Source organism: Abramis brama, assembly GCF_963993115.1.
Source record: "Abramis brama genome assembly, chromosome: 19".
NCBI lineage: Eukaryota > Metazoa > Chordata > Actinopteri > Cypriniformes > Leuciscidae > Abramis > Abramis brama.
In genome coordinates this window covers 19,373,295-19,492,059 of record NC_139981.1, presented here as the reverse complement: position 1 = coordinate 19,492,059, position 118,765 = coordinate 19,373,295, and the positions used below count along the sequence as shown (strand labels likewise).

General features: G+C 37.6%; 3 protein-coding genes across 5 annotated transcripts in view; 1 reads left to right on the top strand and 2 right to left on the bottom strand.

Moving 5' to 3' along the window:
* Positions 1-7,741: 7,741 nt before the first annotated feature.
* On the bottom strand, positions 7,742-44,063 carry tasp1 (taspase, threonine aspartase, 1). 2 transcript variants are annotated; one of them, XM_084093390.1, is made up of 15 exons: positions 43,889-44,052; positions 43,343-43,536; positions 42,062-42,129; positions 41,286-41,354; positions 38,904-39,024; positions 38,263-38,347; positions 36,161-36,240; positions 33,266-33,357; positions 27,697-27,726; positions 26,657-26,830; positions 25,850-25,928; positions 21,487-21,597; positions 18,974-19,081; positions 15,043-15,116; positions 7,742-9,701 (listed from the first exon to the last, which is right to left on the bottom strand). In XM_084093390.1, the coding sequence occupies exons 2-15, from the start codon at positions 43,464-43,466 to the stop codon at positions 9,609-9,611; spliced, it is 1,308 nt and encodes a 435-aa protein (XP_083949516.1). In that variant the 5' UTR covers positions 43,467-43,536; positions 43,889-44,052; the 3' UTR covers positions 7,742-9,608. The 2 variants fall into 2 exon arrangements, with proteins under 2 accessions (XP_083949516.1, XP_083949517.1); XM_084093391.1 differs by lacking the exon at positions 27,697-27,726 and having other exon boundaries at positions 43,889-44,063.
* A 5,139-nt stretch (positions 44,064-49,202) lies between these two features.
* On the top strand, positions 49,203-85,979 carry kif16bb (kinesin family member 16Bb). Its single transcript, XM_084092337.1, has 19 exons — positions 49,203-49,400; positions 49,778-49,847; positions 50,164-50,265; positions 50,629-50,745; positions 51,967-52,064; positions 54,699-54,808; positions 54,959-55,101; positions 55,880-56,048; positions 56,157-56,279; positions 57,473-57,648; positions 58,334-58,399; positions 58,842-58,901; positions 70,729-70,848; positions 71,033-71,084; positions 71,177-71,314; positions 73,449-73,531; positions 75,388-75,449; positions 81,569-81,638; positions 82,894-85,979. The coding sequence occupies exons 1-19, from the start codon at positions 49,354-49,356 to the stop codon at positions 85,012-85,014; spliced, it is 3,927 nt and encodes a 1,308-aa protein (XP_083948463.1). The 5' UTR covers positions 49,203-49,353; the 3' UTR covers positions 85,015-85,979.
* A 31,035-nt stretch (positions 85,980-117,014) lies between these two features.
* macrod2 (mono-ADP ribosylhydrolase 2) overlaps positions 117,015-118,765 on the bottom strand; it is a 561,583-nt gene continuing 559,832 nt past the window's right edge. For both annotated transcript variants that reach the window (XM_084093701.1, XM_084093700.1), the window contains one exon: positions 117,015-118,491. In XM_084093701.1, the coding sequence (XP_083949827.1) occupies positions 118,460-118,491 (32 nt within the window). In that variant the 3' untranslated portion in view covers positions 117,015-118,459. The remainder of the gene's footprint in view (positions 118,492-118,765) is intronic.

Sequence of the window (118,765 nt, the reverse complement as noted above, 5' to 3'; positions counted from 1 at the left end):
AAGGGCTGCGGCTGCTTGGCTGGCTTAATTAGAAGGAAGCCTGTGCTGCGTGGAACCTGGAATAGATGACCTATACTGCCAGGTCACTGTTTGGCGAGCACTAGCTCCAATGCATGGGCTGCAGTGAATGGCGTATTAGCTGGCCCGATGCCTGACCTAGAGAGGGCTTGTTGGCACAGGGTGCACAGAAACTGGGGGAGGGGTTGGGAATGAGGGGCACGCAGCTGAACAAACAAGTCAAGTAGCTGACAAACACCATAAAGGGCTCTGGGGCTCAGATTAACCCTTGCAAGGGTTTGTCCATACAAGAACGAATAAAGGTGGCTGAAAATGCACACATGACCTTATGACCTTAGCCGTGACCTTTGCCTTTCACCTCACAACACTCCACAAGTGTGCGACGTTACAGATAACAGTATAGGAATATGGGAAAACAAGTATATTTTTCAGCTTTTGATTTGCTTTTAAAAATGATGCTGTTAAAAAAATGTAACCTTTTAGAAGTGTTTTGTCAATCAATCGATTTTAATTACATAAATCAATATTTGCTAAAGTGCCCCAATTATGTTTTGTTTTTTTATATTCCCTTTCATGCAGTGTGTAATATAACTGTTTGTGAATGTAAAAGTTCTGCAAGGTTGTAAAGTCGAAAGTGCATGATAAATGAAATTATTGTCTCCCAAAAGAAAGAATCAAATCTGAACCACCTAATCGAGTCGTTTGTTGAATCCCACTGCGTTTCGGTCACACGTCACTAGATAACACATTTGCATAAAGTCTTGCCGATGTTCTACGTTGTCTGCCAGCGAACAACTTGACCCGCCCTTCAACACAGGATTTTACTGACGACTGCTTCTCAAATCTCGGAGTGGACATACACTTGTTGCTGATGCTGATGGTGAGGAATTACAGTTGCAACATCTCATTATGTACCTCAAAATGAGTAGTGTATGACTGAGAAACATCCAGAGGTTTGGGTTGAATAACTAGTTCTTCCAACGTTTCATCATCAGACTCGTGCTCGGATTGATATAAAATAATCAATGCCATCGTTACTGTCTTTAAAGTGTTATACAACCGCTGAGCTTTAGAGAGCCTCCGGAGCTGAAGTTCAGTTATGGTAATGGACGTTTTGTTTCCGAAAAGTGCTGTAATCAGTAGACCAATCGTAACAGACTGGGCCATCTGGCCAATCAGAGCAGAGTAGTAAAGGAGGGATTTAGAGAGACTCAGAGCCATAGAGAGAAAGAGTTGCGACACTCCCATAGACCTCCGTTGTAAAAAATGGCGGCGCTTTTAACCGCCTACTTCCGGGATTTGAAGATCGGAATAGTTCCAAACACTGTCATTTGGGCGTTGGACACCATTCACTTACATTGCTGCGCGTCGAGTTGTTCCAGAGTTAAGTTGCTGAAATATCGACCTCTTTTGAATTGTCAACTGTCTATATTGTTTCAGAGGCCCTTTGCGATGCTTATACTGGTCTTCATTTGTACATGCACAGCGTAATTATTTATATTTTATGTTGGTTGTTTCAACCAATTTTCAAGCACTGCCTGCTAGCTAGTTAGCTAGCGCGACTTCGTCAGCTAAGAGTTCGGTAATGAATTGCTGCCACCTTTATAGCAACTTGTATTTAATTAAATTTTTTGGGATATACTAACTTTTCATTATGTTTTATTGTCTTGAGTGAAGCGGCTTGTGAGAACAATGCTGGACCTCTAGGATTGTTATGGCCATCACCAGTCCTGTCTCTTTCATGGATCACCTGCCCCTGGTTTTTGTTTTTCTTGTTCACACACACTCACACAAGCACACATTTTTGTTGTCTGTCATTGTTTAATAAAAAATATTTTATTTGAAAACCTTCATTTGTATCAGCCATGCTTAAATTCGTTTTTAATCTGTTATAGTTTTGATAATGTGTATGGCTTAATCTTAAAATAATATTCTTAGTCTTAACATGTTTCACGTTGTGGTCCTGGGGGTGGCCACTTTCATCAGAAGAAGTGAGCTAGCTTCTAAGCGATTTCTGAACGGACCGCCACGGCAGACCTTTGCGTGATCACGAAGGTACAAGGTAGGCTAATGGCTGAATAAAAATTTATAAATAAAATCACGGGAATCAATAGCCTAATACAGCCCAGTTGTGCTAAAATAAATATCATGAGACGTCCATCATCAGATGAATGATATGGAAAAGTTAAGTTAGAGCCGCTAAAGCCAGTGCTACTACCCATGCGAACATGAACACTAAGCTTTTCCCTCCAAAAATATAGCCTAAAACTTATCTCCAAATGCAAAACTGACATTAACAAAATGCAATAATGCAATAACAGCTGAAAAAGTACTTGGGTGTGTGTTTTATTTTATATTTACCGTTCAATAATGCAATCGCTGCTGTCTGTCCCATAGAAGAACATGACAGCCAGCGTATGTTTTGGAACTATTGGGGCTTACATGAACCACGTGACAGCCATAGCGGCGACATCAAAGAGTGTCGCAACTCTTTCTCTCTATGGCTCTGGAGAGACTTAATCATCCGACGAGTCAATCATTGAAAAATGTGGTGATGTGCAATTTTATATTATGAGAAAATTAAAGTGTTTTTTGACCTTTGATCCATGTAAACCTGTTGAAGGAGACCTCCAAAACAAAATGAAGAGCCTTTAAAATAGCATAATAGGGGCACTTTAAGAATAAATACCCAAAAAAAGAATTCAAAAACATTATTGTGACAAACTGAAGATCTAAATAGACAAAAAGTGGTTCCCTTTCGAACACTGGGTCTTGGATTAACGCTATGGGGAATGGCCTCAAAGTGTGACCAGTGTCTGAAGCACTTGTGAAAACACACCAAATATTATTGGCCGATGACAGTCCATGATGTCATAAAGTGCCCATGAGTAGAAGAGAGGGCCTGTGATACACGTCATCAACTTTTTTGTCTTCAGGAGCCATTTGTAAATAGCGTGTGTGAAGGCAATCTAATGGAGAATCCAGTCAAGCGTTTCAGGAAGTGTGTGCCTCCCTGTCCCAGGTTTTTGAGACCTGAGGACACACACGACTTGTGCGTTTCGTGCTTGGGTGAGGAGCACATTTGTTCAGTACCCGAGGTTTCTGAATGCTTCCATTGTGACAAGTTGAGAAACGGGAAATCGATCGCGGCAGACCTGACGACCGGTTCCTGTCAGGCCATAATCGCCCCTCCCACCATGACCCTTCCGTTTCTTCCAGAACTCCACGCAGAGGTGGAGAAGTTGTGGAAGAAACCATATTCAGCCGTATTCATCCACTCCATCATATGAATTATGCAACTGTGGAGGGTTTGAACGAGCAAGGGTATGTGAGGACGCCCCCCGTTGAAGAGACGCGAGTCATACTCTTTAGAGGCCATTATAGACCTCCGGCAGGGCATATGTGGCAGCAGGTCAGGCCGGTGGAGTACTGCATACTATGGCCATTAAGCATGACTACAAGATGGATCTGCTGAGAGATCTGGATCAGGGGCAAGGATTGTCTCCTGATGAGGTCGCCGAACTGCGCCGCACCACATATTTGACTCAACTTATGCTCTGCCCTTTATGTTGAGCATATTCACTCATAGTAAGGCAGGCAATCCCTTAGCATGGCGGAGTGGGTATTTGCCCCCCATAGCGTCAATCCAAGACACAGTGTTGAGTTCCACTTCGAAAGGGAACGTCTCAGGTTACGACTGTATCCATGGTTCCCTGAGTAGCGGAACGAAACGCTGCGTCTCGTTGCCATGCTTGGGCTTGCCTGCATGTCTCCTTCAGGTAAATAAAGTTGATGACATGTATCATAGGTGCCGTCTTATACTCACGGGCGCTCCGCTAATGATGCCATGGACTGTCATCAGCTAATAATATTTGGCGTTTTCACACATGCTTCAGACACCAGTCACGCTTAGGGCGTTCCCCATAGTGTCAATTCAAGACACAGTGTCTCATTCTCCTTCTCAGAAAGCCATGGCTACAGTCGTAACCTGAGACGGTTTAGAAGTCCATATATTATTAGTTTTCACTATGTTTTTAGGTATACAATGTTATATAAAACAGTCAAATGTTACATGAACGGACTCTGTAAAATCCTTCAGAATATAGATAATAAAACTGGACAGTTTGGTTTATGTAAGTGCTACTGATGTGGAGATCAGTGCAGGAGAAAAAAAAAAAAGAAGAATTTTGAGAAAACAGACTTTAAAGACACAAACTGAAATCTACAGATGCAAATAGATAGTGTAATTATGCAATCAGTTGGTTTTTGTTATAGAAAAGAAACGGCCCAAAATCTAAAAAATGACCTGTGCCTGAAATAATATGTGTGTATAACTGTAATGTGATGAAAAAAACATTAACACATTGAACTGACAGCACTAATTTTGACTTGTAAAATACATACTTAGATTCCTTTTTTCACATGTCCACTCTGATATAAGACAGTGTTTCCACCATCATCAACAAAAAAGTAAACTAGTCAGAGAAGAAAGTTATGCCCCCTTACTTCTGTTCTGCACTGAAAGGGCGTCTGTCTGCTATTTCCAGCACAGAATGACCTTGTGTGACATGAGCAGTGGAAGATGACCTGTGAGGCTCTGTGTACGTGACTGTGTCTCTGTATACACATCAGTTCATATACGGTGCAATAAAACAGTTTTGGGTGGTGGTAGAAGTAGCTACCTGTTGTGCGAGCTGGTTTGAGCAGAAAGACACAGGCCACATGGCAGAGATTCACTCTGACAGGAGAGCTCAGCATGTGTGGACAGCAGGCCGAGCGGGGCGACGGGTGCAGGCTTTGATCTTCACTCGAATTGCCGTCTGTTCTGCGTTTTAGGGCTGCTGAGCGCGAGGCATCGGATACATCTTGAATGTCCTGTGCCCCTGCCACCTCTTAAAGACCAAGTATCTCTTTTCAAAGCTGAAGGGGCCCTCTGAAACCCCACTGCCACAACCTCACAAATAACATTATGGTGTGCACGGCATAAAAGTGCCACTGAATTGGAGGACTGAAATGGAAAGTGACACAGGGAATGTGCTTGTGTTAAGGGTTAAGGGTCCAAGGTGAGCTGTATTATTTTGTAATATGTGTTTGATCATGCTGTGAAGAGCAACAGGTGGAGGATGTCTTCTCAAGAGCACAACACGTCTACCATCCTTTAAGTGTGAGTGACATTTATGTTTGATGAATTATATGCAATGAACAATAAAATCAACACCCACTATCAAACACATTTCTTAAAGAAAATCTAATTGCTTTTCAGTTCATTTTAAGAAATCTAATATTTTTCAATTTGTGTACATTTGACAGTACATGTCTTACTTTTGTCTGTTTTTCACCCACAACGTCAATTGTTTTTCATGTAAAGTTGTCTTTAATAATATTAATCATAATCCTGAATAATATGCAATATGAGTTATGAATAAAAAGGAACTAGTTTGGTGAGCGGAGCCTTACTGAATTCTGAGACAATAAAGTTTCACCTGTTGCATTTTATTATTGTATGTGACATTTCCATTCCTTGTTTTCAGTATGTTCCAAAAGGTTTGCAAAAAAATATTTCCTTACACACACACACACACACACATATATATGTATATATATATATATATATAAATATATACTATTATATATTAGTGTATATATATATATATGTGTGTGTGTGTGTGTGTGTGTGTGTGTGTGTGTGTGTGTGTGTATCTATCCATCCATCCATCCATCCATATATGTGTGTATATATGTGTGTATATATATATATATATATAAAGACATTTTTTTTGCTTGTTTTGACATTTTATATATATACTTTTTAAACAACAAATACCCAATTCATCAAAGAGCAGGTGCAGTACATAACACAAAAGGTATATTGTGTTGCATTATCACTGTTGTAGCGATTTTTCTTATTCGATATACCGACAATATTGTTGTAAAAAGTCATTATTATACCAAACACTCCATTAAAGACAGATGCAATTATTGTCCTTAATGGAAATCGCATGAAGGACTAAATGAGTCTTTTCCAAAAAATGAAAGGAGGAGATGGTGAAAGATGGTGGTGAAAAAGAAAAAGGTGGTGAAAGAAACCAAACGTCAATGTGGCTCTGACCACGAACGCATATAAATCCACAGACACCATGTAGGACAAATTTCAGGACAACATTTAGGATAGCCACAGAATATGGATCTTAAAGGAAAACACTATTAACTTAAACCTTCCAAACACGGTCTACAAACACACAATCATTCTGTAATCTGACATCAAACAAAGACAAATTTACCCCCCGTTTCTCCAGCTTCTCTGGAGAGCTTCTATTTTCACCTCTTGGTTATTGTCAAGCGTGTAATTTATTTCTAGACTATAAATCTTTGGCAGGCCACAGTTAAGATTATAAGATATGCGGGGAGTAGAAAAGGCAGGGGGAAGACAAGGATAGAACTTGTGCTGTCTGTTAGAGCCTCAAAAACAAATATGATTCTACAAATAGAGCAGTGTTTTTGTCTGGAACTCCACAAGCGCTCATGGAGACTAAACAAAAGACTGAGAACAGTAGGCCACCAGATAAAGATAAAACAACAGACTGTAGACAATACATTTCAACACGGCCAAAAAATAAATGAAACAATGTCTCTTTAACATAAGAGGCATTCAAATGGTTCAGCATTTAATCAACACAGTGACTGGAAAGAGGAACAAAAAGAGATCTCAGTCCACTTCTAATGCAAGAGACAGTGTAAATGCAACAAGAATTCAGCTGATTTTCCACTTAGTTCCCAACCACAGTTCCATACTCGTGTTGATGTATTTCCTATTGAAACAGGAAGCTTGGGCGGGACTTACAGAGGTGCTAACCAATAGGCTTGAGTTACGTTACAGTTGTGAACCATGATTTGAAACTCGCTACTCTGCAGCAGGTGGTGTTAAGAGTGAGGGACATTTCATTGGATGAAAATTTAGTGGAGGATAAATCATCTATATTGTTGACCTTTCTCAGAAGAGAAATGCGTATCTCTGCTAAAATATCTTGGCTGCATCTGAAAACGCATACTACTAGTAGGTGAAAAACAGTATGTGACAAAAGAAGCGTGTCAAAATTCACAGTACTTGTAAAAGTGTAGGCAAAACGTACCTGGATGAACTACTACTTCCGGCGAGAATTTGAAGTGAGCAATACGATGGACACTTTACTATCCCATGAGGCCACGGGAGAGGATTTGTGTGACGCAACTGACGCTGGTAGGTCACATGACATTGACAACATGGTGAATGTAGTACATCCAGATTACATTCATACTACACACATTCACACTATACGTATAGTACATACTTTTTTAGCACTCAAAGTACCTACTCAAGACGCTCAAGAGAACTCATTTCGGACGCAGCCCTTGAGTTATATGTACACCTTGTAATTGATTTGTCTTTCTGGCTAAGCTGACACAAAAACTAGGGATTTTTTTTTCTTTTTTTTTTCTCAAAAACATCAGAGTTCAAGGTAAGGGTATCTGAAGTTTGTTTGATTTTATACTCAAATGGCAAGAAAAGGCTGGATATGCGATCTCAACATGACAGCCACAATAATAGGGCAGCCCATTTTACATAAAATAAAAGAGTTTTTTAGTCTATATTTATGTTTTATATATGTACATATCTAACTTTTATATGTACTAAGTAAAAGGATATAGTCAGTGAACGAATTAATCAATAAATCGACACTTAGAATTGCACATCATATCTCAGTTTTATTGAGCATTACGATAGCAAGAGGTTAGTACAATCTGCTGCTGGAAACGTTCACAGACACTTCATAATAAATGCAGGGTCAAGTAAAACTAAAATAAGCATACATATATCATACATTTTTATAGTAATGCAAGAATGTTAAGTAAAGAAAAGTTCTCAACTGCAGAACTTGAAATAATAGCCCTGCCAAAAAACCTTCATCAATGTAATAACCGTCAACACATTTGATTCAGTGTAATTTATAAATACATTTTAGAGATCCTCTCATTTTTCTGCCATTATAAAATACAGACCTAAAATATACTTTGCATTTTCAAAGATGGACTAACAGTCATTTCTTTAGCTTGGGGGGGGTCTCATCTCCTGAGCACTACACATGGCATTAGAAAACACACAAAGCTGTTGACATGTTAATACAGCTTAAACACAGAAGTGCTCTATGCAGCTTTCAAATAAGGTCAAGTGAACTCAAAGTACGCAAAAGAAATGCATACTTGCAAAACATGCGCCATGTTCTTAGTACACACGAGCAGTGCAGTTAGTCAAAGTAGTGCACTTATTTAGTAAGACGCTGAGCAAAAGTGCGTGTGCATCTAGTCTCATCAGAAGATCTTTCTATGATCCTACTGCCATCAACTTTGTGGTGAAAGTGTAACAACCACGATTCAACACATTTTCAACAGTGCATATCATTAGATTTGAGAATAGTCCCACTCTTTAAATGAATAGTTCACTTGAAAATAGATTTCTCCCATTTACTCGCCGTCACGTCATTCCGATCGAAAGTTGGATTTCAGAAGAATATTCTAAATTTCTTTGCAAATTTTTCAAGGTAAAATGGACATAAAAGCACCAAAATATCACATGACTCGTGCATGAGTTCAGCAAGAGTTCTGAAGACTCAAGTCAAATGGACCATTTTGATGATACTTTGAATCTTTTTCAATATTTTAAAGCTTACTAAATGAAAACAATGACAAGGACACTCTTGTGTTCTGCAGAAGAAAGTAAGCTGTACAGGTTTGGAATGACATGAGAGTGAGTAAACGACAAATTTTATCCTGAACTGCTATACCTAGCTTTAAAAAAGTCAAATGAAAAGGCAATTCTTGCAAATTTCAAAAAGGATTTCATCCTGTATTCCACGCTGCGTACGCATTTGCGACTCAACCAGACTCACATCAAGCACACGTGTCAAATATATCCATTTAGACCAGAAACGTTCAGACCTATAATATGAATTAATAAACTGAACTTTTGCACAAAACAAGCATCTTATCTATATATAAAACATAATAGTAAAAGTAATATTAAACATCAAGTAAGCCGTTTACATTAATGGCCACCCTGTTTCAACAACCCTTAGCTTATTTACAACGAAAAGGACGGTGCATATTGTTTAAGAGAGGAATTGAAATGGAGCATCAAGTCTTGTCCAGCACATACTAGAAGCTGAGTTTCTTGGAAGCCCACTAAAACCAGAGCAGTGCACTAGTCCTGAAGTGCACTTGGCATGTCCTTTTCTTAGCAGACGCCTTAGGCAAATTACCCTGCTAACCCTGTCCCCGTCCCCCCCTCTCAAGTGACAGTAAAACAGATAACACTGTCTATGCTATGCCCATGAATGGAACGCAAAAGTAGCATGGTATGTTTTAGAAAAGGAAATTGTGAATAAATGAATAAATGTTTTTATATCTGTGCAATAAAGAAAAGATGGAAGAAAAGACATATTGCAACCTTTTTGTCCCTTTATAATTGTGTCCTACGATGACACAACATCAAGCTCTTTGCTATAAAGATCCCGCTGACATATTGCTGCAGAAATAGAGGATGATTTCACACCGCTTCAGTCACTCGCGGTCCCGAGTCGACAGACTCCACCTTCGATTGCCAGAGACTGTCCGGCCACTGCCCCAGGAGGAAGTCTGGATATGTGAGTCTGGCAAACAGAGAGAGAGAGAGAGAAAGTGTTTACAGAGTCAAGTGTGAATGTGGTGGAGAAGCACACAGCTGTTAAATAGTGGGAGTGAGGTGTCCTCATTGCAATCAAAGACAGCTGCCGCCCACCCGCCTCGGGCACATACCCTGGTCCCGCTCTCTGTCGGGCAACGATAAGCGGCCCCCTGAGAGCCAGAACCATGTGTGAAGGTATCATCCCAGGGTGCCTCGGGCCACCTGTTGGAAGCACTGGTTCATGGCGGGACAACACGCATAGGGTGACAAGTCAGTGGAAAACTGTGACCCCTTTCAGCACATCCATGTGTGTCAGTTATGCTATGATAGTGATCCATGTCTCACTCACACAGTCTATGTGACCTCCAGCACAAGCTCAGGCAGACTACTAGCAAGCTAGAAGACAATACCTCAAAACTAACTAAAATAACTAAAACTAAACAATGGGACATCACATACAAACACAAGCAAACATCTACTCTGAGAAAAGATAAAAGTAATAATAAATCCATCAAAAAAAAAAGTAAATAATGAAATGACAAAATAAATGTAAATATAAGTATGACATAATTAAAATACAGGGCCCTATGATTTCTGTAACGCAGAAAAAACTGATGGAATGACATAATCCAGTAACAAAAATTGGATTTACAGTATAACACAGGATGTCTCAAATTTAGCACATTTTGGATGAATAAAAATTAAAATGGGAAAATAAAATGGAAATTAAAAACAATTTTGAAATAAATAAACAGGTGCACTAAAATATAAATAAACATAAATTATATAAATACAATAAATTACCAAAATGGTACTGAACCCATGCCTCTACATAAAAGACGATTTATTGTATTATTGCTAAAAAAAAAAAAAAAGATTTAACTTGTTTCCAACAATTTAGTGTAAATTGGAGTCCACACAACAACCCCAACTGAAACATTGTGTTTTACAAAAGGCGCAGCTTGTCAGAGCAATAATGCCACAGAACTTTGGGTGACGCGAATTTGAGTCCCAGCTCGTGATTCCCCTAGAACTTCCTGTCTATCCTCAACCGTCCTATCAAATCAAGTTAAAAAAGCCCCAAAATATCTTTAAAAAAAGCTTAGCTTTAAATCTAGATGAGTAACAGGCATAGAACACTAACTTTCTAATATGTTTCTGCTAATCGCTAACCCACCCATGTAACAAACACATTCAGACATTACTGCAAAGGATCAGGGGAACTAGAAAACAAGGGGAATCGTAACACAACTTTTCACATTTTTCTTGCTACCCCATGGAACGTTATTCCAATGTTGTTTCCATATAGAGATAAAGCCTTCCTTTATACAGTACATTCCCATTACATTCATTTGGGCCATTAAAAAAATTGTGAGATGCTAGGGGTGGTTGCAACAGGGAGAAGCCTATGTCTTCAGAGTGGTTTTTAGCACTATGCTATGTGGTTACCAGGGTGTTCTGGGTGGTTGCTTATTGGCCCAAGTCTCCATGATATTGTGGCCCTCAACTAAATGGCTCAGGTCCCCCTTTCTATAGAAGTCTATGTGATGTTTCCCATGTTTTATCATTCGAAAATAATTCAGCGTAACTTCTCAAAAGCCTGTAGCACAATCATCTAGAGTGAGATCAAGCAACTAATTATGTGAATTTTTTTTTTTTTTTTTTAAAAAAAAGCTTCAACACATAACTTGTGGAAGCTTGTTTCCGCCACATAATAAAACAATTTAAAAGATAATTGTGACTTTTTGTCTTACAATTCTGACTTTTTTTCTCACAATTGTGTTTACATCTTTTTTCCGAGATATAAACATGCAATTGCGAGTTATAAAGTCAGAATTGCGAGATATAAACAATTGCAATTTAATTTTTTCTTTCATGTTCAACTTATGTAGCATAAGTTCAGTAGGATTTTCAGTCTGTTTTAATAATTTGTTTATTTTTTGTTTATTTATTCTTATTGTATTTATTTTAATCATAAATTCCAGTTCATTTTAAGTTGTATCCTTAATTTAAAATTATGAGTGATTACATTTACATTAATTTAGTTATTATGGAAGCTTATTTCCACCACTGAATAAAAAATAAAAAGGTATTTGCGACTTTTTTTAATCTCACAATTCTGACTTTTTTTTCTCACAATTGTGAGTTTATAACTCGCAATTCTGACTTTGAAATGTAATTCCCCTCCAATCTTCAAGTGTAAATTGGATTTATTCTTCTTATAAATGACAACAGTGTTTTGAAGTTGAACACATTTTAATCTACTTGATGGTGTTTTATCTGGAATGGTTCACATGTGGTTGGGATTACCACTGCTGGAAATAATCATCAAGTCTTAACGCAACCTGAAGATTAGACTTAATTCTGTGAGGCAAACCAGAGATTCACTGACTGAGATGGACATCTAGACTCAAGCCAAACATTTAAGCAGTTGGATATAATCAGAAAACTGCTTTGTTTGAGAGACCAAAAGTATGCCATTAAAATTCTTTTTTAATTGCCATGTAAAAAAGTGTGTATGATGTGTTAAAGAGCTGAAAACCAGAATGTTTAAACCAGAAGTGGGCCCGCAGCATAAAAACAGATATATGACAATGGCCATGCTTCAGCTGTGGTTTCCACATATTTTGTTCTTAGCCACAATGTGCCATCCCTTGTTTTGAGGGGCTAAATGGAAAAATGGAAGAGTGAGCAGTGTAACCAATTAATCAGCAACCAAGGATGCATTTCCCGAAAGCACTGTTAGCCAACTATGGTCGCAAGTTCCAACGTTAACAACAGTTTCACCGATTTGCCGTTTCCCGAAACCATAGTTCTGACAAACATTCACAAACAGCATTGCAAACTTGCGTGGTTGAAACAGTTTATTGTTCAATGACATGTGGACTTAAATAGATCATGCTCTTGGGCACAACAAGCAAGCTAACATTCAGTAAATTCTATATATTTCATTCTTTTTAAATATTGTGGCGGAAGAAGCAACGACATACACAGTGGGTGTCTAGGCCGTGTTTCCACCGCAGGAACTTTCCCCAGGAACTAGGGACTTTGGGGTGGTACTCGGTGTGTTTCCCCCTCCGAAAGTCCCTGCTTGCGAGGTAGTACTTTTTCAAAGTTCAGGAACTTTCAGGGGTGGGACTTGGGCGCTGAACATGCTGATTGGTTGAGTCTATGCAGCATTTTGATTGGTTGACTCCACGCAGCATTTTATTTCAACCACCTTTTTTTTTTTTTATCTGTTGCGGTGCGTGTAGTAGCTGTTGTTTAATTTTTGAATCAACAATGGAGTTTAAAAAAATTGTCAGATGGACCGACGACGAGGTTCAGGCTTTATGGGGGGAAAAAAGTTCCTGGGACAAATTGTTCCGGGTAATTTCGGAGGAAACGCTACTGCCACTAATAAAAACTAATAAAATATCCAAATAAAGTGTAACCTGAATGAATGAACCCGCGAATAAAGCAAAATGACATTAAGTCATTAAGTACTGCCACCATATGTTACAGCAGAAATTCAGAGATCTCAAATAGATTAATTAGCAGAAAAGTATTAATCCACCTGCACGTGACGTCAATTACGACAGTCCTATATTGCTGGACCAATGTACTTCAAATGACAGAGGTGCAAAAGTGTTACTACGGCTTTGGAAAACAATCACGACTAGTTGGTAAGTTTCCTTAACGATGCATCGTACTATGATAGTTAATCAGCAAGTTACATCGCTGTACAGGAAACTCATCCCAGAGCAAGGAGGAGAGGACATGAGAAAACTAGCTCTCCTCCAACCGCAATGATGCGTGTGGATTTGGGAATTGAGCTGGAAGGTTTGAAATCTTGCCAAAAAAACAACAAAAAAATATCCAATCCACATTCCATCTATCGGACAACATGTTTGTCAGTGCACCAAACACAGAGGCTCATCCATATCCTATGTACAGTTTCATGACCACAAATATCCAGTATACATAGTTATAATTTTATGCTGTGCAAAGTTTACATTATGCAATTCTTTGAAATGTATGGATTTAAAAAAAAAATGTTTTAAATTAAATGAAAGGAAAATTAAATATGGCCTAACATTGCATCTGTGCTAACAGATGTGCAAAGTGAACAGGTTGAGAAGTTCTGGAGGTAAAGATGCTTGTTAAATGTAAAGAGATTCATCAATGCCAGGCATGAAAGCCAAAGGGCTTGAAGCAACAGAGAGGGTTCGCTTCCAGCCAATCTGCACTGACAATAGACCGGATAAAGAGTACACTGGCTTCTGCAAGAACTGACTAGAGCCCCTGTTCAGAGCACAAACCCAACAAAGGACTATTCTAAAATGGGTCAATGCACACTTCCAGACACGCTCTGAGCTACTAGCGTGAATAGAAACGGTTAAAACGGCACACACTCCCAGAGCTCTGGACTGTGTTCTATCTCGCTGAGCTGCCAATCAGCTCTGGGCTTTCATCTCATCAAACACACACACATACACAGCAGCACAATGCATGAAGGAATGGGAGGAATGTTTCTGGAATGGTACAGGAATGAATTGGTGTCTTTCTGCTGCAGTCGTAGGAGGAAAGACCTGTCACAATTCAGTAGGATTGTTCATTTTGAACAGCTTCATTTTACGAGTACCTGCTGCCATTGTGCGTGTTGCCATGCTTTTATCACTTTTCAGGCATTAGGACATGACTGTTAAAGCTAAACCCATAGGAGTTTAGTTAATACTTTATTAATAATTTTGAATAACACTAACAAACCTTAATTGTGAGGACTGCAAAGACAAGCATCTCTATTACTATTGCTCACACCTGAACAAACCCTGCAGGTCACAAAAAAAGGTCAGTTTTCAACTGTCAATAGTGTAACGATGTATGAAGCCACTTTCAAACCAAGCATCTTTCTGTTAAGTCAAATCTGTGAATTTACTTGAACATGATGCGCCTGGGTGGTCAAATCTTTCGCTCAATCACACGGTTCCAAACTGACTTACAATTCACCCGTGGAAATGTGGATTTCACTCACGAAAATTCATAGAATAAAAGTGAAAGTGACCGCACCTTAAGTAATATATTTTGGCATGTAACTCAACCCACACCACTGGTGTTACAGGCATGCATGATGCCTGGAATCACATGGCTTATTTAAGAAAGGTGTGCTATTACTATTATAACCGATTTTAACATTTTTTGCCATGCTAATGACTAAATTGAAGCAGGGACCCAAGCCATATCTAGGGACCAGAAAATCATAGAAACTAACCACCCAGAATGCCCTAGCAACTGCGGAGACAGTGAAGAGCCCCTGATGAGGGTGTTCTGATGCAGGAACTTCTTACCCTGGGTTTACTGTCCTGGGCAGACATGTATCCCACACACATGCTCTCTGTAGTATGGCTCCATAGAAACTCCACTGTGAATAAAAGAGAGACACAATAACTGTTTAGTAGATATAGCTACTAAAAAGTCCTTAGAAGATTACACATTCTATAAACCTGGAAGAGAATTAGCATCTTGAGGAGTTTCAAATGGATTTTTAGAATAGCTTTATTTTATTAATGAATGAAATATTAGAACAGAATAAAATCTAAAATAATATTGTGAACCACAAAAAAAAAAAAAAAAAACATTCTCCAATGCATCGCAATTCTCTCTTCAAAGATTCTGAATCAATTCTGAGTTAGCATTCGCGATAGAATTGTGCGTGATCTAGAAACAACCGTATTCTGCTTGCTTTGAATTCACACACACACACAAACCTTCGAATCTTCGAATAACGATTGTGGCTGTGGGGTGAATCAGTGTTAGTTGTTAAATGCACTTTCATCTTAAAATTCTTTTATGATGCAAAATTAAAGTCTGTTTTTATTACACAGACAAGACAAAACATCTATATTGTCAAAATAGATCTGTGCATTAGTGTGATCTATGATGTCATCAATAATAATCAAATAGCAGTAAAGTTGAGAAAGCATAAAATCATTCACTAATCTTGTCTGGAAAACATTCAGATACTTAAAGCACTCTTTGTTTGTGTTTCTTTATTCCTCTTTATTATTTGCTATTTAATTGTATTGTTTTGTATTGTATTTAGTTAGTTAAATTCTTAACATAAAATTGTTTTAAATTTGTAATTATTTAAAAAAGTACTTAAATGAATTTATACATTAATTATAAGATAAATATACTAATTATGAGATTTAAAGTCAGTAAACTATTTTATAAAAAAAAAAAAAAAAAAAGGAAATGTAAATCAAGAATCATTTCGGAATCGGATCGTGACTGCCAGAATCGGAATTGGATCGGATCGTGAGGTGCCTAAAGATTCCCACCCCTAATGGCGAATTAGCCTTCTGAGTTAGCCTTAAATTGAAGTCAAGATTGAACGGTTAATTTAATGAACACAACAGACAAAGATATTGAAAAGGTGAGTTTCATATCAGTCTCAAATGTGTTGTTCCATTGAGTGTTGTCAGCCCTAATCATAACAATGATTGTTAATCATAATCATAACAATGATAACAATGCCTCTATTCTCCTGACCACACTCCCAGACCACACTTTGAGACCTGTTTATTCTGCTATTTGTGAATGCAGGGAGCTGCCATGTTTATCCCTGAATGTTTAAACAAAGACGCCTGGAAAAATAGTCAGCATCTTTAGACAAGAATGTGAGGGAGGCATCAGAAAGGAAGAATGGGGTTCAAAAATGTTGTTCATCAAAGAATCCTGAAAAAAAAAAAATGATTACGGTTTCCACAGAAATATTAAAGAGCACAACCGTTTTGAACATTGATAATAAGAAATGTTTCATGAGCACCAAATCAGCATATTAGAATGATTTCAGAAGGATCGTTGAAGACTGGAGTAATGATGCTGAAAATTGAGGTTTCTCTGGGGGATACGGTGAATAAGCTAAAGTCCCCAAAAGTCGGCGTGTTCCTTTAAAAGCCAGTTGCGCTCGCGCCATGGCGGATTCGCTATTTGCACAACGGAATTTACAAGCAGAAAAACTGAGCGCTTCTATAGCGAGGAAACGGATCAAAGTGTACGTGCGTTGTGGACCCGCCTATAGGCACACATTACTAATGCGCTCTTTAAATAACAAAAAAAATATTGCGCCATTGACTTTAGATCAGGTTTTTGTTGGTCAATGGTGCAGTCTATTTCAGTTGCCTCAAAATAGCAACACGCCAACAATGCGCCTAAACACACCTCGTTTACAGACCAGCATGCCCAAGGGGCGCACAAATAGGCGCAAATGCATTTGCTATTTAAACAGCGTGGCACATGACGTGAAAAAGATAACTGCGTCGGGCTGAAACTAGCAAAAAATACTTGCCGCATTGCGCAGGGTGTATGATAGCTTGCTCAAGTGTGTTTGATCAGGGTTGGAGCTAAACTCTGCAGGGCAAGATTTGAGGAACCCTGCTTTATAGTATTCTTTATTAGGGCCCGAGCACCGATGGTGAGAGGACCCTATTGGATCTGCTCCGTTTATTAGGGCCCGAGCACCGATGTGAGAGGACCCTATTGTTTTTATTATTCTTCTCCAAAGTGAATTGCTTTTTTGAGGGCCTAAACATGCTCGATTGCGAAGATCTTGAGTTTTCGTTAAAGGGTGTGCTCTCGGCGGCCTGACAAATGTGTGGGGCAAAATGGCTCAATAGCGCCCCCCTACATTATTGCCCCGGCTCTACGTTTCACGTACAGGTATGAAATTCGGTACATACATGTAATGACCCAATACCTACAAAAAAGTCTCTTGGAGCGTAGCCCTAAACACAACAGGAAGTCAGCTATTTTGAACTTCCTCTCAGATTTTGTGCAGTTTTTGCCATTTTCAGACATTGTACTTTAACAAACTCCTCCTACAGTTTTGATCTGATCCTCTTCAAATTTGGTGAGTGTAATCTTAATGCCTTTGAGACGTTAAATTGCGAAGATCTTGATTTTTCGTCGAATGGTGTGTCCTAGGCGGCCTGACAAATGTAGATGTGCACACCCAATTTCAGCCTTTGGGTGATATATGCATCATCAGATAAGTTCTATATTAAAATTGCTTGCAGTTCTGATGTTGCTAGGCAACCACAAACAGCCTGCAGTAACTCAGGTATCCACCTTATTCTGCTCTAAACAATGCGCGCTGCCATAACGACGACTCCGGTTGCCTACTTCCGGTTCGTAGCGCTTGACCTGTACTAGCAGCGAGAGAAAGAGTTCAAGCTCCTCATGTGCTGTTGTTGGTTGTTTTAACAATTCAAAGAAGATTTCAAACTTTTTAGAAACTGAGTGTTTCGAGCATAAGATAAGAAGGAGATAATGCCCATGTCCGGTTCCGTATCAGATACATTCAATAAAGTAAACGTTTAGAGTGGTTAGCGTTAAAACTGAAGCATAAGAAAAAAAGTCTGAAAACTTTGCCCATTAATTAGATGTGCAAGGCAAGCAGGCAAGTTTTCGGGTTGTTATGGACAAGTAAAAATTACATTATTGTATATTATATGAAATACAATTATAATACTGTACTGTTTATTTTTAAAACGATGTGATGTGAAAAGTAAACATTTCGGCTCGTTTGACTCAGCTCACTGAAAAGAGCCGGTTCTTTTGACTCACGGCTCTTTAAAAAATAAATTCTTATCTCCTTCTTATCTTATGCTCGAAACACTCAGTTTCTAAAAAGTTTGAAATCTTCTTTGAATTGTTAAAACAACCAACAACAGCACATGAGGAGCTTGAACTCATTCTCTCGCTGCTAGTACCATAGACAGTATAGTACAGGTCAAGCGCTACGAACCGGAAGTAGGCAACCAGAGTCGTCGTCATGGCAGCGCGCATTGTTTAGACTGAGCAGAATAAGGTGGATACAATGTCAAATCTGCCCCAAACTTCACTTGTTTGATAAGAGTCCTGTCCTGAACACATGACCATCCTCATATTCGGTTATAGTAATAGCGCCACCTGCTGGTAGCAGGAAGTGCGGTAAATACAAATTACTTTAACATAGTCCTCCTATATTTACATACTGCCCACCGTGCTCCGTTTTCCTAAAGGCGCCGGGAGGCGGTGGCACGGGTGCGAGGGCCCTTTTCACCGTTGCTTGCAGCTTTAATTATTATAATTTTTAATGCACTCGTGATACAGTCTCGTGATCCCGGCATTCTGTTCCAATCCATTCCGTTTTGATGTTTTTGAATGCGCAATCATCATAGTTTTGGACCTCAGGTGTAATGAATTTAAGCTGAATCAGGACAGAGCAGCACGTACCCAGCAGAGCCTGGATGTCTTCAGAGCGTTGGGCTTCTCCACATGTGCAGCACCTCAGAACAATCACCCCACCCAGAACACAGTCCTCGCCAGCCAGGAACGGCGAACCTTAAACACAAACAAGCCAACTGCATTTCAACCGTGACCTTCTTTCCACTACAATCAGTCTATTTAGATGTAAAATCAAAATGAAAGCACGTTGGAGACATCTAAGAAAATCCAGCGATTCGGTCAATGATTTATTAGTTATGCTCTGTTCTGAGAAGTTAATGAAATGAGCGGAAAAGCCGTACATTTCCGTACTTTCCCCTGCCAACCTAAACGACTGAAAACAATTATTCTTTCCAAAGCTTTTGTTTTATTAACCAAATGAGAAAAATTGGGAGCAGAGCCACTTTTCGCTCTTTAATAGGTTAATGATGGAATGAGTTATTTCTGTAACCCCTCACGGAGCTCTGATAAAGGGACTCTGTTGAAAAAGCAGGCAAATACTCATACTTTTCCAAAGGGGAAAAAACTGAAAGAGTTTGCGCTGCAAAACGGGCTTCAAGCCCATTCAAATGATTACATCTCAAAACCAAAGGAGTGCTGGACACGGACTAGGTTTGAAGCACTCAAGCATAACATCAGTCCACAGGAGGGAAGAGTTTTAAATTTCACCTCAGATAGGTGCTCCGTTTCATTAATGCCATATTGATTTTGCACATCATGTTGTGTTCAGCTTGTTTACACTGAACACGGCTATTTTTATAACACCTCTTAATTAAAACCTGGACAGCCTTCACACAGAATATGTCTTAACACCACAATTCAAAAGACATATTAAAACAGATCTTAATCCAATATTCCATTAAAAAGGCTTTTATTCTCCTCATTCTGTTTCATCTAGGCATTTTCAAAGTTTAAATCAATTTACACAGCTTTGAGAAACACTTGATTCTTATTGGTCAATCACAGCATTCTACAGTCAAATATTTTAGTAGAAATAGTGGCACTCCAGAGCCTCTCTTCTCACATTAAATTAGATCAATATTTCATGTATACCCGTTTAATTATTTGGTAAATAATTGTAATCAAAGTGCTAACATGCAGTCATCTGATCATTTTCACAAAATAAAGCCCTTAAAGTAAGGGTAGGCAATTTTCAGAGAGGCTAGCAATAGCAAGCTAGCTTTAAAAGCATGAGATCCCACCCTCCCTTCAGAGCTTCTCCAAATCCACGCCTGTCATTTTTGTTCTGTTTATTTTGTTAATGTTATTGAGGAAAGCATGCAGCACATTTTGGCGTCAGGATATTTGTTAACATTATATTGCTTTTTTACTTCTAAGCAAAGAACGAAAATAACTTTGCTGTGAGTATATCGCAGCATTGAATCACACTCAGATTCTTGTACATTACGTATGCGAGCTGCAGTACAGTTAATGGCCACCGGTGTCGCTAATAACAAGGGTTTCTGAATTATACATAGTCCCTTTAACACAAGATAAAAGGTCATTTCCATGTTAATTAGAGACAATATGCATCAAACGACAAGGGTTCTATTTTTGGCTGACAGCTCAATGATTATCTCATGTGCTTGTGAGTTTTGCACAATATTTTAGTTTGATTTGAATTTGGATATCATATATACCAACTTAAATATAGCCACGATAAATGTGACAATGGATAATTTGTCTCAGATCTTGAAAACAAATGAAAGGTATTAGTCACTAAATATTTTGAATAAGGTTAAAATGGTTTAACTTTCATTAACTCGATTAAATACTTATCCATTTTGTTGCAAGTGTGAGACAGCTGTGCACTGCACTTGCAGAAAGAGCCCGAACACACGCTCTTCTGATTGGCTGCGATTTGTGATTTATTTGGCATCAGGAATCTTATCGCATCACGTTGTGTTTTGGCTATTTATGTTAATTTATGAGGGTCAATATAATGTTGATTAACCAAGCTTTGCAGGCACACATAAAACTCAATTAAATAAATAAATAATAATAATCAAGAAAATCTCACATTTGAAGATTTCCGTGCAACAAAACTATAAAGGTCACAGGCCAAAACCAGCAAATATTCCCACATGTACTTTGTGTTACATTCAATATAAAATCCAAGCAGTCAATCAATTTCACAAGCCCCGAATGGGAACCAAACGAGCAAAGCTTCTGAACATGAAAGAAGGCGACATCTTCAAAAGCACTGTCAACAGAGTATTTATGGCATCTGAAAATAACTGTGGCCACACAAATATGATTTAACCAAAAACTTGTGGAGCCCATTCAAAAGAATGTTATTGATCCACAAATCCAAACATACAGAAAAAAACGTTGCGGCTGACGAATTTTTTTAGCGCTCATTTCCAGTCAAGCAAGTTGTTAATGATTTTGTTGTTCAGTTTTAGCTCAGAGCTGTTCTTACTCACACATACTGTGGTGAAGTGATGCTAGCCTGCTGAAAGAGAGAGAAACATGGAAAAAGGATAACAGGGAGGGAAAGAGATTATCTGAGAGTCACTCACTGATGAATTTATTTTGCATAGCCTCCAGTAGGGCCTGGTGTGCGTTTTCAGTCTGCATGGAGGTAGAGCACTCCTTGGCCAACATGGTGCGTATCAGGTGCTCTCCAGAGCCTGCAACAGTACAGACAAGACCCACATTCAATAATTTAATATAAAAATAAAAAATAAATAAAAAACCTAAAAACATTATGTATATTGTACAACTGCGTGTAAATTTACAATTTCATGTTTGGAACTGTTAGTTCCAGTTCTGGTTGTCTGTGTTCATGGAGTTCATGTTATTTTCATACTGAATTGCAATTTGTCTGTATTTGCATATTGAATTTAGGGCTGCCCCCTAATAGTTAAATGAACATTAGTCAACAAGAAGAGGCTTAGTGAACCAAATTTGAATTAGTCGGTTATAAAAACAAAAACTCCACATGAATTGGCATGACGAACAGACTGTTAACACGGCTGGTCTATGTGGTAATTATGTCAAGCAAGAAATACAAAAGTTCACCTATCATTCATCGACCTCAAACATGGCTTATCACTTGAAACATGCAAGTAGTAGCCTAACGTCAGCCACTTTACATGGTCACTCGCTCGGACGTTAAAGCTTTATCCGTGCACTTGAAAGCTTAATTCATATTTTAAATGCTCATTATTACGGTTTAGTTTTCTCCATAATGTAGAACCAATGGTACATATAATATTCTTTCTCAGCCATGAAACGAACCATTTTCCGATGCCACTTCCCAACCCCAAGTATATATTTAAGTTTACGTCATTATGCGTCAGGAAGCTCACGCTCCAGACTGCCAAGAACGCACTCAGAACTGTTTGCTGACGCTGTGGATTACAGGTAATAATGTTGTAAATAATGTTCAGTTTCTTGCACAGACCGATCGTTTCGCTTCATAAGACCTCAACGAATCGTCAGGAGCCACTGGTATTCATTTTGTTTTGCCTGTACATGTTTTTTTTTTTTTTCTCTCAAAGTGACTTTAGCCATTGACTTGCATTATATGAATCACCAAGGACTTTACATTTACAATTTACATTTTTGGGTGAACTGTCTTTTTAATGCATCCTTGCTGAATAAAACAGTACTGACCTCAAACTTTTGAATGGTAGTAGATACATTTGTATGGCGTTTATAGTTCATCAGTAAACGGATTTGACAGACTAATAAAAAAACGTTTCAGTTTGTGAATCATCTTTAACAATCTTAAACAAGTTATGAATCGGACACTGGATCGGACACGGGTTAAGAAAAAACCAATACCTATAAGACTGGCTTTGAAAAGATAAATTAAACAATGAAATTAAATGCACTTTAGATGTCGTAAAGGACATTCTGAAAGGAAAGAGTTTTTTATTTTTATATAAATGATATTTACATAAAATGATATAATACATAAACATCTAAAACATTATTGTAAACAATATGTGTGTGTGTGTGTGTGTGTGTGTGTGTGTGTGTGTGTGTGTGTGTGTGTGTGTAATACATTTTTAAATGTATTATATTTGTTTGGCAAGTCAGGTGTCTCCACAGGAATGAAGTTAAAAGAACATGTAAAATCTAAAAATAGTCAATCTCACTGTCAAGACACTAAAGACAGTCACAATCATTTGCCTTTCAAAGGCAAACGTGTACAGCAGCCAGTTTTCAAAAGGGAGGGAGTGTAAAGAAATGCCTTAAACACAAAATGTCTGGAAGCCTCTCAAGTCTAAGAAACCATAAAGCCTTAAGAAAATAGCCGTGTTGTTTCTGTAAACACAAACGTGGGCCCCGTAAAATATCAGGTAACTACAACAAAACTCTGCGGGTTTGTTGCCATGACAATTAGATGCTAATTTATTTTCTTTTCTTCTTTTTCGTTGTTTTAACAAAAGAATGAACAAACGACTGGCTCCACGGTTGGCTCACTATTTTCAAGTTACCGTAAACCCTCTCATTCTCTCTTGAGAAATGGATGTTACTGGCAACAATATCACAAGTCAACAGTTAATTTAACAAGCAAACAGTGCCATGATAGTGCAAACTCAATTTCCAGTGGAAAGTAAATAAAACACAACAAACCAGAGATGGCATAAAACGGACAAACGTGGCAAAAGGAATCAACACTGACTTGCCTTTCACCCTCAGCGAAACCACAGCGAGCGCTGCTGAGACTAACAGGGTTGACCTGGGAGAAAACGAGCTCTTTGTGTCAGTATGAAGCCAGAATGATTGTTTTTCTCCTCCTTTTGATAGGAACGCCTTTTAAGTTGGGAAATGAAAAGCAGGTGCACCGCTGGAGCGCACACTCGAACGGCCTGTCCTCACCGCCATGAGTTTTCAATTTTGAGGAGGATGAAAGAGAAATGCATGCTGAAACAGCCATGGGGGGAGAAGGTGATAAAATGTGTGATTCTGCTTTTGTTTTCAGAATGGCGGACGATCAAAAACAAAGAGGCACAAACCACAATGTAAGTTCCGTGCCTGTTGCACATGAGTTTGTGTGATTATAAAGTAAAAATGTCAACAGGGAGCACACGTGTAAAACAGTGCTCGTAATATTTCAGACCTGTTGAATCAAGCAATCGGGGATATCTCACAAAACCTATCAAGAACATGTCTGAGTAATATTTCTCATCTAAATCAAAACAAAAAAAAAGAGAAATTGCATATTGCATAATGAAAAAAGCCTGTTTTAATACCATTAAGATTTGTTCCATAAAGGTTTAATTTTCATTACAAAAACTTTCCAACTTAATTCTCATTACATCATAAAAAAATAAATAAACACATTTAATTTTTGTTGTATGTATATGTATGTATATGTCTGTGTGTATATATATATATATATATATATATATATATATATATATATGTCTATAAACATAAAAAATATATATATAATATAAATATATAAAAATAAAAAAAATTTTGAACTGAAGGTACCAATGGTGAGATGGGAAAAAAACACACACACACACACACACTAAACTTCAAAAGACAGAGCAAAATCTCTCAAAAAGCCTGTGTGGCGAACACCACCAACAATTTTTTTTTTTTTTTTTTTTTTTTTTTTTTTAACCAGAGGAAATCATACATGCTGCACCCCTGTGCAACATGACAAGCTTGAATGAATCCCAGTCTCTCTGCAATGGGCCAGGTGTGTGTTCACTGCAGGGCTCAGGCCAGGCCAAAGGTGCTTTCACACAAGGGTGCCGCAGAACAAAGGATGAAGGAAAAGAAAAGAAATATGGCCTTCATCTTAATTTAAAACTCTTTGGAAGTTGTGTAAGTGATTATGGCATGGGGAAGCATATTAACAGAGGCTACAGTTCGACATTTCAAAGCCAAGTAGAGCTTTTTACAAGGTGTCTGGTTGTTAAAGCAATGTCACTGCCTCGTGAAATATTATAATAAAGTTACAGGTGCAGTTATGCACCATGTCGTGGTTGTTAAAGTATGTGCAAATTTACTGCACGGATAGGGGAGATGGGATAAATTAAACGATTAATAAATGTAACATCAACGTAATGGACAATGCACTCACTATGGCCATATCAGTTAAAGCAAATCTTCCTTCATCACCCTTAACGTTCACTCCTTCCCAATCAGTAAAGAAGCCAAAGCATGTCTGACCGAATCTTGCCATTAGTTGCTAAGAGGATATTCATACCCAAAAAGCATATACTGTACATACATGAAAGGAAGTGATGTGTTGTGATGCGACGTATACACCCAAAGAGAGATTTCATCTTTTCTTTTATCTTGACCTGAAGAGAATAGCTCCAATAGCATCCATTCAAACATAATCGTTTTGTCCTCGTCCACGTCTACCCATGAATAACAATCTGTCTTTCATCATCACTGCTTTAAGAAATCCAGACATCCTCTATGGGCACAATGGACTTGCTTGTATGTGTTGTATGGAGATGTGAATCATGTCTGTGGATTATTGACTTGGGCACAAGCAATATAAGGAATAAAAGCTTGTTTTATTCATGTGACAGAAAGCATTAGTTTAAAACGTGAAGTGTACAGCCTTGGGCCCCGCTCACGGCAGGAATCCCAAGCAAAGCAGAAATTTTTGCTCTTGAAATATGTCCCTGCTAAGACACTGGCTAATGACAATAAGATGTTGGAGAGATGGATTGACATCCATATCAGGGCCAAAGAATGAACAGAAAATGACAAAAAGAGCTTGAATGATATAGATTTTTTTTACTTCAAAGCAATAGAAATGAGATATTTTTATCGACTGTAATTGTGCACAAATTTCTTAAACAATGACTCAAAAGTGACTGAACCTTTGCAAAACCTGTCAAAAAGCAGTGAATGTACAGTAATGTCACACTAATATGACTCCGGTGTGTTTGATACCTGAGGTACTCACAGCTGTAGAGTAAAGGCTGACGTCTCGAGCGTTTTCAGCCCAGCAGCCACACCCATAGTGAGCAGCCTGAGACACAGAGAGATATGAAGAAAAACATGTTGAAAAAAAACATGTCGGCTGCAGATAAATTAAATAAATTTAAACATTTTATGATTACACACCTAACCTGTTTATAAAGCACTTATAACCTACACTGTGAAAAGATCTAATTTCGGTGCAAATATTTGCAACACATGATACTGTTCAAAAGTTTGGGGTCAGTAAGACTTTTTTTTTTAAGAGAAAATAAATTTTATTCAGCACAAATGCATTAAATTGATCAAAAGTGACAGTAAAGACTTTTACATTGTTACAAAAATACTATTCATATAGTATTACTAGTTCTTTCTATTAATCCAAAAATCCTGAAAAAAATAAAAAATCATGCTTTCCACAAAAATATTAAGAAACTGTTTTCAAATTGATACAAAAAACATTTCTTAAAGCATGAAATCAGCATATTACAATATAAGCTTATTTTAAATATAATATTTCACAATATTACTCTTTTTACTTTATGTTTGATCAAATAAATGCAGTCTTTAAGATAAGATCATGAGCAAACTTTTGACCAGTAATGTAATGATGCATCATGTTGTGATTAAAAAATTGTGCCCAGTGTGAATATGCCTTAATTATGAAAAGTCCCCTATAAATAAAGAGATTAAAATATGCTAAATCCCCAGAATGCTATTTTATTTAAGCATTATGGTCAAATAGAATATGGTCAGACTCCGGAGAAAACCAAAGGTCACCTGTCCGACCCGACCCGGGTGTTTCATGGCCAGACCTCCGCTGGATACCGCAGCCGCCACATTCCCTTCCCGATCCACTACGACCGCACCAACTGTATCCAGACAGGCTGAGTTATTCTCCTCACCTTCCACCATGATGTCTCCTACTGGCTCCAAGCAGCCTAAATCGTTCTCCTGCGCACACAATTGCCATTCAATTAGAATTTCCTATCGCACACAGATAATAAACAGCACCATCCTGCTCATTTATACAGAGAAATCAAAAATAAAATGTAAGTGTCAATGTATCTTCATGCTTAACCGTGGGACAAAAAAGAGGAACAAAGAGGCTGTGGTTACTGGCAACTTCAAAAAACGCACTTTCCAAAGCCCAGAATAATACTAGATTGAAACATACTGAACATTGCTTCTCTTGTAATGTTTTTTTTCTTTTTCTTTCTTGTCTATGAAGTAAGCTTTCAGACCCAGCTGGCTACCATAACCAAACTTGAACTTTGTCAAACTGGGGTACTGAAATACACATAGCTATCTAGCTTGAGCAAATAAAGTCCAATTACATATCAGCATCTGAAAAATGATCCTCATGCTCTCATTTATAATGAGTAAAGTGGTCATTTTAAAGGACTGTTTTCATTTGCTGATTGCTGTGTACTTTGGAAAGAAAGTTGATGTGGACTGAAAGAGTCATGGAGCCGCTTGACAAATTGGCCGATCCTGGGAAACTGCGGAAGGGGACGTGATGACTTATAATTTATAATTTCATCTTCCCATGAACAGTGTCATGGATTACTAGGCCATGGATCTTCAGAACTTTCTAAAATATGAGTGAACAGGCTAAAAAAATAATGTTATTATTATTGATCTCACGATCAGCGATAAATCTGACAGAATCAGCTTCAGAACAACATCTGCTCTCACAGAACTTTCCAAAGAGGAGCATCAATTTTTCTCTCCTTAATGGGTAGCTGTTTGTATAACCTTTATGTCTTAATCGGTGTCATAAAAGCAAGTCGGTAAAAATATTTAATCAATCAACTTACTTCAATCAACTTAATGTTTCCAATCTTTTTCTGTAAAAAAAAAAAAAAAAAAATTGTCATGGTTTTTAATACTTTTTGACCAATGAATTTTACATAAGTTACCTTTTTCGAAGTGATATATTTTAAAACCATATTGTTGATTGTTTACCAATTCTTATTTTTTACAGTATTTAAATTAAGACCTCACTTAATTCAGACACTTAGATACTTGAAAACTGTAATGATATAAAACAAAATAAGATTCCCTAATATTCCCTAATATCCCTAAACAACTGTGGGAAACCTTCAATTCTAAAGTCATATTTCTATAAAGCACAAGTGCACCCACTCACTCACATAAAAGAAGTTACAGAAACATCTTAATTCTGAGAAGTATGCATTAAAATTGAGCGAGAACCCCTAGACCCCAGGCCATCCATGCCATACAAATGCATTACATCCCCAGTAAAACAATAAATATGGCACTTATAAAATCAAATAAACCACAGGCCACTTGAGAGGAGACTGGGAGATGTGTTGTTATCTTAATGACCATTTAATGCATAGCTTTGGAGAAAAGTTTTAACTGAACTGAACTGAACTGAAGAAAGACCATGTGGCATCCCAGAGGCACAGTTCATTCATGCAGAAAGAGCCAACAGCGATCACTCACTTCAAACTGATGCTATCTTTAAAACAAACCGTACAAGGTTCGAACTCCGAACACAAATACCACATATACCGAACCAAGTTAGACTGCGACGTATTTGTCTTTCCTGTCAAATAACATTTCGCCCACATTCAGACACTGTAATTTGCAACTAATGACCCAGGAGTGACCCACGTTTCGCTTTCTCATTGGGACCACACAAGCGTCACATCACGGATGAATCTGTGCTGGAAGCCATTTTCCCTCGACACCTGCATTCCATGTGTACCTGTCAAATCACTTCCTTGAAAATTCACCCAAAAAGTAGGAAAGATGCTAACATGTTCAAGCACATTACGGGAAATAATTCGGTGAAATAACTTCAAGATGTTGGCGTGGGAAATTGGGCGCCAGGGTGGTGCTGAAGCACGAATGTCTCATAGGCCTCAATCACAAACACATAAATTGAATGATTTTTGTTCCTTAAAAATAAGGCCTAAATGGTCCACAAAATAAATCATGCATTTGAAACTGCTCTGACGTAAATGGGTAAAAAGAAGTGAACATTTTCATGTCTACCTGGTGAACTAATGCTTTTCAGGTCAGTGACAAGAAGCCACAAAAGAGCATCAGAGAACTGTCACCCAAGTTAAATTCCTTGTGTGCAGTGCCATGTCAGCAGTGCAGTAAGTATCCGTATGTGTGTTTCCTGTGATTGTGAGTAATTGAGGTCTCCACACCCCCCTTTAAGGTAGTCATTACCCAATGGGTTTCCTCCTCTGGGTATATGTGGTGGTTTTGAATTAGAGGACTGAACAGATGCAGATCCTGTTATCAGTCGAGTAATAATGTCAGAGCAAATGCATCCGCTGCACTGTGTTTAGGCCTAATTAAATGTGTTGCACTGAATGGGAGGGTGGAAACCTATAGATCATGGAGCATTTATAGGAGAAACTTGCATATTTAGTTCAGTCTTTTTTTAATCAGAGTTTAAAGAGCGCATATGTCAAAAATCAAGAGCATATCCTGAATGTTAAAGTGTTCCCTTTTATTAAAAAAATCTCAAAAAAAGAAACTCCTAAAATCCAGTCTGATCCAGACCGACAAAGGACATGACATTTTGACGGCAGCTTGGTTTCTAATTCTGAAGGCTGGGTTTCTTCTCTATTGGCCCATACTTAAATGTCATTGGTCCTCTCCACATAACAGTACATTAAATACAAAATATGGACGTGATTGATTCATGTCATGCAGAGGTTTTGCATTCAGTGTGAAGAGAAGAATGTTACCTGATTTAAAATCACTGTTAAACTCAGGGTCCAAAATTAATCTTTTTGTCCATATGACAATTGCATTATTTATTCCAGGTACATCTAATTATTAAATTAACATACTATATAAATAATAACATTTTTTATATACAGTGAGGAAAATAAGTATTTGAACACCCTGCTATTTTGCAAGTTCTCCCACTTAGAAATCATGGAGGGGTCTGAAATTGTCATCGTAGGTGCATGTCCACTGTGAGAGACATAATCTAAAAAAAAAAAATCCAGAAATCACAATGTATGATTTTTTTAACTATTTATTTGTATGATACAGCTGCAAATAAGTATTTGAACACCTGAGAAAATCAATGTTAATATTTGGTACAGTAGCCTTTGTTTGCAATTACAGAGGTCAAACGTTTCCTGTAGTTTTTCACCAGGTTTGCACACACTGCAGGAGGGATTTTGGCCCACTCCTCCACACAGATCTTCTCTAGATCAGTCAGGTTTCTGGGCTGTCTCTGAGAAACACGGAGTTTGAGCTCCCTCCAAAGATTCTCTATTGGGTTTAGGTCTGGAGACTGGCTAGGCCACGCCAGAACCTTGATATGCTTCTTACAGAGCCACTCCTTGGTTATCCTGGCTGTGTGCTTCGGGTCATTGTCATGTTGGAAGACCCAGCCTCGACCCATCTTCAATGCTCTAACTGAGGGAAGGAGGTTGTTCCCCAAAATATCGCAATACATGGCCCCGGTCATCCTCTCCTTAATACAGTGCAGTCACCCTGTCCCATGTGCAGAAAAACACCCCCAAAGCATGATGCTACCACCCCCATGCTTCACAGTAGGGATGGTGTTCTTGGGATGGTATTCATCATTCTTCTTCCTCCAAACACGTTTAGTGGAATTATGACCAAAAAGTTCTATTTTGGTCTCATCTGACCACATGACTTTCTCCCATGACTCCTCTGGATCATCCAAATGGTCATTGGCAAACTTAAGACGGGCCTTGACATGTGCTGGTTTAAGCAGGGGAACCTTCCGTGCCATGCATGATTTCAAACCATGACGTCTTAGTGTATTACCAACAGTAACCTTGGAAACGGTGGTCCCAGCTCTTTTCAGGTCATTGACCAGCTCCTCCCGTGTAGTTCTGGGCTGATTTCTCACCTTTCTTAGGATCATTGAGACCCCACGAGGTGAGATCTTGCATGGAGCCCCAGTCCGAGGGAGATTGACAGTCATGTTTAGCTTCTTCCATTTTCTAATGATTGCTCCAACAGTGGACCTTTTTTCACCAAGCTGCTTGGCAATTTCCCCGTAGCCCTTTCCAGCCTTGTGGAGGTGTACAATTTTGTCTCTAGTGTCTTTGGACAGCTCTTTGGTCTTGGCCATGTTAGTAGTTGGATTCTTACTGATTGTATGGGGTGGACAGGTGTCTTTATGCAGCTAATGACCTCAAACAGGTGCATCTAATTTAGGATAATAAATGGAGTGGAGGTGGACATTTTAAAGGCAGACTAACAGGTCTTTGAGGGTCAGAATTCTAGCTGATATACAGGTGTTCAAATACTTATTTGCAGCTGTATCATACAAATAAATAGTTAAAAAATCATATATTGTGATTTCTGGATTTTTTTTTTTAGATTATGTCTCACAGTGGACATGCACCTACGATGACAATTTCAGACCCCTCCATGATTTCCAAGTGGGAGAACTTGCAAAATAGCAGGGTGTTCAAATACTTATTTTCCTCACTGTAATAATAATAGCAACAATGAATATTATAGCATTTACTTGTTAATATAATAATTAAAATAAATATATTGATAATTAAAAGGTATAATATATTTTGGTTAATAATAATATAATTATGATTATATTATTTACAGTTGAATTATTATCAAAATTATTCAACCCCCATTGCTAATCAGGTTCATTGGCAACTTTTACAGACTTTCAACTGTTTGCAATGAACAAATCAAACAAAAGTAATTGAAATAGCTCAACACGACAAATATGTCAAGTGGTTTCCCCAAATTCAACTGAAAATGTAACTTTTAAAGACTTTTGCAGTCTCAAAATTATTCAACCCCTTCATGGCATGCATCTTTAGTACTTAGTAGAACATCATTTTGCTGTTATGACCTGCTGCAAACGAGATGTATAACCAGACACCAGCTTCCGGCAGCGTTTCTAAGGAATCTTAGCCCGTTACTCATGAGCAATGGCCTCCTGTTCAGTAATATTGTTGGGCTTGCATGCTGTTGCAACAGCCGCCTTCAAATTCCCACCAGTGATTTTCTATGGGGTTCAATTCAGGTGACTGGGATGGCCACTGTAGAATCTTCCAGGACTTCTTCTGCAACCAAGACTTGGTGGAATTTGAGGTATGCTTGGGATCCTTGTCCTGTTGGAAAGTCCAACGACACCCAAGCTTTAGCTTCCTCACTGTCGGCACAACGTTTTCTCCTAGGATTTCCTGATATACAAAAATGAATCCATCTTGCCTTCCACATACTGCAGGTTTCCAGTGCCAGAGGATGCAAAGCAGCCCCAGAGCATTACCGAGTCACCAACATGCTTAACTGTAGACAGTGTTCTTTTCAGCATGATTTATTCTTCCTCCTCCAGAAATACCACTGATCTGTAGGGCTGAGTTCCAGTTTTGTTTCATCGCTCCATAGAACAGAATCCCAAAACTTCTGTGGCTTATTTATATGATTTTGAGCACTTTTCTTGTGATTTTGGGTCAGTAGTGGAGTACGTCTTGGAGTTCTGGCATGGAAACAGCATGCGTTTAGTATGTGCCTTACTGTGCAAGCTGAAACCTCAGTGCCTGTTGCCACCAAGTCTTGCAGTCACTCAAGGGTTTTTCTGAACCTGCCTTCTCAAAAATCTGGTTGCAGCCGTTGATAGCTTCATTTTTCCGCCCCGTCCAGGTAGTGTAACCACCGTTCCTTTAACTTTGAACTTTCAAATTTCAAACTATGCTTTCAAATGGGTAACTTTGAACTTGCAAACTATGCTTTCAAATGGTGTCTCTATGAACATTTAGTGCCTTTGGTATCTTTTTGTATCCTGTTCATTGTTTGTGAAGAGTGAAGATGTCTTCTCAACTTTTTGGACCATTCTTTTGACTTGTGGCATATTTCTAACATGCAGTCAAACGCGACACTCAACAAACCTAGCCAGTTCAAATATTTCATGTGTTCTAGCTCAAGTAAACCTGGTGCAACTAATGAAGCCCTTCATTAGTTGCATCAGGTGTGCTTGAGACAACACCTATTTTGCAGATTTGTGCTGTTGTGAGGGATTCTATTCAGGGGGTTGAATAATTTTGAGACTGTGGAAGTCATTCAATTTGCATTTTCAGTTGAATTTGGGGAAACCACTTGAAACATTTGTTGTGTTGAGCTATTTTAATTACTTTTTTTTATTTGTTCATTGCAAACAGCCAAAAGTCTGTAAATTTTGCCAATAAAACTGATTTGCAATGGGGGTTGAATCATTTAGATTACAACTGTATCATTATTTATTATTATTAATTTTATAAATAGTTTGGTGTTGAGCATGTATAAATTTTAGACCCTGGTTGGAAGGGATGTCATTGTATGTATAACATGAGCACAAAAATGAGAGAAGTGACTCAATCATTTTGCACGTTCACTCACGTGTCCACACGATTGTCTTCTCTTCTTTGTCTCAACCTGCTCTGCCAGCTCCATCTTCCTCTTGTTCCTCTTGTAGCCTGACAAACTGAACTCTGTTGAGTGTTGAAAAAGGCATGACAGTCAATAACAGATTTTACTCCACTGCTTTGACTTCCAATCCAAAAAAACTTTGTCTGTGTTATGAGTCATGAGACCTACGAAATGCTGACAAATGGTTTGCTCCTGTGGCCTTATTGCTTAGATTATTAGTATTATTATTCATGATTATATATTGCAGCAAGGGTGTGTGTTTGGCGGGGGAGCCTTTACTCTCACAATAAATCAGTCTATTGGTGGAAATGTGGTTGAAGCCCTCAAAGTCTCCCTAAATAATGGGACATGTGTTGGAATGAGGTCATGCTTTTGGCATCAGATCATTTCCAACACTGACAACACACACTCTATCGCTGTCTGACACACACTGGGAGTCGGCATGGGGCCCTCTATTAAAGTATAGAAGCCATTGTTTACCAAATACTGCATTCCACTCCTGTGAAAATCTCTTAATCAAAGAAAATGAATCAATGAAATGGGCACAATTAAGTCATTTTGCAGAATTGGATGGAATGCAATTAGGGCTGGTAAAAATAACACTGAGTCAATGGCTTAAAAATACTCCAACAGATGAGATCACATGTGGTCTTGCCAATTCAATTCAATGAAATTATTACATGCAACTGTCAAGACTTACAACTGAGGGATTGTTGTGGTTTTGGTAAAAAAATCAACATATAACAGATTCCACATACAGTATACTTCATTAAAACGGTAACCTGTGGGAATTCAGTTAAAGGACAATATAAGAACTGGATTCCCTGAAAGAAATGTGTTCAAGGCACTGCTAAAATAAAATGCTGCATCAGAGCCACTTCAGTGGAAGGTGTTTGCGGTCGGTTTCACTCAATAATCAACATGTAGCTAAATGGTTAAGTAAGGGTTAATGCCCGACGAGGTGTCCATTGTCAGGTATTACATTAATGGACGACGGCGAGGCGTGAACCGTCCGATGCACAGCTCCGCCGAAGTCCATTAATACCTGACAATGGACACCTTGAAGGGCATTAACCCGCTTATACCATGGTCACTTGCCAAATAACACATTTTTAAAACATTAGTTTATATTTTAATTAGTTTTACAATCGAAATCTAAAGTTTTTACAAACAATAACTTAGTTTCCCTGGTTACGCCTGACGGTTTATTTAGCAACCGGAGATATTTATAGTCCGCTCAGCTCGTACAACCCTTCAGTTTACTCCCTGTTGCTATGGTTTCTCACAGCTGATGTAGCCAGCACATTTATTTATTAATTTCGAACGGTAAACAGTCAGTTTCACCAGAACTCCTTTACTAGGTGTCCTCTATCACTTTTTAATGGACACCCTGCAGCCAATCAGAATCGAGTATTCACCCAGACCATGGTATAAATATACAATGAATATAAACAATCACAATTCAGCATCCAAACTAGAGTCTGAAAGAAGACTAAAAGCATGTGAGCATGCAAATTTTACGATTACATTATTGCTGCCAGTAACAACTGTATACTGAACAATTACGTCAATGGTAAACTTTTAAACTTTATTCTTATACTTTAAGTATAAGTATAAAATGAAAACAAAACAAAACCAAAATAGATAGTATACAATTAAAAGTTCCGGGCTGAAATGCAGAAGTGTAAAAGTTTTAGGGGTTTAGAAAAACTCAAACAGAATGTTTCAGGAATATCAATACAGTTCTGCGACTTCAAAGGTAATTTAAAATCACACCTAATGAACCGAAATGAAAATTCTGGACTGAAACCGAAAATTTCGGGATGCACTTGGCCGAAAACCAAAAAAGCTTTTTAAAAATTATATATATTTTTTATTTTCAATTAGCTTTTTTTTTTTTTGTATAATTGACCTTGATGAAATTCAATCATTTTAATTATACTGGACTTAAAAAATACAAGCCAATAAAATAAAATAACCACACTTTTATTGAAAGTAAAACTAAAATTGGACAGAAAATATTTTATGATTAAATATCAATATTATTCAGTTCTATGCAACAGAATCAGATTTAACAGATTCAACGGCCGATAATTAGAAGATTCTGTTCTACGTAACTACTGTCCTCCTGCAGAAATCATAAGTTTCAGTCAATATCTGGAAATACATTACAACAATAACATTTTATTTTATAGTTGGCATTTGTATAAAACTAGCGATGTCAAGCACCCTTCGCTTTCATTTTTAGCATTATGTGAAACTAGCAGAAAGTCTCACACACTAGCAAATGTCTCACTAGCATAAAAAAACAAACTCCATGGTATAAACAAATTTCTTGTATAATAATATATTAATATAATTAATTATTGAGAACAATACTGGTTACAGCAAAAGAGAAAGCACAAATAGTAGTCATTGTGAAAGTGTTGTGTAACAGGTTAAAACTCCACCGCAGGCCTCAAACAAAACCTCACTGCATTATGAGAGAATAAAACCGCAAACACTTTTATTAAAGTTATCTGGATGCCAGTCACACCTTACAGATCCAAAGAGAGCGGAGGGAATCTTGTTGCTTACACAAGACCTTTCAATTCATTTAAAAACAGCCTCTACTGTGCTTCTTTACTGAAAATATACCTTTACCTCCTGTTTTCCCTTAATTATGGAAAATAATGGTATTTAAACTCACTTTCCAATTTCTACATTTACTTTTTAGCTTCTTTCACCAATAAGAGTGATTAAGTTGTTCACAATATTCAGTAAACCAAAGACGCGTCCTGATCTGTATTATTAATACATACAAATCTAATAAAAAGACTGCAGTCAAAGCAGCTGAAAGAAGAGTGTGGGTGGTCTGACACTCACTGGTGGTCATCTTCTCTGTAGAGCATGCTGGGATCCCATGGCTGATGGCCCACTGTTCTGCTCCTTTGCCCACTAAAAAACTGACAAAGTAGAGATGTGATTTACATAAAAGGAGCAATTTCATCACACTACAAAACATTCTACTTCTATACTGGAGGTTTCCTGTTTTGGTTTTGAACTCGGCAAAAGATAAGTTGGATCGGCTGCATTTATTTGATCCAAAATACAGCAAAAACAATAATATTGTGAAATATTTTTACAATTTAAAATAACTTTTCTGTTTGAATATATCTTAAAATGCAATTTATTCCATTGATGGCAAAGCTGAATTTTCAGCATCATTAGTCCAGTCACATGATCCTTCAGAAATCATTCTAATATGCTGATTTGGTGCTCAATAAATGTATTGTACAAGAACGTTTATTATTATTATCAATGTTGAAAACAGTTGTGTACTTTTTTTTTCCAGGATTCTTTGATGAATAGAAAGTTCAAAAGAACAGCATTTATCTGAAAAAGAAAGCTTTTGTAACATATATAAATGTCTTTACTGTCACTTTTGATCAATTTAATGCATCCTTGCTGAATAATATATTTTTTAATTCCCCCCCCAAAAAAATCTTACTGATCCAAAACTTTTGAATGGTAGTGTACAATGTTACAAAACATTATATTTCAGATAAATGCTGTTCTTTTAAACTTTCTATTCATCAAAGAATCCTGAAAACAAATTGTGCACAACTGTCAGATCAGTTGTTATTATTATTATTAAAACAGAATTAAATTATTTACATTTTACTGTTTTATTGTATTTTTGATGCAGACTTCTTTCAAAAACATTAAAATCATCTTACCAAACCCAAACTTTTGAATGGTAGTGTATGTATGGTATTATAATTTAAAACCTAGCCAATATGAAAATGTTTGTTTGAAAAGTGTTTTTGTGTTATCTTAAAATAAACGCAACTTAGTGTGATACTTAGTGTGATAATCTGGCACAAGTAAATACTTTTTGGGGCCACTGCGATCTACAGAAAATAGCCACTTTCCGACCAAGTAGTTATAGGAACTTAGTTCTAGGAACTGTCCACTTCTAAACAGTTCTAAGAACTACTCTCCCCCAAACTCGGTTTTGCTGTTTGCGTTCGCACTGGCCAAGTGGCCATAGGAACTGGTAGGAGGGGTAAGGGAGTGACGCAAGCACGGTGACTTTTATTTTGACTGCGCGACGGACCTTTATTTTGGCGGCACTGAGAACGCCAGAGCAAACTGCTCAAAATGCTCGCATTCTCTGTGTTTATTAGTTAGCAATCTGTCTAACAGTACTGTTTAATATCTTATTAGATAGAACTGTTATAGAAAGTAGACAGTATATGAAAAAAGGTTATTAGCCTATGCCGTGTGGTTGATGTCCAGTGTTGCTAGCTGGGCAGATAAACATAATCATGTTTGGCTTGGTCCCCTCAAAGTTGCGTTGGATTTTCTCTTCAGCATAAAGGTTTAGAGACCCATCTATCACTGTTTTCCATGTTTGTATAGTTAGTTTCTGGAGTAAATATATAGGCTATAATCTGTGTGTTTACATTATAGCTGTTTTAAAAATGGCGGGTGCTGGTGTTCTGCGTGCGTTCGGTCAATCAGCGTACACTAACGTCACGGGTAGTTCCTATAGTGCTGGTTTAGACCCTACTCTGAAGTAGGACCCAAATTAGTTCCTACAAATGGAGTTCCTAGAACTAAAATCGTTCCTAGTTCCTGCGGTGCGAACACGCCGACATCCGGGTACTTTAGCCAATAGTTCTAGGAACTGTGAAAAGGTTCCTCCGGTCGGAAAGCGGCTTATGTCTTAATCTATGACTGGCACCTATTTCCTATAGCTAAGAAAATACACTATATTTGTCACAACAAGATAAATGCATTTAGTCCAAGCATGTTTTGTCTTGCTCAAAGTTAGTACTTGTTTGTATATTCTGTGCATACTGCGATTGAAATGCTGCTGTTTTACACTAAAATATTTTCCCTGAAGCATCAATGAAGTATGTCAGTCTGTGTATGTGTCTAATTTGATAGCCAGAAAGCCAACATCAGAGAGCTTGGCTCACCAGGGAGGGATCCTGCCAGCTGATAGCTTCCCCTTCTGAGTTTCACTTAATAATCTTCTGGCTACCAGCACTGGGTTCTTGATTCCTGATAGAAAGAGCAGCATTAGTATCACTTTTGCTCAAGATAGCTTTAAATATGATAGATGAAACCTGCATTTGGCTTCCTCAAGCACTTTTGTTGAAGAATTTTTTGGAGTTCATTGCACCCCCCAAAAAAAGAAGAAAAATAACACCACATGTTTCACTAATATCAGTGTTGAACTAAATAAACTTCCTTTATATCGTATGTGGATTAGCAGAATATTTCAAGACACTGCATGTCAAATCAAGTTTTTCTAATTTTAACCAACATGGCAACAGGTTGATGAGGTCAAATCGGTCCTGTTTTGTGCATCCATTAGTTTTGAGTGAAAAGTAGTAGCGTATATGTATAATTATGTATAACATTTACATTTATTTTCTAAATAAACAAATGAAAAAAACATTTTAGTCTTGCATTTTAGCATTCTTGCACGCACAAAATGCAATTAGCCACTTTCCTATAAAGGGCTGAAGAGGTTGCAAGTTGGCCTTTATTTGATTTGATTGAAATTCAAATAGCACCTTTAATCACATGACAAAAAGCTCAAACCAGCACCCACCACTCAAGGCTCCAACAGCTCCATAGTTTAAGGACTTCCCATCCATGATGCTGGCATCACACTCAATTTCACCCGAGAGGTTCAGGTTGGAACCGGTGCCCGCATTGGTGAACGGGGAGTCCTAAAAATAAACATCAAACTCAAAGTTAATTTCTTTCTCTTCTAAAATAATAAGAAACAAGCAGTGGTGGACAGTAACAAAGTATTTCTACTTTACATTTATTAAATATCTGTAGTTTATCTGAGTATTTTTATTTAGGGAAACTTTTACTTCCATTATGCTACATTCCTATGCATAATATAGTACTTTTTAATACGCTACATGTCACGAAAACATGTCGACCTCGCTATTTTGAAGTGAAGTTCATTTCATGTATAATTCTGTTAAAAAAAAAATTGGTTGTTAACCCTCCAGTTAGGTTGACCATGTGGTCCATATAAATCATATGACTTCTTAAGATGGCTCCTGGTTAAAAAAGTAGTTCACTTTCAAATGAAAATTAGCCCATGATTTACTCACCCTCAAGCTATTCTAGGTGTATATGATTTTCTTCTTTCAGACGCATACAATCAGAGTTATATTAAAAAATATCCTGGCTCTTCCAAGTTTTATAATGGCAGTGGATGGCAACCAACAGACGGCTTCAGGGGGTTAATAAAGGCCTTCTGAAGCAAAACAATGAGTTTGTGTAAAAAAAAAAAAAAATTATATTTAAAACTTCATAAAGTATAATAACTAGCTTCCGGCCAAACGAACATATGAGAATTTTACTTTGTATTCATAAGTGTATTCATTAAATATGAATATTTTTCTTACACAAAAAACTTTTTTTCTTACGTTTTGCTTCAGAAGGCCTTTATTAACCCACAGGAGCCGTTTGGAGTTTGTTTATGATGGATGGATGCACGTTTTTGAGCTTCAATCTGTTGGTTGCCATCCACTGCCATTATAAAACTTGGAAGAGCCAGGATATTTTTTAATATAACTCTGATTGTATGCGTCTGAAAGAAGAAAGTCATATACACCTAGGATGGCTTGAGGGTGAGTAAATCATGGGCTAATTTTCATTTTAAAGTGAACTAATGCTTTAAGTAATTATCAGAATAGTTATCAGTGTATGACAAGTTTTGGTAATAAAATAAAATGTTTGTTTTTTTATTTGCAGACCAATACATATTTTCTACATAATATTGACCTTATTGAGTAGTGCTGGATACTTTATAACAATTCATAATAACTCATAATAATGTCAGACTGAGCTGGCATTCACCAGTCAGTACTTTTTACTTTTAAAGTAAGTACATTACTCCAGTATATTAAAAATCAAGTACTTTTACTCAAGTAAAATTGAAAAGGAGTACTTAATACTTTTGCTGGAGTAATATTTTATTAGAATATCTGTACTTTACTCAAGTACTTGATTTGTGTACTTCGTCCACCACTGGAAACAATACACAAAAAAATCCCTAAATTTGTCACATTTTAGTTTTAAAATTGTTTATGCTAAATGTTATGTTTTCCTATCCCAGCTTAATATGCAGACACAACTATAAGCAAGTCATTCATAGGTTGCTGTCCCTGAAAACGCAGTGGCACTTTCAAAGCACTGCCCTGTTTGAGTGGTCTGACATGTCAACTAATGGCATGTTAGTGCCAAAAAACACTAAAGAAATTTGTGAAAATGTGTGTAGACTTTCTGTCTGTCACAGACCTTAGTCACGGTAGACGGAATATTGAATTTTACGCAGATGGCTACGAGACTATGAGGATACACTTGCAGTCTTTACAATGGCATGCATTGTATAAAGGTAATAGATCCCAAGTCATTTTTACAATTCACACTTTTAAAACATTTTTATAGTTTTTTTTTTATATATATATATACTGAAAGCTTTTTGGAAAGATATTTATTCAGCTAAACAATTGGCATTTTTTTTAAACAACAGTATCCCTTCAGTGTTATTGTAAACAAAAACTAAAAAATGCTTTAGGTCATTGAAATAAAGCTGAAATAAAATATATAATTAGATACTTAAATAAATTAGAAATGCTGGCTTGGCAACTAACTGGAATTAGAACTAAAACTACTAAAACGAAAATAAATTAAAGCTATAAAGAAATATTTTTTTAAAATGAGTAATAATTACAAAAGCTAAAAGCTAAAATGTAAATGAAAACTGAAATTGTACAAATAAAAGCTAGTTCATATATATATATATATATATATATATATATATATATATATATATATATATATATATATATATATATATATATATATATAGTTGAATTTGACTCGCTTGCCATCCCATTAATATCTGAAATGTTTACTATATATTTTCTATCCATTTTCTTTGTGAGTTGTTGTGATCCACTATCACCTCTAGCTCTATTAGAGCTGCTGTCACTGCCTCCAGTGCCAATCCTCCAGCTCTGAGCCTGTCCACAGCCTGAAACACATTAAATCACAACTGATGACAGCAACCTAATGTCTGCCAGTGCCTAAAACCAACTCAGTGAGTGTTCTGCTCTACTTCGGGATTCTAGAGCTTTAAGCAGAAAAGATCACACTGAAATAATCTAGACAAAACATTAAAAATGTGATAATCCAATACCAAGAGCTTAAAAAGCAAATAAAGCTGCAGTGTTTTCCACTTGACAAGCTTCAAGCAGAGAGCGTGGAATGGTATATTAAGCCGGGCAGCAGTTCGCGGGTCGCTGCTGGTGTCATGTTATCAACACATAACTCAAATTCCCTGGCACAGGTGTTTTACTCAAGCCTGATCCCTTCTTTTCATCCTTTACACGGCACTCTAGACAGGGAAAAGCATTGCATTGCAACTTGCCAACCTATGCATTACTGTTCGCTGATAAAACATCTATTACAGTTTTGTCAGCATATCTTAGATTTTGTATATTGACAATGTAATAACATTTTGCGTAAGCAAGAAGGAATTCATCTTTGTGTTAAAAATGTTACACAATACGTATCAGAAATCATGCAAACTGAGCTGGGAATGAAAGTTGACAATATCACTGAACTGACATCTTGTTGACGTGACCTCTGGCAGAGCAATCCAAAGGTTTCAGGGCACAGCAGAAATGCAGAAGTACATCACGGCATCAAGTTTTGAATAAAGAATCACATGCAACTCACTCTCTGGCAAGCTCTCTTGCACACATGTTTGTATTCCTTGGCTTTGGATTCTGAATGATACCCTGCCCCTGTGGAGATAAAATCATCAAAAATAAGACAGACATTTCTTACAAGTGAGGTTCTTCAGCTGTTAACAGTTTGTAGTTGCTTATATGACATTGATTGTCATATGAGATTTTATTTTATTTTTTTAGAAGTCTTGAGAATAAAGTAAGTCTCATACATGAAAAGTCTATATGATCCTAAACATTAAAGGGATAGTTCACCCAAAAATGTTAATTGTGTCATCATTTACTCACCCTCATGTTGTTCCAAACCTGTATGAGATTCTTTCTTCTGTTGAACACAAAAGATGATATTTTAATGAATGTTGGTAATCAAACAGTTGATGGGCCCTATTGACTTCCATAGTAGGAAAAAAAAAAAAAATACTATGGAAGTCAATGGCTACAGACAACTGTATGGTTACTTACCAGCATTCTTTAAAATATCTTCTTTTGTGTTCAACAGAAGAAAGAAACTCATACAGGTTTGAAACAACACGAGGGTGAGTAAATGACAAACTTTTCATTTTTGGGTGAACTATCTCTTTAAAGAAACCGTTTGCCAACAAAGTTTAATGCCCTTATTTAGTCACCTTCATGCCTATCCAAAACAATTTGTTATTTTTTCCATTGTTTTCCATCTGTCAAGTTGTCGAAAAGACAAAAAACACAAAAAGTAGCATACACATTGTCCTTATATTTCAAGTCTTCAGAAGCTATACTAAATTTAAGACTGCTATCGACAGATACTATTCAAAGCTCTCAAATCCCATTCACCGGCCATTGTTTCAAGAGCCATGCAGGTTTGAATATGCAGAATGGAGAATGACATTTGAGAGCAGCAGCAAAAGGGGAAATTATCAGTAAGTTGTAACTTCAAATAATATCCTGATAGGCTTTTGTATGTCTTGAGAAGAAGTGGAATACAGTCATATTGACTTCTTTCATTGTGCTTATACAGTGTTTTTTGGCTCCTTTTGATGTTTAACAGACTAACCATTATGAAGTGTTATTAAATGGACATTTCTTTAAACCTTTCCTTTTGTGTTCCATGGACAAAAATAACAACATACTAGTTTGGAAAGACATAAGGGTGAGAAAATAATGACAATTTAACAATTTTAGGGAATCTTCACAATTACTCATTGCACATGTAACATCTAAATTTGTGCAGAAGCATGTTTATGCAGAAATGTCTTGAAGCGCAGTCTAAATTCCCAAAGGGACCCAAATTCACCTGCATGCACCAGCACAAACCCCATAGCTTCATGACGGGAGACGGTGCTGTTCAGTACAGACCCTGAATTGTTTAGTGGAGACACAGTCTCCTTGCAATCTGTTGAGTTTTCTAGTTTTTCCATGACCCGTAATTAATGCAGCTTGCATTTTGACCCATCATTCACTCAGAATTCCAATACAATTCTTCAAGTCCTGAAAGAAAAGAGAGTGAGATATCATACCTTCAGAATTCAACATATGTATAAAATAATATTGGCTATTACATTATATCTATATCTAATTCAGTTAAGTTAAGTTAGTAATAATGATATACACATTGACAATTACAACACTGACTACTTTAATGCATCCCTTCAAATTTTCTATTACTTTAATTTTCATATAAGAAACATGCCTTGAGGAACACAAACGAAATAACTTACTGTTTGCTCACAAATTTATATTACATTCACTCAGCTAAGAATCTGTTTATATACAGTACATCAACTACTGCTAATTTCAGTCCTACAAAACAGAATGAAAAAATGAAGACTGCAAAACTCACTCGCATGAAGACTTCAGGTGCATGACGGCAGAAGAGCGCCACAGTCATACGCATTGTTCAGCGTCTCTACTAATAACACACACATACAGATTGCACTAAATTATGAGTGTAGTTGTATGTCTGCAGCATGATTGTGATGTGATGTGATGATGAGCGGCGCATGTGCTCTCGTCACACCAAAATACTTCCTGGTTCAGTGACACATGTGACCGTATGACTACAGCAGCGCCCCCCTGCGGCAGAGTCATCAACTGCGTTGCATCAAACAGAACAAGGAAGAAGGACGACACAGTTTATACACAGAAAATGAAACTTTTTTGAGTATTTGTTTAACGTAAAGGTTACTTTAATTACTATAAGTATAATAATGTTTAACAAAAATATATAACATAATTTTATATCTGCTTGTGGAACTAGGGAATACAGCAGCCTATAGGAAACGTAGGCCTACTTTAAAGAGAAAATAGTACTAGGCCTACTTTTACGAAGCCACAGAGTGTTTAATCAGTGAATTATCTCAAACATTTATGTTGCTGCTCAAAATGTCTCCCATTATTATTCACACTGTATTTTAGTTGTCACCCAAGCCATTATAGTCTTAAAAAACAGTGCCTAATCTATTAATGGTAAATATGTAAATAGATCAGTAGGAATTCCACAAACAAAATAATGGACTTTATCTGCAACTAAAATCATACCGTATATTAACTCTGCACATAAATGGATTAAATCTTATTGTCTGGTTTCAAATCAGAATGCAAAGAAAGATCAATAGAACACAGAACAGATAACATGGACATCCACATATCTAATGTGAGGATTTATGAGCACAGTTTGGTGTTATTTATTCAAAACAGATGCTCTTTCTGTCATGTCAAGTAAACCAGCATTGGCAGTGGAACTGAAAACACTCCTCTTGGGACTATTTGCTTACATAAACGTCCTCTGACTGAAGTCAAGTAGGCTACGGATGACTCCACAGTTTGAAAAACAGACTTTTTTTAAGAAAATCCAAAAATGATGCCAGTAAGAAGTTAATTCAAGGTTATCGTTGTTACTCCCATTGGTGCTCTGTGGAGAAGGGACAGCAGTCTATGAGGCACAACATCCAATATTAGGTTTCAATATGGTTTCTTATTAAAAAGCCTTTCATTAAACAGATAAAATCACAATCGATGCATTAAATTGCGGCTAGAAGAGTGCGTCTCAAAGTGTGGATTGCAGTACTCTAATCTTATATCTTTAATTATAATCTCCATTTTACAATTTGGTATCACATCAATCCATAAGTAGGTTTCTTCTCTTCTAACATCCTAAAATCAACTAAAATACACCATTTAAATACACACAGAGATAGAGAGAGAGAGCTGCTTGATTAACTGATTAATTGAAACTAATATCCAATATTAATATGAGTGTATCATCCAGACTTTTACCACCTTTCTGTTCAGATTTAATTGTAGAATTCGTTCTGTGATCAAGTTCTTACATCACACATCTTTTGTCAGAGCTAAAGCAAATGTATTCAGTTGTTATTATTTCCTTTCTGTAGTGTATTGTGATGGATTTCACTCTTGCTGTTTCTTTGGCGTTTATTGGTGCTGAGATAATTGTCTTTGCTCGGATGATTGTTCTTAATATATCAGCATTATAGACTTGTTTGCCATTCAGCTTTATGCTTCTTTTACAAGGCTGTCGGGAACACAATTGTCTAAAATACGTAATTTTACTGACTTAAAGAATGACAGTGCTTTACAAGTGATGAAACAAAACCAAGACTTAATAAATGTGTAACTCTGACACAATAATAACATCTAAAATGGTACAAAGTAGTTCAAATCAACATATTCTTATGGCAACTCACAACTATTTTACGTTTTGGCAAATTTGTGGCTAATTCGTGTGAATTTGTATCTCATTTGTATGTTTTGTATCATCCGCTTATGCCCCACTGATGGCTAGGTTTAGGGATGGGGTTAGGGGTTAGGGGTGGATCTTCATACTTATGTTTCACGAGTTCCTATGCCCATATAATCTTTAAGCTAATAAGGTTAAGCGTATTTGGCTTGCTGTCCGCAATGGAGGGGCTCCAGGAAGCAGCTTCAACTCGAGCTTAGATACCCCCAAGTGGGACTACTAATAATGCTTGGATGATGAGTGGTAGCAAGATGACTAAATAATGTTGGTGGAGTTGGGGAGGTGGAGGGATGCCAAAACAGCTGATGCGGGACAAGGTGAGTGGCTGCTTATATGCTCTGGCAGTTCATCGAAAGATTAGATGGGTTCGCTCCTCCCGAAATTACATTGTGAACTTCACTTATTATAATAATCACATTTCCATACAAATTCATACGAAATTGCCACCTCGTAACATAGTTACGTTTTCTCATGAGATTGATCTTCTCTTGTTTCCTACAAATGGATAATATATGATAATATACAGTTAAAATTATAAAATAAATTCAACCAAAATCAATATTTCATGTCCATGTATTTATTTCATGAGTAACTGTGCTAACATTTCTATTCATTTCTAAATTTTTTAAATGAGTTGAGGTTGACCTTTACATTTGGAAACAATTGAAGTAATAGCACTTAATTTCACCACTCTCTGATGTTCAATATCTGGCTACCAAAGACTTTCTGCAAAAGTATCAGAACTGTTTTTTTGTTTTTTTTTGGATAAAAATAATATTTAGAAACACGTATATTAACATACTCTCAATGATTATAAGGGGAAGGGTTTCTACATTTTCTTCCAATATTGCATCCAGATGGTTATACATTTGCCAGCTAACAAGTACTTTCTTTTAATCATCTGTTCTCTTAATGATATTTGAGTTGGCTAACACCCTAGTTCAATTAGTGCAGTATAAGGCTGGAGACTTAAACATTATGTTCAACTTATGAAAGAGAGAGGGAGATGAAAAAAAAAAACGAGCCGCTTTAAGTTTCTTGGAGCAAGTGAGTTGATGGTACAAAGCTTGTTTGTTCTGGCAGCACTTGATACAGTAAAAAAGGAATAGCTGAACGCTTTTTTGCCAACCTAATTTACCATGATTAAGTTTAAGATATTTTTTATTGTTTTCTTTGTTTGCTGTTTTTTTTGGCTTTCATCGAAAAATCAAGGCATAGTGTCTTATTAGATTTAATAGATTAAAGTTTTAACTATAGTACCATGTTTACACTCTCAAAATGAAAACAAAACCTTTACCAGTTCAGTTCAGATGGTACAAGTCTTCTGCTTCCAACTTCAGATGAATGAAAAAGAACGTAGGTTAAACATTTTGAGTTGAGACAATGAACAGACTGGCAATATTGTCTTTCTCGCTAGCTGGGATCTTGTGTGAAAAACTTTATTTGACATCAGACATTGGTGTCTCAAGTCATTGGTGTCACTACTTGGCTCAAGTCTCCAGTTATTAACTCTATAGACTACTGAATTAGTCCAGACCTCAATCTCCAGTCTCTCATCCAGCTTGAAGTGTTCAAACATTCCTCATATAACCAGAACAGATATCTGTGTGACTATTCTCAGGACCTCTGGACCGTCAGGGGAGGACAATCAGGAATGTGTCTTGAGAATTGTGATGAAAGAGGCCTGGAATGGGACCATCCATAAAAACAATCCTGGGCCCCATGAATTCAATTGGCGGACTTGTCTCTTGAAGTTTTTGTAAAAAAATGTTTGGCAATAATACCTTTCAAAAATGAATCATGCCTTGCTAAATCGGCAGATTGTACTTCATGGTCTGGAGCTTCTCTCAGTGGCTGTGAGGAACTCTTTCCGCTGTGATCTGATGTGGTGGGACAAGCAGAGGAAATGCTTCATCTGACACTAGGAAGAAGGCGAGTCTGTGCACCATGTGATCAGTGACTGACAACTTCCTTCCATTTTATTCTTCTGTGATGATTGGAGAAGAAAGTAGAACAAAAATCATCGCTCAAAGAAAGATCTAAGGATAAACAAAGCATCCCCAACATGGCCTTGTCTCTCAAACAAACCAGAAGGCCTGCGTCAATGTGATGCGTTGCGAATACAAAACAGGATAGATATTGGACCTACACTGATCTCTGCCAATTTAGGCACACTCACAAACTACCAAATCACTACAAAACCATCCATAGCTCCTCAACATCACTCAAAAAAAATTATAAAGCAATTTTTATTGAATCTTCACCCATCAAAAATATGATTTATTAGTGAGTGATCTTTTATAACCTTTCATAAACATTAATTAAGATTATTATCTATGAAATGAGAAATGGTTAGCAGCGGTGTGACAGTGAAACAGATAGGCCTGTAGCTCTCCTGCAATGTCATTCAAGTAGTTGGTACAGAGGATATTGCAGTTGTCATATGTTGTCTTTTATTATGTGTGTGTGTGTGTGTGTGTGTGTGTGTGTGTGTGTGTGTGTGTGTGTGTGTGTGTGTGTGTGTGTGTAGGCTACCTTAGCTATAGCTAAGTAATAGAAAGTAAGTTCAACTATAGGGCCAGTTCTTTTAGATGTAGCAATTTACAGTGCTGTAGCAGATATGTAAATGCATATAATAGACAGTAAAGAAAAAATGAGCTAGAGTACAATTAGACCTCAGGTTTTGCTGGTGTATGCAAGTATGTGCCTTCCTCTTATCACTGGAGAAAGACTGCCATCTACAGGACATGAACTTCACCTGTTTAAACCACTGAAACAAAAGAGGTAATAATATCGAAGTGTCGTTCAATAATAAAAACTAAAAACAAACTTCACAATAATATATTAACTTAACATACAACTGTAACCCTAACAAAACTGATACACTAACTTAACATTCAACTGTAACCCTAACAAAACTGATACACGACTCATACATAGACGTGAACAGGTGAATCAATTTCTTAGATTGTACCCGGAAATGCTGCAAATTCACATTGTAGTGGTTCTACAATGATTATAAATTCTGTATTTTTTGGGGGATTATCTTTTCTTTTATCTACCCAACACAGATGTAAAAAAGGAATTGAAAGTCATCACATTTTTCACAACGGTTTTGCACTGCATGCACCGCTGTGAAGTCTCTTAATATTCATGAGCCATTCCTGTTTCAGTGATAGGTTTATAAAGGACGTGACAGAATTCATCAGCCAATCGTTGGACGTTTAGCACCATAACACAATTCATATTCATTAAGAAAGTATTTGGCATTGGTTACCAAACGATGTTAACGTTTGTCAGTATATTAATATTCATGAGATAAACCCTCACTGAACTTGTTAGTTTACCAGCAACAAACCTATTTTGCTTAAAGTTTATTTTCTTATCTCTGGTAGATAGGCCTACCTGTTGAAGTGGAGAGAAATGAGTACAGTCGAACTCTACAGTAGGTGTTACCTGCCTGCGCTAACAGGTAGCCTAGGTGTCTAGGGAAGCGCATACATTACAGTTATGATATAATACTCGTGGTGTCCTGTCACCGATGACCCATGGCGTCTGTGCGTGTGGCGGTGCGGGTCCGTCCTTTGAGCCAAAGGTTAGTAGGCTACTGTCCGAATGCTCAAAATCAACATAAGCTAGTAACTTACACATACTGTAATAGATAACATTATAAACGTTGGTCTGGTATCTACAGATTTGATTTACGTGGCACAACATGGCAACTGGCAAATAATCATTATGTTTTAGACGATTAACTTAAACGCGTCTGACAAAACTGTACAAGTAGCCTAACGTTATTATGTGTCTATTTAATAAATCTCTCTCACTAAACTGTTTTACATAAGAGAGCATGTCTCACTTTATTATTATTTGATATCATACAAGTCCGTAGCAGTTTATCATGGTTTGCTGTTTGTTTTGACAATAATATTTTCATATTTGTCTATCCGTCTGTTTATCTTCCTCTCTCAGGGAGAAGGACCTTTCAGCCAAAGTCATTATACATGTGAATGGACATAAAACCTCTGTCCTTAACTCAAAGGTATCTCATTCAGTTGATATTTAACACGTTTGTTTATGTGCATTGGTTACAAAATTAACCAGTGTCAAAAATCAATCTTGACTTTTTATACCTGTTTAAAATGTATAATATATTTTTTAAATCTTCTACTCTAGGCCTATAATTATGGTTTAGCTATTGTAGTGATTATTATTAATTTAAACTATTTGGCGTAAATAAACAACACAATGTATGTGTTAGAAATGCCCTAATTAAGGTAAAATTAATTGTAATGTCCAAATATCACCTTTTATTGACACTAGTTGCAGCAGGTCAGCAAGTGTTTTATGCTTTGTAGGAGACTGGAGAACCATTTGGAGAGAGAGGGAAGTCTTTCTCATATGATTTCTCTTATGATTCAATGAACAGCACAAGTCCAAACTTTGTGACCCAAGAAAAGGTACAAACTCCACTGCAATTGTCATGTGACCAGTAGTAATGATAGAAGTGTTCCAGCGCCCATAGAACTAGTTGTTTTTACGAGTCGTTTACTGTAGATGTCAAGGTCTGTTTTTCAGTGTCATTCATTTCAAGTGGAAGCATGAACAATATAAATGCCTAACTTTGATAATGTTTTTGATAATATCTGATCTGCCATTGTACATATACTAACTGAGCTGTAACCACAGGCTTTGAAACCAGTAAGATCTCGTCAGTGAATAAAATCCAAAATTATTATTATTATTTATTTTTTTTACAGCAGATAGAGATTCTAAGAATACATGCTAAAAATAGTAACTCTGTAGCTCATTTGTCATTTCAGATATTCAAAGATCTTGGTACCGATGTCCTGCAAGCTGCTTTTGAGGGCTACAATGCATGCGTTTTTGCTTACGGCCAGACAGGCTCAGGAAAGTCCTACACCATGATGGGCAACGCTGTAAGCTTCACATCTCATTACTGTCTCCCTCTCAAGTGTAATTTCAAAACCTACAAATCACAGCTAATAACACACTCTCACTCTTCAGAAGATGGCAGATGCACACACTACTCCAGTGGCTGCAGAGCCTCTATTTCACTGCATGCTTCTCAGTAATCAGAAAATGTGAAAAGGGCAGCATATGAAGAACACATAATTATAACGGGTATCGGTCTGTCATCCGAGAGACTCGTTCAGATTTGTACTGATGATACTTATTCTATTCTGTCTGATATCCCCTCTTTGTCGTGGGTAGTAATTAAAAGACGCCTTTGCAGATCAGAGGGGAAAATAGTGTGGAGACTTTATGGAGTTCTTATTTATTCAGAGTGCTGTTGAAAAGTGCAGATTGAAGAAATAGTCGAGAAAGAGAGCTGAAATCAATCTGTCTCAAGTGTGTGGACGTCTGAAGGGCAAAAGCATCAATTCTTTGTCCTAAAATTTGCGTTGTGCTGTAATTTTAGATTTTTTAAAATCTTTTAAAGATGATGATGTGGGAATTATTTCACCTATTCTAGCTTAATGTACAAAACTGTAGACAATAAGTTACATTAATGCCACATAAATCACATGCTTCACTTTCACATGATTCTTTTTACTCCAGGTTTTTATTGCACAATGTCACGTCATTGCTTGTCCTTCTTAAATTGTACTAAATGTCTAATGTACATTCTAACAATACTTATTATTTCTGCCCTTGGTCAAGCTTAGTGCTGTCTTCGCAGCTTATTTGGTTTATTGACATTATATTGGCCAGTGTATATGTTCCATGCTGTTTTTAGAATATATATTTTTTTCAATACATATACAACATAACCACATTTAGCTCACACATTTATTTATTTATTTCAAAGACGGTGTCTTGCCTGATAAAATAGTTTTCCAGGAGTTTTCATTTACTCACCCATATGCCATTCTAGACTTCTATGGCTTTCTTTCTTCTGTGAAACTGTGAAAAGATGATATTTTGACATTTTCTTTGTCCATACAATGAAAGTCACTGGGGTCCAAAATGCATGGACAAAAGCTGTTGAAACATTCTTCAAAATATATGAACATTCTTCATAACACATGGGTTATCCCTTATGGGGTTCAAACCTGCGATCTTTCAGTCTATTTCTTCAGCCACCTGACTACATTTAACAGCTAACTGAGCTGGATTTTCTAATTTCCTTCTTTCAGGGTGATTATGGACTGATTCCACGGATCTGTGAGGGGCTGTTCCACCACATCAGTGGAGTGTTGCAAAGAGATAAGGCATCATTTCACATGGAGGTCAGGTATGAGCGCAATATTTCTTGGTAATGGCATAACCATTGCTGCGGGAATAGTGCCAAAGAAGTGAGTAACATAAGTAATTCCGACGTGTCGAGACCTACATACATGACCACAGTTGTCAACGGCCATCATTTGCTCCATGGTGGTTTATTGTAGGATAATGAACCCATCAAAATCCCAGGGAGAAGGACAGACAGATTACAGTGTGTTCATTCTGGCAGCTTGTCCTTTCTTATGGGCATTGTAAGATAGCAGGACTCTAATTACGACCAGATGATCAGGAAGGTCAGTGTTCAGCCTCCGTCTGCTTCCGCCTCAAGCAGTTATCATAGTGGCGTCTTGATAACAGCCCACGCGGTAGATTAGATGAGAGAGATGAGAGAGACAGAAAGTGAGACCAGGGGTGTGACTAGACTAGGCTTGCTGTTGGCAAATGATATAACCGGTGTTGCATCACCTTGTTGTCACACGTCGATTAACCGGTGGTAAAATTTCCTCAATGTCACGTCCCTAGACTAGACCTATTACATGTTATTTTAAACATCATAGATATACCGGCTGTCACAGTTCAATTACACACTGAACATGTTTATTCACTACTGTTCAAAAATCTGGGGTTGGTAAGGTTAATATAAATGTACAAACAGTAAATAAATACAGTAAAAACAGTAATATTGTGAAATATTATATTACAATATTGGTAACACGTTAGTTTAGGGTCCAGTTCTTACTATTAACTAGTTGCTTATTAGCATGCATATTACTAGATACAATATTGGCTGTTTATTAATACTTATAAAGCACATATTAATGCCTTATTTTGCATGACCATATTCTACATCCCTTAATCCTACCCAATACCTAAACTCAACAACTACCTTAATTACCTTAACTATTAATAAGCAGTAATTAGAAGTTTATTGAGGCAAAGTTGTAGTTAATAGTTAGTTAGTAGTGAGAATTGGACCCTAATCTAAAATTTGACCACAATATATTTTTAACACAATATACTTTTCTATTTTAATTTTATTTTAAAATGGAATTTTCAGCAGCTATTACTCAAGTCTTCAGTGTCACTTGATCCATCAGAAACTATTCTGAAATGCTAATTTGGTGCTCGAGGAACATTTCTTATTATTATCAATGTTGATTACTTGATATTTATGATGAAAACGTGATACTTCTTTTCAGGATTTGTTGGTGAATAAGAAGTTCAAAAGGACAGCATTTATTTGAAATAGAAATTTGTAAAATTATAAATGTCACTTTTTTCTTTGATGGATAAAAGTGTTAATTTCTATTAAAAAAGACAAAATGTTCAGACTCCAAACTATTAAACAGCAGTATAGGCCTGTTAAATTGGCAGTAGGTTAGTATGTTTGACAAAAGAGCTAATAAAGTCCATAATGAAATTTATTCAGCTATGTAGTATCCCAGAGGCCTTGATTAACAACAATATTGACAAGAAACAATATTGTTCAAAAAATATAATTAATTGTAAAATATATTTTCTGTTGCATGTTGCAAAATATTGACTGTTTGCATCTACAGTACATTTCAATGCAAGCTCTTTGCTTGTGCAGACTTCTGGACGTGTAATAAGTGTAATAAAGGAAGCTACCGAGTCATGTCTTTTGCTTGTGGTATAAATGAGGTCTTAAATTACAGTTATTGTGTATTAAATCGATTGCCATTACAGTTGGGATTGCTGCAGTAGAAAAAAAAACGAAGAAAAAAATATCGCTGACTGAAACCCAATAGCCCAGTCACACCCCTGAGTGAGACCTGTCTTTATCAATTAAAAAAAAACCTGGTTGATACTTTACCCATGGCTTCTCTTGCATGCGACTGTAGTGTCTAAATGCCTGCAAGAGGTTTTTGTAGTTTAACTACCTGGATTCCCTCTTTTAAACAGTGCTCATTCACAGGGGACAGTTCTAGCAGTAGAGGCATTCAAAATGTCTGACTGTCACATTTTAATTAGTTCACTGTTGGTTTGTACTGAGCTCGAACTGATACTGTCTCTCTCTCTCCCTCCAGCTTCATTAGGAGATGAAGAGGGACCAATCTGTCTTTCATTTCAGGAGCCTGTTTAAACATTCACATTTCTCAGACAGCTTGAAATAGGTTTATCGTCTTTTGGGGTTTTATTTCTTTTCTGACTGGCGAGACTTTCTCCCCCTCACCCACACGATTGCTGTAATATGCAGCAGTATATAACCGCAGAGCTTATTCAGATTTAGGGAAAATGTGTAGCCTCTAATTCCTTGTCAAGTCGCTGTGTTCCATCAAGCCAACATTTTCGATAATTTTATTCATGTACAACGAGATTCAAACAGCGGCAGGTAATTGATTTGAGTTTTCCAGGCAATTGCTTCACGAGTGATTTAGTCAAAACAAAGAAAATTTAATAAGCTAGCAAATGAGCTATTAAACCAAAATATAAACTAAACCAGTGGTATTTAGCAAAACTGCTGGAATGTGGCTCATTTAAAACCAGACTAATCTAGACTGAGTCATTGTTGAAGTTTTTGTGGCAGCAAAATTTCATCTCATTATATCCTAAAATAGGAGCTAATGTTTCAAGAGCAATCTATCACAGCTTTGTTCTTGTCTTTGATGCTTTGTGCTTCCAGCTACTTTGAAATCTACAATGAGCGAGTTCGAGACCTCCTTCCCAGCACAGAGACACAAGGCTGTGAGCTGAGAGTAAGAGAACATCCTAAAGATGGAGCATATGTGGAGGGTAAAATGATTATAGAAACAACACCTCACATCATGATGATTGAAAACTGGCTCACTTTTTAATGTTACTTTACTGATTGCTTAAACAACGTTATCAGAAATCCAGTAAAAACAGTTGTTTATGTTTCTCTTATGTCCTGTGTATGTCTAGCCCTCTCCAGACACCATGTGCAGAGCTATACTGAGGTTGGCCAGCTAATACACGAGGGCAACAGGAGGCGCGCCACTGCCAGCACAGGCATGAACCATGTCAGCAGCCGATCCCACGCTATCTTCACCATTCGCTTCATCAAGGTCACAAGTCCATTTACCCTCTGCTGAATGCCATCTGCCTCTTTGTTTGTACATTTGTGCAGATAGCCTTCGCAGCTTGAAGTTATCATCTCCCTGTTTGTATTATCCACTGAGCTTTCTCCATTTTCTGTGTATGTTGGGGAGGTCTGGGTAATGATACACAGATGTTAATGTGTCAATGGCTATGTTTTGGAATAAGATTACTGCTTTTTGGACAGTATTTCATATATTAAATAATAGATGGCTATTTATAATCAGGAAAAGTTAATCAGTAGGCATTATTCCACAAGTATGTATTTGATGTTTTGAGTGGTTTCAATGTGATCTGAAAATAGATATTTTTATTTTTTATTCTGTTTTTATTTAAACAGATTGATATTCCTTCCAGTTTATCTATCACACTGGATATAGAGTAGTATGATAGTATGCTGCTCCAAACATTGCATTTTCCCCCCAGTTTTTTCCTCTATATTTTGTCAATATTCTGTGTCTTCTTAGTTTTTCCATGTTATGAGACTATTTTAAACTCATCAGGGTTCTTTTGGTTATAAGTTGGCTCTGTTGGTTATAATCCAGCTCTTTTAATAAATTCATAATAGTTTCAGAAACTTAAGGAGATAGGATGTCATGCAGCATTAAGCATTTCCAATCTTACTTTCCTGTGTTTCAATCAAGTGTATTAGCTTGTTTCTTTTCCCTGTTGCATTATGGTTCTACATAATGAATTCCGGATTGAGAAATATCTGGCTGTATCGTCTACCATAATATGTCCTTATAGGCCATGTTTGATGCAGAGTTACCGTGTGAGACGGTGAGTAAGGTACACCTGGTTGACCTAGCAGGAAGTGAAAGAGCTGATGCCACACAGGCTACTGGCATTAGGTTGAAGGAAGGCGCCAACATCAATAGATCTCTGGTTACTCTGGGCATCGTCATTTCCACTTTAGGTAAACCAACAATCAAAGAATACGCATCAGCGTAAGGTTTCAAGCACTTTGACTTACATGGTTATGAGGTTGTTCAGTGGATGTTCTTTGTTATTTCTTTTGTCACAGCTGATCTGTCCATTGGTGGTGGAATAAAAAGGAAACAAAACTTTGTTCCATACCGAGACTCTGCGCTTACCTGGCTCCTAAAGGACAGTCTTGGTGGGAACTCCAAAACCATCATGATAGCCAGTATGTCAGAGGTCACACGTATCACTGTGGTCATAGTTCTAGGCACTATAAAGCTTCTCCAAACATGCAAAATGTTGTTACGCAACTTATTTTGCGAAACGTACATGCTGCTCGATTCCATACAACAAAAGGGAAGTTTGGGCTGTTAAGGGGTAACTCTCGCCAAAATGCAACCTAGGGAATTTTTGTTAATCTACTAGAGGCAAACTTTCGTTTAAAAGCATAATTAGAATGGAAATGCCACCTTTAAGTTTGACCGTATTTTCGTTTTAGGTTAAATGCCTTGTGAATGGGAGTGAATGGGGCACTTTTATGATAGCATCAAAAATCGCTATTTTAAAACACTAAGAAGGTTCAACACAACATGAAACTTTGCTCGAAGCATCACCAGGGGCTCTACACATGAACTCGAGCATTGAGAACATTGTTTGTGTAGAAAGAGTTTACTAAAAAGAAAGATTTTGAACAACTGTGTTTCCGTCTGCCGTCATTTTGTCAGTCAAAAATAGTCGATCTCCGTAACAGGGAGGAGAGTAAAGATGGAAAGCTCCTAAAGCTTAGTTCAATATAAATTCACAGATAATTTGTTGTTTTCTCGTTAGTGAAAATCAATATTGACCTTGTATTTGAAAAAGGATCCTCATATAAGAAACAATACTAAAATTCAGAGTCAGTTCATTCGCATTCGGAGATCGACTATTTTTGACTGTCAAAATGGCGGTGGACACAGCTATAGTGAGTTGTTCAAAATCTTTCTTTTTAGTAAACACTGTGTACACAAACAATGTTCTCAATGCTCAAGTTCATGTGTAGAGCCCCTGGTGATACTTTGAGCAACGTTTCATGTTGTATCGAGCCTCCTTAGTGTTTAAAAATAAAAAATAGTGATTTTTGATGCTATCATAAAAGTGCCCCATTCACTCCCATTCACAAGGCATTTAACCTAAAACGAAAATACGGTCAAACTTAAAAGTGGCGTTTCCATTCTAATTATGCTTTTAAACGAAAGTTTGCCTTGGGTAGATTAACAAAAAGAGCATTGGTTGCATCTAGGTTACCCTTTAAACTCACGGAAAAGGCCATTAGAAAAAGTGGCAGATTGAAATTAACATTCTATTGCAAGGAGAGTTGAGCTAATCTCGCCTTGATTATGTATTAAGGATTCATTTCCTTTATCTTTTTTGTCACTCTAGCCATCTCACCTGCTGACGTGAACTACAGCGAAACTTTGAACACTCTTCGTTATGCCAGCCGTGCCAAGAACATTTTAAACAAGCCCACTGTGAATGAGGACAGCAATGTAAAGATTATCAGAGAGCTGCAAGCTGAAATTGCCCGTCTGAAAGCGCTGCTGTCTGCGGGAAATCAGGTGATTTAAGTTCGACTTCATCCTCCTCAGACATCACAGGCTGAATTTCAATTTGTATATTATCAGTATTAAATGGTATGCCAAGATTAGCTTAAAGAAATGAAAAAATCAGAAATGAGATCTTTTCAATATCTCTGTTTCTCTTGGACTGCAACGAGATGGAGTCTCCAGCTTCTCATATCTCTCATAAGACAGAGTAGGGTCTTAGTCTCTTCTTGAGTTTTTGAATGATGGCTCAAACTTTACTCAGATTTTGACAAAAGTTAGAGATTTTAGTATGTACCTTTTGAATTTATCAACGAGCAATTGTTTTTGTGTTTATTTTTCTTTATCCTAAGCAATTTTAAGAGATCAGTTTTACCTAATTAACACATAACTAATTCTCCTGAACTATGAAAGCAACCTTTAAGCAATATCTTTTTCCTCTGGAAGGATTAGTGCCTCCCAAATCATATCACTGAAATTATAATGTCAAAATGGCTCGGACTACATACTGTTACAAAGTCTGCATGCTTTTTGGGATAATATTGCCACAGCCTTTTATGGTATGGAAAGTTGTACAGACGTTTTATGCAGTATTAAAATGTAATGCTGGCATATACACAGAAGTACCTACTTTTGTACAGCATTTGTTTTGTTTCTCAGTGGTCACATGACTTTAATACTTCAGTCTTCCTCCTTACAGATGGTGTCATTTGAGCAGCCTTTAGGGTCGAGTGTGGAGGAGAGGCTTCATCAGGATGAAGCCAGAGTAAGTGTCTCAATTTCACTGCACATCCTCAGACTACTTGAGCAGATCTTCTGGTGATTAAAAGTTGGGTAAAACCGAGCACAGCAGCTGATCACTCCTTGATTTCCCCACCGCTCATGGCTGTTTAAGTATGATGCATGCTGATTTAGGGAGATAATTAAAGCCTTCATGCTAGAGGAGGTCAGCAGCAGCATTGTTGTTTTTATTTTAATTTTATGTTATGCTGCACTTTAGTCTTCCTCTTAGGTTTGGATGTAAATATGCATGACTTACAACTGGGATTTTAGAGTGCTGTATTTATCCCAACACTCAGAATGCTGTTTTCGGTCCCATTTATTGTGATGAAAGAATGTGACAGCTGCACAATAAGCATTTTATTTTTTTCTGTATCTGTATTTTCTCTTATAGAAATAATCCAAAGTATCTCTCTTTTCTTTCTCAGGTTCAGGAGCTGACAAAACAGTGGGCTAGTCGTTGGAAAGAAATCCATAATATTCTTAGGGTTGGTAACAATTATGACTTAATACACCTTAACATTTTCCTTTCAAACATGAATTTCAGGAAATGGTGGTGAAATTAATTGTCATATCCCAGTGAGTGTCGGGGTTATCAGGATTGTTCACCCTAATTATTTTCCTAATTACTCACCTTCCTGTATTTTTTTTTTTAATGTGCATATACACCATACAAATGTAAAATATATACCTACCTACAGTCGAACAGGTGTTATAATTTGATGTTACTCAGCTCTCACAGCTTGTTTGCTTCTTACTCAGAATCCCCCGTAGTTGCAAGAGCACAGCATCAATTCTACCTCTATATCTAATTTGTTCATCCACAGTGATCTGAGAAAGATTGCAGTGAATCCAGTCTGCAGTTCTCTGCACCCTTCTGTGTAAACTGTGGCAGTCAGTGAAGTAGTCTGCTTGTGAGGAGGAAAAACAATATCACTTTAGCTCTGTGCGTCACTCTAGCGTGCTGCTAAATAGAGAGGAAGACATTGCTGTTTAGTCACCTAAATAACCTCCTACTCTGCCACACACACATAGATTTCTAATTCCTGATAGCAGAGTTTTTGTGTTTTTTTATACCTTTGTCTTTTCAACTGTGCAGTGAATATGGGTCAAATAGTCTGTAATTCCTTGGTTTATTTGACATTTAAATATTCTGCTGCTGGTTTGAGCTTGTAGCACATTTAAGAGAGGTAGTGCTCCTACAGGGATGTAGGCTTTCAATCAGGAAAATGTCATCTCTAGTTCTTAGAACTCAGTCAGGGTAGATGCACTATTTAATATGATGTGAATGACAATATAGAAGTTTAGCCTATAAAAAGAATTGGAAAAAATATCCAGGTCCAGGCACTCAGTAGGATGCAAAAGTTAAAAAAGCTTTTTAACTTTTGCATCCTACTGAGTGCCTGGACCTGGCTTTTTTTCCAATTCTTTTTTATGAACACTTAACCCTTCCATGAGCACCAGAGGATACAAGGGATACCAGCAGCGCTCCAGTTCCCCTTTGTATAGAAGTTTAGCCTATTTAATGTGTTGTATTGTGAAGTCGTATACATTGATGTCGTTCAGCTTCACCTTGAACTATGGAGTTTACCATGACTTAGGACCATAGTGTCTTATCTATCAAAAATGCCTTTATATATATTGTATATACAGTGGCAAGAATTAATTAGTTTCTTTCAAATTACTTTGATTTCTGCATTGATTCCTCCATAAAATCTGATATGATCTTTATTCAGCTCACAATTATAGCTAAACATAATCTGACTAAACTAATGACACTCAAACTTTTCATACTTTTATTTAATAAACTGAGTAATCATTCACAGTGCGGGATGGAAAAGTAGATTCTCCTTTAGCATGCATGCATATAATATTACCCTAAGCAGTTGCATAAGCAGTAATTAAACCATTTCACCTTTGTACACCTAAACAAAGCATGTGCCACTGATCTGTTTTTTCCTCTGATAAAATAGTGTTTTGATGATGATGTGATATGTGGTTTGGGAAGGTTTGATGGTTCGATCCCCATGAGAAGTTATTACCACCTTGCCCTTGAACAAAGCACTTAACCCCAGGTTGCTCCAATGGGATTGTCTTGTAATAGACTCATGGCGCTGTATATGTCAAAAGTTGTGGAAACGTAACTGGCCCTGGTTGTGTGGAAATAAACAGTTTGCTTCTTCTAAAAAATAGCACACTTAACAGCAGCTGAAAGGTTTCCCTCCGACAGGTGGCAGTGTTGCGCTTGAGAAGCGCAGTGGTTTTGCAGCGTTTTTGCCTTCGGCCGGTTGTGTTTGATGGTGCTCTGTGTAGCAGCCTGTGGTGTTGTAAATGGAGGTTTTCAGACTGTAGCAGGAGTCTGGGGTCAATTTCAGGCCACAAGCTGGAACTGTCAGAATGCCACAGCATAAGCTCATTGGTATGAGAGACTATTACCTCGGTCTTGCTCCTGCACGTAAATGTTTGTGAAAGCGGATAGGGAAATGGGGAAATAGTCCGTGATGAAGGAGGCGAGATATGCTTTCGGTTTTTCTCTCTTATTTTTTTGTCTTTTGCGTCACATCACCTCCCTCCCTGTCTCATTTACACACATACACACCCAAATCTATGAAGCGGAGAGCAAAACGAAGATGGCAGATGGTCACGCATACTCTCTGAGCTTTTAGCTGCTCATCTGCTCCAGTCCAGGCAGAAAGACATGAGCCACAAAGGGCCAAATAGCCCAGACCTCTATTTAGCTATTACTCACTTCCTGCCATGCCAGCATGCCAACTGCCTCTCTGACCGTCCTGCTTTTATCCAATCGAATTCAGTGTGCACGAGTTGGGGGTGACAGAAAGTTGAGGAAATATCCTGGCCTCGTCAAGCCACCTAACAGCATGGGGATGAGCCGTTGATGCATCAGCTGAATTTAATTGCAGATAATTACTTCAAATAGCACTTCGCCAGGGCTGTTTTCTCAAAACCCCACCATAATGAGCGTCTTCGCCTCTCAACTGCTTATTCTTCGCCACCTTTTTCAAGTGCTTTGGCATCTTTTTTGATGGGAAAGTGTTGTAGTGAGAAAGAGACAGCCCACAAAGAGAAGAACAAAGGCACAAGTCTCAAAGCTCATTTTTATTTTGGTCCGCCTCTGAGGTTGACTGAGAAACAGAAGATTTAACAATGCAACGTGGTTTTGCGAACCCCAAAAGGCAGATGGCTGTTTATGGCTGTTATTTTTTCCTTGCAATGGCAAGCGATTGCATATTAAGCATCTGTTGTCTTGTGTGAATGTCGTATTATATTAGTGGCAGACAATAAAACACAAGTAAATGAACAATACATAATATTAAAGTATCAAGATCATTTAAGATTCAAATAGAATTTTTGATAACACTTTAGGGTCCAATTCCACTATTAACTAGTTGCTTATTAGCATGCATATTACTGGGATATTGGCTGTTTATTATTACTTATAAAGCACATATTAATGCCTTATTCTGCATGACCATATTATACATCTCTTAATCCTACACAATACCTAAACTCAACAACTACCTTACTAACTATTAATAAGCAGTAATTAGGTGTTTATTGAGACAAAAGTCATAGTTAAAGCTACACTGTGTACGACTTTCTCCCATCTAGCGGAGAAATTGTATATGACTACCAACTGAATATTACTTTCTAGCCCCTCCCATTCCGAGGGCGTTTTAACTCCTACGGTGGCTGTATTATTCCAAATCTGCCGGCAGTCGCGAGTAATCTCCCCCTCGCATTCGTCACGGTGCCACTGAGTGTAAAAACGTGAAAGGCGAAGCTTGAATTTCAAGGTATGTCCCTCTTTGGCTAATGTATTTTCAAGATGGATGCGCAACATGGCTTCCGCCATTCGAGCGACTCGCTCGTATATATTCTGAATGGCAGATTCTACGCTTACGAGAATACTTGATTAGTTGGTAGAAGTAATTACACATTAATGAGCACATATAATTTTGAAAGAACAGAGTGTTTTTTGCTAAGAATCAACTTAAAAAATTACACTGTGTAGCTTTAATAGTGAGTATTAGACCCTAAACTAAAGTGTGACCAAATTTGTATATTTATATTTAAAAAAAATTAAGTAAATGTGAGTTGCTCTTGTCCAGAGGTGTTCTGATTGTTTTGAATGTGTGGTTACTAGGTTATTGACACTCTGATATTCTGGTCCCTCCCTTCTTTAGGGCAAGTGTATAAGATGTTTTTGACAACTAAGATTGTCACATGCCTCTCTCAAATAAAGTATTGTTGATGTCCTTAGCACAAGTAGGGCAGGACAAGCTATGTGCCAAAGTTTAGTACTTATGGTAAAGGGTTTGTTCAAATCCCTTTGAGAAATTGAAATAGTGATGCTTGCCCAATATGATGTAACACATTTTATAAATTTATGTTTTTAAAGTATTAGAAAATGTTGTCATATTACATGTCATTCATTTGAATCAGTTCAGTGTCGTTTTGAACATGCAAGGTGAAAAGGTTGAACCAAAAGATGGCACTGTAGCACTCTGATGTTTCTTGTTCCTCCACTTGGACTTGAAGCAATGAAATAAACAGAAGAAAGTCTACCCGTGGTTTATATTTAATTTTCAAACTATTTAGATTACTATGTCATCCAGCCACCATAAAAACTGCTTTAATGATGTTGAAGTCAACATGTGGCAGAGTGAAGGGAGGGGGTTTGTGCAGCAGATGATTAAAATGGCTTCTCTTGGTGAAGAAATATTAACAGAGATTATGCATCCCGTGCTTTGCGGTTTCTCTTCCTCAATCACTCTAATGTCTGCAGTGGCCACCCAGCGTGTGTATATGCACAGTTGGAACAATGGCCGTACATAATGGTCAAATGTATGTTCTCAGAGTGATGGACATGGAAATACGTCAATGTAATAAGGATCCTTTCTGTGAACGAAATGCCTTTTGTGGATTTGTGGGTTTGTTCATGTTATTAAGGGGACAGGATGGCCACTGACTAAGTTATATTGTAGTATGCCAAATATTTATCTAAAAAGAAACTAAAACTAAGCTTAAATTAAACACAAACATTCAGTTTAGGGGCTAACTGGATATCATATTGTATATATGTAGATTTAAAAGGGACAGTTCACCCAATATTAAAGTGTTAGTAAGTTTGAAGAAGATCTTTTGAAGAACATTGACGTCAAAACAACATTTAACCTCATTGACTTCCATTCTATGGACAAAAAAACAACAAAAACAAACCCTGAGTCATTTTTCATAGTATGTTCTGTTTTGTTCCACAGAGGAAAGAAGTAACATTGACAGAATATTCATTGTTTGATGAACTGTCCTTTAAGTTGATTGTGTCTCATGGGAATCCAACTACAAAAAATACAAGTCCAGTTTACACCATATAACTAACTCTGTGTTGTATTTACACAATGACTTTAATCTCCTAAAGCTCTCAGTCAATCAAATTGTTGTTCATGTTGATAGTGACCCTGACCAGGGAGTGCTAAGCAGAAAGGAAAGCTGGCGGTCTGTCTCTAGTGAGTGCAAGACCTCTGAACACATGCCAAAAGTTGATGAAGTGTTTCAGAGCATGTTGCCTTATAGTACATGAAATCAATAGAAAAGCTGGCCGAAACGAGAACTCCTTTGCTTCAGGGTTATAGTATTATAGTTATTAGAACTAAAACAATAGATAAAAAACATTTTTGTTACTGAAGTAAGTAGCTGAAAAAAAAAAAAAAAAAAAAAAAACTTAAACAGCAGTAAGTAATCTTACCTTGATGTACTAAAACTGAAAAAAGCTAATAAATGGCAAAAACATTAAACAAAATTACTATAACTTCAACAAAAATAAAAACTGATTTAAAAAAAAAAAGTGTATCTCAATACTAGTGCAAATCAGGGGTATATAACAAGTTAATTCAAGAAGCCCAGACCATTGAGGCTCATTGCGAGAAAATGCTACGGTCCTTAATTAAGATATTTTGATTAGTCACATATGGCGGGATTAATCTCAGAGCATCCAGTGATCTAATTAATATGGCCGTGTTGTAATTCTTTTCTTCGCTGTTCGGTTGGGGTTCCAGTTGCTAGCTTGCTAACAGCACATGGTGTGGTCTCAGTGGGTGTGATGAACGGAATGAACAGGATGCTAACAGACATGCAAACAAGTGATGTGTGTCCACAAGATGGATACTTGTCTCTATGTGACAAACGAACAGCAAGGACACAAGATGTGCAAGCAGTCTGGACCTCTGAATGTGTTTAATGAACTAACTAAAGCTATTCCACTTGTCTTTTGATGAGCGTAATTGCTTCTTGAAGACATTTGATGAATAAAAAGGCATCACATTTCACATTTTTAATCAAACTTTTATCCCTTCGAAATGAACTATTAAGAGTTATTTGAGAATAAAAGGCCAGCTGTTAATATCCCTTACTTAGCCAGAGACTTTCTTCAGAAAGGTCACCACTAAGAATAGTTTTACATCAGCTTATATGTTGCAGCTTGGACAGAGAGTTGATCTATCAGTATAGATGGATAGACTATCTATTCATCTTGAGATTTTATATGTTGTAATAGATGGTAGTTTTATTTGAGCTCATAAAATCTCTTTTCTGACTCCTATTTCAGTGTTCACTCTCTTTCAGCAAGCTCAGGGTTAACTCAGTTGATGTGAGTTGATTCGCTACTTCGCAGGAGTAAATTGATGCTTTTAGAGAGTGACGGCAATTCTCTGGCTCTGGAACGTAAACAGAATCTTAATTCGCTTTTTGAGGCAGATTTGGAATGCAAAGTTATGCAGCTGCGCCTTGTAGATTGGTTACAGGGGTGGGAGGGGACAGCGGTTAATAAGGAGATGTGGTTGAATAGTGGACTCTCAGAGAGAAAGAAAGTGAGTGTGAGGGGAGAGTGTGTGACGGAGGGAATTTTCTTCTGTCCAGTGGCTGTCCCAGTCTTCGGCAGCTGGCGAGGTGATGTGCCCTCGTCGCATTTGTTAATTTAGGAGTGCTCATACAGAACTGAAGGGAATAGGAGGATTGATGACAGATATAGCAGCCTAACCGGGGCAGTTTATCTTCCAGTCGATTGTGCCATTTGTTTTCATTTCGGGAAAAAAGATGCATCAAGTCCCTGGAGCCACACACACACACACAATAACACAAGAATAACACAAGCACTTATTCTCATCTTGGCTCTGAAAGAGTATTTATTTATATATTAACTTAAATGTCTTTCTGTCCTCCTCCCACCCTTCCTATTTCTCTGAATTATTTTTTTTTCCTCTCGCTTCTTTATCACTTTCAGTGTTTATTAAAATCCACCCTTAATTATCCATAACAACCTTTTAATTGCAGTGTTGTGATTGCAACACATTCTTTTTTTTCAGCCTTGGATAGGTGTGAAATACCTTCAGATAATAAAATGGGATGGACAGGAACAACAAATGGTGGTAATTAAATGTTCCTTTAATGAGTTCTGCGAATGTCCACCTGATAAAATGAATATATAATGTAGTATTTCTTCAGTGGATGTCACATCAGTCTGAGAACCATATCAAGCCGTGAAAAGAAAAAGGAACATAAGCTTTCATTGGTGAATCCAACATGGACATCAGTATATATTAGTATCTCAGTCTATGTGGCAAGGTAAGGCAAGTGTCAATATGAATATTGCTCATATTCAGGGTAGTCAATGATTTGAACAGACTGCTAATGCTGAGTATTAAACTTCAGCTCATAACCCGTCTCGTTTGTGATGCATACATAAATGATACACCAGATCATGTGGCTTGTTGAACAGAGTTGTGTTGTTACTTTTCTAAGTGAACAGATTATAAAACAGGTGGGAAAATCTCAGATTTGAAGAAGGGATCTGAGTCATATTTAGGGACCACAATATCATAAAGATTTGTGAAAAGTCTTGGCTACTATCTAAATTCAACCCAGAACATCAATCGCAACAACTTAGCTACCTTCTAAAACTTATTTCGTAGCAACTGCATGGTAATGCACCTCAGTATCCTAGCATCATGACAGCTAGTTTTGCATGGGTTAGCATTATTCATGCAAGTTATTCATTGTTATTGTCCTTGTGTGTAGACCTTATACACCAGAGAAACAAGTGCGCAGCCATATTTAGAATTTTGTGTTTAAATGTCTGTTTTTGCGGTAGCTCAGTATTTTTCTATGACATCGCTGTTGAAGAGTAATTAGCTGGTGAAGTGGATTTACTTATTGTAGTTAACAAAAGTTATCATGGGCATTGTAATGTTTGAAGCGGATGTCATAATAATGTCAGTAGACTGTAGTGTTGTCACGATACTGGAATTTCTAGCTTCAATACGATACCTTGAAAAATATCGATATTCGATACCATTTTCGATACCGCGTGGAAAACTACCATATATACTGCCATACAGATAATTTGTTATCTCATAATTTTTTGATAATTTATCATTTAAGTAACTTAAATTTTGTTGTGATAGCGTACATTTTTTGTTGTAAAAAGCTTTATTTGAATCATTGAACTACATATACAAAAAAAAAAAGACAAGTAAACAGTCGGTAATAAAATAAGAACAAATAAACAACAGGGTCTAACAGTATATTCAGGTAGAATACTACAGAAATCAAATGTAAAATAACACTGGAGAGTTTTCATTGTAAAAAATGCTTACAATTAAAGTTATAAAATGTTACCTTCATGTTGTGGAAATACAAACCGGAAGACCGAACACAATGAGCACAGTGCTGAAAAGGGGCGGGGCTACATTTAAGATCTATACTGCCCTATATCATTTTACCAAAACATACCACCTCCTGCTTTTTCCTGCCCTCTCTCTCTCTGTCGTTTTTATAGTCGGTGCACCATTTTGCAGTTCTTATCCTCTCTTGATCTCTCAACCCATATATTTTAAGAGCTCCTTTTAATCTTCACCCAGTGCATCTGCCTTGTTTTCAGACCACATTGCCTCAAATTGAAGTCTTGGGCACCAAAACCACCTTTAATTTGCCAAGAGAGTGAAATAAATTAGAGGTTTTATGATCTCAGCCAGATCTCATTTGCTGCAGAAGTTTAGAGTGCATGTAATTGTACACACAACATGTTTTAAAAAGTTCTCGTAGGCAGAAGGTACCCTGCTCCAAGGCTATCTCTCTCTCTCTCTCTCTCTCTCTCTCTCTCTCTCTCTCTCTCTCTCTCTCTCTCTCTCTCTCTCTCTCTCTCTCTCTCTCAATCTAATGAAGTCTTGGAAGAATTCATTTAATTAAGTGTGGAGAGAAGACCCTCCACACAATCGATGCTTCTCCCTCTTCGTTAGGAGAAAAGGATTTCGCTCCATTCGCTGCTGTCAATGAGGTGGAAATAGACGCATTGCTCTCTAGCCTGAAGAGGCAGAGAATGAGAGGAATGGAAGATGAGGGGGAAGAAGGCCACATTTGTTAAGAGAAAAAAAAAAAAACGGTGCTGGTAAGGTTATTGTCATGCAGGGTGGTTGTGTAAACACAAGAAGAAGAAGATGAATGCAATAAGGTAATATTTAATAAATCCTACGGGTATTTCGAACAGGAACAGAGCAACATACAACACTTCCACAATAGATGACACCTGACACCGAACTGAAACAGAACTGAACATATATACAGGTGATAATTATGGTGATTGATGATTGCATAGCTGAACATTAGTGTCCGTGAAAACAAATGAGTGACGAAGGCAGACGATGACGAGTCCAAACTAACGTGATTGTGACAGTTATTTGATCGTTTCAAGGTGTCTAATAGGAACAATTTCAATTCTGACATTGTTTTTGAGAGAAATGGTGCTTTTCCTTGAAAAGTAAAGTTATCAGTTTGAAGATTGCTTGCATAAACTAAATTCATTTGAGTGTTGTTTCCATTGATATTTTGTGCCCAGATGAATCTTAAGACTTAAATTTTATGTTAAGATGATGTAAAACTTACAATTTTTATCAAGTTGGAATGGTTATTTATCAGTGTAAATTTATTAAGTGCCACGGTTTAAGTTTTTCTCAAGTTTAGAGGAAATACCACCTTACATGTCCAATATTCTGATCAGAGAGTGATATTTAAGTAGAGTAAAGTTTGAAACAATATGACTGAGTTAAATCACTTGCACACACACACACAGGCAGAAGTTTAAAAGCAGTTCATTTTGTGCAATACAGAGTTCCTCAGAGAATGAAACACATTTGTGTCCTCAGGTCAGTGAGCACAGTGAACCAAAGCACATTAACTTTCATTCTGAAGAGAGAACCTTTGGTGCTCCAGTCTCCAAATCTCTGAATTAATACCAACACTCTGCCCAAGTCCATGACTCCTTTCAAGACGTCCTCTGGCCCTCTCCTATTTTAAATGCGTCCTCACGGACAGATTGGTATGCAAGTGTTTTTCTTTTTGTTGTGCTGCTTCAGTATGCGCAGGGCATCCGAAGGTCTTTTCTCATTGTTCAGTCAGGTGGGTTGTTGTCATTATTTCTTTTCTCGTATTGGAAACAGACGCGTGTTCCCCGGTGAAAGCACACATTATTCAAAGCAGAGTACTTATTTGATGAGGCATGACACTTTCTACCATTTTAGTGATGTTTGCATACAATGTGGATGGCATAGAAATGTTTCAAAGTAAGATAGACCATGAGAAAATATAGGAATACACAAAATATTTTTTTTGAAGTTATACAATAACTTGAAGTGTATACATTCCTAAAATACACTATAATACATGAATCACGTCCAACCAATTACACCTCTTTTCCTTAAAAGCTGAATTGTTTGGTATCCCTGCAAAAAAAAAAAAAAAAAAAGCATAGGATGTTCTTGGATGCTGACATGCTGGTCACAAGGTTATTGGTCACAAGGCTGGCCAGCAAGACTTCCTAGTGGACTGATTTTACCCAGTTAATGACTTCAACCAACTAGACCCGAACCAAACTAGCACTAACCAGAAAAAAAAAAAAAAAAAACAGAGCGGAAATTCATACTACTCCTCTAAGCTTCAACAAGGGTTTTTACGAATGTAGTATGTCTAGGATTTGCATCCTGAAAATGAACATTGCTAAATCCTGCATGCCGAATTTATTTAATATGTGCCTCGCCAATGTGATAATCGCTCCCTTGGAACCAACATTTTCAAAGTAGCTGATGCATTAATCTTTATAGACTATCTGCATACACCATCATGGATGTCACTTGGCCTTTGAAGAATATGTGTGCTTTGATGGCACTCATGAACATGGAAGTGCCTCCCATCCCTGTGAAGAATGAAATAAGAGGAGTAGCATGGACACGTGCTACCATATTTAAGAAAAAAAGACGCCCCGCACAGCAGAATAATTTTTCTGCTTCTCATTACCGTTCTGTGAAGGGCTGTTCAAATGCCATTAAATACATATTTATATGTGTCCCCCTCTCTCCAATCCAACTCCAATGGATTTTTCCTGGGAATATTGATTTAACTGTGACTTTTAAAGCTTATGACAGGGAATGTTGGTGTTGGACTGTAATGATTTTTAATTAAAACATCAACGCTGTGTTATATCACAGTATTAATCATAAGCCATGCATAGAATAGTGACAATGTCAACATTTTTCACATGGATCTATGAATTCCTCGTCTTTAGTGGGCAAGGCCTGCATTCAAATCATATTTTGTAGCCAGATATGTCAAAAAGATGGTCTTTTATTTATTCTGTATAGCATTATTTTTAATCTAATATGCATTTTTCTATCGGCTTACTGGATTGTTGTTCCTAAGGATGCACCCCCCAAGTCTTTATACATTAGTAGTGTCACTCCTCAAATGCCAAGCGTCTTTTAGTAGTCTTATTTTCTGAACACGTAATGTATTGGTTGTTGTAATGTGTCCCTTTTTTTAACAGGGTTCAACAACATGTCTCTGAGATGGGGTTTGGTTGAATTTCCTTTTACAAACTTTGAGAGTTTGAGATGGACCCATAGTGATCTAAAAGATTTATGGTGTTTTCTTCTCATTTTCACATCGCTCCCTCTCTCCCAGCATCCCCATTCCCCCAACCTTTCGACATATAGCCAAAGCCAGATATTATTCTGCTTGGCCTTGGGGCATGAAGACAAAGTCATAAACAACACACACACTGTTTCCTCTGCTCGGATGCTTTACAATTAAATGTCTGTCATTTCAGATTTATGCATTGGTCCTGCTTCTTTAAACATATTTTAGAGGTTTTTGTTTTTTTTTCTCTGATGGTTTAGCTCATCATCTTTCTTGCCAACCCCCATCCATCTCATCTCTTTTTCTCTGTTTTCTTTTATGATTCTTATCTAGGAAGATACAGTAGCTCTCAGAAAAGAGGGTATTGGTGTAGTTCTTGATTCCCAAATGCCCTATTTAATCTGCATTGATGAAGATCTACTCAGCACAGGGGTTGTTCTCTATCATTTAAAGGTAGGCAGCACCTCTTCATAACGTAGAGCCAACATGTACTGTACAGTTGAACTCTTCTCCCATTGACGTGATGTTGCTTGTCAGTTTTGCCCAAGTGACATTTTTTTGTCAAAAACTAGAGTATTGGTTGAATCGATATTTGCTGTTATGGGGTTTCTAAACATCCCCCTGTTCTGTGGTTTAGGAAGGTAAAACTTCAGCTGGGACTGGAGGAACCGAGCCAGAGCAGGATATAGGTTTGTATTCTGTCCGCATCGATTTTGTTCCTGACAGGAAGCTGTCGGCAATGTCAGACCCTTTTTCATTTTGAGCTTTCTCTGTTTTGCAGTTCTCCACGGTGAAGCTCTTCAGAGGGAACACTGTGTGTTTGAGAACCAGAGAGGAGCGGTCACACTCGTGCCGTTACCAGGAGCCAGATGTGCAATCAATGGGGTGGAGGTGACCCAGCCATACCTTCTGACCCAGGGTAATAAACTGTTAAGTCTCATTTTTGTAGGATCTGTGACAAACCATTGCAGTTCATTATTCATTTTTAAATGCTTAACTTTTTACTAGTTAAAAGGGTGTTGTTAAAAGAAGTCTCTTATGCTCACAAACATTTATTTGAACAAAATATACCGTAAAACTGTAATATTGTGAAATATTATTACAATTTTAAATAACTGTTTTTTTGTTGTTGTTTTTTTAACTATATTTTAAAATTTAATTTATTCCTATGGTGCAAAGCTGAATTTTCAACAGTCATTACACCAGTGTTTAGAGTCACATGATCCTTCAGAAATAATTTTTAATATGCTGATTTGTTGTTCAATAAACATTTCTTAGTCAAGTCACCTTAATTTATATACAATACAAATTGTTTCAAATCAGCTTTTCAGTTATAACTATTTCAGTTATTTCGGCTGTTGTTCAGCTGAAGTCAGTACAGTGTTGATTCGGTTCCATTGTAAAGATCATCAATTATTAAATTAGTTCATTTCATATATAAAGCAGTTCTGCAAAAAATTATGTCATTGTCCAGCTCAGTTCAGTTCTCATACAACAGCATTAGTTCAGTCAGATCAATAATATTGTTGAATATTAAGCGTCCCCATCTAAGTAAGCCAGAGGTGACAGTGGCAACTGTTATTATTATCAATGTTCAAAACAGTTGTGCTGCTTAATATTTTGTGGAAACTATAATAAATAAAAAAAGGGATTCTTTGATGAATAAAAAGTAAAAAAAAAACTGCATTTATTTTATATATTTAAAAAAATAAAAGTAACAATGTACATAACAGTATGAGTTTTTACTGTCACTTATGATAATTTTAATGCATTCTTGTTGAAATTTTTATATAACAATAAGTGCTTCTGCCAAGTAATACAGTAGTATACCCTGGCTGTAGGCTGTTTATGTACACCATATGAGTCAAAGACACAACACAGTGGCTTATTAATATAAAATTCAGTACATGCAGTATATGGGTACAGATTTGTAAACATTTGTAAACAGATTTGTAGCTATTTACAGCAGCTTTGAATTGGAGTCATCCAATCAGATTTGTTGTCATACCTTAACTGTACAAGCAAACAAATTTTGAAACAAATATAGAAAATATGATTCATGTCAAACTCTGGTTTTAACTGGAATTCAAAGAAGCTCTTTGAGTATGTCTGCGTCTTGCCACTTCAGATCTCCTCTCTACATTCCTAGGCCCATGGAGTGCAACAGTCCCGCCCTACTGCTTCTATCCTTGTACATGTCCACCAGCGTGACTCTCATCTCAGAGTGAGACTCGTGGCACTTCCAGAACAGCCTAACATGACTGAGGTTAAGACTCTGGCGGACAAAGCACCCGACCCGCAGTTAATTGGCTGATGAAACAGATAGAGTGCAGAGGGGTTTTGAAGTGCATGTGTGGGATTAACCTTTCAAAGAGGGTAAAACCTCCAGAATTCAGACAAAACAGGCTAGATCTATTCTGGGTGTAAGATTAAAAAAAAAAAAAGAGAGAGAGAGAGAGAGAGAAGCCAACTAAAAAGGAGGAGACTCACAAGAGAGTGGGAAAACCATGCTGGTCTCCTTTTCACAAATTTCAATTTGCCAATGTTCCCCTCTTTAGACACGGTGGCATCTGAAGCCATTTCCTTTGAACAAATGATAGTAATTTCCACAGCAACCATGGCCCAAATCCATCTGATGCAGGCTTTTCAAGGGCTTTGTCACCCCTTGGATGTCATTAATAGTGGCAAGATTAGTTTTTTTCACTCCAGAAAAAGGGAGGAGAGGAGGAGAGAAAGAGAGAAATGGGCATCTGCTCGGAAACCCATCGTTCTCACAATCCCCAGAGAAAGTTGTGTTTCAGTAATGTTATGCATAAAGTGTTTACTAGAAAAGGAAAGAGACAGGTTGGCCACATGTTCAGGATTGTCTATTTTCCCGTCTATCTGTCATCATTTGTTTTTGCCAGATTGCTTATATTTAGTTTTTATTGTAAATGTATACAGTTATTTACCATATAAGAGTATTGTTGGGTAAACTGTGTCGGTATATTGTTTAACAGATATTGCTTATTGCTGCATTTTTCACTATTAATGTTTATATTTCTGTTTGTCAGGTGTGAACATACAACTTGGAAAGGCCACCATGTTCCATTTCAATCATCCTCAAGAAGCAGCCCAACTCCGGGAGAAACGCAAGGTGGGGGAAAAATCATTCTCTTTTGAAGTTATTTGTGGTAAATTCTGTATTTAAAACGCTGCTGGATAAAGGTTGAGCACAATTACCAACTTATGTTAAAAAATGCAAGTCATCAGAAACTGCTCTCAGTTGTAATTGCTATGCCAGTTGGCTGTGTGCTTCTCCATGCAAGGTAGAACAGGAGCTTTCTTCTTCAAAGAGGCACATATACACTTCCCTCAAGCTAAAATTATGAATCCCTCTTGGTATGTTTGCAAAGTACCAGTTCTCTTTTTTTCTTTTTATCTTTTACACCTTTTTTCTTCATTTCCTCAGAGAGGTAAAGTAATTGTGCACCTCAGTGTCTTCTGATAAGAGCCACACGTCTCTGTCGATGGTTTGCGAGTATGCACCTTCCCTTCCTCTGTCTTACTTTCTCCTCAGCCTCTGACACTCTCTCTAACTTTCCCTCCCTCTCTCTGTCTCTCACTGCTGTGACAGGTAATTAAATATTTCCTGACTGTTAAGTCTCTCATTGTAAAGTTAGACAGCAGCTGTTTCCTCTTCTGTGCACGGAGATTACAGCGCCTTCTCTCTGCGTGAACTATTCTTACGCTCACAAACAACTGTTAACTTGCCTCGCGGAGCTCTCAGTGGCACCATTCAGTCATTTTTGTTGTGCGAAACTTAGTTTTTACTCAAACTGCTCATTTCCATATTACACAATGGCACATAATAGTTTGAAGATTGCTTGCATAAACTAAATTCATCTGAGTGTTGTTTCCATTGATATTTTGTGCCCAGATGAATCTTATGACTTAAATTTTATGTTAAGATGATGTAAAACGTACAATTTTTATCAAGTTGGAATGGTTATTTATCAGTGTAAATTATTAAGTGCCACGGTTTAAGTTTTTCTCAATTTTAGAGGAAATACCACCTTACATGTCCAATATTCTGATCAGAGAGTGATATTTAGTGATATTTAAGACAATTGATTTTAAATGCAGCTTACTATCTATCTATCTACATACATATATATATATATATATATATATATATATATATGTATATGTATGTATGTATATATGTATATATGTATATATATATATATATATATATATATATATATATATATATATATATTAATCTTTTGAAAACAAAGTTGCACAATTAATGTACATAAGGTGTTTCTTATATTAGACCGATTCAGATGTCTAAACTTAATCATTCGTCATTTCTGAACCAGTATGACTTTCTATCTTGAGTAAAACCCAAAGGTAGTTTATTTGTAGCATGCTTCAGATGTTCTTATCCATACAGTGAAAGTGAACCATAACCACAGAATGATTTTCAAGGAAAGATTTTAGTGAATGTCTTCATGCATGGCTTCTGTTTTGCCCCGGTCACCTTCCATTTTCATTGTATGGAAAAGAGCAGCTCAGTCATTCTGCTAAACATCTCCTTTTGTGTTCTATGGCAGAAAGAAAGTCGTACAGGTTTGGAACAACATGACGGTGAATAACTGATGACAAAAAATTTATTTTTGTGTGATCTGTCTCTTTAAACTTTCATTCGAACAAAGACAGTTTGCAATAAAAGGTGTTTTATTTCCATGCTCATTGAGGCACATTGCAATCATGTTTACTAGTCTTCTTGCATTCTGCTCTCTCATTTCGATCTGAATGATGGTGATTTGTAGTGTTTTCTAATAGCATGTTTGCTTTAATTAGTGTGCTGTAATTGCGGTGTGTTAGAAACAGCTGTCTTTCTGTTGTGAGAGTGGTTTTTACCACAGTGCTGTGTGTCTATGGATGCTCAACCATCCATTTGTGTGTGTGTGTGTGTGTGTGTGTGTGTGTGTGTGTTCTCCCCAGTCTGGGCTCTTCATGTCGAGTGACTCCACTGCGTTCTCCGTGGACACTTTCAGTCATTTCAGGTGAGTACACCTGCTGTGAGACAGACTGTGCAGTATCCCCATCCATCCTCTGATTCATTATGTTATATAACGTTTAGTCAGCACTGTAGCTTTATCTTCTTCCACAAGACATTTCGCACACCACTAATCCTGGAAAAATTAACTTTTATTGCTTCACTTATTACTTTTTTTATACCTAAACGTGGACTAGATGGATATAAATTGTCATATTTAGGACACTTACTTTCTTCTAGGATGAGATTTGAGACCTGTTCACATCTAACAACATGGAAGTATAAAATATTTCGAAAGAATTTGCAACTTCACATGGAGTTTGATGCTGAATTTTGTCTTTCTCTGAAGATGTGAATTGTTCATCATTCAACCAAAATAATTGACCTAGCCTCTGATGGGAAAAAATAGCAAAATCCTCTGTTTTGTTCAAGTTTTTCAGTTAATATTTGTCCTGGGACTGTACATTTAAGTGTCAGTTCAGGTTTGTGTGAAAAAAACAAACTTAAAAGTAAACACTTTTGTCACTCTTTTTAGTTTAAACTGATCTTTTCTATATCCCTAGCTAAACTTTTCAGTTCTGTTTTCAGGGTTTGAGTTGAATTTGAATTCAAATTCATTTGAATTCATTCCACATATTTGACTAATTTCTTTTTTTTAGCTCTTACTTGCAGTGGGTTGCTAATACAGTGCTATATCAGATATGTACAATAATAATTGTAGAAAAAAATTACATTACGATGTCCAGAAATCAGTTTCAATAGTACATTGAGAACTCATGTTTAATGTGATAGTTTCATTCTTACATCTACTATATCTATAATGCAATATATTGTTAGTCCCGAGATTCTTCGAGAATTATTTCTTCTTAAATACATAGATCCAATACATAAATACAGGTTTCCCTAGTGGTGGTAGAACTTTTCTAAAGCGCCCTCGTATTGCTTTTTTTCCTCATTAAAATCAAAAGATGTTCATCAGTGATTGTATATCAAGAGCAGGGACACATTTGTGTGCATTTTGTGATTTCCCCGGAAAGAATAGAGTCTCCACAACGGCATTAAGCGAAGATTGACGCGCTCGCCTGTGTGAAGACTGAGCACGAGCCAAAAGAGAACGTTCCGCCACTGATAACAGCTGCGAAGAAACCTCAGCATAATTTCAAAAACAACACATTACAGCTCCAGATCGCCTCTTATTTAACACAAATGAATGTCAACTGGATTATTTATTTGAATTGGGTATCCATGCAGCGAGATGTTTCAAAAAAGTGGTAGGGACATGTCCCACCCGTCCCATCTGCAAATTACGCCTATGGTAACTAGTCATTTTAGTCCAGGGGTGTCCAGTATTCCTGCAGAGTTTAACTCCATCCCCAGTTAAATACACCTGAACCATTAATCAAAGTCTTCAGGATTGCTGGAAAATTTCAGACATGTGTATTAGAACAGGTTTGAAGCTTAACTCTGCTGGATTGACCCTCCAGGAGCAGGATTGGACACCCCTGTGTTAGTCTGCATAAGATTTTCCACACAGATAAGAAAGTTTGATGAGAAAGAGAATAAGACATGTGGACAGCTAGAGAGGTTTCAGGCTGTTCTGTGTCTTGTGTGTCGACAACTATGACAACAAAGAAAGCTCCCAGTCTCCCAACTCCCAGCTGGGAGAGTTCTTTCTGACGTGCCACTGTTTGCAGCTGGAGCCTGGAGACGTCATGCATCATCTGTGAACCTCCGGGCTCTTCACATGTACACAGTCTATGTGTGGCGCTTTAGACGCCTTCGGCAATGTTCTGCACGCTGTTCCTCCTAATTGTTCCTTTGTCGGTGTTTACAAAATGTTTAGTTTGTTTGGTCGTCTTTGGCTTTGTTGTTCAAAGCTTTCTATAGATAATGGATTTGTGTGTTTGAAGTGAGCACTGCAAGCCTAGCAGATTGCTAATTTATTTAGTTCTGGCTTTCATGTGATAGACTGTGGATTTGGTTTCTCCAAAAGCATCAGAATAGAAATCCTATAGGATTTGATGCATGCATCAAACATGGCTAAATACCAGCAGAGCAAAAAAGAAAACCATTACACTATCCAAAAATGCTTTAATTTATGAGTCAGTTTTGTACCATATATTTATACACTGCTCAGGATACAGATTTGCTGGGCAAGACAAAATAAAAATAAAAATTTTGTTCGTCTCCATTGGCCTGGATTCATGCGTTTGTCATCTTGTAGTTTTACAATTTCCTAAGGAAAGCTTACAAACGTATATCAATAGCTTTAACAGTACAACAACAAGAACATTAAATCTACTTTGATTGTAACCGATTCAGGAACCTTTTTAAGACATACAATACTTTTTGTGTGCGGAAAACAAACAAAAATAACTACTTTATTCAGCAATTTCTTCTCTTCCGTGTCATTCTCTGATGCTGTTGATGTAGTTAACACATTTTCTTGTGTATCAGCAGAGCTAAACACTTAGTTTTTTTCATTTGGCTTGACTTTTGTTAAATTATAACGTCTTTTGTAAAATCCCTTGAAAGGTTGAAAGGCTTAGTTCACCCAAAAATGAAATTTCTGCTATTAATTACTCACCCTCATGTCGTTCCAAACCCGTAAGACCTTCGTTCATCTCAGGAATAACAAATTAAGATATTTTTGATGAAATCGGCTGACGCTTTTCACATGAGCGCCACGACGCGTGCGTGTGATGCTGACGCAGGAGTCAGCCAATAATGAGCCGCCGTTCTGACGTAGAACCCGGAAGTGCTGCACTGTTTACTACGTCAACAGCGTCAGAGACTGACATGGAAGAGAAGAAATTGCTAAATAAAGTAGTTATTTTTGCTTGTTTTTTTGCACACAAAAAGTATTTTCGTCGCTTCATGATATTAAGGTTGAACCACTGTTGTCACATGGACTATTTTAACAATGTCTTTACTACCTTTCTGGGCCTTGAAAGATGCAATGATGTTGCTGCCTATGGCTGGTTCAGATACCTGTCGGATTTCATTAAAAATATCTTAATTTGTGTTCCGAAGATGAACGAAGGTCTTACGGGTTTGGAACGACATGAGGGTGAGTAATTGATGGAAATTTCATTTTTGGGTGAACTAACCTTTCAAAGTAAGTAAATGTAAGAGTGCATTTTTTACACTTATAAAAAATATGCTGCTATTAAACCATTGCATTTGCTCAAGCTTTATATGTAGGATGAGTGTGTTTATGTTTCCCCCATTCACCTCTGCTTCCTCTCAGTTTTCAAACAGAAGGTGTGCTACTGCAAAAGTTTAATAATCAGCTAGTGTAACAGATGCTTCTCACCTGTTCTGTCACTTCACTGAAACCTGTTTCTTTCTTTTCTGGGCTTTTTATGTACATTCACAATTTAATTTAATTAAATGCTGCTTCATTTCCTGAAACATGTTTCAGAGAGAAGGAAGTACAAACAAGGTCTTCTGTAATTTTTACATCTTTTCCCTTTGTGAAATTTGTGCAGTGGGTCATGTCTTACCTTTAGGATACAGTTTTGTTTAACAGATTTACTTCAAAAATACAGTGAGTCTTGTTTTTTAAGGATGAGTGTTTTATCCCCACCCAATCCCCTTCTCTTCCTTTGCAAACAGAATGTGCGCCCAGTGCTTAAAGGTGTCATGAATTGAGAATCAAATTTTCCTTGATCTTTTACCATGTCATTTAACAAGTCATTGTACTATTAAAAACTTACTATATATTTCAGAACTCAAAACTTCCTTGTTAATCCAAAAACAGCTTTTATTGAAACCAAGCTCTGAAAACGACTCCTTTCAGATTTTGTCACATTATGACGAAAAACCGCCTCTGCAGAATCAGGTCAATGCCTATGTTTACATGGTCACGTCTGTGGCCCTGCCCACTGACGCGTTAGTGAGATGAGATGGAGTGAAGAGAGATACAGCATCACTGGACTTAAAGTAACATTACCTTCCAAAGGATCCTATAATGCTAGGAAAGTGTTTATTTATTTTCATAGTGTTTCAGTAGAGCATTATTTGTTTCACATTTTACTGTGGATTCGCAATTTCAGACTTTTATGGTAATATATGTTCCGGACAGTAATGCCACTGCATGTAAGTAACTGTTAATTCTGTGATCAGTGCTTTCCGATATGTAATGATTAATGTCAGACAGTCAGACATTCTTTGTCTCAAAATGTTTAGTGCTGTCAATGCTTCAGTAAATCAAGCCAGTGACTAAACAGTCAACTACACATTGTTTCTCTTAGTAGCGTGGAAATTGAGATTATATACAGAAAGCAATCAAAGAACCCTCACTTTATAATCACTGTAGCTGTCACACAGCGAGAGTTTATCAGTGACTGAGTTCTAGACTCTCGCTAAAACTTATAATCAATGACGCTGTCTAAACTCTACAATGATTCTCTTATTTACATCATGTTTACACTGTTAGGTGATAAAAGTGAAAGCTTTTCATTGCAATGAAGGCTACAATGCTCATTGCCTTTGATAGTAATAGCAGTGGACGTTTACATTGAAGTCTCATAGCAGATTTCCAACAGAGTGTTCAAATCAGAGGGCTAAAATTAGGGCAGAAAATTGGTTTTTATTTCTAAATGAAATACTAACATTTATAAGTGCACCTCAGGAAACAAAATATAAAAATGCTGTTCATGACCCCTTTAAATATCTGGAATGTTAATTGAAAGGTTGGTTAACTTTGCAAGGACTGAGGATCTGTTCTGTTGTACACAAGCAAGGCATTTAACCTCAAGTAAAAAAAAAAAAAAGAAAGTATTTTGGATTAATTGACCAAGTGGTATAGTATGAAGCGACTCACAAACCTATTCTTATTTGCCATTTCAGGTTAAAAATGCCAACTTGTGGGTAATGGCGAGGCTAGGTTAACAGTAATGTGGTTTTCATTCACACACTGATTAGTATATGGAAAATAGCATGCTTATTTATAGAACAACAATCAAACAACAAAAACTGCTGGAAGCCAGTCACCAAGAATACAACTCTGTAAACTCAGAGGGTGACAGAAAGACAGCAGAGACCGTGGGAGGGAAACGATCACAGACAGGGCATAGTGATGTATAGAGACTAGAGATGTGAATATATAAGAGACAGTCCAAAAGGAGTCACACTGCTTGGGTAGAAACTGGTGTCTTTGTGGCACCAGTCAAGGTTCAGAATTTCAATCTCCTATCTAATGCTGTGCATTGTGCCTGTAGTCTGGAGCCTATCTGACCTATACTTATGACAACCATGTTTATTGAATGCACTACTAAATGCTGTAAAATCAGTACTAATTTTGTTCTTACAAATTACGATTCCTTAGTAAAATTATGCATTGCATTTTCGAAAAATCTATGCTTCGCCTTTTTCACATCCCTAACCAAGAAATGCTTTGTGAAATTGCCTTTGTGACCTGCATTGTAAAACATGTTGTATTTACCTTTGTGTATGAAATGCTCTCAATAGAAGCTCTGTTGTTCAAAAACCCAAGCTTGACTATAAGATCAGTACTCTGCTGTTGTTTTCTACCGGGAACGTTTCTGACATTTTACAGGGTTTTGACTTGTACATGCTCTGCTATCCGACAAGCTGTGTACGAGGATCCATTAAATATTTGGCTTTCTGTCCAAAATCCTTTTGAGCTTGACGGAAAGTCGTCTTTGTTTCCCACCAAGCTGCTTTTCCATCCCTGTGCGAGCAGTCTGAGGGTGAAGTGCTTGTATGTAAATCCTCAAATCTACATGCGCACATTCTATTTAATTTCACAGCTAGCTGAGTGGCCCTAATCACATCCAGACATTTTGGGTCCTTTGCTATTCAAATCTAATAGACTCTTTTGGAGATGTGGGACATTGTGCAGTTCAGTCTTTTTGCCATCCCATCTGTTGGAGGTCTCTTGTGTCATAACCGTAGCAAAAATAATTAAAATCACTCTTCAAAACAAAGACTACAGCATCGTGATTTTGAATATAAACCTAATTGCTTTGTTCTTTTGTGGCCATGCTTAAGTGTAAGAGGAAATATGCTTTTCCCCTCTCTAATCCTTGTAATATTAATACAAATGTTGAATTTCTATCTTGTTGAATCATCTAAAATGAAGAATGTTTTCCCTTACAGTACCAGAAAGGTTTCTGACCAACCTGAATGTGACGCAGAAGACTGTTGTTTCTCAGGAGAGAATCACAGGGTAAGCATGTGTTGTTAGTCTCCACTTGGTGCTTTATTACTAGATCTGTTTTACTTCTGGATGAATCGCATGAATTTATTTTCTTCTATACTTTTTTAAGAGAAAAATCAGAGGTGCTAAGTTTTGTTTGTGGCTGACTGGGCAGTAGCTTGATTTTTATAACTTCTGTATGGGGACAGGCGATGTAAGAATACACTGTTTAAAAAAAAAAAAAAAAAAAAAAAAAAAAAAAACATAAATGGAGTTGACCATTGCCTGAAGGCAGTGCCGCTGCATCAGGGACCTAGTGGGAGCCAGAGCTGTTTTTAATGTTTGCACTTGAAAATAAAAAAAATGCTGAAATTGTCAATCAGAGGCTTCTGATTGAGCTGTGAACATACTGTCCTATTCTTGTCAAGTTATTTGATTTCAGCACATGAGGTCATTATTTTGTTCAATTAACTCAGTGACTGTATGAATATTAGTCACACAGTGTCTATTATAATTAATTAGACCCTAATTAACAACTACTGTCTCAGTTTTTAAATAAAACAAGGGCATCAAAAGTGTAATGTTGATCCACTTTAATACCACTGATCGTTTAGGTTAAACTTTTATTAGAGGTATTTTTATTACAGACAGTGCTTATTGGGGTCGTTTCTTATTACCACAGAAACATGCTGTTCTTTTTGTTGCAAATATGGACTGACTGCCTTAAGCATTTGCTTTCCATGGAAATAATTAAAATGCCAAATAATTCAAGTATAAAGGCCCTTTTCCCACTCCTAGCTAGCATTGATAGCAAGTATATATTTTGTTTACCTATTACATGTGTTTTACGTGGCTTTATGGCTACCCCCTGGTAAGAGAGTGCATCAAAGCAATGGCTTAATCATATTTTCATCTGTGGAAATGCAGCTAATACAAATACCATGCAGAGCCTTTCTAACAAATATAAAGGTCCATAGAGTAAGTGTTTCCAACCAATTATTCTCACTGCTTTTACTTCTGGCTCTTCCATTTATATTGGGTGAAGTGTTTAGTCCACTTAAACAGAGATAAACAGATGTAGGATAAACAAAAGTGAGCAGAAATGAGAAGTTATTTTCACAGCTTTTAAAGCCCAGTTCTGAGAGATGCCAGACAAGGTAACTATAATAAAATAGTCTCAAAAACATTTGCATAAAACATTGATACATTTATTGAAATATATTAGAAAATGTAGTCACCTGAATAACTAAACTCTATTGACACTATTCATTTTTTCTCCTTACAGATATTTTCCTCATCTCTTGCTCCTTCAAACTTCCTCTTTCCTCAAAACAAGACAGACAGTAGTTTCAGCGGCCCTTCTGAGTGTCAGCACGTTCCTGAGACACACAGGGCACTTACAGAACACTGTGTCACTAACAACCCTGCAGGAGATGCCAAAAGTCTAGGAAAGTCGCTTCAGACAAGTCTCAACATCCAGTGGGAGAAGCAGCAGTCAGCCCCTCATAAATCAGAAACTGAAGTTCCGTCAGTGGACGTTACACGTAAGGAAACAAAGGGGGAGGAAAAAGGGGTGAATGGAGGGCTCTGGGATACTAGAATAATTCAAGAGTGCCGTAACGGGACCTCTGGGCTTCTAGATGTCGAGAAGCAGTATCTCTGTCACCCGATCGTGGGCTCAGAAGGGAGCTTGTTAGCTGAGGAGTCCCATATACAGAGCATGCACTCCGCCACGGGAGGAGGAGCAGCCTTTGTCCCCAGCTTGACTCGCTTGAAGCACTTTTCACAGAGGCATAGCCCACTTACCATGGAGGGCCAATTTAGCGAGCACATTTTATCCAGAATGTCTGTTGAGAGTCATGAAGCCAAAGTCCATCCAGAAGGAAGTGGGCTCAGCTCTAGCCTGGGGAGCCTTGCAAGTAGAGTGTCCTGGATGCTGGCGGACGCAGGGCGTGTGCTTACAAACTCTTTGAAGGAACAAACCGGTGGTAGAGAAAGCAGTTGGTACAATCAAATGTGCTCAATGGTAAAGGATCTACCCTTTGTACACCATATCCAGTTAGAATTGACTCTAAGACCACAGGCAAAACCAACTCTGGAGGCAACCCAGTTTCGACATAATCTGTCTCACAGTGAGATATTGTCAGTAAGAAAACAGAGTGTAGCGTTGCCTTCCATGCAAGATCTGTCAAGATCCAGAACAGATGAATGGAAGAGCCCTTTGATGGCTTTGGAGACAACTCGGACAAGGGATTCGGTGACCACCCAGATAAGTGAAGGACTGAAGGTATGCTGCCAAAGACTACACCCTGTACCTGAACCCTTGCTCCATCTCCAGAACCTTCCACCTCAGCAGCTTCTCTCCTGCCTGCACAATGCCATCCCTGCCCACTTGCTAATGGAAGAGCGGGTGTTAGCTTTATACTGGCTCAGTGTCGCCACCTGTTCTCAACCAGATCCACAGCCTGCAGTTATTGTCCTTTTCCAGACTAAGCTTTTGGTGGTCACCTTTGATCCTTTGACTGATTCTTCCAGCCCCACACACTCTTTAAATGTTTTCCATGAATTATCTTTTCAGGAAATACAGGAGATCCACATTGGTTTTGCTGGGCAGACTGTCAGACTGACGGGCATCACAGAGAACAGCATACTTACCTTGCACACTTGCAATGCAGTCTTGAGTCAAGAACTGTCCCGAACTTTACTTGAGGCTATTTGCCCTTTCGAGAGTGGTGCACTGGACCATCCGCTACTGTCAAGTGACATAGTATCTTTGTCCTTAGACTGGGACTCCCATATTAAGGATTTGCTTCTACCCTCTGGTGGGCGCCTTACATGCTCTTTCCAGAAAACTATGGCTAAGGTGGTCTTCCTGTTACATGGTAACATGCAGGGTGAACGTCCGGCACTTGCGCATGTACAAATACTTCTTTACACGACTGTCAGATTTCAGCGATCAAGTCTCGAGCTGCACACTGACCCCATTGTACCTGTTTCACAGGTGGCACCAATAGAATCTGAGCTTGTCCAGCTTGTCCTGACTGACACACACCTGTGTCTCTTGCGTGAGAATGCTGTTTATCATCCACCTCCACGTTCACTAGCTATAGTGGCACCTCAGGCCCAGTTCAGGCTAATAGACCTGCGGCAGCGTTTGGACGTCCGTTGTGTGCTGGTCAGAGACGGATACGGCAGTATGTGTCTGGATGTGGTTTTGGCTCATGTCTACCGGAAATCCGGTGGTACTGGAGGTCACTCTCAACCTCTAGAGGTCTGCAGTGCTGATGAGGCAGCTGCCCAATCTCCTACCAAGTCTGATTCATCTCCCCGGAATGAAGTGTGGAAATTAACTTTCAGCAGCTCCGCTGAGGCCACCTTCCTGATTAATAACTTGTCAAACATTTGATCAAGGACCTTCCAGCAAAATAATTAATAGCCCAGTGAGGAGAATTCGACAGACGACTACAAATAGCCTGAGTGCACCGAAAACATGACATGAGTCGGTGGCGCTAAGATTTGAGAAATATTTTGTAATTGTTCTGTTATTTTGTTACTTTTCCTTGAAGTTTTATGACTAGCATTGTGAGAAATTTGTCTGACAAAGGGATGAGTAAAGGACACACACCAAAAAACGATAACTGTAACAATAACTATATTAGTGTCCACACCAACGCACAATATTGTTCTGTTTATTCTAAGCATGTGCTGCAGTTATGCAGATGTCTGCCTTTAAATGCTTGAGCTATTTAAAGCTGGTTGGATTCTGATTGGCTGTCTATGTTTTCAGCAGGAAAAAAACCTTGTGAAAGTGATTCCAGCTATATTGTTTCTCTGTGCCGTTATCATTACAGTTGTGGTGTTGATTCTGCTATTCTTTTATGTTTAGAACGATTTATTTTATCGATGTAGTTATCATCCTTGGTGTGAATGGGTCTTAGTCATTGGAAGTAGTGCCCATGATTAAGATCATAAATTCATAAGGCTGGTTGAGACCATTGACATAGTAGTAATGGTGTTTGTTGGGCAATATTATATGGGCAGATCAAAAAGTATTGTTGATTCAGAGTACTGTATAATGGATCTTTAAAATTGTATAATAGGATTAAAGAATCAGTACTAGACCTAAATTTTCATGTTCATTTTATTCAGTGCCAATTATAGAATCTAAAGTGCGAGATTGCTTCAAATTTGCATTTGTCATGTTTATCCCTGTGCGTCACCAGTATGCTTTTATAGTGTAGTTCATTATCTCCAATTGCACAGTTAAAGTTATATTGTTTCGGTTGAACAGTGATGTGTCACCCAAACATAAAAATGAAAAAAACAAAAACAAAAAAAACCCCTGCTTCTCTCTCTCTTCATTTTTCACACTCTTCCCAACCTTGTCTTTGACTTATATTTCCTTGCTTCACAAAAAAGTCATGTTGCATGCCTGCAGCTTCCAGCAGCTACTGTATCAGTATGCATCTCTTGAACTCATCATGGTGTGGGTAGATTCCAAGGTCAAGGTGAGATTGTTTTTTTTTTTCTTGTTTTTTTTCTGAAGGGTCACTTAAGTTCTCTGCATCACATTGCTAGCTAATAGCTTCATGGCCCCTTTTGTTTCAGACCCTGCTGTGTAATATATTAGTTATGGTTCTATCGTGCCTCCTTTTTGCCAGCCATGCTCCCTGTTGTTGACTTTATGCCACTGAAGAAGAGGAGCAGGAAGAAGACATTCTTCCTCCCTACCTTGTCTAAAAATGGTATACTGTGTAGAAAATGATGGGTGCATGTACAGTGCAATCACCTAGTGCTTTTCTTTGACAATGCCAGCAAGAGAGGGAGAGAGTGCCTTTTAATAAAAGTACATCATGTGCCTTCTCAGAAAATCAGAGCTTTTCACCTTTTCAGACTTGAAATACTGTGTAAGTGAAAAGATCCTGTCCTAAGGCCAGATTTTTCCAGAATTAATTTTTTATGGCAGACTGCAAGTAATATCAGCTGAGCTGTTGTGTCATGTTTTATAGCAAAAAAGAATGTCATAAGTGTTTTATGCAGGCTTAAGTCTGCATGCATTGTTCTACTGTGCTTCATTCATATTTACATTCATATAACGTTAAAGATGCGCTTACAATTTTTCCCCTCAAAGTTAAACCTTGAAGAAATGAATGGTAATAATTTTAAAGAACTAAATATGTAAACTCACATGAGATGAAGAATCATCATATAAGTGGCTTAATAAAAGCTGTTTTATTTAACACAGAAAAAAAGAACATTCTGTTATCATGAATATTGCTGACATTCTTGATCTTTGTGAGCTAAAGTGAAATCTGCAGAGAGAGAAAACCCGCTCCCTATTATCAGCTTTACTGAAAGAGTGTTACCTTCTTGCTTGCTATAATGTATCAGAGACTCCATAATTACATATAGGCCCTATACTCCAACCAGCACAGTCCTCATAAAAGTGGATTGATAATCCTCCCTTATCCCTTTAATGATTAGTTTTTGCCCATTTTGGCTGGTTTTTGGTTTAACAGATTTTGGCTCTAACATCTACTATCTAAATAAGCACTCCTAAAAACCTTAATGAGCATTTATCACCAGCTCCTTTAATTGCATATGAAACATCAGTGATCAAGTAAAGACAAGCAGTCAGCAAGCCATTTAGCACAAGAAGTGGAATTTTTTTATATGCTTGATGAAAACTTTGAGGGATGTAATGATGAGTACCGGGAACCAGTACTGTGTATATTTTCGGTTCGTAAGACAAGTCAAGTAATTAAAGATTAATATTCAAAGCATTATAGTCAGTTAATAATGGTACTCTACAAACATAAAAAATGTGCAACAATTTTATAGGTGACAGTTTAGCATTTGAGGTTCAACTGTGAGGTTGTTTGACGGTGAGGCCATTCACAAAGTTTAGAGCTACAAAAACCCATGCATCATTAAACTAATAAAATACATTACAGTGTGATTCTTTTACTCGTGTATTGTGCAGATAAAAAGAATGCATCCATCTCTGTGATGAGAGAAGAGCTTGTTTTATTTTATTTGGAGTCATCACATAAAAAGCCTCCCTAACAAATAACCGTTATTGCAGGACGAGAGCTGTGTGACGCTGGATACCATTATTCAACCCAACAGAGACCCCAAAATTTGCTAGCTACCATGATAACAATAGTAGACTCTGTATTGCTGTTATTATAGTCAATCAATTGTGAAGGCCAGAGGGCTCTGTGCCACTGTAGTCTCCTTATGGATGCTTTTTGAATGCTTTATCCATCACATTAGAAGCAAGCCTGTTTGAAATATAACAAATAAAGGCAAGATGACAGCGCGAATAGAAAGGCACCCTCTTCCCGCTCAGCACCACTGATCAGGTCAAGCGGACAAAAGCCAGGGAATGATGTGTGGGGCTTTTTCTGAGAAAGTGTGTGCGTACGAGCGGAGCTTCTCGCCTGGACCAGCGAGACCTCTTATCTCGCCTTTGCAGGCCCTGTGAGGTGGGATGCGTCCTCTTTCATTAATATACTTCACACCTCCTCTGCTTTAATGGCTTTAGGTGTGCCCAGTGCCTGATGGGAGAAACAGGTGGGGCCTCTTGGTGAGCTTGACAGCTCCTGAGAAAATTTCTCATTTTAGCTACCTCGTTGCTTCGCTCTCTATTTTTCTAAGAGAGCCATCAATCATGCATGTATGCCTTTGTTTGTAACCTTAGCTGCTTGATCCCAGAAGATCCATCAAGTTAGAGTACAGTACATTAAGTTAAACAGTAATGACATTGAAATATAGTGCTTCTTTCTAATAAGGCCTCTTAAAGGAAAGCCATATTTAGTAAGCACAAATGTGGAGGAAATTATATGAGCGAGAGTTAATACACGTCACGGAAAAACAATACCTCAGATGGAGGTTTGTAGGTTTGTTTCTGGGTAACATTAAAGAAATTATAGAGGACCATTTTGACGAGGAACATTGATTCTGTTTGCCCTTTTTGTGTGTTCAGTCCAATTTAACAATATTAAATTATACTTTAATGTTGAGAATAATGCTGTTGTGTTTTATGCAATGTTAATTAGTGCCATTTTCCATTTTGTAAGAAAACAGTGGTTTTCGATTATTTATTTTTGTTTAAAAAAAAAAACTTGCATCTTGCAAAAAACTAATTATTATTATTATTTTAAATACCAAAAACTTAATTTATTATTATTCATTATGTTTTTGTTGACTTAATGGGCATAAAGGAGCCGACAGCAAAGGTTTTATTGCAAAAACATGTTATGTCACTTTTTCCCACGTGTTCTTTTGGTTTTCATTGTTTTGTTGATAATGAAAAGTTACTCTCTATATTGCAATGCAAAACAAACTTTTTGCCATATTGATTATTTTCTGTAAACTTTCTGTTGCAAAAACACATAAAACATATTATTGAAAATGACTTTTAATGCATTAAAAAATAAATGAATATATTCAAATGCGACACTGCTACGCAGGAACGATATTAAAAGCATAGTTCACTCCAAAATTAAAATTCTGTCATCATTTACTCACCCTCATGCCATTCCAAACCCATGTTTTTTCCCCCATCTGTGAAACGCAAAAAGAGATGGATGAGGGATGTGAGGATGGTGGCTGTAACTGTCAGGCTCCAAAAAGCACATAAAAGTACCATTAAAGTATCATTAGTCCATACAACTCGCAAGCTATAATACAAGCGTTGAGTGAGAATTAGAACAAATTTTAAGTCGTTATTCACTGTAATGATGCACGTGTAAATGCATTTTGCAAGTGTAAGTGCAAGTGAGGGAAGACACTGTCCACATACTTCATTTGAATCTTTGGAAGTGAAGATATTCTTTGACTTTAAGGATCACTGTCTTACAAAAAAATGTAGCAATCGGTTTAATATTTTTTTTGATTTGGTTAATTTAATGACAGCCTCATGGTCTGTGATGTCCCCCATGTTCTAGCGCTGAGGACACTTTTCGAAGTTCTATAGTGTCTTTCAAGTGAGCAATCGCAGCAAAGCTCCAGTGATTCCTTATACGTTAATTCATGTTAGCGAAACGCTGGTCTTCTCCTTTAACCTCCGGATTCCTCTCCTCATTATTGAGACTCGGTCTGTTGTAGTCAGGCTAGTCTCTGCATCGGGCACTCTGATGGAATTTGGCAAGTAAGGGGGAGCCTCATAGGAGACACACACACACTTATTATGCCAACCCTGAATGTCATCCGGCTCTTTGAGCCGCGGCTCATTTGTGAATGTCTGTCCTCTGGCCAAACGTATTTCTCTGCCCTTTAGAAAGATGATGTTGTCATCTGATGTCATTTTTTAAATTGGAACACTCTATCCCATCACCCCCCTCCTCACTTGCTTTCCCCCCTCCCTGTTTCTGGACTCTGCACGAGTCACATTAGCATTTTGCAAAAACCTTGAGACATTTTGCCACTTCGGCTTTGTGACAGATTTCACAGGCTCAATTTTAACCGTTGCCCTGGGGGGCAGAGGCACAGTTTCCATCTGTTGATAGCTGAAGCCAGCAGGTCATTTAAGAAAACTTCCTATTGGCTGCCAGCTGCACTCCAAACTCTAGATATGGAGTGTTCATTTGAGGCGCTTGTGGTGTTGGGCTGTGATTTCACTCACCACTTTGAACACTCACTTGCATGAAGATGTGAGAATTGGAGCTTCAGTAAATGCAAATGAAACCAAGATATAGATGTTCTGTTCAGGTCTGCATGTCTTGTTTAGCTGTAATATTTTAAAATTCTGCTAAATAAAAATAAAGAAAGACAATGAAAAGCAAATGTCTGGAAATTAATCAATATATTTTTTTTATTATTATTATTGGTTGTGAGAAATATTTAAGTATTTTCTTAAATAAAATGAATCTATTTAATTCATTTGAAGTGAAAACCCTATTTTTACACATTAACTAATTTCCATATAAATGAATGGTGACCAGGTGCTGTCAAAGTCCAAAACGGACAAATAAGCACCATAAAAGTGTAAATTTAAGTTTTTATTTTCTCTACCCTAAAACCATAATAAGCAAATCTATTTTTTCTCAAATCTAACTCAATAAACACTATGGCCCAGTTTCACAGACAGGGCTTACAGTAGATTAGGCCTGAGTTCAATTAGGGCATTTAAGAAGCTTTTATAAACATGCCTTGGTGTGCATCTTGAGACAAAACAATGGCGCTGACATATTTTAAGATATGTCAGTGCAAGTGTATTTTAGTTAAAACATCTCAAACATTCATTTTAGTCAGGAACTAGACTATATGTATATAAAGGCTAATGTATGAAGAGCCAAACAAGCCAAAATTCATTCTTCTACTCTCACACACATACATTCTCCTTTGAAATACATACATTTCTACTCTCACACTTATACATTCTCCTTTCACATGCATTTCTACTCTCACACACATACATTCTCCTTTCACATATATACATTTTACTCTTATGCAAATGTATTCAAAGTATGCATTTAATATTATAAATAATAAATGTATGTAAGAAGAAAATGTATGTATGTCTGAAAAAAAAAGTTCACCACACGGTTGAATACATAGTCAATGAGTACATACAGTAGTGTATACGTGCATAGTGTATAGTGTGTAATTTGGGACACAACTATATTCTTTTCATGAGTGTTGTCACAAGTCACTCTCTCGCTGATATACCTGATGATTTTGGATGAAACTACTTAAAATTCAATTTATCGTGCAAAAAACAAAACAGAAAGCACAAGCTTTTGTGTCAGGATATGTTGTAATGCTAAATATAACGATATAACTGTGTGTATAACGACCCGTCTGGACCCAATGTGAGATCCTCCCAACGTGAGATCCACCCATCAGAGAGGGTCCCGAATATCAATAGATTTTTAATTTGTTGATATGAATTGAGAATGCTCGGGGGATCGACACCTGTGGATTACAGTGTTTTCTCAATTTCCTGAAAAGTAGCATTGTTGGCGATACAAGGTTTCTGCCTGAAAGCAGTGGTGGAAAGAGTACTAAATAATTGTACTTAAGTAAAAGTATTGCTACCTAAGTAATAATTTACTTGAGTACAAGTAGAAGTACTGAAAAATAATATGACTCAAGTAAGAGTAAATAAGTAGTTTGCTTAAAAACTACTCAAGTAACTACGTTACAAAGTACTTTAGTATAATTTTTACCCAAAATGGGGAGATGATAGCGATATGGAGTGCTAAACACACTCTCATGTCAATTCTGTTTCATTCATACTGGAAGCCCAGTACACACTGATTCATACCACGCGCAGAAAGTCCTCAAGTGAGATTCATAGAATGATTCACTTATGACGTTTCAGGAAATGCCAATATGGATATAATAACATGCAAATAGAGACATTTTACTGAAGAAACATGAAGACAAACACATGATAGCGATATCTTAGGTACTTTCATAAGAATGATGTATGTCTTTAAAGGGATAGTTCACCAAAAAAGGAAAATTAGCCCCTGATTTATTCACCCTCAAGCCATCCTAGGTGTATATGACATTCTTCTTTCAGATGAATACAATCTGAGTTATATTAAAAAACGTCCTGGCTCTTCCAAGCTTTATAATGGCAGTGAATGGCTAGAGAAAATTTGAAGCTCAAAAAAGTGCACCCATCCATGATAAAAGTGCTCCACTTTTACTCCAGGGGGTTAATAAAGGCCTTCTGAAGTGAAGCCATGTGTTTGTGTAAGGAAAATACCCATATTTATAACTTTATAATCTAAAATAACTAGCTTCAGCCAGACGACCGACCATACACATCGATTTACAGTGGAAGACTAACCCCTGACTCGACGCACAACGTATATATAGAAGAGGAGCTTCAGTTTGTTGCACAGCCCTATTTGTTTAAACTGTGAGAGGCGTCTAAGCTTACGATACTCCTACATTCTACATCATACATGTGTCACAGGTTACTCTTGTGGCGCAAGTCAATTTGTTTAGTATGCGTACGATCGTCTGGCGGAAGCCAGATATTTTAAATTATAAAGTTATAAATATGGGTATTTTTCAAAAACCCATGGCTTCGCTTCCAAAGGTCTTTATTAACCCACTGGAGCAATGTGGAGTATTTTTTTTTTATAATTTTTTAATTTTTATCATGAATGGATGCACTTTTTTGGGTTTTAAATTTTGCCTTTATTAAACTTGGAGGAGCCAGGACATTTAATTATGTGTGAGTAAATCATGGGCTAATTTTCATTTTTGGGTGAACTAACCCATTAATGCAATGCTAATCAACATAGCCTGTATTATAGAATTTAATAAAATAATATATTCTCACACATGAAACCACAGAAGTAATTTCAAGTCATTTTGATTTTGAAGCAAAACATGATATTAAACTCATAAATTGTAGTTTTTGACGGTATGCTAAGCAAACATACTAGCTTTCCCTGTTGTCAAGAGAAAATGTTTTATTACGTAAGGGTTAGTGCCTGACAAGGTGTCCATTATGTAAGGGTTAATGCCCGACGAGGTGTCCATTATCAGGTATTAATGGACGACGGCGAGGCGTGAACCGCGTCGGACGGTTGCCTCCGCCGAAGTCCATTAATACTTGACAATGGACACCTCGAAGGGCATTAACCCGCTTATACCATGGTCACTTACGAAAGAAATAAATATTTAATCAATTAATAATACTTTAATGTGTTTTAGAGTAAAAATCGTGAGGGTTTTTATTTATTAAGTCGAGCGCACTATTTAATATCTCCCGTATACAGGCGTTGCCAAGCAACGTGGCCACAGCGACCCGACCGCAGCAGTTGATCAGTGATGGGAAGTGTTGTTAAGTTTTCTTTGATCGAAGCAGAGACCAGTGAGACAGTTGGGATCGCGTTCAACAGAAGTTGTTCTTTATTGAGAACTCCACTGTATGCGGCTGTAGAAACTTCCAACATTGTCTAATCTAACATAACTTTACATGGTATCTTATAGGCATTTTAGGAGGAGGGACTTTTGGGGGTGGAGACAAATTCAAACAAAGCATGTAAATGAGTATACAGGTTAAGGTAACACCCTAGACTGAGGGTCTAGCCAATCCTAATTCAATCAGCATAAGGCTCCAAGGACCATTTGGGTTCGAAAGCCATTTGCAGAACAAAAGGTGAGATTCTCAGTGAATCATTCGTGTGCTAATCCCATCAGTTCTGAGTGATACTGGGACTCAAAGAGCCATTAAAGACAATGAGGTTAAAACAGGAAAGGCAACTTTGCTGAGCAGAATCATTATCTCACCCTTAAACACTAAATACAATATTCTTTACCGTGATGTTATGTAAGGAAGCATATTTGAAATAGATTCTTAAATTTGAATCCTTCAGTCCCCTCTTTGAGAGTTCTTAAAAACTCTCACAAAAATACAAATTTAGACACATAAAGTTAATTCTTGTAACTGGTGTAAGTTACAGGCACATATAACTTGCTCTGTGTTATTCATCTGTAATTGCATGCTGACACAGAAACAAAACATGCAATTTAGGGTCCGTGAATTTTCTGCGTTGTGTATTTTTCATTTTCTTTGGTGATAGTTCGTTCAGCAGTGGGTCTGGTTGTCTTCTTGAGGTTGGTGAAGACAACCAGACCCACCATACGCAGATGAGACGGTCGTTGCATATGGATCTCGGAAAAGCCATCAAGTTTTATCTGCACACTGTAAGACAGAAAACAGAAAAACAGAGAGCAGTATTTCTTCAAAACACTACGGTTGTAGCAGTTTAAACACTATGGTTCTATCGTTTTCAGAGTCTACTGTTGTCGTTTCATTCTTTCCCTATTTCTTAATTTATTTGACACCTATGGACCAGTGAGGTGAGGATGGACTATGGTTGGGAAGGGCCTATAAGGGAATCTTCACCACAGGGTTGGCCCCCGAAAGCCTGTTGCTTCCAGTTCTTCCTGGGCTTCTCACTGTCCGTGTCCTATTCTGTCCCTGTGTTGTGTACACACTGTACAGTGTGTGAGAAAATTGGCACATTTCCATTCTCCAGTGAAACATCAGTCCTAATAAACATCATTAACAGAGGATGGTGTCTGATTGTAATGTTCTGCAGTATAACATTTAAGGCCGTGAGTAGGGCTGCACAATTAATCGAATTTCTAATCGCGATTACGATTATGGATCCCACGATTACATAATCGTTCAAAGCCGCGATTACAAAAAAAAAAAAAAAAAAAAAAAAAAAATCCACTCTGCGTGCATTTAGAGCATGTTATGAGAGGCGAATCACAACTACTTCAGAAAACCCGGCACAATAGGAACTACCAGGCAGTGACGTATATGTACGCTAAAATAAAGCCTTTCACCTCAGAAAAACGGACGTTCCTGTCCTGTCAGCCGTTATAAGCTACTGTGCTCGTAGCGCACACTCTTCAATTGCACGCGCAAATGCGGCGGCGCGCGCTGTGTTTAAGTGCAAAGGAAACTACGAGCATGCAACGTTGTTACGTTGTAAATTAGTAAGTCACGAAATAAAAGTAAAATACCAATAAATCACGTTACTGGTACGTCGTGTGTTAGCTGAGAAGGATTTGCATGCAGGGATGATTTTCATTCTATTCGCCAGGAGCAGTTTCCATGTTTCATTAACAGTTCTTGTTAATATTGTGTAGGCCTATTCACCATGGTAACTGTCATTTCAATATTAACCCCAAAATGCCACTTTATTTTCACTTTGTGTTATTTTTTTATATTTTTAAATGACTGTGGTGGCTCATTCCAACATTGTATTAACAAAAGCTAGTTTGGGACTGCTATTTAATAGCTTTAGCATAGGCCTAATGTTTATTTATTAGTAGTCTTTACTATTAGTCATATTCTTACAATTTATGTGTATGTTAAGTAAAGGGGGACAGTGTGTGTGTTCACAATTTTTAAGTAAACATGTATAATAATATGTCTATATATACATTATATATATGTCTATATATATATATATATATATATATATATATATATATTCAATGTAAATTATGATAATCGTAATGAATGATCGCAATTACAATTTCAAGGGAATAATCGACAATTATGATTTTTGTCATAATCGTGCAGCCCTAGCCGTGAGTATACTGAATGTCCCCCAAACAAAGGCTGTGACAGTCAATAAGTCTTTCATCTTTGTTGTGAGTTACTGGGGAGATTAAGCAATCACAGCCCAAATGGTTAACACCTCAAAAAGCTTACCCACGAGTCCAATGACGAGGGGAGGGGTTGCTTCAAAGTAGCAAACAAATGTAGTACAATCTGCATAACGTTGTTAACTTGTCTTAAGTTATTTTGGTTTTTTCTACATTCTTTTCCAAAATGTCCGTGCTTGCCACAGTAAGAACAACTGGCTTCTCTAGGACTTTTGCGTTTCTGTTTCTCTGAATTGACCTTAAAAGAAGCTGCTGCAATTTTTACTCTTGCCTTTACATCAGAGTCTCTTTCCCAAGTAGCTAACTTGTCCAAGTTGCTTTGCAGGGTTCTACTGGACCATGTTAGTTCTAAGTAAGGCAAGGCCTTTTTATGTTCTGACAGAAGACCCTGAAACCATGCGCGAACTAGGGGACCATTATCACCTAGCACCTGCTCTGAAGTGTCAGCGATTCCGCTGTAAGCGGCAGCGGTCTGGCAAAATCTTTCTGTGTACTCACAAACAGTTTCCCCCTTCTTCTGTACACAATTGGTAATTTTCGACCAATCGATTTTGGGTCCTAAGATATTCTTTAGGATTTTCAAAACACCTTCTCTCAAATCGCCTTTACTGACATGTTGCAGTTCGGAAGTAACAGCAGACTCAAAATTGTTGAATTCAGATTCAGTTAGAATTTGTGACATCAGCTGTGTGACTTCCGGCAACGACATGTCGTAAAGATGCATTTTACTGAACAATGCTCTTCTAAATTCAGAAAAATTTGTGCGTGCTGAGGGTAAACTCTGGGAGAGTCTATCTATATCCTTAGGACCTAAAGATGTTTTGGCAACCGTTTGTATTTGGACAACAGAAGAGTTCGGAGTAACACTTTTAGTTCCCTGAGATCTTCTCCTAGCCCCACAAACCTGCACTGAATCTACAGGCTGATCAGTTACTGATTGGATGGCTACATTTGTTTCAAAGAAAGCTTTTAAGTCAGGATAATTGTTATCAGGCTGACTAACTTCTTCCACATCAGTTTCTTCTGCATCTTTGTTGCGGTTTACTTTCTTAGTCAACGAAGATATTCTAGCACGGAGCTCTTTGATCTGTTTCTCTAGCTCGGAGTTGCGCTTAGACTGTTCTGTAGCTAGGGTTAAACCAAATTCTCTGTGACAACAGATACAACTTTTCACACTGTTCTTGTGAATACTTTCTCCTAGTACCTTCTTACAATCTTCAATTGACCAAATTTTGCCTGGATCAATGCCAAATTTCTTTGTTAAATTCAATCTGACTTCCTCAGTCACGATTGAGTCCATGTGCTCTGATAACAAAGACTTGAATTCACTATCTGTCCAAAAAGGTGTAATCTGTCTAGTACTTTTCCTAAACATTTTGTGAATTTCTGTTACCACAAACAAACAGCATAAACACAAAACTTCTCTCTACTGTCTTGCAAACAGAGGGTACAATCTTATTAGCACATGAGGCTAAATCTAATTCTAAAGCTAATTCTCTAGCTTACAGATAGGTCTTCTCTAGCAAGAGCATACACACAATATTAACATGTAACTGTTAATCTTCCCTGCCAACAACAGAGGATCAATTTCATCTCTAAAAGAAAACTTTTTAGAGGCTTATCTTTAGTTAACCAAACTCTACAGCTGTTTGTTAACTACTTCTCTGAACGGCGCAGAGGAAAAACACATTTGTACTGGTCTGCATTGGTTCTTTGAATGGAGTGAAACTCACCGAGTCTTTGGTTGTACAGAAAACATTCGTCTGGAACTCAGTCAGCTTTGTTGAGATCTTTGAGCTTGAAGTTTTCAAGATTCAGTTCTTTGAGTTTCCTTTTTCTCCATCCGGGTCACGGCACCATCTGTTGTAAAGTTTTCTTTGATCGAAGCAGAGACCAGTGAGACAGTTGGGATCGCGTTCAACAGAAGTTGTTCTTTATTGAGAACTCCACTGTATGCGGCTGTAGAAACTTCCAACATGATCTGACTAACTTAACTTTACATGGTATCTTATAGGCATTTTAGGAAGAGGGACTTTTGGGGGTGGAGACAAATTCAAACAAAGCATGTAAATGAGTATACAGGTTAAGGTAACACCCTAGACTGAGGGTCTAGCCAATCCTAATTCAATCAGCATAAGGCTCCAAGGGCCATTTGGGTCCGAAAGCCATTTGCAGAACAAAAGGTGAGATTCTCAGTGAATCATTCGTGTGCTAATCCCATCAGTTCTGAGTGATACTGGGACTCAAAGAGCCATTAAAGACAATGAGGTTAAAACAGGAAAGGCAACTTTGCTGAGCAGAATCATTATCTTACCCTTAAACACTAAATACAATATTCTTTACCGTGATGTTATGTAAGGAAGCATATTTGAAATAGATTCTTAAATTCGAATCCTTCAGAAGTGAGATGATGGCTCTACCTTACGTTACGTGATACAAAGTATCATTTCAGAACTGTCATCAGGCAAATTGACGGGACGCCTTTCCTAGGTGTACATTATCACTTTTTAACGGACACCCTGCAGCCAATCAGAATCGAGTATTCACCCAGACCATGGTATAACACTTTTTAATGGACACCCTGCAGCCAATCAGAATCGAGTATTCACCCAGACCATGGTATAATAATATTTAAAAGTAAGTCCAGGCAAGATCATTTGAATGTTTTCATTTGAATAATTTCATATTTGAAAGCAAAGAAGGTTAAGTGAAAGGTCTGATAAAAAAGAGAGATGTAGTATGAATAAAAAAGTGCCAGTAAAAAAAAAAAAAAATTAAGTGGGGTACTGTATGGTTAACGTTAAATTAAATGCTCTTTTTTTTCGTTCTACCGAAAATGTGCTGGGAGCCTACTATTGCTTTTACATACATCTGATTGACAGACAAATCATGCGATCTTATTTCACTGTTGTTGAGGGTTTTTCAGCTTTGTACAAAGTTTGCTTCATACATTTAGTTTAACTGTATTGTTAAAGAGGGCGAGCTTTACCTTTCAGTTGAACTGTGTTAATGTTTTCAAGACACTTACATTGTTCTTGCTCCGTCCAAGCAATAACGGTGTCCATGTTATGAGCCGATTTTTTTTATTTATTTACTTCAACTGCTCAATGCTCTGGTAATATCAATGGGATGACCCATTTCAGGAGTTGCCACAATTACATTTTAAATTCAGAATATTAGCATAGTTCACTTATATTCAATAAAATATTGAAACGTTAGCAATACGGATTCTAAACACGAGCGCCAGTGATTGAATGTCAAATCGCGGTTTGAACGCCCCGCCCCCCAGCTGAACTGGAAGTTTTGATTGGTTTTGCACCCGAGTCAGACCTGTCTGCTATTGGCTGAAGCGCTTTAAGAACTGTCTGTTATTGGCTGAAGCGCAGGGCTGAGAGCTCAGCCTCCACCGCACGCAGTCGTTTGAAAAGTGTTTGTGAAATGTAAGCTCGCTCTGTTGCTCCGTTGGCACCTTTGTCAAAGTACTCTGTACTTTTGGTGAAAAATAAATGTAGCGAAGTTGAATACTTTATTTTAATTCTACTCAAGTAAAAGTAAAAGTACCACAATTTAATTATACTCAAGAAAGTAGAAAAAATCTAAAAATCTACTCAAGTACTGTAACGAAAGTATTTGTAATTAGTTACTTTCCACCACTGCCTGAAAGTGACAATATTAGACACAGTCCAACATATCTTTAACTGTCCGTTATGACCCGTCCTTTTTGCTTCCTGCAGCATCAAAGGCATCTGCCACTGTGTATGGTGTAGTGAATCTTAAATCATAAATACTGCTGTGTTTGCCCATTGAAAACCTAACTTCTGTTCACTCCCCTCCCCCTGAGCCTTGGCACACTCATACTATTTATTCTGCCCTCGATCACTCTCACAAACAAGACAAGGTTGTTTTCTGAAACCTGCTATGCTTTCCTTTTTGTGGCCTCTGGGTTTGGAAGGACTCACCATCAGAATGCTGATGTCAGGGAAGTTTCTCTCTCTGTCTCCTGGTCTCTCTCACTGTCATTTCTTTTTGACTATGGTCTGTACCTCCAATGTCAAGTCATTAATCACATTGTAGAAGTTAAGTGTGACTGCAGGCAGCACGCTGTTATAAATTGCACAAGCAAGAGAAGCCGTAATTAGTTTCCAACAAACTTGATTCATAGGCCATGTTATGTAACTTCTTTATTCAGGTTTTCCTGCACAGATAATTAGCCTATAGCAGGGCTATTCAATTAGTTTCATTCGAGGGCCGCATTATCAAATCGAAAAGTTGAGGTGGGCCGGTGGGTTGGTTTGGGGGTTTATCTTATTTATTGAAACATAACAGTTTCAATAAATTAAAGTAACTCTAAAAAAGTATGGTATTTACTTGGAAATGTGGTACCCAACAGTAGCCTATGCAAATATATAAAACCATAATAAATAAAAAACTTGATAATTTACAGCTGTGTACAACTATTTTCCTTGGAACAAATAAATTATTTATACAAACTTATAGCTGTTGGTGAGAAATAATAATTATTTTATTTATAATTGTTATGCTTAAATGAAAATATTCTGACAGTGAGACTTGTTAACCACAGGCTACTCACTCCCAATGTATAAAAAATGCCTAAACACAAGTTAAAAACTATACGCACCTTTACAAAGAAACTGACATAATTTCATAACAAGCATTAATTATATATTCCTCTACCCACTTAATAAAACTAATGCAATATAAATCACTATATTTACTATTATATATATAATATTATATATATATTTACTATATTTATGTAGCCTATTACTACAGTATAGTATTCAATATAAATATTGCACATTTTTGCCCAACCATGGCAAATTACTACAGTAAATTCATGGAAGGCCTAAATGTTTGTAAGGGTGATTAGAGGATTTAAAGTCTTCTAATTTCGTTCATGCCACAATGTTTCTCCTGCTTTCCTCATCAGTCTTATTGGGAATGTTGAGGCTGTTTCCTCCGATTTAATACTACGCTGTTCATATTAAATCATCGAGTGATTTGAGGTTTGTAACAGAGAGGTTTCTGTCGAACTGAAACACTTCCCACTGGTTGTCTCAACGCTGTTTAATATAGTGTCCGGGACCGGGAGTAAACCATGGAGTAAACGCAACTCCGTGCTGGGCCGTGTTGAAACAACTAGTGAAACAACTGAAAGCATCGCTATTTGTTGTTATACTGTACTGAACGAGAAACCGCTTCAGATGATTTAACACAGAATGAATCCGAATAGTTTTAGACCGTTATGCAAGCGCGTTTAGAATCGAACCAAAATAATGATTCATTCACGAATGATTGGTATCGCTGGTTAAGTCACATAAATTCGGGACACATATAATAACTGCTGAAATATTCGCACGTAAAACGTTTCTCAGGTCAATCGGAGCGAGTATCAATCAAACTGAATTAGCCGCACCGCCAGGAAAAGAGGAGGAGGGAGGTTGGTGCCGTCGGGCCGCATGGAGATGATTGGCGGGCCTCATTTGGCCCGCGGGCCGCCAATTGAATAGCCGGGGCCTATAGTATTTTAAACAAACAATGATGCGGTATAATGTAAGAAATCCTCAGTGTGTTGTAAATGGAATACATTTTGACTTTACAGGGAACCTTGATGGAAGAACAATCATTCATTTCAATTTTGTACGATTTAAATTTAAAACAGCTCTTGCAAAATGTGTTCATCCAGACCTTTAATAACATTTCAGTCATGTTGACCTTTATTTAGGGGAGACCGGGGACAGTTGCAACACTTTTTGCATTTCTCTCAATTACTCAGAGACTATTTGGACTAGACCAACCAAATTTGTATATATTAAACTTGCATCTGTCTGCTAATTACCCATACCATTTAAAGATGATTATATATGACATATCGTTCACAGTATTTATTTGAATGGAAGAAGTCAGATGTTGCAACTGACCCCGACCCAGGGGACAGTTGCAACACAACCCAGGGACAGTTGCAACATGTTAAAAATACCTTAAATTTCATTAATTAACTTAAGCTTTTTGTCTCAATGAGCAAAGAATTCTGAAAATATTAACTGTTTTAGGCCTACTATAATATTATAGTATTATTTATTTCAATAATATTATTGTAGCCTATTATTTATTTATTTAGTCATATTTTTCAAATAACAGTTATTGAGTTTTGTTTGTTCATGTGTAGAACATAGGCCTACACAGATTCAGTGTGCAGGTGTTACATATGCTATTCAATCTCTGCATATTTCAGTGTCAGACAGGAAGAATTTAACAATTTACAATGCAACAAACTTTTATTAAACATGCAATTTATAACTTGTTGCAACCGTCCCCGACCCTATCAGCCATGACAGAAAATCATATTCCTGCTAGACACACTGACTTTGACACATGCTAACCATGTCACTTAGAAGTCAACAAAACAATAATTCAAACTAAGTAAGTTTTGATTAATTCATACAAAATTTCAGGACAGTATGACAAAAATATATCTCATGAAAAAATTTACTTTCATACCTCAAAAACAAGTTTTGTTCAATAAATGCAGCAGCATTTGTTGAATACGTCTACTGTCTTCTTGGTGGGGGGAGGGTCTAACTGTGCATGTGCAGTATGAGTGTCATCACTCTAGCTTCTTTCTGATTGGAGAAAAATGACATGTTGCAACCATCCCCTGTTGCAACTGTCCCCGGTCTCCCTACAACTAAATTGGCCTTAACTATATTAAACAAAAACACTCGACAAACCAAAAATGTGGTGCACTAACCCTGTACAGCACAGCGTTGTCCTCAGGCAATGAAAGGTTTTCTTGAGGCCTATGTTCAGTACATTTAAACATTTAAGTTTCTTTAAAGGATTGCAACCAATTAGAATGGTTGAAAAAGTATCAAAGAACAGTCCAATAAGGTGTGGGAGTCACTATCAAGCTCAATTGGAAGATGGGACGTCCTTTTCTGACACATGTTAGTAAACTTATTTAAAATGACATGAACTAAACATAAAAAAAATGTGTGTGTGTGTGTGACGTTGTAGAGAAGCCTTTTGGCAGGTTTTATGAAGTTTTTTTATTTTTGCATTAAAAGATAATTAATTTTGCATTAAAAGTTCAGAGATTCAGTTTTTCTTTTTGTTGCCTCAGGGCAACGTTGTGCGATAAGGCCGGGGTACTTTTCAAGGATGTCTTGGACAATACCTCACGCTGGCAAATAATGTGTGACAAGAAGGGAAGATGCAGAGTTCCTGGGTGCACAGGAACACCCAAAGTGATGTGCAAAAAGTGTAACGTACACCTCTGTTTCACAGCAGAGAAGAACTGTTTTTTGGAGTTTCACACCGAGTGAAATCTCATTACATGAACTACATGATATGACATGACACACTACATGATACAAACCTATGCCTGTATCAGATAAAATATATGAATGTGTTTCTAGTGTTTTTCCCTTTTTACTTAATGATTTCTTGACATTTTTGAAAAAGATTTGTGATTTTTTTTTATTGTTCTCTGAGCATTGTATTATGATAATTTTCTCGATTCTGCACAATATTGTTGTTAAAAATATTTTGGGGTCAGGGGAGGGGGAATTATCAATAATTCAATAAAATGTTCCCAAATGAGCCAAGAAATGATGTGGAATAATTTTCATTATGTGCCATCAAAATGTGTGCAGTAGAGGGCTAAAATAAATTTTCTATAAAATTCTACTGACAAAGCGTATCTTTATTTACATATATGAACAGCCAGTCAGTATACTGATTTCAATCTCAGGTATAGTAGTTGAATGTGTTGATGTGACTAAAAAAGCCGGTTCATGAGAGTCATTAGTTTGGGAATCAGATTACACTGGTTGCAGTTTTTGTTTTTGACTCACTGAAAAGAACCCGTTCATGAAAGTTCACGAGAATCATTCGTGCGGGTATCACACTACACACTGGCAGCGCTGAATGTTTTTTTTGGCTCACTAAAAATAACTAGTTCAGGAGCATTCATGAGTCGCTGTCTTTTTCGTGTTGTAGACTCGTGCGGTGTTGCGGTGACATTGAAGAACTGGAGAAATCTCTTTTTCTTTTGAAAAAAAAATGATTTTGGAGAATTTGTTTTTTCTTTGAACACCAGATATTCTGCTAGGTACCTTTTTATCTTAGACCTCAACCCAGCTCGGTTACCTTTCGATTTCTAATACAGTTAACTTTAGTCTATAACCTCCAGGCCAGCGTTTGCTCCAGGACTCACGGTTTTACTTTCCCAGATGCGCAAGCGCTTCTGTTATTCCTGACTGCTGAAATATTCAACACCACATGAAGAAGATTAATACCTCCTTTGAGACAAACAGTTCTTGTCTCGGCTGTTGGAGGTTACCGTGTTAAAAATGAAAGAGAAGTAGGCCTGTTTGAATGATTGATGCATTGCCTGTCATCTGCGTTTATTGAAGTGACAACTCGTGCTGGAATATATTGCAACTGGCATGCATCGGGAGATAATGTGATCTTATTGCAGTTAAGAGCTTTATTTTCTCTGTATTAACGCCATGCTAAGGTCAACAGAAGAGGAGACAAAAATAAAGAGGGGCCAAGTTCACAAGTATATTCAGAGAGGATTTATATGGCTGCTCATACAGTTATTGGAAAACTGTATAATGTGTCTATTTGAGTGTGAACACATAGCACATGCATGTCAGGTGACTTCACTTGTCCTGGTGGATTTGTCAACACTATAATTTCACTTTAAAATCACAACACCTGCAGCTGATGCAGAAAATGAAGAATGTGCACATTTCTGTTTTAATTATCAGGAGTTTCAAAACAAGCCCACTGAAACTGAGAGACAAAGAAGAACTTCTTCAGCCAAAAAACACATTGTATCAACCCAGATGAGAAATGTCCACCGCCGCACTTGACAGCTCTCCAGACGGCAGAATAACACTGCCAAGTTTACACAATAGATTAAAAGTTCATAGGGTGCACCAAGTTCTCTGTTTAGACTATAAGTGATTGCTTTAAGGCTGTAGGGAAAGAAGTTCCCCTAAAATGTAATCAAAATTCAGAAATGGCTTTATGTGCAAAGAATCTATAGTATATCTATACTTGCCTCACTTCAGGATTGTAGCAAATAAAAGTGCACATGTCATCACCAAGCACTATCTCTCTGTTCAGTCACTTAGCATGGTACGCTTTGATCGATGAGAATATGTTTAATATAGTGGAAGCAAAGGGTTATCAATTAACAATTTAGTTTGGATGCATTTTTAATAAGAAAAAAAATGATCTGGACAGACTTGTGCAACCAAAGCTGTAGCAGCACAAGGATGATCAAAAGGCACAGATAATTCATCCGTTATACACCTAATGTGCGTAATTTCTCTTCATTTTGTTAGTGCTAAAAACGTACTGTCTTTTGTCGAGAAGTGAAAAGAGAAAAATGAAATTGTCCACCGAGTTCTTTTTATTCAGACCAAAATCCCTACAACACACATCATGATGTAATTTGAGTATCCCAGGAGGACTTCAATGCAGCATAATTGAATTGGAAAAAGCACCTGTTGTGTTCTGGACATTGGACTTTCAATCAATGCAAAACTCACTCCATGTGAAGACTCCGTCTCTTCCCAGGTTATGCAAGGCCCGTTTCACAGTACGAACTGCTGATTCTGCAGGTCCGTTCCTTTGGGGCGAGTCTGCTGAATGGACTTTCCAACATTCTGTTCCAAGTTTGGAAACCTCATTCTCGAGTTCTGACCTCTGGGACTGGTCCAGGAACAAGTAGAGTTCCTTAAGTTGAAGTGCAGCACTCTTTCAGAAACCCTCCACCTTCCCCAGCTCCACCTGTATGGATCTGCTACGGAAACATGTATGCTATATTGTACAGCAGCAGCTTGTCTTGCTCACAGAAATGAAACCAAAATGTAAAAACTGTTTACTTAGCTTACATGAGGGAACATATCGCAAGTAATTTTGGCAAAAATGACATGTAACCAAACTCAAGGTTATTTTGGCTAGAATTGGGTTACTCATAGCCAGACTATATCAGGTCTATTAGTTAACCTAGACTATGAAATGACAGCTGTTGCTTGCTGGGGTATTTTTTACACAGCAAAACTAGCATTTAGTTGACTGAAATTCCAGAATCAGCAGGAAGCTACAGTAACTAATCTAAACCATCCGGAGTGGAAAATGTACATAATAGCATGGGTAATGTTTATATGGATTCCAGCAAACGAGACGCTTCATTTTTTTCAAAATATGTTTGATAGTGACTAAATATCCTCGATACATGTTGCATTTAATACGATTTCCCCAAGTAACAGGCAATAATGAAACTGTCGGCCTCCATGATTGCTGTTCTCTTTGACAACAAAGCAAGTGCATGCGAAAAACTAATTATGACTTCAGACGTGGGGAGGAGGAAATTTTCAATAGCACATGAAGGCAGAATTTAGCTTTCAAGAACTCATACCATTTGTTAATATTCTAAATCTAAAGTTCTGAGCTTGGTCAGTAATTTTCTTTAAAAACTTCCACTGTTTAGTAATGGCTTGAGATGCATCTTTAAGTTCAATGCCGCTGGTTTCCCATCCCTCAGGGCCAGACTCAACCTCTCTGACCCTGTCAGGGTCACCTAATCTGAATCGGTGATGATCCACAATCTTTGCACAAACTGTGTAGTTGTCACTTCAGTTACCCACAGTTCTCTCCAGGTGCCAAGCTTCGTCTCTGAACTGTGTAAATTGAGCCAGTGAGTTCCCCAGGCGCCCTCCCTCTGGTGGAGACCTGCCACAGCGGTGGTGCAATTTGTCCAACCTGAATGCTCTCGGTGCCTCTGGGGAATCTCTCTAAGTGCTAAATGACCCGGCTGAACCCAATAGTAATCCAACACTAGAAGTTATTCCAATTGGGATTGCCTGCATTTAGACCGTGTGTATCTCCATCTGAAGATAGTTTATGCTAATTCAAGGTGATCTGATTTCCCCCCCACTGCTTAGTAGAGCCATCTCTCTCAGCCTCCCCAGAGAGGCCTGCAGTCACTCCTGCTTGCTCACCTTCCTCACACTGACAGTATAGTTTCTCCTAAATGAAGTATAAAGTTGAAAATGGTGTGTATAAAATGTTTGGTGCGGCCATAGTGTATAATCTGATTTCTTACATGTCTTTAAACGTGTTTAAATACCTGAATGTTCAAGCTCTGCATGTGTCCTCATACAGTGCTAAACTGATAGGCACTACGATGGTCAGATGGGGGCAGTAGCACACTGCAGTTCTCCCATCGCTATCGCTTTCTGTCTCTCTCTTATAAATGAAATTGTGCCCTGCAGACATCTGGTTGCTGAAAAAGACAGTGAGTATAAAAAAAAAAAAAAATGGCACATTGACGCTGGGAGGATATATCTGCTTTTTCATGTGTTTATGGTGATTATCAGCATTAATCTACTAAACTATTGTTTTCATCCGGGGTGTTTTATTACAAAGAGAAGGCAGCCTTGTGATCTTTAACAGTCTTTAAAAAAAGAGGAAGTGGTCCGGAGATGAGAGAAAACAAGCAGAGAAGTGGAACAAGAAGAAGAAAAACAGGAAGAAGGTGAGAGGGACAGTGGGAGTGAGGAGCATTAATTAATATAGCGCCCAGTGTGAAGGGAATCGATTCCTCTCCTGACACACACTCGAGTGGGCAGACGGGCGGCTGGGAGCTCGGGTGGAGAGAGAGTGGCAGGGGTGGGAGCATCTGTACCAGCAGCTTCACCTCAATTTTCATCACACTTCTAATTGTGCCACATGTCACCTGGTAAACGGGACATCACCACTGGTCAAAAACAAAATTAGACTTTCGTTATCATCCATTATAATTAAACATATATTCGAATGTATATTAGTGTTAGTGTTGATGGATGTATCATAGAAAATGTTTGAAATGAATATACTGTTAAGATAACTTGATGCCAAATTAAATCGAACCTGACCATTTATGGAAACTTAAAGGCAAAAATGGATAATTCATAAAATAAAATAAAAATATATGTTATTAAAACATATTTAATTAACTTTAAATACTAGATTTTCTTGTAATATTTAGAATGTATGGAAGTCCGTTTTGCCACAGTTGAGTAAAAAAAAAAAAAAAAGAAGATTTTGTAGTTCATAATAATGAGAAACTCATTCATCTCATTATATTGAGACAATTTCTCAAAATAATGGCTTAGGATCTAATAATAACAAGAAACATTCCCCTAATTATTTATTGGTATCTTATGATAATGAGAAACTTTATAAATTTAGCTTTAAAAATATTTATTTTAAGATATTGTAAAATTTAGAAGAAATAAAACTGGTTAACACTAGCTTTACATTTAATGCATTAATTATACCTTGTAATGCTCTAATAATGCATAATATAGTCTCATGAATAATTGTAACCATGGTTATAATACATTAAAATAATTATCTATTCAATGAACAACTTAAAAAAAAAGAAAGAACGCATGACAAAACAAACCAATTTGAGATGCAACAAGGAATCTGCAAATATTATAGTGCACTTTAACTTCAGTAACAATTGTTTATGAAAAAATACAATATATTATGATGCATTATATAATGCATTATACATAAAGGCTTTAAGTAAAGTGTTGCCAAAAATCTAATTATGAAATTTTCTCATAATGACTAATAAATAATGACTCAATATTATGACTTACAGAATCATATTTTCACTCATTGTCAGAAACAGGCTTCCATTATAATGAGACGCTTATATATTTTCTATGCTAAAATAAACTGTAAACAATTTAAGTTTAAAACAGTAATGCGTGTCAATAAGAACTCCATTAATGATACTACACTTCTGCAAAAGGGGGAGAGCAGAACAGCATATACCGTAGTGCATTGCAGCATGGACAGCCAATCAGAACTATTTACCAAGAATACTGGAACATATCATTTTAAACTGCCACACATTTAAATATAAATGCCTATTCAGCTGCTTGGTCTGCCACAACAGCTAAAGTTACTTCAGAATTACTTCAAAGGTGTAGAATATACCTTGATCATTTTTATAATCACATAGCTTGGCTTGGCTGGTTTTCTATCAAGCGTAGTCATGAATAGGCATGACTGGGGCGTCAGGGTCTGTCAGAGGAATGACAGCTGGCCAGCAGCATGAGGTGTTGGGCACCAGCAGCATCATGTGCTGGAGCGTGTCCACCAGCAGGGAGAAGACTTTGGCTCGGATCCCCCACCACCATGCGCTGCATATGGGTCCGACCAGCCGTGGCGGCCCCCCTCCCGACCTCCCCAATTACACCAACAGCCAGCTGAGGCTGAGGCCTCTGTCTCACCCCACTAACAACACATCATCTTCTCTACCATCTCAAGCCACCAAATATCACTTTCTGTCTGAGCCTGACTCCACACTGCTAGCAAAATGCTTTTAAAGGTTGTGAGGAAAAGCCGAAAGCCTAAAATGCTCTTAAAACTTCAAGGACAAATTTGTCTTGATATGTCAATTTATTTATTTTATTTTTTTACGTAGTGCCTCTGGTTCTTTTAACCTCATATGGTAGCAGGGAGTTTAAGGTTTGTAGCAAACATGAACTCTGCTAACATTTCATTTTATTACTTTTATACTGTTTTAGTGATTGAAATAATCTTTTCAAGCATTTTTATAATCTTCTTATGTGTATCTTGATGTTTTAAATCTCCAAGTTCAGTTCTGCGTTTCCTCTTAAAGAAATAATTGACTCAAAACTTAAAATTCTGTCATTATCTCACCCCCACATTGTTTCAAACTTATATTACAATAAACACAAGCAGCAGAGAAATTTGGATGCAAGTACTCTTTTTACATGCAATTATAATCAATGGGGACTGAGGCTTTCAAGCTTCAAAAATGAGAGAAAAGCACTATAAAAAATATCATAAAAAGGATGGAGGCGGAAGTGGGGGAAGACAGAGCCAGATGGAGCCGAAGGCGAAGGCGGGACGACGTCTGACCAAGGGAGCCGGTTGGATGAGGGAGCCCGGTGGAGTCGTGAGGATGATGGTTTCCTGTGGAGCCGAGGGAGGGAGGAGCCGACAGGTTGACAGGCCACGGTGGAGAGGTTCAGAGACTGGAGGTGGATCCAGGGGATCCTTTTACTGGGCAGAGCTGGTGACTTGAGGCTCTGAGGCAGATCCTCACATGGTGTTGGAGATGCAGAGGGGCTGAATGGAACCTGAGGAGACGGGGTTGAGGAACTATCTGTTAGAGGAGGCGTTGAGAGAGAGGGATCACAGGAGAGTCAGCGCTGGACAGAACCAGCGGGGAAACAGGAGAGTCAGCGCTGGACAGAACCAGCGGGAACAGGAGAAACAGGGGAATAACCTCCTCAAACACATCCGATAATCTAATAACTGTTCCCTGTGACCATAGCAATCACATCCACCTTGGTGGGGTTGTGGGCGGGGCCTTCCTCCCAGCCCTCGAACTCCACTAACACTCCCTCATCAATACATGATATTTGCGGGCTCACACACCTGGTCAGACGATCCAAGGGGCTCAGGCAGCTCTCCCTTGTCTGCAGTGCTCACGAACATGGCTGGTCTCTGGATGTGGAGTGGGGCTGGTGTCGTCCTCTGCCGGGCCGATGGTGAATGGTGAGTTGTTGTTCACCAGCACCTACTCCACGAATTCTGCTAAATCTTTCCAGGGACAGCCCGCTGGAATGCATGCCTTGGACCTTGGTCTGAGTAGTGCGTAAGGCACGCCAGATGGAGGAAGTCCCATGTATGCTCTTCCAGTGGACATTCTCCCTGCTCCAGCGGAGAAGTTGGATGGCTGGTATCCATAGAAGGGAAAAAAAACGCTGGGGAAAAAAAATCACTGTTAGGTCCGTTCTTCTGTCAGGGGTTGGTTGTGTTAAAAGCACGAAGACGAAGGAGAATAAATCAAACAGTCATTAATGACAAGCTCAGGAGATCAGACAGGGAAAAGTAACTTAACACAACGTTACATCAAAGAGAACGGACAGAGAATGAGGGAGAACACAGGGTATAAATAAAAGGACAAAAGGAACTAATGAGCTAACTAATGAGACGAAAGGTGAACATAATGACTAATCCAACAACTCAGGAAAACTAGGTCACAGGATAACACAATGAAACAGAATATAACTCTGACACCAATTCTGTGAAATGGATCAACTAATTCGTTGATACGATCCACCTCCCCTTCTTTGTCAACTCATGAATGTACCAAGGACAGCTAGGAAATAACTTATGTATTAATTCTGTTCCTCGTGCAAGGCTGTTGTATTGCTTCAGAAAACTTAGAGCACAAGTAATATTGACTACTTTTATGATTTATTATTATTATTATTATTTTATTATTATTCTTTTTTGGAGCTTAATAGAGTCAATACTCATTTAATTTCATTACATGGGAAAAAACCTGCCAGAATATTCTTTAAATGCAGAACTCAGTTAGTCACACAGCTTTGGAATGACGTGACATTGAGTAAATGATATAATTTCATTTAAATTCAAGTCCTGGATGATTTTAATTCCCCACACTTGTGTTATTTATTTATTTTTCAGCCACATGTGTGACTGTTTCTGCCTTTAACTCAAATGATCACAAGCACTAAATAAAGGACCTTTCCGATTCATCTATACTAATCTCAGGGCCGATTGCACCCTAACAGCCTTTCGGGAATTCATCTGAAGTCTCATTTGGCAAATCTTGAGTATTTACATTCCATTTTAGCACCAAGTATGAAGTCACTGAGATTCAACACCAAATGAAACCTAACTCAGAGGAAGTGGCTTTCCAGGTGTTCCCAAACCATCAGTACTAAGCGTGACAGGATCCATGCTGAGCCGTATACCATTGATCATCAATTTTGTTATATAATGGTGCAGGTCCAGGGTTCAGCAGAGGGAATGCTGTCTCTAGATAATGAAACGTCTGCATGGTCTCAAAGCTTGGGGTACGGCAGCCTGTGGTGCATGCACAAATGCCATTGACTTGGTCCCTGACATCCTACTTGTGTATGGATTGCATGTAGTCTGTTATTTCTTGGATGCCAGATTCTAATATTCCCCTGCTAGAAATTCCCATTAAGAAACCTCCGACCTTTGAGCCCTTGTTTCATTGTCATTTGAGAAACGAATTCCATCACCTTTTGGTTTCGATCACCAATTCATGAATCACATGCTTGACATACAATCTTTATTCGATATAATCTCTATTGAATTTGAAGAAGATAATGAGAAAAGTCAAGCACTTTGTGTCTCTGTGTGTGATCTACACTTAAAAATAATTATTTTGCTGAACTTAATTTAGATGTGGACAATGGTTTCATATTATAGGAAAAAAGTTTTCTCATCATTAAAATGCAAACTCAACTCAAACATTTTGTATAGTAGAAACCTAACTGAATTGAGTAAACCCAAATACAAATAGACGTCACACTACTTCAAATGAATCTCTTGCAGTTAACTGCTAACTAGCCATATTATGTTAAATGTAACTTACATTCATAGATGGACGATTGAAACACTGAATCGCAAAAGCTTTGAAACCTTTCCGAATTTTTTCAGAGCTTGTATCAAACTTGTATGAAAAGTTTTGAAAGTTTTTCAGTGGTTTGTCACTAGGAGAGTTGATCTCAAGTGAACCAGGCTGAAACTGATCTCAAGTTAGTTTTATAACTTAAGTTCATAGCAGTTAAATATAAAGTGTTCTATAAAGTTAAACATATTACACTAATAATTCTAAACTATATTTATTTAATGGTATTCACTAATAGTATTGAGCAGATAACACTAATTAATTTTTTTTTATAGCAATTTACAAATGAGGACGTCCCTAAAGGTTTTTTTTTTGGGGGGGGGGGGGGGGGGGATATTGTCAGGTTTTGGTCACTTCTGGTTACAAATTTGTCCCCAAAATATAGTTAAGCAGGTACACACACACACACACATTCTGAACTTATATTTTGCAAATGCAGTTTAATATCATCCATCTGTGATTTGTTGGGTCACTATCAAATAGACTAGACAGTTTGCTCCCATCACTCTTCTGGGAGGTGGTCAGTACTCACTCTGCTACTACTAAACACCGACTAATTTCTCAGTTCTTGTGCTCTCCTCCATCTTTAGATGATCAATCATGCCAGCAGCTCCGACTGGACAGGAGGCGGTCCGTCTCTCGTCAGGAGAGTGACAAGTGAATGCTTTGTGTCAGGCAATCTGATGGGATCCATGGCAGGGGCCCCGGGGACGAACCCCTCTCTCTGTCTGACACACACTTGGAGATAGGACGTGTTTGAGACTCTTTAGAATGATGCCAATTGATTTCTCCTTTCACTTCCTCACTCTGGCACATTCTTTCTGTCGCTCTCTCCTTTCTTATTTTCTTCTGCGGGATATAGGGGGAATAGACATATGGAGCATGAGGTTTATAGCGGAGTGACAGCGCCCTGACAGATATTCAAAAGCAGCATTATCAAGGGCTGATGGAAGTCTTGAATATAGTGTTTAGGATCTATATTGGTTTCGGGAGAAATGATGGCCTTGCATCAGAAAAAAAAGGGATCTTAAACGAGGTGTGTAAGATGAATGGAGAGCTGGCCAAATGATGTTCAGATTAAAATGAACTGACGGCAGAGAAAGAGAAGCTATAGATGAGCATATTTTTACCCAAGTTTTACTCTCATTTTGTGACACCTGTGGTGAATATACCATCAGTTGTTTTACTATATATGATAATGCAGGTAGAATATGAGATGGAAAAAAACCAAAAAAACATTTTTACAAGTCTCAAGCGAGCATAATGCACTTATCAGGTCCAGACAGCGAAATAAATAGTTCTTGATTCATTGAAATTGTTCAGGTCTTTTTGCAGAGATAGTAATTTAGGAATCAAGCGCACCTCTCACAAAGTAATTGAGTCCTTGAGTAATGACTGAGTGATCCAGCCTGTAATTTGAGACTATTAGAGGGGTGAAGCACTGCTGTTCTGGATGACGGGAATAAAATGGAAAGAAAATCATAACTGTGATCTTGATTCTCATCAGCTTTATGCCAGAGACACTGACTTAACCAGAGGTGGGTTTGTTGGTAATGACAGCAAGAACAGAAAATGAGGAGAAAAGGCTGCACTGCTGTCAGCACTCATGTTGTCTCGCTGTCTGTAAACCACACCCCAGATCTACTGTACCTGCCGGTTTAAACACCAACGTCTGAATAATCGCAAATGAGCCGGTGCTAGTCACAATGACAGTTACAGAGAGAGGTCAGAAAACTCTTAAAGGAACACTCCACCCATTTGCATTAAGCTTTGCAATGTTAGAAACCCGGCTTTTGCGTTCTACAGTCGCCATTCATCATGTTTACTGTGGCGAGCAGGACGAGGCTAGGGCCGCGGGAGAAAGACGCGAGTAGGCTACTCACCGATGGGACGGATGTCCCGGGAATACACATGTAACGTCTCGCTAGAGACGAGAATAATTTTAAGTTATTACAATGGGTAGATATACAAAAAGGACAAATTGGTTTAAAAAACAATCAAAAAAATGGTTGAAAATATATGTTTTAAAGGTCAACTATCCTGAATAACAGATCATTTAGATGCTGTATGGCTACAAAGTATGCATGAGAGCAAGACTGTACAACATTGTTCTGTGTTCAAACACCTCCCAGAACTGCACACTTTCAAAACCAATAACACATCAGAAATGCTGCTTGGAATCAGAGGCGATGCATTATGCACCAGCCAAAGAGACCCATATGAGCTGGATATCTCCTTCGCTTTCTTTCTGTTGTTCTTTTTCTCGCTGCATTGCTCTGTTTCTCATCGCATGCAGCACAGCTGAGGTACGGGTCCTGTGCAAATGTCCTGCTGGGCTGCCAAGGTTCTTTTATTCATCCTACCTAGATGGGGAATTTGTTATGGAAATATATGGCATGTTAGTGGTAGCAGCAGGGAACCAGGGAGCAAAAGAATGAATCGTGCTGAGAAGCCACAGATCTGGCCCATTTTATCTATGAATTGTAATGCTTATTCACCACCATCTATAACCTGGATCTTTTGATAGCTTTCTCACAAACAACTTATTAATGGATTCATTTAAAGTGATGTTTTGTTTTGCATGTTCAAATCCACCATGTTACATTCTCTAATTTTGCACCTTTCAATTTCTCTCTAGCGTGATCATTAAAAGTCAACTGGCCTTGTGGATCCAACAGCATCCTGGTGATTCAGTGTCCTCTCACTGAGGAGAAAAGCAAAGTGACACAAATCATTTACTGTGCGTGTGTGTGTCTGTAATAATTCATAGTAACTGCCCTGGGGACAAGTTATCAGCAAAGTAATTACCACAAACCACAATGAGAACCTTGTGAACAGGCTCCATGTGTCTCTCTGGCTGCTGGAGTTTCTCTCTGTGCCTGTGGTGGAGGTCGGTCAGCTGAGAGGTTTTGATGAGGTAAATGTGTTTATCTGTGACATACGTTCAAGGGCTGTTGTCCTTATTGTATAGAGCAGAACAGGTGAGAGTTATTAGACAGATGCCATCAGTTTAATACATCAGAAATGAGCTACTGGGGTTCAAATACAAGAATATAATTGTAAAAAGTGAGCAGATATTAATATTACTTAAAAAAAATGTTTTAAGTTATTTTAAAGTTTTATTTTGGCGATAAACATCAGATGATTTTGTTTGTAACAAAGACATTTTCATTTATTCAGGCCGTCTCGAATAGGCTCCAGGCCTCCACAGGTTGTAGGATCTCTCTGGAGATGAACTGTGGCCGTCGTAATAAACAACAGTTCATCTCCTAAAGGGTCAACAAGGGATCACAAGACTTCTTACAGGTGACTCTCGATTTATATGTGCAAAACACTGTTGGGAGATTAAGTTTGATATTAGAAACTCTGACTTGGGTTAGGGTTGTAGCACAATAACAAAATGGTTTTGATTTGATTTGAATTTTTCTTATAACTCAGGCCCCTTGCACAAGGATATTAGTTAAAGGTGTGAAATTATCAGTTCGAGGAAGAAATTTTGGCATCAGTAATTTGAGTTAGATATATGTTCCTCAGTTCATGCAATAGACACTTTAAGGATGTCATTTTGCAGTGAATGATCATGTGATCCTAGCTGACTCATCCTTGACATTATTTTGAAAACCCACTGAAAATGAAATCTTAGCTGGGATTTTGAACTCCAAAGTTGCTCCTGACTATACTGTAAGTTGAAAATTTGTATTTATTTACATATGCTGATCGTCTAATGCTTAAGGATCGAGCAGTCACAATGATAAAGGTTTGCGGTCGTGCGTTGGAACCGGGCGGTGAGTAAAACTGCTTCAAATGTCTCTGTGTGTTGTTAGCTCGGCGCGTTAGCACAGCTTTAGCTCCGCCCACACGGCCCGCCTTCAGCCACTCGTTTTTTTCCGGAAAGACTCGGTACAGCCTATCTTTCTTTTATAAATATAATAAAACTAAAGACTTTTTGGAGATATGAAGGATGCAATACTACTCTATAGGTACTGAATTCAAGCTGAAACTGAATTCAAGATATAATTGTATTGTAATTAAAAACTAACAAAATTCCATATCTTAAAAGGATAGTTCAACCATTACTTACCCTGAAGTTGTTCCAAACCTGTATGAGTTTCTTTCTTGTGCTGAACACAAAAGAAGATATTTGACGAGACAGTTGACGGCACCCATTGAACTTTTTTCCTACTATAGAAGTCAATGGGTGCCGTCAACTGTCTCGTTACCAACATTCTTTAAAACATCATCTTTTGTGTTCAGCACAAGAAAGAAACTCATACAGGTTTGGAACAGCTTCAGAGTGAGTAAGTAATGACAACATTTTCATTTTTGGGTGAATTATCCCTTTAAGTTTTCCCTAACCCTATAGTAAGTACATGTAGTTGCTTAATATTACACAGTACTTAAAAGTATAAATACACTGTAACAATGACACCTTAAAATAAAGTGTAACCGAAAATGTTTTTTAAAGACTGAAAGAGTTGCTAGAAGCTTAGTGATGATGAAGTCATGCGACAATGGTGTAGTTTAGCTTTTGACTTCTGACGATTGTATTTATGCTTCAAAATTAATAAAAGTTAGGGTCAGTTGTGAATATTATTACGATGAACAAAACGTGTTAGAATCATAAGCGTTTGTTAGTCACAGAACCTATGTTCTGCAGGAATCCAAAAGCCATTTTGTCAAAGGAACACACAGACATCATGCCCAGGGAAACAACTTTATATCTTTATTCATAGTTGTTTTATAGCAAAGCAAACATCAAAGGATGAAGGCATAAGTTCATCTGATATACAGTATGGCACCACTTAAAGGAGTAAATTAACCTTTTGAATACACTTTTTAATCATTATCAACCAAAAAATATCATATGCAAGAAAACCAAACAACCAAATTAAAACCCAAACAAAAAGACAGAAAAACATTTTTTATTTGTTTAAAAGAAATGCATCACTCATCATCTTAATTAGCATTTAATTCATTCAAAGCCACACACTTACTATTTGCTTTTTTTTTCTTTTTTTTTTGCCATCACCAGTTTGTGATTATGTACTACCTATCTCATGAAATAAGGCAGATTTTTGAAAACGCAAAGACAATCTGGTAAAAATATTGAGAGCTTGCAACTGATATCTGTTTATGCATGTGACAGGGAAGGAGACCGATAGAGAGAGAGGGACTGTAAATAAAACATTTTAAACAATGCTGGCATGCATCTAGATACACTTGAGGGAATAGATTTGTTAGCGCACTCATCAAAAACGACCACGTCAGTCTGGCACAACAGAGGTTTTCCTTTTTTAACAGGCATTCGCAGTAGACAGAGCAGCTTTGAAGATGAAACATGATCAATGCTCGTTTGAGAGATTAAAGGGAGGCTCTGCGAGCGTCGTGTCGTTTCAACGCCTCTGTTATATAGCGTGCAGTAGGGAGGAATGTCACCACTCCATCGGAGATTACAATCAAGCGATGTTCTCCTCGTTTGACCTGACTTGGTTCTGAAGCTCAAACACGAAGCGAAAGCCTCTTTAAAGTGACATCATCGGTATATACACACACACTCACTCGTGCGCAAACGGCACATTTACAGCCATTTTAGTGTTTTTCACCTAAAAGAAATCTTAATCGATGGACAGGGCTGTGAAACCGAATCATATTTGGTCTGAATCTTACATTACTGAGCTCTGCAGGAAGGAAAACTCAGCCTTGGCTTTGCACTTCATCTAGTATTGCAAATCTGCTTGTAACTAAAAGTGTCAGGATGATTTTTGGATGTGTTTTGACCAATCTACCTAATTTAAACCAGTTCAAATCCAGCACCAGGATGCCATATTTAAAAACAACAACAACTATTGATCAAGCAGCATGTCAAGTGAGGTATAGCAGCCCTCCTCTAGCTCCACAATCCCTGCACTCTCTCCGATTCAAACTCTCATTTGTTCCTTTTTATATAGCTATATATTTGATTTATCATCAGTATGAAGAAGTGGAAAGGAAATACAGGTTGAATAGAAGGAAATATGGTGAATGAAGTGGGGGTCAACTCTTTTCCCAGTGCTTGTGGGCGACTCCCTGTCGTGGGACAAAATTGGTGTGATGTTTGCCTTCACACAGTTTGCCGGCACTCGTTCCTATGAGGCTGATTGTCGTCTCATTCCTGTGCGCTCTCATCGCCTTGGCCGTCTTGGAGAAAGCAAACATATAAGCAGAATGAAGAATTAGCGAATAAACAATTAACCTGGACTAATGCAGAACACTGAAGGAATTGTTTCAACATGAAACCAACATTGAGGCTATTTACTTTTTTCTTTGTCAAACCACCCACTTCCAACCATATATATATATATATATATATATATATATATATATATATATATATATATATATATATATATATATATACACACACACACACACACACACACACACATATAAATACACACACACAAAATGAGTA

What these genes read in the sequence shown, in the direction of transcription:
- kif16bb (XM_084092337.1), top strand. Translation starts at nt 49,354, where the DNA reads ATGGCGTCTGTGCGTGTGGCGGTGCGGGTCCGTCCTTTGAGCCAAAG. An exon ending in ACTTTGTGACCCAAGAAAAG is followed by an intron (nt 50,266 to 50,628) that starts GTACAAACTCCA and finishes TTGTCATTTCAG; the next exon opens with ATATTCAAAGATCTTGGTAC. An exon ending in AGATGGAGCATATGTGGAGG is followed by an intron (nt 54,809 to 54,958) that starts GTAAAATGATTA and finishes GTGTATGTCTAG; the next exon opens with CCCTCTCCAGACACCATGTG.
- tasp1 (XM_084093390.1), bottom strand. Translation starts at nt 43,466, where the DNA reads ATGGAAAAACTAGAAAACTCAACAGATTGCAAGGAGACTGTGTCTCCA. An exon ending in TACAGAGAAGATGACCACCA is followed by an intron (nt 33,358 to 36,160) that starts GTGAGTGTCAGA and finishes AACACTCAACAG; the next exon opens with AGTTCAGTTTGTCAGGCTAC. An exon ending in TATGCAAAATAAATTCATCA is followed by an intron (nt 19,082 to 21,486) that starts GTGAGTGACTCT and finishes TTTGTGTTTAAG; the next exon opens with GTTCGCCGTTCCTGGCTGGC.